A 144,179-nucleotide genomic window follows, 5' to 3' on the forward strand; every position below is an offset into this window, starting at 1 on the left:
AAAATTCCCAGGTTTCAGAAATTTAATTAGTTAAACTAGGCAACTAGAGCCAATTCTTGTATTAGCTGATTTTCCAGGATGCAACAGGCTGGTTGGCCTTTCCTACTGAGCTTCAAATAACACGAAGGATTTTGGCTTCTAATGAAAAGCCATTTGAATTTGCAACCTCTACCATAACAAGAAATGGGAAATGAGGCTCTTGCATGCAAAGACAATTCTTTCAGGTGGGGAACTCTGAAGATGCATTGGAGAGGGGCGCTACTCTGAGCAGCATTGCCAAATGAACTCAGCTGCTTATGGGCCAAGGGGTTGCCAATCCTGCCAACGTTACAGCTCCATCTTTGTCTAAAGTAGTCTTGATTAAAAGATGTGAGATGCTAAGCCTAAGAGATCTTAGGCTTTCTCCTTTTACCATCAGAATGCAGCCTGAAACTTACCAAAGATTTCACTAGGAGACCTAGTTCTGGTCAAACTGCAGGAGAATACGGATTGGACAACGTAGCTGTAGCCTGAGATCCTACACAGCTTATCAGAATGCTCTGTACAAAAGAAAGAGGTGGTATCATCAGCTGTTTCCAAACCTACCTCAATTGCCCTGTGAGCTGGGGAGCCCTGGCACACATTACAGCCTTAAAGAAGCGAGAAAATCTGGAGTGACCATTGGTCCATCTGAAATCACTTTGGGAAGCCCTCTCTCTTCCTGCTCAGCTAGCATCTCACGTTTCTGGGGAGTACGGGCCGCGTGATACTTGTCTCCTGAACCTTTCCCCGCCCATCCCTGTCCTACTGCTGTGACAGCACCATATTTCTAGAGCCCCTACAGGCAAATAGGAGATGCTCGTCATGACAGTAGGATCCTCTGCATAATTCTGAGTACTAATTCTCATCCTCCCTATTCCAACATGAGGCCTGGAAAAAGGATCCCTTCTTATTTATTGCAGATGGGGAGAAATAAAATAGTAATAATTGGATGAAAGTTTGCATTAATGGATGGTGCACTAGCTGCAGCCCAAAGACTCAATTTCCATATGACAACTGAGTGAGCGGTGCAGGAGAAATTCTCTAGCTTTGTTCAATAAATAAAAGGTACCTTCAGGAATAGTTCAGTGCTGGGAATTACAGCAGGGGTTACTGTTTCCTTTTGGCTCTGTGATTCCAAGGTCTGTAAGAAGCAAAAGTAGGAGTCGTTTAGACAACTGGAAGTCCTCATGTTACCCTTCTCCAGCTTGTCCATCTGTGGTCACTTGGTATTTAACTGGGGCTCTCATTGCCAGCCTCTGTTTTAATGCTGGCTACGTTTTGCTGGAATAGTTGGTCTGTTGGCTGGTGGGAGCAGATGGTCTCTTTAAAATAAGACAAATGGCTGCCAAGCTCTACTGTTTTTATCCACCGCTGCGATGTGCACAGGCTGCAAGTGGTGTCAGTCTGAGCACATGACACTCAACCAGCCACCTCTGTCTGTCATGCAGCAGACCATGTGCCTGTACAGGAGAGGAGCTGTGATAGAAGCGCAGTAGGTAGGAAAGAAGGATGGTCTTGTGGTTAAGGAACGAGGCTGAGCTGTAGGAGATCTGGGTTCAGTTTCTGGCTCAGCCACAGACTTCCTGTGTGACTTTGGACAAGTCACTGCACCTTGCTGTGACTTCATTGCCGGCTATAAGGTGAGGATAATGCTCCACTTTCCACCCAAGGGAAGTTGTGGGGTAAGTCCAGTAAAGGTGATGGGAGCCAGTTAATAACCTAGCTAAAAAGCCTAGAGCCTCCACCTATCTAGTTATCATTTCTAGCCCCGTTGTGGGGAAACTACTGCAGGGCTAAATACAGGTATCCACCAACGGGGATTGCTATAGCTACCCATCCCTCTAATCCCTCCAGTGTGCCCCCAGCCTCCACTGATCCCAGCTCTAAATCCATGATCACTAAGTTCTGAGCCAGAGGGGCAAAGTCAGCAGTAAAGCAACACTGTAAGTTGTCTGTTTAGAGTGCATGCTTCTGGGGGCAGGGACTCTCTCACAATGTGGTTATGCAGTGGCTAATAGTTGGACTTGCACCCTTTCAACACAGATGCTCTGTGCATTATGCAAGAATCACTGGGTGGCAGTTCTCTGGCCTGTGTTATACAGGAGGTCAGACTAGATGGTCCCTTCCGGGCTGAGAATCTATGAACCCACGTGGTGTCTTTAAACATTAGAAGGGGGGAAAACACCTACAAGAGCCTTCTCTTCTCTGTTAGATTTCAGAGTAGAAGCCGTGTTAGACTGTATTCGCAAAGAGAAAAGGAGTACTTGTGGCACCTTAGAGACTAACAAATTTATTTGAGCATAAGCTTTCATGAGCTACAGCTCACTTCATCGGATGCATTCAGTGGAAAATACAGTGGGGAGATTTATATACAGAGAACATGAAACAATGGGTGTTACCATACACACTGTAACCAGAGTGATCACTTAAGGTGAGCTATTACCAGCAGGAGAGCGGGGGCGGGGAGGGGAACCTTTAGTAGTGATAATCAAGGTGGGCCATTTCCAGCAGTTGACAAGAACGTCTGAGGAACAGTGGGGGGTGGGGAGGTGGGGGAGATAAACATGGGGAAATAGTTTTACTTTGTGTAATGACCCATCCACTCCCAGTCTCTATTCAAGCCTAAGTTAATTGTATCCAGTTTGCAAATTAATTCCAATTCAGCAGTCTCTCCTTGGAGTCTGTTTTTGAAGTTTTTTTTGTTGAAATATTGCCACTTTTAGGTCTGTAATCGAGTGACCAGAGAGAGTGAAGTGTTCTCCAACTGGTTTTTGAATGTTATAATTCTTGACGTCTGATTTGTGTCCATTTATTCCTTTACGTAGAGACTGTCCAGTTTGACCAATGTACATGGCAGAGGAGCATTGTTGGCACATGATGGCATATATCACATTCGTAGATGTGCAGGTGAACGAGCCTCTGATGGTGTGGCTGATGTGATTAGGCCCTATGATGGTGTCCCCTGAATAGATATGTGGACACAGATGGCAATGGGCTTTGTTGCAAGGATAAGTTCCTGGGTTAGTGGTTCTGTTGTGTGGTGTGTGGTTGCTGGTGAGTATTTGCTTCAGGTTGGGGGGCTGTCTGTAGGCAAGGACTGGCCTGTCTCCCAAGATCTGTGAGAGTGATGGGTCGTCCTTCAGGATAGGTTGTAGATCCTTGACGATGCATTGGAGAGGTTTTAGTTGGGGGCTGAAGGTGATGGCTAATTGCGTTCTGTTATTTTCTTTGTTGGCCCTGTCCTGTAGTAGGTGACTTCTGGGTACTCTTCTGGCTCTGTCAATCTGTTTCTTCACTTCAGCAGGTGGGTATTCTAGTTGTAAGAATGCTTGATAGCAGCATCACTTGCCCCATAACCTCAGCCATGCGGAACACAATGCCATCCACAGCCTCAGAAACAACTCTGACATCATAATCAAAAAGGCTGACAAAGGAGGTGCTGTCGTCGTCATGAATAGGTCGGAATATGAACAAGAGGCTGCTCGGCAGCTCTCCAACACCACTTTCTACAAGCCATTATCCTCTGATCCCACTAAGGGTTACCAAAAACTACAGCATTTGCTCAAGAAACTGTATTTTCCACTGAATGCATCCGATGAAGTGAGCTGTAGCTCACGAAAGCTTATGCTCAAATAAATTTGTTAGTCTAAGGTGCCACAAGTACACCTTTTCTTTGTTAGAGGAGCCCAAGACTTCCATTTCAGGGCTCATTTCTGACTGGGAAATCAGTGACTGAAGAGCAAATTCCCTCCACCTCTTGTGTTGCAGCCCGGAGGCCTCATTCCCAGCCCTCTGCCAGTTCCCATTTCAGCAGGAAGAGGGTAATCTGCTTTCACGGTCCCCCTTCCCCCACACAATCCCCCTGTTTAACGGCAGTCGCAGAGAGACCCTGCCCCTTCGCTGTGGGCAGGAGATCAACTGCCTGCAATCAAGAACTGACCAAGTCTCTCCTGAAAAGGCAACTGGTGAATATTTTGGACAGCCAGCACTAAAAAAAACTTGACCCCATCTCCTTGCGGCTTTCTGGACAGTGGGCCTGACGCTGACCTCCCTAATCCGTCACCCTCCTGTAGGCTCACCCCAGGGGATCAGCTGGGATTTTACAGTGCTCCTTTCCACAATGTTTCTACCACCGAGTGGATAAATAAGGTGAAGAGAATTTCACTCTGATTTTCTGTTACTTATTTTTTTCTTTCCCTCTTTAGCTCTCTCCCTGCTGCAATGACCTCTACGCTCAGAATCATTAATACACTGGGATACTGATGGGATCAGATCTGACAGGAGAAGGCCTGCTATTGATTTTTGCTTCATATTTCAGGGGGAAAAATGTTCTAGTTTCTGTCTTAAATTAGTGTGGTGTGCACTGAGTGGGTGAGATCAGAGACTGCATCAACATCACACCGTGTGGGCCATTTAGCTAATGAGAGCTCATCAAAGGCTTTTAAAAAGCCTCCTGGTTTTGTCGTCGTCCCCCCCCCGCCCCCGCCCCATGCTTTGCTGGGATTGGAAGGGGGCCCTGAGGCTTCTCGTATAAAAAAGAGCCAATGGCAAGGAGCACAGTCTGACACCAGCAGGGCAGCAATGGCAGGAGCTGCTCCTACATTGCCAGGTTGCTAGCAGCATACCTTCCCTGCTCCCCGCGTGGAAGTTCTCTGGGGCAAGGCCTGGCATTTTACCCCGTGTTCATTCCTAGCACAACAGGATCCTGATCCAGGATTATAATACAAATCAATAATAATAAAGGCCGTCCCTGCCCAGCTCCTCAGTCTGGATTTCCCCATACCCCAGGGACTCTTGATTGGGCTCACTCTTTCTCCTGAAGGTCTCTACAATAGCCAGTTTTTTAGGATGGCACCCATGCCATCCCATTGGTCACATGGCAGAGGAAAGGTTATTCAAGCCAAAAAGGGGCATCCCCTGGTTCTCCTTCCTACCTATGCTTATTAACTGCAGAAATTAGAAAAAAAAAAAAAAGACAGCCGGCTGCCTTTCAAAATAAAGCCATAAAGACTCACTTGACTCTTCATCTTCCAGTCTGTCCTTGGTGACAGGCTAGTGGCCAGGTAACCCTTAGACACTGGTAAACAGCAAATTAAAAAACAGGCTCTGCCCACTCTTATCCCTGGGATGGAATTAGATACTGTGGCGAAAGGGCCTTAACATATATGCTGCTGCCAGACTCACAACTGGACCCTGGGCAAAGCAGCGTTACCAATGCTCATGATTTTATCACAAGTCTCTCGCTATTGGGGGTTCATCTTAAAGCCCCAGCAAATGGAATCAAGAGATTGCATGAGAAGCTCAGCTTGTGTTAAAAACAAAACAACACACACACACACAAACCCACTAGGTTTCTATCCCTCTTCATTGTGAAGAAAAGGTTGGAAATGTGATGTGCATCCACCCTAAAAGACTCAGAACCTGGAAGACAAACAAAAAGACCCCACATCTATTATTTTATTGAGATTTAAGCCACTCTCATGATTTTTGGGTGTCTGATTCCTGATTTGTGAGTGCCTGGGGCTGATGATACTGCCTGTATCCTGGTGGTGCCTAAGACAGCCCAGCTTGTGCAAAAAAACAATACTAGGACATAACTCTTCAATTTTCAAAGAAGCACCTTTCTGTTGTCTCTCATGCCGAGCCTTAAGTGTGGGAGGCATTCCCCGTGAACCTCCACAAAACTACTTCATTACCCTCCTTCAAGCTCTCCTTTGCTGTGAGGCCTACGAAAAACCTTGAGAACAGCTACGCTGCTGGTGTGCTGAGACCACAGCCTGTGGTGCTGAACCATGCTGCCTCACTGTTTCCTTACAGTCCTTCCCCTCCCCATGCCTCTCCCACAGCCACACCGGGTGTACCCCACCTCTGTTTGCTGTCTCTTGATTTATGTTTACATTGCAAGCTCCTCGGGGCAGGGACTGGCTTTGTGTTCTGTGTTTGTACAATGCCTAGCACAATGGGCTCTGGGTATGGGATTAGAGCTGCTAGGCACTATGGCAATATAAATAATAAATATTAATTCATTGAGGTCCCCCCATGACTCCAATCTTTTGAATAATGAAACTGCCAAAGCAGTCTCCAGCTCTTGCTACTTAGGTTCTATACTCACCAGTTCCTCCAGCTCTCACATAGAGGGTCTTCACTGGATTGGCATTGCAGCGTCTGCCATGGGTCGTTTACGACAAATATGGAGTCAGCATCATCTCGGCATGACAACTGCATTTAGGATCTGTTTGAGCTATATTCTCTCCATCCTGCTGTACGGTTGTGAAACACGGACACTGTGCCGGACAGGGCAAAGCTGGAGGCTGTCCACACAAAATGCCAATGTCGGAGATTGGGCATAAAGTGGAATGACTTCATTTGTAATGCAGATGTTTATGGTCGCTTCAATCTACAGAGTACTGGGGCCATTGTCTGCAGATTGTGCCTTACGCTTTTCGGACATGTCACCAGAATGCCGCAAGACATCCCGGCAAAAATCAAGTGATTTTTCTACAGCCATGAAGGTTCCTGACCTCCCCAAAAGCCACTACGTCAAAAGTTCCTTGGGGGTCTAAAAAGAAAATTCTACCCCAGGATAATTAGGAATAGTGGGGCAGGGGGCTCTCTGTAATCTGCCATTCATACCTTTAGTGTTCCCTGTGCAGCTGGGGATCAGTGTTATCTCCTAGCTCGTGGCACTATAGGAATGCCCAACAACAATTAGCTCAAACCGCACACTGTGTTGAATGTTATATCTGTGGAAACGCTGATTCTTCTCCCCGTCTCACAGCTTTGCAAAATAACAAATGGGTTTGAGACGTCCAGGTTTGGCTAGGAGTAACCCCCAATGAGAACAAGGCCAAATACCCAGTGGGAGACTAATGACATCACTCCACCCCCTAACAAACACCACAGAACATCTAGAATTAACTCATGGACAACAAGCTTTGTGTGGTCAAATACAGTGGCATCCCTTCCTCTATCTTTGTCTCTTCCCTTGGGGGATGGACTGGGGACAGATACAACTTGGAAAAACCCTGCAAAAGCATGAAGACAATCAGCTCAACCTCCCTTGAAGGTGCTCACAGCACACATATATATGATTATACAGTCATGTTTGACTCAGTTTTTTTTTTCTGAGTTAGTTCTCCTAATCTCATTGGTCACAATTCCAGCCATTAGCCTGGGCAGAAGTCAGTTTAATTCTTCAAAAAGTCTCAGAATGAAATGTGTAGTATTTATTTTTTTCCTATGGAAATTATCATTCTCTATTCTATAAAACTTCCCTATTCCCACAAAATTGTACAAGTGTCTAGTTTATAGATTTGGCATTCTCTGTTTCCCCACTCCTACCAGCAATAAACTGGAGTGAAGGCTTGGCTATATGGCAAGTTACTGCTCAGCAAGTCAGAGTGTGAGCATTCCACACCAGCTTGCCATGCAGCGATGTCCAGGGTGGCCACTACTAGAGAGCATTGAAAGTCCTGGGATCACACTCCTCAACTTTCAGTGTACAGTAGCACAATCCACATGTTATGTTACTGCATGGCCATACAGAGGGACCTAGACAAATTAGAGGATTGGGCCAAAAGAAATCTGATGAGGTTCAACAAGTGCAGAGTCCTGCACTTAGGATGGAAGAATCCAATGCACTGCTACAGACTAGGGACCGAAGGGCTAGGCAGCAGTTCTGCAGAAAAGGACCGAGGGGTTACAGTGGATGAGAAGCTGGATATGAGTCAACAGTGTGCCCTTGTTGCCAAGAAGGCCAATGGCATTTTGGGATATATAAGTAGGGGCATTGCCAGCAGATCGAGGGATGTGATCGTTCCCCTCTATTCGACATTGGTGAAGCCTCATCTGGAGTACTGTGTCCCGTTTTGGGCCCCACACTACAAGAAAGATGTGGAAAAATTGGAAAGCATCCAGCGGAGGGCAATGAAAATGATTAGGAGACTGGAACACATGACTTATGAGGAGAGGCTGAGGGAACTGGGATTGTTTAGTCTGCGGAAGAGAAGAATGAGGGGGGATTTGATAGCTGCTTTCAACTACCTGAAAGGGGGCTCCAAAGAGGATGGATCTAGACTGTTCTCAGTGGTAGCAGATGACAGAATGAGGAGTAATGGTCTCAAGTTGCAGTGGGGGAGGTTTAGGTTGGCTATTAGGAAAAACTTTTTCAGTAGGAGGATGGTGAAACACTGGAATGCATTTCCTAGGGAGGTGGTAGAATCTCTTTCCTTAGATATTTTTAAGATCAGGCTTGACAAAGCCCTGGCTGGGATGATTTAGTTGGGGATTGGTCCTGCTTTGAGCAGGGGGTTGGACTAGATGACCTCCTGAGGTCCCTTACAACCCTGATAGTCTATGATTCTATGGCAAGCTGGTGCAGTCTAAAGTCACACCCTGGCTTGCCCTGTAATAAATTGTTGAAAAGTCCTTCCTCGTTGCAGTTACAGTGTCATCAACGTAATATATATGCTGCATCCATCTCTCATGTGGATATGCTGAAGACTGACTGCAGTTTGTGTTAAACGGAGATTAAGCAGAGTCATTAGCACTGAGTGCCGAGATCCTATTAAAGTGAAGCTCCTAGATATAACAGTAAAACTCACCCTAGGAAAGCTTGTTTGAATCCATGACAGAAGGTCTGAATCAGGGATTAAAGTCTCAAAGTTCTGAGAAGACCAATGCTCCCAGACCTAACTGGCTATGGTTAAACCTACTCCGACATAATCTCTGAATTTGGCCCTGTGAGTTTATGCAAAGGCAGCATTAGACTTCAATATACCTATTTACACCCACTTACTAAGACTTTCCCAAACCAGGCCATAAATAATTTCAGATGTAGCTGTAAATTCATTTTCCATGTCACCCACTGTGGGGCACATATTGGTTATTTAATGGCTCCCCCCTTGTCTTTTACATAAACACTTTCTAAAATGTTATACGTGGGAGGGGTATTGTAGCTCTAGCTCCCTATGCAACATAATATGAAGTAACCACAGAGACACAACAGGGTCCAAATAACCATGTTTACTAATACATACCACATGGAAGGCCAAGCTAACCCTATGCTGGAACACGATGTGCCCCTGGAGGGCTACCAAACTATTTTAAGTAATAATAACCTGTTTCTATAAACTACAGGGTGAGGGGGGAAATTAAAGAGGAACATCAGAGTAGGAAAACAATATCAATAATCTGCTGCCTGATTAAGAGACTTGAACCAGGGTCTCCTATATCTGAGGTCAGTGCCAGGGCTCTTGGCTAGTCTGTGATCAAGAGCTCAAGCTTCCATCCCAGACCCGAGAAACCTTCCTGATGAAAGTTCTGTCAAAAATGATCTTCCATGAACAGTTTCGGTTTGGACAAATTGGCATTTTTCATGGAAAACTTTCTCCAAAAAGATCCTGCCCAATGCTAATTATTATGGATAGATGGTTGGATTTTAGAAGGCCCTGGTATGTAATGAGAGTGGGTTTTTCTCTATTATCAGCATTATCACAATTAACAATAAATTAATAAATACAGGCCCCTTATATAATGCCTTTCATCTTCAAACATTCATGTGCTGTATATAGAACCAAATAAGTGGTAAAGGAAGAGTATTAGAGACAGGCTCCAGCCGGAATGAATCCTCTCGAAAAACAGAAAGACCTTTTTATCACATCTGCATTAAAAACCAACAACAACAGAGGAGAGTCTGCGACATAGCTGCTGGATAGAGGTGCATCTCCTCCCTGCTGCTGGGAAAACAGAACCTTGTTAGCATAACAGGTGCAGATGTGAGTCAGCGCACTTCCTGCTTAACATCACTAAGCACAACCATCAGCTCAGTAATTATCTCTAACGAGATGCCCTCCACTCAATACTCAGCTTGAGGGAAACAGGAGTTGATGGAAGGGTTCCAAAAGCAGCGCTCTTCGCAGGACTCTCTGAATACCATTTTGCCATCTCACCTCTTTTGTTCCCCAAACACTGTATATGAAATCATGAAACCCCTACTGGCTATGGCTCGGAGTACAGGGACAATGGGGAACTCTCCCTGACTCATTGCCCTTGCGGAATGGCTCTGGCCAAACTGAGCAGAGTTCTCCATTCACAGCTTACTCAGTGCAGACACGCTGAGGTGCATGGGGCAGAGGGGTTAATACTCTGATCCGCAGGCTGATAATGTACTAAGTCCCTCCTCTCTATGAATAACTCATTGGCTCCCTCTTGCCCACTGTGCCAAGCCTGTCATCACCTTTAGGACTCTGCACCACCCAGGTCATGGCTGCTGCCATCTCCTCCTTGCCCAACCTGGCTCTGCCATTGAGGCCGACCTTCAATGCCCCCTTCATTTCCTTCTCCTGATGCTTTCTCCCTGCCTTCTCATGCGGCAGCTCCTGTGCACGCAGCAGTCTCTCAGTCTCATTCATCTCCTCAGTTACACCCTGTCTAAAGAACCACTTCTTCCGAGAGGCCCCAAATGAAAAATAAATAAGGCATTAAAAGGAAGGATGTAAAAAGGGGGTATGGGCTCTGGGGTGGGGCCAGGGATGAGGGATTTGGGGTATAGGAGGGGGCTCCAGGCTGGGGCCAAAGGATTCAGAGTGCAGGAGGCAGCTCTGGGCTGGGGAAGGGGGTGAGATGCCGGAGGGGGTTAGGGGTGCAGGCTCTGGGCAGCGCTTACCTCAGGTGGCCCCTGGGAAGCGTCATCACCTGGGATGGCCTGGGAGCTCTGCATGCTGCCCCCGCAACTTCCATTGGCTGCAGTTCCTGGCCAATGGGAGCCGCGGAGCCAGCACTCAGGGAGGGGGCAGCACGCAGAGCCTTTGTGGTCGCCCCCAAGCCGGAGGGACATGTTGGCTGCTTCCCGGGAGCTGCGTGGAGCCAGGCAGGGAGCTTGCCAGCCCAGCTGTGACACCAACCAGACTTTTAATGGCCCAGTCAGCCGTGCTGAACGGAGCTGCCAGGGTTCCTTTTCGACCGGGTGTTCTGGTCAAAAACCGGACACCTGGCAACCCTATGTAGTGCCCCCTCTCCACCTGGTTACCTCCTTTAATGCCAATCCGCTTACAGGTTTTGATGGACAGGTCTGGGTTCTTTTGGATCCCACCACCCACTCAGCAGGTTGTATCTTCTTTCTTTTTTTCCTATGAAATTATTTGGCAGTGCTTGCTTCTTCCTGGCAGGGTCGCCAGGGCAGCTTGGGCGGAAAATTCTAACTACAGAGTAATCCCCACTTACTTGCCAGATAGTTGGAGACTTCCAAGAAATAACACAAACGCAATAATTATATTAAACAGGAGACAAATACAACATAACAAGGTAAAACACTATTTTTAGGGTCACCGGTGCCCACACTGTAAATACTCGTGACTTGATGTAGCAAATGTAAAATTAGCGTCCCGTTGGTATGCGTACTTTGCTGGGGTCCTTGATGACCTATAACCACAAAATTCTTCTCTGCAGTGGTTTAGCAGTGTGGCTGACTGGGTTCAGTATAGCCGAAAGGACTCACAAGTGGAGAAGGTGGTAAATCCTTCCACAGATGTAATATGCAGCAGGTTGTAAAATCCTCAAACCCTTGCTCCCTGGCTTGAGGACACAGTTCAGGGAGTAGGGGGTCCCCAAAACAAATTCCCTGACTAACTAACTCAACGATGGTGCACTCACAAACTCCATGCACGATCCTCCGGTTTGAAGATGTCTCTGGACTCCTCCGTCACTGCAGAGGGGCTGCTCTCTGCTGGCAGGGATCCTCCTCAGGCAGCAATCAGGCTGCGTGGGTCCCAGGAGTTCCCCTCACCACAAAGGGGTGCAGGGCTCAAGGAGTAGGTTATAAAACTACACTAACATCCAAACTGTAGCCTCCTAGCCCAGCCTCCAGTCACACACTCCGCAGGCAGCTTCCCTGGGCTAGCAGACAGAGCAGAGCTGACCATGTGGTGACTGGTCTCACTGAGGGAGCTGGAGGGCGAACTCAGCCTGGCTGGGAAGTTTCCCAGCAAACGCTACAAATTGGGAATCATCAGCGTGGAAGGAAAAACCCAGCGGAGGGATCTGCTGTCAGGTCCCTAGAGGCCAGTTCTCAGGGGGAACCCTGCATGCAGGCCGGGGACTCACCAGCTCCCCACACAGCCAGTCCTGCCCTTTCCCTTGCTGGCTCCAGACTGACTCCACAATGGCTTCTCCCTGGGGGGGCCTCTCCCTCCCTATTGGTTGCTGAGCGGACTCTGAGTCTGCCTTGGCTCCCCCTCCCTACCAGGGACAGTGTGCCTCTCCCTGAGCGGCCAGCTGACAGAGTCCCAGGAATCTAGGTCATCTCCTTGGGGGCTACATCTAAATAGAAACAAATCTAAGGGCATCTTCCGTTCTGTCCTCTTTGTCAGCTGTAGCCGCACCTTCTCCCAGGAACTCCCCTTAATAAGCCATGAGAGAAATTGAGAATGCAAATATCAAGCGATGCTTTCTCTGCATTGTATACTTCCTGTAATTGTTGTTTGCTCCTGTTTGTTTTGTACCCCGACAGAGATCAAACTCGACAGTTTTACAGAGTCGTATCTGAATGTCAGTTTCGGCTTTCCTGTTTAGACAAACCCAAAGCTCAAGATGAAGTTCAGGAAGCTCAAAGCTCCACAGAAAACCCATGCATACAAAAATGTATCAAGATGCATTTGAAGTTAAATGAATGATACTTCCACAGCCCGCTCTGTTGCCAGCTTTGCTCCAGACTCACTGTGGGATCCTCACCAAGACATTTAAATTCTCTGCACCTCAATATCTTGTAATATGGGCAGAACTCGTACCTACTGCAGCTAGTAAACTGTTGTGAAACTTCACTAGTGATGGTGTCACATGCTATGAGATGACGGTATAAACAAGTGCTGTCGGTTCGACTAAAAACTAAAAGTCAAATGCAAATCAGAACAGAAATTCCTTCTCTCCACGCTTGGCTTTTGAGGCTTCTTAGCTCTAAGCCTCTTCTAGAGCAGACTGAGCAGGGAGGGATGAGTCTTGCATGCCAGATTTCCCCCTCAAGCAAATTTTATACTGATTCATGGACATTGTTTAGGCCAGACTGGGAACAATTTGTGCATAACCCTATTGGCAGCTATGTTAATTGTGTGACCTGTCATCTGGGCCCTGAGCAGACATTCTCCCACTCTAAATCTGGCAACCAGGCACTTGGTAATACTAGAGACAGGCAGTCAGGGGTTAATTGTATTTTTAACCACTTTCCCTAAAGACTGGGGAAAAAGGCACCTCTCCCACCTCAGGCCCTCCAAAGGGCTAGCAGAGACTAAGAAGTCCCATGTTGTGCTTCCCAGTGTTTCTGGGGTGCGCTTGCAAACACTGTTGCCCTAGATTGTTTGTTGTCTCCCCCAGGTAGGTGCACCGTGGCATTGTAATCAACCTTCTCAAAGATCATTATACAGTTCCAGTGGTCTAACATTATGCACACACAAATCTATGTTTAAAAAAACAGAGTGCAAAGTCAAGCAGTCAAAAGTTAGGAAATGCCAGAATTACAGTTGCTAGTGCCACCAACATTCAGGCCCCCTGAGCATATGCATTATGATACAGTCTTTAATTACATAATCACGTACTATTTTGCCGCAGGAGTCTTTGCCCAGCTAGCTCCAGTGTCTGACCTTCAGTTTCAAGTCCCAGTTGCAGCCTTTTTGTCCAGCCAGTCCTGCTCTCCACTCCCAGTTCCAGTTTCTCCTCAACAGCCTTTAGGCCCAGTTTCCTCCCCTCCCAGAATCTTTGTCCCTATATTTCCTCACCCACCTTCACCAGCGGTCTGACACTTGTCCTATCTGCATTCGAATCAAGCAGCTTTCCTCACTGCCTCAGCCACAGGAGAGACAGGCTCCCTGCTCTCAGTTCAGGTGCACAAACCCAACACAGCCCAGAGCGGCAGTTGGAGGAAAAGTCCAGCTCAGCCCCAGGCTGAAGCATGCTCAGGGCACATGGAAATGTTGTGGAAGGTAGCTGCTAAAATCAAAGAAGATTCTGCTGAGAATGTAGAAACTTATTTTTCTGAGGCTTATAACTTGGCCAAATTTGGACAGGTTTTACACAGACAGAAGTGGCTGAGCTGTTTTCACTGAAATTAAATATATATATATCTCTGAGACAGATACTCAGCCTGGAAAATTTTAGCCCAAACAATAGAAGTTTGGCTAAGTTATAAACAACTGAAAACAGGGTCTTATAATGGAAAGAGTCAAGCAACCTTAATAATAGGTGGTGCTACCAGCCCCCCCCCATCACTAACTCAATCAGCAATTACATGTTTCTCTGGCTAGTACTGTGGTTCTGTTTAAACGCTGATAGTCAAGTGCTACATAAAATGTTTATTACTCTTTATTTTGACCAGTGTGAAAGCACTTTTTGCATTATTTTTGGTGTTCTCTGCTGAGAATTGTTAATTACTACTGCTGGTATTCATGCATGTCTTTGAAACAGCTTGCTCTTGAGTTAAGGGGAAGAGGATAAATCTTCATAGTGTATGCACAACGTGCCTCAGGTGGCACATAACCAGAATTCATCACTGAATTTGGTCTGCTGGTTGGATCATTAGCTGAAGAGAGCAGAATTCAGACTGCAGATCAGTAGGGCTAAAGGCAGGAAAAAAGCGGTGTTGGATGAATTCCAGCGAGTCTTCTAGTAAAACCTCTTCTTCCAGCTTCCCCCTTTCTGCATGTCCCTCTTTCTTTCTGCTTTGCTGAGGATTAATTATAATCCAGTTAGACCAAACAAGAATCTAACTTGGTATCACTTGAGGTTGTTGTAGGACATGAGTCTTAGAGTGTGAGACAGGTAAAGGATTCTGTTTGTTCCCTGGGAGTAAATCATTACTAAACACCTCCCTGGAGTTACTTCTTGAGTCTAAATAGGGGCTAATGGCTCCCATAGTGACAGATTTTTGAAAAAGCTCAGCATTTAATAACTCCCCCGTAGGAACCTCAGTAAAGTGTCCAGATTTTCCTAAGAACTCAGCTCCCAGCTACTCCCATTGATCTGGCCCTTAGTTCAGTGCCTAACTGAGAGCAGAGCCCTTGAAAAGCTGGTCTGAGCCCACAATCATCTCTCCAGTCAGTGTGGGCCTCCTCACGCTAGCAGTCCTATCAAATCACTGTACAGATATGCGAGATGACCTGTAGCAGCTTGTTACTTGTAACCTGGTAAACTGCCCTTAACCTCATTACACACACCCAAGAGAATGTGGGCAGTATTCCAGCTCCCTGTTCCAACAGCAGCAAACTGTGTATTGCCCCTCTTGGAGAGTGCATGGTCTTCTTGGGAGGCTCCTCTCCAGTGCTCTCATCAAAATTTGTGGAGCCATGGCATGTGTTTTCCTTAATGTAAGAGAGAGAACAATGGCTGAGGCTGCTACCAGGTGGCACCCGAAGAAGCTGCTACTGCTGGGAAGAGATGCCCCAAGTTCCCTAGCAGTTGTGCGGACAAGAAATGATCCAGTGCAGTAGGACAATGTGAGTTGCTGACAGATGGACCCACACAGCTCAAACGTGGTGCTGAAGTAGGAGTCTTTAAGCCAGCGGCAGGTCCCAGAGAAAGCACTTGCAGTTCAGAGACACCATACTAGCTCCCCACTGCTCCCAGGCTGGGGCTCAGAATTCATCCAGGTTCATTGGGTACGTTGTCAGTGCAGCAAAGTTTGCATGAAGTTCCCTGCATTTCTCAACTGTCACCTGATGCAGCCAGCCAAGGCTCTGGCCTCCCATGAATTTCCCGTCACTGGTGGGGCAGCCAAGGGAAAAGCTGTCTCCACACTGCAGGAGTTTGACAGTGAAATAACAGTAACTCTTTCATTGCATCCGATGAAGTGAGCTGTAGCTCACGAAAGCTTATGCTCAAATAAATTTGTTAGCCTCTAAGGTGCCACAAGTACTCCTTTTCTTCTTTCTTATATGGCACTTTTATCGGTAGAACTCAAATCACTTCCCGGTACTCACTGTATTTATCCTCACACCCTCATGAGGCAGGGCTGCTGCACCCCAACTGAGGCAGACAGAGAGACTAGGTGGTTTGCCCAAAGCCACCTCATGAGAAGTCTGTGGCAGAAGAGGAAACTGAAGCCAGGTCTCCCAAGGCCTCAGCTAGTACCTGAACCATTGGACCATTCTAACCTATATCTCCCTTGCTGCAATTTAACCCCATTACTTCTTGTCCTGTCCTCGGTGGTTAAGGAGAACAATTTATCACTCACCTCTTTACAACCATCTTTTATGTACTCGAAGACAAGTATCACGTCCCCTTTCAGTTTTCTCTTCTCCAGACTAAACCCATCCAATTTTTTTCAATCTTCCCTCATAAGCCATGTCCCACATCAGGCACAAGCGCCACCTTCTCACTGCGCTGGTGTAACTGCAGTGGGAATACAGTGCTCAGTTCCAGGCACTGCATCACTAGAAAGTGATTGACAAACTGTAGAGGCTCAGAGAGGAGGAAACACCTGCTGAGGGAAGTGGCTCTGTAGGGAGCATTCTGAGGTGTCAGGCACATTCAGTGGTGGAAGAGTGTGGTTCTGCACCCTGGTGATTCCTGGAGCTGCAAGGTCCACGGGGGCTTCAGGCTACTGGGTACAAAGTGCTCAGTGACTGAACTGGCCTCCAGAAGACCCAGGAACAGTGTGTGATGCCACCTCCCCCTCTACACCAGCCCAGGGATGAGTTTAGCCAATGGAGAAGCTGTTCCTAGAGTTGCAGTGGAAGAGGCCTCACAGCCTGGGTGTGAGGATAAATCTATTAATGCCTGGGAGTGGTTCAGATACTATGGTAAGTACCCTACTTAGAGAAGGAAGGTGGGAGTGATATGGACTCTGTGCGTGCACTAAAAGGCTGTCAGAGGCACCCTAAGTATGCTGATGTGTGTGCAGAGTCAGCTAGTCACCAGCTAACAGCACCACTGATTCCTCTGTAGGGGAAAAGTATTTTATCATTCCCAATTAGCTTCACTGCTGCTTGAGAAACTTCATTGGCTTTGACAGCTTCCATGTTGAAAACTCCAAAGTATCAATATTTGATAGGGTGGATGATGTTCTGCAGCAAAAAGTATGTCATTGATGGCAGTTCATCACACAAATTGATACAAAAGGTTGGGAAAGAGAGGAAAAATGCTGAACACTCAGCGCTGCCCAGGGGGAGGGAAATGGCATGATGCAGGGATTACAATAAACCCATAAATCAATGGCGGAAGGCAGGGAGCCCACACACTGAAAGGGCCAGTGAATACAAAGGGAAATGGATAGATAAGCCGTGACACAAGGTTTTTATAAATACACATGCCTGTTGAAACCCAATTTCTGGATAAATAAGATTCCTAGCAGAGGGCTCTCTGGGGTCGGGCACAAGACAGTGCATGGAATACTTGCTAAAGTCGCATGTTTTGCTTGACACATTAAAGCACAAAAAGGAATTAAAGCTGTACAGCAGAAAACCTAATCATATTTGCCATTCCAAATCAGATCCCTACACCCTTTAGTTGGATATCCTGCATTTAGTAGTGGCTGACATCTGAGGAAGATGGGACACACTATCTAATCCTCATGAAGGACAGGGCACAGGCAGGCGGGGAATGCCTCACCCCACCTCCCAGCTGATGAGCACAGAGTGTGAGCACCGCAGCACTGCACAGTTATTATCTGCTGCCAGACAGCAAGATTTGAACCCAGCCCTTGAGCCCTGCTAAAAGTCACACAGCAGAAGCATGCGGCTTAAGAGATGCCGTGTGCCAGAGAGTTCCAGCTAACTGCTAGAGACACTCTGCATTCAACTGTTCCTGCTGGTGGAGTGATGTTGCCAACAGGGTGGCTGTGGCAACCCTTCCTGTTGTACCATAGAATCATAGACTTTAAGGTCAGAAGGGACCATTATGATTGTCTAGTCTGACCTCCTGCACAACACAGGCCACAGGATCTCACCCACCCACTCCTGTAATAAACCTCTAACCTATGTCTGTGCTATTGAAGTCCTCAAATAGTGGTTTAAAGACTTCAAGGTGCAGAGAATCCTCCAGCAAGTGACCCTTGCCCCATGCTGCAGAGGAAGGTGCAAAACTCCTAGGGCCTCTGCCAATCTGCCCTGGAGGAAAATTCCTTCCCGACCCCAAATATGGCTATCAGCTAAACCCTGAGCATGTGGGCAAGACTCACCAGCCAGACACTCAGGAAAGAATTCTCTGTAGTAACTCAGATCCCACCCCATCTGACATCCCATCACAGGCCATTGGGCATATCTACTGCTAATAGTTGAAGATCAATTAATTGCCAAAATTAGGCGATCCCATCATATCATCTCTTCCATAAACTTATCATCATATCATCTCTTCCATAAACTTAGTCTTGAAGCCAGATATGTCTTTTGCCCCCACTGCTTCCCTTGGAAGGCTGTTCCAGAACTTCACTCCTCTGATGGTTAGAAACCTTTGTCTAATTTCAGGTCTAACGAAAGGATGGCCAGTTTATATCCATTTGTTCTTAAGTCCACATTGGTACTGAACTTAAATAATTCTTCTCCCTCCATGGTATTTATCCCTCTGATATATTTATAGAGAGCAATCATATCTCCCGTCAGCCTTCTTTTGGTTAGGCTAATCAAGCCAAGCTCTTTGAATCTCCTTTCATAAGACAGGTTTTCCATTCCTGGGATCATTCTAATAGCCCTTCTCTGTACCTGTTCCAGTTTGAATTCATCTTTCTTAAACATGGGAGACCAGAACTGTACACAATATTCCAGATGAAGTCTCACCAGTGCCTTGTATAACGATACTAACACTTCCTTATCTCTACTGGAAACACCTCGCCTGATGCATCCCAAGACCGCATTAGCTTTTTTCATGGCCATATCACATTGGCGGCTCATAGTCATCCTGTGATCAATCAATACTCTGAGGCCCTTCTCCTCCTCTGTTACTTCCAAGTGTAGGATGTTTACTTCACAAACCTCCCTGATTCCTTAGGTGAGGCATTAGTCCTGGTTTGGGCGTGACTGCAGCTGGCAGTTGCCACAGTTTCGCAGAGTCACTCGCAGGCTTGGAACCAGGAGCACAGTGCCTCCTGCACCCCTGGACAAGAGTTAGAGCGACAAGCGATGAACATCCCCCACAAGGATTTTCTCAGCGTAAAGTAGGGCAGGGGGTGGCCTTCTGCTCAAAGCCTCTGGTTAAGTGTGGTGAGAGGTGACTAAGAGCATGGTGTGAGGGAGGTGCTCAGTTACAGGTGGAGAGAGAAGTGTAACTTACTAACAGTGGCTGGGACAAGCCCAGCTGAGTGGGAAATGTGCATGGAGGCATGCATGTGCTGCTGCCCTCTAGTGGAAGATTGGCTGCCTGGTTCAGGTATATGTTCATATGACACTAAAGCGGCTGAGCTATAAAGAAGTTCTGGATAAAGCTGCATTACTAAGGCCTTGTGTACACTACGAAATTAGGTTGATTTTATAGAAGTCAATTTTTAGAAACCGATTTTATACAGTCAATTGCGTATGTCCACACTAAGCGCATTAAGTCGGCGGAGGGCGTCGTCACTACCATGGCTAGCATTGACTTACAGAGAGGTGCAGTCTGGGTAGCTATCCCACAGTTCCCGCAGTCTCCACCCTCCCACTACAGTCCATGGAGCCCCCAGACTCTCTACTGCAGTGGTTCTCAACTTATTACACATTGTTGGCTGCAGATGCAGCCCACAATTTGTTACTCAGGCTGCAGGGGCCAGCTGGCTGCCCCGGACCCCTGGTGTGTGGCTGCCCTGGACCCTGGAGCTTGCAGGGCCGGGCAGCTGCCTCAACCCCAACCCAGCTGTGCTGGGCGGTGGGACAGCCCGGCCCACTCTGCACCAGGCAGCCGGGAACCTGGCGGACCCCAGCACGTGGGCCGGCCTTCAGCACACACCTGAGCTGGGCAACAACTTTGAGCTAATTGGGCGGCATGCAGTCCACGGGCAGCGGGTTGAGAACTGCTGCTCTACTGCTACTTTCCCAACAGCTCTGTGCTCTCTCATTGGGAAAGAAGTTAGACCGGGTGGTGATTACCCAGGTTAAGCACCTGATCTAGCTTAGTCCAGGTGTAAGCATTCCCACAATGAAGCCATACTATGCCCTCAGACTTTCTACACTTGCCCGTGCAGATCTGGGGGCATAGCCCAGGGTTCTTTGTGCAGAGAAGCTTTAGGGTTCTTCCCCAGGCCATTGTGGGAGAATCTGTACTTTGCAAAGAACTGTGGGAAGGCACGGGAGAACTATCTACACTTGAATGATCTTGCCTGCATCCTCACAGCAAAATTGGTGGATTCCAGCCAGAGTTAAAGTGGAACCTGGGCTCTAACGCACAGCCCCAGTCAAGTAAATTAGCCTGGGCTTAAAGCACCTCCAAACCTGTTTTTTTTCCTGCGTGGATGGTGGGGTGGAGGATGACTAGTTAAAACCCAGATTCAGCCTGCAGTAAAGAAAGACCCTCTGGGTATGTGTACACTGCAGTTAAACACCCGCGGCTGGCCTGGGTCAGCTGACTCGGGCTTATGGGGCTCAGGCTACAGCGCTGTTTAACTGCACTGTAGATGTTCAGGCTCGGGCTGGAGTCTGGGCTCTGGGACCCTCTCCCTTCGCTTAAACCATGACCGAGGTCTTTGGGCACAACCAGAAATAACCATCCATGAACAGATTTCTATGCCAATCTTTTCTTCTGTAGTAGATTTTTCAAGTGTAGCCCAGAACGCCTCTGTTAAATTCATCTTTAGTGCCGTTCCAATGAAGTCAGTGGAAATTAAGGGTGAATTTGGCTACATATATTTTATTGTGTTCTAAACCAAATAGTTGGAGATATTTCCAGTTTTGCAAGATGATCTTTAGCACCATTGATACCTGTTTTTACTGGGATGTCCATATTTATGGTTAGTACAGTATTTCTTGTTTGAGGAGATCAGTATTGCTGGATGTTTCATAACAGCTTAGTTGCTTCCTATAAAAGAAGATTTATGCACAAGGGTGTGTTCCTAAACAAGATGTTATTGTTCTAAGGTTCCTGAGCATGATCAACATGAGTCATTAGAACAACACAGTGGGTTGTAACTAACTTTCTATTATAAGCCTTATTTTGACACACATCTTTCTTCACAAAATTCCTCCAAACAAATCCATTCAGCATGAAATTTCTCCTCTATGGTTGTGACACTAAGCACCGCTGTATTCACACCCTATACGCTATTGTAATAATCTTTGTACATAATATGCCTTGTGTATTACCATTTTGTATCACGTATGTACATGGTAGGTATTAAGAGATATGGACACATGCAGGAATGATAACTAAAATATTTTTAAGACAGGTATGTAAGGGGAGTTGTTAAATGGATCAATCCTAAGCAAAGGAACATGTGTTCCTCCTCAATTTTACAAAAAAGCAGCAAACAGACATCAAGCTAATGAGGGATGGAAGCAAACCTCACACTAGCAAGTGGGGGAGAAGACAACATGGCATCTACACCCTGTAGGAGAGAAAAGCCTGGTCTCAAAGAAGTCATTTCAAAGGTTTACTGGTCTATAAAGATGGGGGGCTGAACCTCAAGTGGTAAGGAACTAAATTAACTGATTGCATGCAACATTACTGTAGTGTAAGTGTACAGAGTGAGGTCTTCTCTCAAAGCAAATGCCACACTAGTGATTAATATCACTGTGGGTATGTCTACACTACGAAATTAGGTCGATTTTAAAGCAGTCAGTTTTTAGAATTCCATTTTATACAGTCGATCGCATATGTCCACACTAAGCGCATTAAGTCGGCAGAGTGCATCCTCAGTACCGTGGCTAGCATCGACTTACAGAGCGGTTCACTGTGGGTAGCTATCCCACAGTTCCCACAGTCTACGCCACCCATTGGAATTCTGGGTTAAGCTCCCAATACCTGATGGGGCAAAAACATTGTTGCGGGTGGTTTTGGGTACATGTCTTCAGTCGCCCCTCCCTCTGTGAAAGCAACGGCAGACAATCGTTTCATGCCTTTTTTCCTGGTTTACCCATGCAGACGCCATACCACGGCAAGCATGGAGCTCGCTCAGCTCACCATCACCGCTGCTATTGTGGGCAAGTCTACTGTGGGGGCTGCTGTGATCTGAGAAGCCAATGCAATCATCGACGTTCTGTTATCAAGGGTAATGACTCTGGGAAATGTGTGGACCTTTTTAGATTTTAGGTGCATCATATTCCTGTCCTTTGTCACTGGTGAAGATGTCTTGCAGCCATACACTCCAGTCTGGTCGACGCTGTAACACGCCATAGCACTTCTGTGGTTGACACATGTAACAGCTCCAGGGCTCTTGCTCTTTTGCCTTGGCCGAGGTACTTTGCCCTACCAGGACCTCCAAGCATTCGACACAGAAGCACCTGCAGCAGCTGGCATTGCTACACAGCAGCAGCTCCTAGGTGCCTTTGCAGCAGACGGTGCAGTAGGACTGCTAGCCGTCCTCGTCCATGGTGTACAGCTCCACCGCTTCCGTTGCAACTCTGCTCTCCTGCTCCCCAGCGACGAGCTCAGGGGATCTGTTCTGGTCCTCCTTGGTGCCTTCGCAGCAGATGGTGCAGTAGGACTGCTAGCCATTCTCATCCATGGTGTACAGCTCCACAACTTCCACTGCAACTCTGCTCTCCTGTGAGCTGGAGGCTTGCCTCAGGCTGCTCTCCCAGCTGGCAGCACCGCGCAGTCGCACCTACCCCAGCCTACCCCTTGCTCCCATGGCTCATGAAGCCTGGACAGTAGTAAGGAGCAGTTCAACTGTAGGCTGAGCAAGTGCAGAATGGTGGTAGAATGTGCCTTTGGACGTTTAAAAGCTCGCTGGTGCTGTTGGTCAGACCTCAGCGCAACCAACATTCCCATTGTTATTGCTGCTTGCTGTGTGTTCTATAATATCTGTGAGAATAAGGGGGAGATGTTTATGGCGGGGTGGGAGGTTGAGGCAAATCACCTGGTGTCCGATTTTGAGCGACCAGACACCAGGGCGATTAGAAGAGCACAGCAAGGTGCGCTGTACATCAGAGAGGCTTTGAAAACCAGTTTCATGATGGGCCAGGCTTCGGTGTGACAGTTGTGTGTGTTTCTCCTTGATGCAAACCCGCCCCCTTTGTTGATTTTAATTCCCTGTAAGCCAACCACCCTCCCCCCTTCGAAATAAAGTAACTATTGTTTTGAAACCATGCATTCTTTCTTTATTAATTTAAAAAAAAATGAGATAACAGACAAGGTAGCCCGGGTGGGGTTGGGGAGGAGGGAAGGACAAGGCCACATTGCTTCTTGTAGCCACGCTAAAAATCAAACTGTTTGAATGACAGCCTTCTGTTGCTTGGGCCATCCTCTGGAGTGGAGTGGCGTGGCTGGGTGCGCGGAGCCTCCCTCCCCGCCCCCCCCCCCCGCATTCTTGGGCATCTGGGTGAGGAGGCTATGGAACATGGGGAGGAGGGTAGGCGGTTATACAGTGGATGCAGCGGGGATCTGGGCTCTTGTTGGCTTTCCTGCAGCTCCAACAGACACTTCATCATGTCCGTTTGCTCCCCCAACAGACACTTCATCATATCTGTTTTCTCCCCCATTAGCCTCAGCATCGCGTCCTGCCTCTGCTCTTCACGCTCACTTAATTCTTTCCTGGCCTCTGCCACTGAATGCCTCCATGCATTAAGCTGTGCCCTATCAGTGCGGGAGGACTGCATGAGCTCAGAAAACATGTCATCGCGAGTGTGTTTTTTTCGCCTTCTAATCTGTGATAACCTCAGGGATGGAGATGATAGCGGGAGCGTAGAAACATTCTACGCTCTACGATTCTGGGGGCACTGCATGGTCACCTGTGCTGCTGAGTTCGCCACGCTGACCAAACAGGAAATTAAATTCAAAAGTTCCCGGGGCTTTTCCTGTGTACCTGGCTAGTGCATCAGAGTTCAAAGTGCTGTCCAGGGTGGTCACAATAGAGCACTCTGGGATAGCTCCTGGAGGCCAATACCATCGATTTGCATCTGCACTACCCCAAATTTGACCCAGCAAGGTCGATTTTAGCACTACTCCCCTCGTTGGGGAGGAGTACAGAAGTCGATTTTAAGGGCCCTTTAGGTCGACGGAACGGGGTTGGTTGTGTGGACGCAGTCATTTTTAAATCGACCTAAAGTGGCTAAATTCAACCTAACCCCGTAGTGTAGACCAGGCCTAAGAACCAAGAGCTCTGTGTTTTCGGGATCAGAGGAACCCTTCAGTTTACTCCCTAAACTGCACGTGTGAGGTTTTGATGAGAAGCTTGAAATCTCTGACCTTCAATTTGATACAAGCAGTGCTTCCGCCAGGGGGGAGGCCCCGATGTTTTGCCCTTGACTAGCAGAAGACTCCCTTCTGCATGGAGAGATGAGGCCTGCTCTGCAGAAGGGCAAGGAATGATCACGTTGGACAAGAACAGGGAAGGGTTCAACAAGAGATAATGGCTACCTTCAGTGAAGCCAGACGTTTACAGCACCTTCCCTCTCCACTGGTTATGGATCCTTAATGTCCCACTGCACAGTGGGATGGGGAACATCACAAGAGGGCCAGACCCTGAGCTTGAGCAAAGGACTTGTATGGAGCTATGACACTGTACAGCAGCTGTAGACCCAGACCCAGGTGTCCACAGTGTAGGTTAGGGAGGGCTTCACAGTGTAAGAGGGGTAATTTCCTTCCCTGCCAAAAGCATGTAGCATTCAGTGTGAGTATTTAATGTTTGTGCTCTCCAAAGCAATAATGTCCAATGCAATAGATCCCACAGGGAGAGGAAAAGAATCCAGGAGACATTTTCTTCCTGTTAAAGCCTTGGTCACAATGACCTCTATGGATATTTTAAATCATGATGTTTAACTTAAATAAATAAATAAAAAGAGCTGTCAGTGGCTCTCAAAGCCCTGCTCTGGCTCTGGAGGTTGGTCATGTTTCTTTTTCATGTAACTTGGTAAAAGCCAGCTGATTTAAAAAAACCCATCATCTTGCAAATGTTACATTACACTCTGCATTCCAGCTACATCAAGGGTTCTCAAATTTCATTGCACCATGATCCCCTTCTGACAACAAAAATTATTACACAACCCCAGGAATGGGGACCAAAGCTTGAGCCTACCTGAGCCCCACTGCTCCAGATTCGGGGGGTGGGCAAAGCCAAAGCTTAAGGGCTTCAGCCCCAGGCAGGGAACCTGTAACCTGAGCCCTGCTGCCCAGAACTGAAGCCCTCGGGCTTCGGCTTCGACCCCTGGAAGTGGGGCTCAGGCTTCAGCTTCGCGCCCCAGTAAGTCTAAGCAGCCCTGGTGACCCCATTAAAATAGGGTCGCAACCCACTTTGGGGACCCGACCCACAGTTTGAGAACTGCTAAGCTGCATTATTTCCCTCCATAGAGCTGGTGCTTCAGCCATTTGGGTGAAATACAAAAGGACAGCAAGATGAGATGCAAACTCAGAACATGAGGAAGTCAAATAGAGCGTTAAAAACAGAGCATTAGAACTGGTCAAAAGTTGGGATTTCTGTTCCACTGGAAATTCCAACATTTCAAAGTTTCCTTTCATCCTGAATTGGAATGAAAAGCAGAAATTCTGAAATTTCCTGTGAAATGAAAATTCTGAAAAATTTAATTGAGGAAATCCTGAAATTATTTTGTCCAGGCATTTCATTTCATTAAGGCAAAAGTGCTTCATTTTTTCGTTATTGTGTGACTATAGTACATTATATTGTCAGAATGAAGCGCTTGGACCTTAGGGAAATGAAGCACTTTAATAATTTTCCATTAAAAAATGTCAACTACATTGCTGTGTTCCCACAAAGCATTTTGATTGTGTGGAATCAGCAAACCAACCAGCTTTACAGGAGACTCACTAAGGGCCTGATTTTATCACCCTTTGTCACTCTGTTAATATTCCATTCTGCACATACCCCAGGGAACCATGCCCTGGGCTAGGAACCATGTCTCTTCTCACCTATTGAAGTCAATGGGATCACTTGCAGAATACCGGGCTACTTGATGTGATACTAGATGGCAGCATCAGACCCCTAATTCATGAGACTGAGTCACTCCTTCAGACCTGTATTTCTCTTTAAAATTGGTACACCTGATCAACCAACCAACATGTGATCTACTCCAAAGCTGACAGTGGGCATCTCTCTGCACGCAGGGGGTCTGCTGGAGTTTTGCCTTGGCAGTACTGCCAACCCCCAGGGTTCAAAAATCATGAGTCAAGCCCCCCAGATCATGAGATTTTGACAAATACTGAACAGTGGGTTCTTTTTATTCACCATCCAGCTTCAGAGGTAATGTTTCCTCCACACTGTTGAGGACTGGACTCCAGCAGCTTTAAGCAGAACACCTACTATTGCAAGACTTGCAATAAAATCTTCCTAACTGTGCCCCCAACTCCTACTGGCTGCAGTGAGCAGTGAGGTGCAGAAGGCTGTAAGGAACTGATCCTGCACCATTGCATCTGTGGGTATGTCAACACTAGGATACAAGACCCACAGCATGGCCGCAGCTGCCCCAGGTCAGCTGAGTCAGGCTTGCGGGGTTCGGGGCTATAAAACTGCAGTGTAGATGTTCGGGCTCACTCTGAGACTCCCTGGTGGGGGAGGGTCTGAGAGCACAGGCTCCAGCCTGAGCCCAAACGCCTACACTGCAATTTAATAGCCCTGAGTCAGCTGACCTAGGCTCTGAGACTCCGGGCTGCGGATTTTTTATTGCAGCGTAGACCTACCCACTGAGTCTTGCTGTTTACTTAATTGGGTACATGATCAAGCCCATGTATGATCAGACTGAAGGGCTAGTTCCTTGTGATCACCTCTGTTTCTATTGCAGAAGGACTGGTTGTGAAAACAAAACATTCCCATTTTCATCTTGAAACTCCTCTTTCTAACTGACGATTTGACATTTCTGCTGGGCTTACACGTAATTATCCTCTTCCATCTGCATTTAATACCCCATGCTCTGTCTGAGGGCTCCTTGTATCCAGAAGGACAAGAGTGCTCTGAAACAGCTGCTATATTTAACCAAAACGTTGTCATGGCAACCTAGATTCTAAAAATAGACATGCCATCTACAGCACAGTCAATATCACAGGAAGCTGGGAGCTAGGCATCACTACTTTAGACCCTGATCCAATACAGTACTGACAGCCTCCAATTTGCATTGACTCAGCATTCTTCTCTGTGAGATCTAGTGCCTTTGTGTGATGGGCCCTTTCCCATTAATAATGGGTAGCAGAGCACATCAGGCCAGAACAGTGTCAGAGAACATGCAGAGCTAGTCACAGCCAAGGGTCCAGCTGATTGTTCTGCTTGCTGTTACTCTGGCATCCTGACGTCTTCAGCCATGACCCCTGTGGTGCTGCTGAAGTCCCAAGGCTCCGAGTGTCTAAGCAGATATGCCTCCATGCCTTTTCATAGAGGACTGGCTGCGATCGCCGAAGAGGGTGGGGAGCCTGCTGAACTTCTTCAGATTCTCTTCTTCCCAAATCTCCAAATCTGCAGGACCCAAAAGAATGGAATGTAATTTAATCTGAGCGAGAAGCCCTAGTGCCAGTCTCTAGGGCCAGAAGATCTGCAGGCCCTGCCCCATTTCCCTAGCACCACTTGCATAGCTGGTATCTGAATCATGTGCAAGACCTGCATGCTTCCAAAAACCTTGCCTTCCCTTGCACAATGGAAGCCAGGTCTCCTGAGTCCAAATCCGGTGCATTAACCACAATACCATCCTCCCTCTCTGTAATACATATCTTTAGGCACAAGCTTCATTATCAAAATACCCAAAGGCAAGCCAGACGAGCATCTTTTGAAACCTGGTAAGTAAGGCGGTACCATCACAGGCTACCGAAGAGCAATAGTTGTTATTACCATGGTCTCCAAGTCTCCAGCCATGTCATTAATTTTTTTTTGACACTGCGCTGCTAAAAGTGGATTGTGGTGCCCACCGCTTTTTTCCAGCTATTTGTCCACACAGCTGGGAGAATCAGCCTTCTCAGTAGTAACATGCACCTTGTTCTAGCTTTCTCTATTTGCAGCGTTGATTTGTAGGAAGCATCAAGTGCCTTATCAATAAGCACCCAGACAATCAACAAACATGCAGCTCTTCTTGACTTCTGTACCTTTCTTTCAAAGAACATGTTGGTTTATGTGATGGCACCTTTGAAGATGAAAAGATTTTATACTGTTATTGTGTCAGTGTCACACTGAGTGGAGGCGATTGTTCATTTGCTTTTCTTCTAGGAAGTTAGGAGTTCGAGCTGGTTGGAATGTTTTTTTCCCCAATAATCTGAAAATTCTGATTCATTGAAAATAACACTTAGGGGAAATGTGCCACCTTTGATGAAATTTTGTTTCAAAACTAAAGGAAAAAGAGCAATTTGTTTTGGTTTTGGAAAATGAATCTGCGGGTGTATTTATTTATAAGATTAAATGTAATAGGAAAAGAAAAAAGTCAAAATCAGAACAAAACTTTTCAATCGACCTCGTGATAGGGTGAGCCTGCCTGGAGCCTCTCTCGAGCGGACACACACCTGCCACAGTTTCCTGCCTTCCGAGACAGCAGTAACTCCACTTAGGCTCTCTTGTCCAAATAATACCCTTCCTTGGGGCCAGCTTATTAAGAAAACATAGAACTGATATACTGTAACAAGAGTCACAAACATTTATCACTCCAGTGCCAGTAGTCCTTAAGATCCCAAGACATCTCATCTGTTGACAACCTATATCCCATTCTGGTGTCTTCCACCACACATGGGCTCCTCTTCACTCCCCACCTGTTCTTCTGCCAGGTCAGACACCCCAGTCCTTCCAGCTGAAATGCAACCACACTCATTTCAGCAGAAGTCTGTCCCCCGCCCCCTGCCTATCTTTTCCTCAACCCTCTCCAGCCCTAGCTCCAGCTCTCCAGAGCAGAGACATCAGCAACAACAGCATATAAATCTTTTCGTGAATAAGCCTCTCTGCTGCTCTCCTGCCTTCATCCCTCTGGCTCTTTGGCTTGGGAGATCTGGTGCTGTCCTTGCTGTCAGCTTTCCCCCAGGAAACATCTTCTGGCTTGGGCAGCTCTTCTCTCCTACTAGTCTCCTACTCCCATGCAGCTCTCACCTGTCCTTCTCCTGACTGATTCACCAAGTCTCTCTCCCCTCTAGGGCCCAAGTGCCCTCTTTTAAGGCCAACTGGAGTCAGATGACCAGACATAGGTGCACTGGCCTCACCCATTCTTAAAGGACCAGTGTCACCCTGTGATGGATCCAAAACACTTCCCCCCACACACCCCAAGAATTTCAATTTGCAGGAAATTTTGAAATTATGGAGTTTTGCTCTGTTCCAGAATGGAAGGAATTTTGAAATTGCAAAACTCCCTCTGAAACAAAAACTCTGGTTCCAGAACAGCTCTCATAGGAACTGCCAGATTTGATCATCCATGTGTCCAATATCTTGTCTCCCTCAGTGACCAGTACCAGCTGCTTCAGAGAGGTGCACGAATCCTGCAGTAGGCGATTATGGAATAACTGGCAAGAAATCCATTTGGCAAATACAATTTATAACATGGTCAGCACTTTCTGGTCACTTTGTCAGTCTGTTTGAATCCCAGTTTTCCAACTTTCTACTATTCAGCACTTCTCTAGTACCTTTCAAAGCATAAAGGACAACATTTTCAAATTTGTGTGTCTATGGTAACTAGTTTTTAAACCCATATTTAGCTATCTAAATGGAAATGGCACGAGCACTTGGAGGAGCTGGCTCTACTCAGCACCTCTGAAACCTGCTTGTACTTAGAAGCCTACTTTAGGTACCCAGTTGTGAAGTGTTGGTCAAAGACCTGACTCAAACATGAAGTTACACCTGATTAGCGCAAGGCATACATTTTTAATGAGGAGAGAATTAACTGCTGGAACAATTTATCAAGGGTCGTGGTGGATTCTCCATCACAGGCAATTTTAAAATCAAGATTTTTTTTCTTAAAAGATACGCTGTCGTTCAAAGGGAATTATTTTGGGGAAGTGCTCTGGCCTGTGTGATACAGAAGGTCAGATAATGCGATCACTATGGTCCCTGCTGGCCTTGGAATCTATGACTCTGTGTTAGAACAGTAACTCTGTATTCAGACTGCCTTACAGAGTTAAGCAAAAGCAATATGATCCAGGTTTAATCCAGGATTGCCCAAACAAAGGTTTGCATTGGTGTCGCTATACTGGTAATCAGATTTTCATTTGAATGAGTGCAACTTCTGCACTTGGACAAGCCCTAAGTCATGGTTCCTCCCTACAGGTCTGTAAGATAGGGAAGTGTCATTAATTCCATTTTACAGAGGTGGATTCTGTCAACACGAATTTTTCTCAAATTGATTAACTTCTCATCCAGAGTGAGCTGGCTTTTAACAGAGGTCTCTTTAAATAGCAATTGTTAAAGTCCCATTAACTTCTCTACCAGGATTTTTTGTCTGCTCCCCCGTTTAAGGGAGAAACAGACTACCCAGGAGACATAGCGAGTGCCTTTACACAAAGCGCTTTCACATGCACCAAGGAAACCAAATGGTCAGAGATATTTTTCCATTGTTTTTTCAGTTCTAGTCATTGTAGGTGTTCCTTGTATTCCTCATGGCTACAATTTCAGACAAATGTGATTTTTCACATCAATGGGCAAGAGGAGGCCCCCATTAGGTAACTTGACCATAGTCACACAGTCAGTGGCAGAGCCTAAAATGTAATCCCAATGCCCAACACTCCATTCTGTACTCTAATATTAGACAAGTTAGTCTATGTTAGTCTGTATCCACAAAAAGAAAAGGAGTACTTGTGGCACCTTAGAGACTAACAAATTTATTTGAGCATAAGCTTTTGTTAGTCTCTAAGATGCCACAAGTACTCCTTTTCTAATATTAGACTGCACTTCCTCCCGCTAAGTGCTATGCCTGGCTCCATTATCATTTTCACTTCCCTTGTGGTTTACAACAAGATCATGCCCTGTTATGGGTATTTTATTAGAAAGTCCAGAATGATCAGATAACATTGTTAGGGTAACTGGCACTTGACAGGATGCAAATCTTGTACTGAGTCCATTGGCATACTCTGCATGCAAGTGGACTTTAAATCCCAGGCAGCACAAAATTTCCCACTCTCTGATGTTGCTGTAACTCAGCACATGTAGCCAAAACCTTTCATTCTCTGACAGTCAGAAACTCTAGCCTTTGCCGAATACATTTATCTGGTTTGCCTCCTGGGTGCATGCAGAGAGCTGGCAGTAGGAAGTGCTTTGTTACTCCCATTATTCTCTTCTGTCTTCCATGCCATGGTGGGCGTGTTGCGAATTCCTCCACAGCCCACACCCTCTCTTCTGGCACATGCTGATGGAACACGTCTCTCCCATCAACCGGGCCTCTGCCAATGCACCTGCCAAATATGTTGTGGTGCCGGCCCCTTGTGTATCTGGGGAATGCCCCACATTTGTAGGCCTGGGACCTAACCATGGCAAGATCAAACATTTACATTATGAATGAGTTGACATATGTACAGTGTCCCATTGAACTGTGTGTGTAAAGTTACTCAGTTTGCAGGATTGGGACTTGGGTTGCAATTAACTCCTGGAGTTCCCTGGTTCAGCACTGGAAGATGCAAATTTCCCAACATGCCTAAGTCCCATTTGGAAAGTATGTAAAGTGTCGGTCTGGGTCAGTACAGCTCCAATGGTGGAAGCACTAGGCTGTGCAGACTACCGTGCTCAGGAATCAGTCCATCCTGTAGCAGTAAGATCACTAGATTATAACCCCCAAGAATGTTAGCAGCCACCTTTGTGGGAAAACAGCTTGTGCAACACATTTTGCCCTCCTTGTTTTTAAACTCAAAAGGCTGTTTTGGTCCAATCTATATTTAACTCCCTTCCAACCCCCTCCTCACATGTCTCACATTGAGCCTGGAGTTTAGATACATCTTGTTCCCTTAACTAGGAAGCTGAGAGCTATTGGAGGCAGTAAATCATTAACCCTGTCAGGTCATCCAGCATCTTTGGGTGAATGTGGCAGTGCATTGCTCAAATTGACAAGGGCAGGAAACACACCAAGGTGCGTGTATAAATCCAGAGTTATAGCATGCTTAAAAGTAGTTTGTTCTGGTCAAAAATGGGTATCAGGGGAAGGAAATCAGGGGGAGGAGATTTAAAAGGCTACATTTCAAAACAATAAAGGATGTCCTAGTTCCTTAAGCCACGCGTGCCTGTTCAAGAGTGAATCCACGGAGCACGTGAATAAGCTTTAGAATACTTGACTCTGGGGGCTGAGGCTTTCAGTGCAGTGTGGGGAGTTAAGTACACAAACCCGGTTATTGCTAATGGTATTTGTGTTCAGAACTCCCTGGGCATTGCTTTAGAGACGTCCATGCCCAGACAGTTAACCTGTCTCACCTGCTGTTTAGCTTTTGCTACTCAGATGCAAAATTGCCTTGTGTGGAGTTTCATGGGATACATAGGGAAGTGCTGCTCCAGGAGCGACAATCTGCGTGCTGCACTCAGACCTGTCAGCTCTGTGAAAGGAGAACGAGGATGAGCTGCAGTTTCCCAAGGAGGGCAGGTCTAGGTGTGTCGCGGCCCGCCCATCCCCCGTCCCACCCACTGGAGGTGAACGGGGGACACTCCAAATGAAGGTGATAAGTGGGCCAAGATTTTAAGAAGTGGGACAAAGTCAGACCTGACACTTGTGGAAGGGTGGTTGAAGGCAGGTGTATCAGTCTGAAAATGGTTAAAGCCCCCTATGAACAGAGAGAGGTTACTGCAGGTTAATTAGGACACCCAAGTCTAAAGGTCACAAGCTGCCCTTTAAAACACGAAAACAACGAGGAGTCCTTGTGGCACCTTAGAGATTAAAACATTTATTTGGGCATAAGCTTTTGTGGGCTCTAAGGTGCCACAAGGACTTCTCATTGTTTTTGCTGATACAGATTAACACGGCTACCACTCTGAAACCTTTAAAAAACAGTGGCTCTCCACCTTCTCAGATTACTGTTTCCCTTTCAGGAGTCTGATTTGTCTTGCATACCCCCAAGTTTCACCTCACTTTAGTGCTTGCTTACAAAATTAGACATAAAAATACAAAGGTGTCACAGCACACTAGTACTGAGAAATGGCTGACTTTATCCTTTTTACCCTAGAATTATAAAACAAATCAATTGGAATATAAATATTACACTTAGATTTCAGCATATAGTATATAGAGCAGCATAAACAAATCATTGTCTGTATGAAATTTTAGTTTGTACTGACTTTGCTAGTGCTTTTTTTGCTTTTTTCTTTTGTAAAACTAGGCAAATATCTACATGAGTTGACGTATACCCTGGGAGACTTCTGTGTACCCATAGTTGAGAACCACTGCTTTAAAACACCTCTTCCAGTGAGGGGTGGGGGGAAGCAAACTGCAGAGGGATTGTGTGCAGCAAGGGGGAAAAGCTTCTCTTAGGTAAAGACATGTTTTTATGTGGAAGGAAAATGATGTGTTTTGTTCCGCTTGGGGAGAGGGCCTTGGTGCCTAGCTAGCTGGGCCCAGAATAGGTTAGAGAGGGTGGCTGGTGATTAGTAGCCAGCACAAGAAGAGGCAGGATTCCAGTAGGAGTTAAGAAATGTATTTGTTTAAAGAAGCCCAGGTCTAGGGCCTACCCTGTCAATAAATCCATGGGAAGAATTAAACCTCCGGAGTAGGACTGATTTACCCCAGGTCCCTAATGTCAGAAGGAGGAAGGCAGAGCCCAGATGTGACGAACAAGGTGCATTTTCACAGAAGTTACTGGTGATTTGGGGGGGGCCTCAACTAGAGACAGCTGAAAGGAGCCTGACTTGTAGAGAGCGCTGACCCAATGAGTCAGAGAACTTCCTGGGCAGCTCTAGGCAGGGTACCAAGCCATGCAACAGGGTGAATCCCAAGAAGAGCCCTTCACCCCACCTGTCTTGTCTCTGCTGCATAAGGAAAATCTTACAGGGATTTTTGTTTTAACAAGAAACAGCCAAATCACTAAATCATAATGAACCCTTCTGTGGTGTTGTTAATAGAAGTGGCCTTTGCCCCTTTGTTGGTCAGCACAGCATATCCCAGAATAAAAGTGGTCTTCCCCTGAAGAACTGAGCTCTAGAGATTTTTTCCAAAGTGTGTCTTTAATTTCATCTGCCAAGAGGAAACCAACAGTCAGTGCCCATGAAATAATGAGATGAAGAAAATTTGCAGGTTTCTGGTGCACTGTATGTCATAAGTACTGATCCAGTTAAGCTCTGCTGTTTTTTAAAGGAAGCGTGCTTTGGATTTTCAGGGTCCAGCCAGGACTAGAACCACAAGTGATATTGTAAGAGTCTGTTCGCAATGTGTTTCTAGCTCAGATGTGCTCCTCTCTGATTTCAAGGGATAAGAAGAGAGCCTGTAATAATTGCTGGAATTCCAGACCAGAAGTGGCAGGAGGATACATTCAGCTGAGACTTGATGCTGCTTATCCAAGCAAAGCAAAATTGAGCACTGTGCTGTTTACCCATCACCACCTTTTTTGCCCTTCTCCTAGAATATGGGTGAGCAAACTTTTTGGCCTGTGGGCCACATCTGTGTATGGAAATTGTATGGCGGGTCATGAATGCTCACAAAATTGGGGTTGGGGTGTGTGTGGGTGGGGGGTGAGGGCTCTGGCTGGGGGTGCGGGCTCTGGGGTGGGGATGAGGAGTTTGGGGTGAAGGAGGGTGCTCTGGGATGGGACCAAGGGGTTAGGAGGGCAGAAGGGGGATCAGGGCTGGGGCAGGGGGTTAGGGCGTAGGGAGAAGCTCAGGGGTGCAGGCTCCCGGCGGCGCTTACCTCAAGCAGCTTTGCATTGGTTCCCAGCCAATGGGAGTTCCAGGGGCGGTGCTTGGGGTGGGGACAGCATGCAGAGAGGAACCCCCGGAGTCCCTACATGTAGGAGGCGGAGGGAGCCATGCCGCTGCTTCCGGGAGCCGCGTGGAGCGGCCCCTGACCCTGCTCCCCAGTTGCAGCGCCGGAGCTGGGCAAGCCCCAGACCCCGCTCCTCAGTGGGAGCTTGAGGGCCGGAATAAAACAGCTGGCAGGCCGGATTTGGCCTGCTGGCCAGATTCAGCTCATGGGCCATAGTTTGCCCAGGTCTCATATTGTCATCACTCCCATTGAGTAGGGCCACAAGGAATTCTCACTGGGGGCCCATCAAGGCAGATACCTACAACCTCATGAGGCATTTCCCTTCTTCCGCCCCGGTGGAATGCACTGCCTCTGTCCTCAGCATTCCCAGTACCTGTCCACCCAGGGAGTGAGAGACCAGGACAATGAATTAGCCTTAGATTTCCTGCATGAGAATACGCATCACTACCGAGTGCCCAGCCACCACACAGGTTTGTAGACTCCCTGAGGCATGTGTAGGGGAGACTCCTCTTGACTGACAGATTATCCTCAAGTAGCAACAGTGCTTCCTACAGACAGAAGGAAATCTGTTATCCCTAAAGCCTTACTGATATTATATTTCTCTCTCCTCTCCAAATGGTCAGCAGACTTCGTGCTGAGAGTGGGAGCCTACAAGGTGGAAGCAAACAATTTAAAGATTTGACACATCCCAAAATACTAAGTGCTGGACTGGGCATTTAGAAAGTGTTAGCATGTGTCTCTGGAGCTGGACTCAGCTCTGGGCTAGTCCTGGGAATCAGGGACGCTTGACTGCAAGCCCCAGAGTGAGGTAGACAGGCTTGCACATGGTGCAACAGAGCCTGTTAGCAGAGAAGAAAGAAAAAAGTACCTGGGAGGTAAAAAGAGGGGAGAAAACCTCAGAAGCAGTTCAGTGGGGAGGGGAAAAAATGTACAGAAGTAGTGGGGAGTTCTTTAAAAGCTGACTGGGACTTAGGGGAGTTCAGAAATATTATGCTACTGCAAAGCCAAATGGGAAGCCAAGAGAAAAGGGAAAGCAAAGGGGTAGAGTTATGAGGGACCTTAGCAATGCAATAGGAGGTGGGAAGATCGCAGCCAGTCACAAAGCAAATGTCATTCATTCAATTAATTTAACTTTATCTCAGGCTCTCAAGCCCACCTCACACCCTAGGCCCGTGAGCCAAAGCTACAACGTCCACGCTGTTATTTTTTGTGAGCTAGCTCAAGTCTGTCCCCCTGGGCTGGGAGGCTTGCTGCCAGTGGCAGTGTAGGCATGGCCATTAATAGGGCTACGCTCATTCACACTAGTTGACAAAGCAGCCCAGTGTTCAACAATGTGAATTGCTTGAGTGTTTCTTGTCTGCTCGATCGATTGATGTGAGCCATAGCTCATTAAGGAAGGGTTGTGGTCAGTCTCCTTCTGCACTCAGCGTGCCTCCAACATGGGGTATGGAGTCCCACAATGTCCAGCGGCAGTGGAGTAATGAATCACGCTGTCTTGGAACGGTTCGTGTCTGTTCCCCTCCAGAGTAGCAGGCGTTGTCATAGCATCCCTGTATCTTCTCTGTGCTCTGTAGCACCATCTACTGGAGAGACCCTCCAATCAGTTCTCTTCTGTCTAGCCACAATTTGACATGCCCCAGGAGGCATGGGGGCATTGCAAATTGCATGTCCCTGCACCAGCAAGGCTCCTTATATCACAGACTGAGGGCGCTATCCTTCCTCCAGTCTTATGCTGGGAAGGGCAGCGCCAGCTTCCGCTGGGGACTCAATAGCAGCCACAACACCCATTGTTCAGGCCGTAGCAGCTGTCTGCGTCCAAGCAGAGATGGTAGCTGTTTTCTGCCACTGCAGCCTCCCCCTCGCTAATTCTCTGCTACTGTGGCTTGTGCTGGCAGAAGCTGGCATAAACCAGGGGTGAATGTAGCTCACTCTATTAGAGCCCTGACAAGCTGGGCATGTGATGCTCATTACCAGGGCCACACATACGGCAGGGCACTGGAGCGGGAAGTTGCCAATATAGAGAAATGTTATACATTGCCCCTGGCTGCAAATACCTTACAGTCTAATAACCAGTCCTATCAGCCCAACCATGAATCCACTTCGCTGCCATTTCCACATGGCCCCAACCCTCTATTACATGGCCCCAACCCTCTATTACGGTCTACAACTTCTAGCAGCTTGCATTCCCTCTAGGAGATTTACTCGGCTCTAGGCCTTACAGGCTTAGCCATGGACCCCTCAATGTTCCATGCAACCTCCAGAATTGTGGCGCACCCCTCCCTATTCCCGTTCCTGCACTTCTGTTTCCTTTAACCCCATAGGAGCCATCAGGGGGCTCTTCTATCCCACCTAAAGTTAGGTACGTTTTTCAGGATGGGGGCCTACATTAGGACACAAGACACTGGTTCCTTCAGGATCCCAGAAGCATCACAAACCTCACCATTTTTTGTTCCAAACATAGCACAGCATGCAAGCACTCGGGGGGCATACGTGCACATACACGAGTGCCTTCCCCCTTGGCAAGGTGCGAAGGAGTAATCCAGTCACGTTACCTAATGCACTTCTGGAAGGAACCCCAACACCACAGCGCTGTGGTGTTGGGGATCAGACCCAGCAGAGAACCGAATCTGCAAAGGGTGAAGAGAGAGCTCCATATGGAGGTGAACAGGTGTGCAAACACTAAGCCAAAGGCCACTGTGGCACTACCAGAGCTGAGCTGACCACATTTAAAAGAGACAGAGGGGTAGAAATACGGATCCCTTGTGGCACTTTATACAGCTGTGTGTCAAACATACTGTAAAAAGACAGCCCATTTATAGTGAAAGCACTACTTGTCATTAATTCCGCATCCTTCGGGTTTCTGACTTCCATGTGCTGTTGAAAAATATGTTTTTCCATACTGAATCTCTGGAGTTTAGGGATCTTTTAATTAGCAGGCAGGCTCAGTTAATTCATAGTGGACATTTCCCTCTGGTTACCCCTGCACATTTATATTTCTAGTTTGAATCCTAGTCTGAATCCTTTCTGATTGCTTGGGGAAGTGGTTCCCAAACTTGATCTGCCCCTTGTGCAGCGAAAGCCCCTGCCGGGCCGGGCCGGTTTGTTTACCTGCCACGTCCGCAGGTTCAGCCGATCGCGGCTCCCACTGGCCACGGTTCGCTGCTCCAGGCCAATGGGAGCTGCTGGAAGTGGCGTTGGCCGAGGGACGTACTGGCCACCGCTTCCAGCAGCTCCCATTGGCCTGGAGCAGCAAACCGCGGCCACTGGGAGCTGCGATCGGCCGAACCTGCGGACACGTCAGGTAAACAAACCGGCCTGACCTACCAGGAGCTTTCCCTGCACAAGGGACAGAACAAGTTTGGGAACCACTGGCTTAGGGCATGAACCAGGTACTGCCACCCCTGTCTATCCTTAGCCACTCTTGGCTTGTCCTCTATGTCAGTGGGGGCTGCAGGAAGTGTGGCCAGCACATCCCTCGGCCCGCACCACTTCCTGCAGCCCCCATTGGCCTGGAGTGGCAAACCGCAACCAGTGGGAGCCGTGACTGGCCGAACCTGCAGAGACGGCAGGTAAACAAACCAGCCCGGCCCGCCAGGGGCTTTCCCTGAACAAGCGGTGGCCCTAGTTTGAGAACCACTGCTCTATGTTGTTAAGTCCCATATATATATCCCTGGCTGAGTACTGTTTGGGAGAGGCATTCCTTCATTCAGCCCTTTTGTGTGTTCCTCCTGCTGCCCATTGGCACACCTACCACGGCAGGTGCTTTTGCTTCATTCTTAACATATGTCTCCGATATTTCCATTTTCTTTTCTGGATAATTTTGGATTGTTGAATTCTTATCAAGCGCAGGATTTGTTATAATGCATTCCGTCTAATACTGAGAAGTTTTCTAAGGCATTTGCTTTCAAATGAGTGATTTCCAGCTTTCATATCCCTATGTTAAGGTGGAAATAACATGTGAGTCGAAGATTCAGAGTTTAGTGTTTAGGTTGTACATTTTTGATGACCGATTTTTTTCTGGAATAATTATTCCAAAATTTAAGAAATCACTTGTATTCCAGAATAGAGTGTTCCCATGAGGAAGTTATTCTAGAATAGCTAAATTATACTGGAGTAGCTATTCAATATCCCGTATAGACAAAGCTTTAGCATTTGTGACCAGGCCTTAGCAGGTGAAAGACTAGTGAACTAACTCACTGCACTACTCAGTCCCCAATGCAAAACTTCTTAACGAGCCACAAACTCGAGACAGGATATTGGGATTAGGTTTCACTAAAAATACATGTTTGAGTTGGGGGGTGGGGAATGCACTCGCAGAACTTCAACTGAAAGGGCAGAGGAAATGCTGAGCTGCTCCAGCTAGAGAGAAAGGTCTATAATTAATGTAGTAGGAAAATTACACGTTTATCTAGCCCCCAAAACACAATAGCAGACATCCATTTCCTGCAGCGCCGTGGAGGCTTGCCAGCTAGCAAATAAATCACTAAGCCACAAAGCCAACAAGGAGGAAAAGAGAGGGGAATTATCACAGAGGATGCAGCAGCCTTTTGTACAAGGAAAATAATCAGTGTCTCCACCAGACATCTATTGTTTATCAATAAAAATCTCTAGTGCTCCAGCGGCTTGAATAGCAACATGGATTTAGGACTGATTGATGTCAGACTCCTCGGATCATACAAGATCCAAACTCTCAACAAAACAGTTACCCAGTAGCCATGCTGACCTGCCCAAAAGTCATTCAATTGCCTTGGAAAAAACAGAACGAACCTGCTAATAGACAGGGTTTGCCAGTAACTTGGCATATAAAGTACTGTAATAACAATGCGGTTATTTTCTTAGCTCAGGGAGGGGGCTGTTCCAGTATAGTAACAATGGTTTGGCAGGGCCTCTGGCAGGATTGCATCTTAAAGTGAGAGCCTATTTTCATTCATTTATATAAAATATTGAAATTTTAGTAAGGGACTAAGGTTTTTCTTTTCCCCTGCCCTGGCCTCTGATGCCATATTACATTGTGGGGGTTTCATGAGATAAGAGCCTGATCCAAAGTCCACTCAGTTTATTTGAGTCTTTCCCATGGACTTTGAATCAAGCCCTAGGGGCATTACATGGGTTTTATTACTTCCTCTGAAGCATATGGCCTTGGTCTTTATTGGAGATAGGAGGCTGGATTAGAAGGACAATTGGTCTGCTCCACTCCGGCAGTTCCTGTCTTCCTCTCAGCTTAAGGCTGTGGTAAATGAAGTGTAGGAGTGCCCCCTAGTTTCCAGCCTGGCTTTTGTAGTGCCATCACAAGTTTGACATGGTTATCTCTGGGTATCCCACTTCAGGATGATCCCTCTGAAAGGCTCTAGCATTTGTAGTTTCTTCTTGAGATGCTAGATGATGACACATTCTGCTCTTCAGTCACCTGGAGCTTTTACAAAGGGCAATGTTCAGGCCACCAGCTTAAAGTTAACTCTTGAGGAGAAGTGATACAAGCCTCTGATCTTTCAGAGCCTCTTGCCACTTTGGACTCACCACAAACAACTTCACCTGGCTGATCTCCACACTTGCAAAGGGAGTGCATTCGGATACCTGTTTATGTACCTCAGAATGCACTATTTGTGAGGTTCCCATGTTAACGCGTCTCCTTGGTGCTTGGCTGGACAGTCAGATGTGCTTTTATACAGCCCTAGAGAATTCCAGGAGAGAGCAGTGGTGTGGATGCTATTATGAAAGTTTAGGTCAATGACTACTGGGTGAAACACTATCTCCTATCCCACAATTCATTAGGGCAGTTCTCCCATGTTTCACTGCAGCCTACAAGAGGCATAAGCTCCCACATTCCCAGATCAAAGAATCATAGAAACATATAATATCAGGGTTGGAAGGGACCTCAGGAGGTCATCTAGTCGAACCCCCTGCTCAGAGCCCTGTCAGATGTCAGATTCAGACATTGGAGATATTAATGTCTCACAATTTGAAACAGAGTAAGTTACCAGTGTGGCACTTCCCCCCACCCCAGCACCTTTTCCAAGTGATCACCATCAGGACCAACATCTGTAGCACAGGACTGCAGGTGTGAAGTCTCTTCTATAGCCCGGGCTACCAGTACTGCTTACTAAGCTGGAACCCGGAGCCCTCAAACTCACTAGCTTGCTTCTTCCATTCTTTGTGCTCCAAGGAGTGTGCTCAGTTGTACCGATGCACTAGTTAGTATTTAAACATCAGCAGATCAGGAAACATTTCCAAACTCCCACCAAAAGGTACTTAAGCTTTTCCTTCTTCCCTTGGGCTGCTGAAAAAAGGAAGCTTCAGCGGAAAGGATGATTCTCTCTCTGATGATTGGCTGCCATGCACGTCTGTGGCCATCAACAGCTGCCTATTCATCAGTGATCTATAGAGCACAATGCTTTGGTGTTTTGAACAGCATATATCATTTTGACAAAGGTACATTGCTTGGACTGAATAATTAAATGCAAACCCCTCTTTTAATGCAGCATTAAGGCTGAGAATTTAAAAACCTACAGTAAAGACAGACACAAGCTTCAGTTTCCCACAGCAACTTGAGTGCTGTATATTTGTATGACACACGTTGGAGAGACTGTAGTCGCTTAGCTTTTCTGGTGCATTTGTACAGCACCTACCACAAAGGAACCTGGATCCGATTGGGTGCTACTCCAGCATATGCATCATGTCACTTATCATTGCTTTAGAACAAGCTCTGTGTCATGTATTTGCCTTACAAGTTAGCTTGCTGACTCTGGAGCTCAGCAAGACTGGGTCACCTTAAACTGCACACAGGAAGTGACTGCAAGAAATGAGCTCAGAGTAAACACAACTGGGACTGAGGAGCTGGCTGTAACCACCTACATTTCAGAAGTTGCTGCCTAAGTGTGGCTCCTTTTGACACCACACCTTGCCAGAGATCACATAAACTGTCCTGAACTACTGATGAGGTAAGAATTACCAGTAACCCACGTCCACTCAGGTGTAGCCCTCTGTCTGCAGCTACTGGTGGCTGGGATGCATATAGAAATTGGTGAGCCTGCTCAGCCTTGGTTACCAGACGTGGATCTTTTTTCTCAGACAGCAAAGCCCATGCATGGAGCCACAGGTCCAAGGTTCAATTCCCACTGCCAGCAGCCCACCTGGGGCCCTGTGTTATATACACATGTCTCCTATGGGCTCTGAAGCAGGAAAGGTTTTGAAAACTGGGCCAGTGGGAAGGATCTGATGCTACTGGTGTTTCCAGAAGCAGAAGCTGGTTAGCAATTCATACAGCTCCCCACTTCCAAATGAGCATGGGACTGAAGGGAAAAGAGACTATATTCTGCAACGAGGATTGGTTCCAGCAAAGTGGGACAGTGTCAAGGGCTGTGCAAACCAAGCCTGAAAGGAGCCCAGTAGTTCTGTGGCCTTCCTTTGTAGAGCTGGTGCAGCCTGCAAGCAAAGCATGAGAGTGCTGTGGGAAAGCAGGGCTACTGCCGCTTACAGCTTCATGTAAAGAGCTGCATGGAGGGTGCCATTTGCCATGCACAAAACCCAGGGGTGATGCTCCATGGTCTCAAGCACTGCCTACCGGCACTGCATTGATTAACTATTTACAGACAGAGGGTGCATTCCTGTAACTGCAGGCATGGTTTGGCCACAGTACATGACATTCCTCTTGGGAATAGCAGAGGTGGCAGCAGGGGTCCCTTTTCACCCTGAGAGAGGCAGGGGTAGCAGCAGGGCTTATCTCTGACAGTGGGGTGACATCCCATTCAAATGCATGGGTTATTCCATGCCTTTGAGAGCTATCGTTTCAGGCTCTCTGCAGACTCAGGAAGACATCACTGCAAGTTAAGGTTTCAAGCTTTCCTATATAACCAAGAGAGACAGAGGATTTCATTTTTAGTGGAAAGCTTAGATTCTGCTGTCATCAAATGACTCCAGGAGCCTGGGCACCAGGCACAGGCCTAGAGTGTTTATGCCATAGTCTGACTTTCCAGCTACTTTGGGTCTCATTTCTTTGCTTGGTGGAAGGAGCTGGTAAACCAAGTGAAGAAGCACCATCCAGGCTGCAGAAATGCCTAGGGTGGGAGATGGCACTGGTTGGGTTGAAAGACAACTGCATAGCTAATTCCACTGTCCCCGTCCTGTGTCAATATCTGCTGCAATTCTGCTTCTACCCCTTCGACTCCATGGTAACTCTCAGTAAAGGCCACTAAAGAGCTCCTCCCATCCAAGTCCCAGTGCCTCCTCCCACTCATTGGGCTGTCTGCTGCCCTTGGCACAGCTGATCACTTCCTCTTCTTTGGATTTATTCCTTGCCTAGGCTTTCATGGCTCTCTCCTAGTTGTGTCACCATGTGTCTCCTTCACCCTTAGCAGCACCTCATTCTCCCCTTTCCTACTGTCCCTCAAGGCCCTACTTTTGTCCCCCTTTCCCCTCTATCTGCGCCCTAACCTTCATGAGAATACAAGGATCAAATAATCCCAGATGAATTTGAGACGATTGAGCTTATTAGCATCCATGTAAAGCCTTCTCACTTCAAAGGGATTTTTTAAAACAGAGGCACTGTGTCTCACCAGTCAGTAGATACATGGTAAACTCAAGTGAGACTCATTAAGGGGCTGTGCACATTGACACATTAAAGGACAGAATTTTAATGAGATAAAACTCCAGTGAGGCAGAACAAAAATGTTTGCTGAAGATAACTTGATCCTAGACAAGGGAGTAAAAATAGCACAGATGCACGTGGCTTCCAGGGAAGGAGATGAATGAAAATACTACTCAGGAGATGGCTGGATATGGTGGTAGCAAACACATGGTGACCAAAGAGAATGATCAGCATCAAGCCAAATCCCAAAGGTACATTGCCTTTTTGCAGATCAAGTGCCATTGTAATGGTGCTTTCTCGTGGTTTCACTGATCATTTTCGCCTCAATGGCAGCGAGAATGAAATCAGGTTGTTCTAGACAACAGGAGATGGAACTGGGACTTCAGAAAGAGATGACTAAGCAGTAAGTGGGAAAATCTTATAGCAAATCTTGGCAGAAGCCTGTCTCCCCCCCGCAGCCCCCCAAAAAAAACAAACAAAAAAAAGGGATTCCTGGTGCAATACATAGCAGAGACTGCAAACAGCATGCTGAATTGTTCTGGGCATCAGTGTAGACCATAGGAATGAAGACAGATGGAGAAGCACTCACCACAACGTTAATAGAGAAGCAAACATACCCATGAAACTCCAAACCCATACTGGAGTATCGATCAGTTGCATGCTACTTTCAGCATATGGCCACCACTTGACCCAAAGAGCTACCAACATTAAAGCCAAACCATCAGGAAGATGCAGTGACACCGGCACATTGGGAAACCAGCCGAGTTTGATTATTTAATGGTTTCCCTTGTGTGCAGCAGGCATTTCAGCAAAGCTTGTCTCGAGACTGCAAACCTCCAGATGACTCTCAGATGACAGCAGATTTTGACTCCCTCAGGGAACTGATGGGCAGGATTCCCTGGGAGAATAATATGAGGGGGAAAGGAGTCCAGGAGAGCTGGCTGTATTTTAAAGAATCCTTATTGAGTTTACAGGAACAAACCATCCCGATGTGTAGAAAGAATAGTAAATACGGCAGGCAACCAGCTTGGCTTAACAGTGAAATGCTTGCTGATCTTAAACACAAAAAAGAAGCTTACAAGAAGTGGAAGATTGGAAAAATGACCAGGGATGAGTATAAAAATATTGCTCGGGCTTGCAGGAGTGAAATCAGGAAGGCCAAATCACACCTGGAGTTGCAGCTAGCAAGAGATGTTAAGAGTAACAAGAAGGGTTTCTTCAGGTATGTTAGCAACAAGAAGAAAGTCAAGGAAAATTGGGCCCCTTACTGAAGGAGGGAGGCAACCTAGTGACAGAGGATGTGGAAAAAGCTAATGTACTCAATGCTTTTTTTGCCTCTGTCTTCACGAACAAGGTTAGCTCCCAGACTACTGCACTGGGCAGCACAGCATGGGGAGGAGGTGACCAGCCCTCTGCGGAGAAAGAAGTGGTTCGGGACTATTTAGAAAAGCTGGACGAGCACAAGTCCATGGGGCCGGATGCGCTACATCTGAGAGTGCTAAAGGAGTTGGCAGATGTGATTGCAGAGCCATTGGCCATTATCTTTGAAAACTCATGGCGATCGGGGGAAGTCCCGGACGACTGGAAAAAGGCTAATGTAGTGCCCATCTTTAAAAAAGGGAAGAAGGAGGATCCTGGGAACTACAGGCCAGTCAGCCTCACCTCAGTCCCTGGAAAAATCATGGGGCAGGTCCTCAAGGAATCAATTCTGAAGCACTTAGAGGAGAGGAAAGTGATCAGGAACAGTCAGCATGGATTCACCAAGGGCAAGTCATGCCTGACTAATCTAATTGCCTTTTATGATGAGATAACTGGCTCTGTGGATGAGGGGAAAGCAGTGGACGTGTTGTTCCTTGACTATAGCAAAGCTTTTGACACGGTCTCCCACAGTATTCTTGCCAGCAAGTTAAAGAAGTATGGGCTGGATGAATGGACTATAAGGTGGGTAGAAAGTTGGCTAGATTGTCGGGCTCAACTGGTAGTGATCAATGGCTCCATGTCTAATTGGCAGCCGGTATCAAGTGGAGTGCCCCAACGGTCGGTCCTCGGGCCGGTTTTGTTCAGTATCTTCAGAAATGATATGGAGGATGGTGTGGATTGCACCCTCAGCAAGTTTGCAGACGACACTAAACTGGGAGGAGAGGTACATACACTGGAGGGTAGGGATAGGATACAGAGGGCCTTAGACAAATGAGGGGATTGGGCCAAAAGAAATCTGATGAGGTTCAACAAGTGCAGAGTCCTGCACTTAGGATGGAAGAATCCAATACACCGCTACAGACTAGGGACCGAATGGCTAGGCAGCAGTTCTGCAGAAAAGGACCTAGGGGTTACAGTGGACGAGAAGCTGGATATGAGTCAACAGTGTACCCTTGTTGCCAAGAAGGCCAATGGCATTTTGGGATGTATAAGTAGGGGCATTGCCAGCAGATCGAGGGATGTGATCGTTCCCCTCTATTCGACATTGATGAAGCCTCATCTGGAGTACTGTGTCCAGTTTTGGGCCCCACACTACAAGAAGGATGTGGAAAAATTGGAAAGACTACTGCGGAGGGCAACAAAAATGATTAGGGGACTGGAACACATGACTTATGAGGAGAGGCTGAGGGAACTGGGATTGTTTAGTCTGCGGAAGAGAAGAATGAGGGGGGATTTGATAGCTGCTTTCAACTACCTGAGAGGTGGTTCCAGAGAGGATGGATCTAGACTGTTCTCAGTGGTAGCAGATGACAGAAGAAGGAATAATGGTCTCAAGTTGCAGTGGGGGAGATTTAGGTTGGATATTAGGAAAAACTTTTTCACAAGGAGGGTGGTGAAACACTAGAATGCGTTACCTAGGGAGGTGGTGGAATCTCCTTCTTTTGAGGTTTTTAAGATCAGGCTTGACAAAGCCCTGGCTGGGATGATTTAGTTGGGGATTGGTCCTGCTTTGAGCAGGGGGTTGGACTAGATGACCTCCTGAGGTCCCTTCCAACCCTGATATTCTATGATTCTATGATTCCAGCTCGTAAAAGTTATAACATTAGAATCAGCAAATCCAGACATCACAAAAGTGACAATTAAGAGAATCTTCCCGCTCATATTCAGCAGAGTTGGGCACATGCCAAAATATTGTAAAACACAGCTAAGGCTGGAGTGATTAGTGAGCCAGCAACCTAGCAGCTGGAAGGAAACTGAGCACATTGAAACCTATGGAGTCATTGGAAGCAGAGAAGAGATGGGCCAATTCTGTGGGTTCCTCATGCAGTTCTAATTGCTGTGTGTAACGAAAACAATAAAAGCTGGAGAAGCATTTTAAAGACAGTGGCTGCAGACCCGCAGTGTGTCTATTGGCCAAGTCATGTCCAGCTTCTTACCAGCTCTCCTGTGTTTGGGCATGGACTTGAGGAATCATAACAGATCAGGGGAGCATGCTGGGCCCTGCACGGGAGAGCAGAGCAGCCACAGGCAGTGTTTCAGCACACCAGCTGCACAGAGTGGCTACAGGCTAATAAGGCTAGATGGAAACAGGCAGTAAATATACAACATTTGACACTCAGTTCAGCCAGTGTGGGCTGACTCACATGGCCAGTCCTCTAGCACATTGAGGATGCTCACTAGTTTCTGTGTAGAGGGCTCGAGTAGACTGGAAGCCCTCACTGAAGATACCAATGCAAAAGAACAGCATGACAGGAATCTAGTAACAAGCTGCAGAAGTGTTGGCCAAGAAACATAAAGCTTAACTAGAAGACACTGCAAACTGGGATAAAGTGAAGTTGCTGTTTTGAATCTATCCTGCAGGAAGGGTACCTCAAGCCTGATCCAGTAAACACAGAAGCATTAAAAAGATAATGGGCAGCTCTACTGCCAACCTCACGTGGAAGGTTTCTCAGAGTCAGGGTGGAATTTCTGATCAAATTGAGAGAGAGGGGCCTATGCCAGCACATGGGGAAGATGCAGATTAAAGTCCCTGATCTGGAGCAGGCAGGGTTTTCTGGGGTGGGTCTCATGTGTTTGGGGTTTTTTGGGTGCAAAAAAATTCAAAATATTTCTGGGAGCAGCCCAAGCTCTGGAGGTGTATAACTAGCTTAAAGCTTCCCTCTCATGGGCTGTGAAGCATGAGATGTAGTAGATAACTCTAAGTTCAGTACAGTGCTTAGTTGCACTTCTGAACCTTGTGGGGAGTTGGTCTCTTAAGTTCAAATCTCATTGGCTTTTAAAGGTGCACAAATACAAGCTATGAAAGAAGGAAGGGGAAAAGACCCCTTTGTATAAATGTACATTGACATATACAAGCTCAAGTAATTTCACTGTATTACAAACTCTAATTTTAGTTTGCAAATACAGATTTTTCTTCATTTTGATCCAGAATGTCAGAGGTTTGTGTATTCATGAATATTTCTAATCTATATTCCCCTCCTTCCCCCCAGGTACAAGTCCTTTCTATGAGAAGATCACTTGATATGTGTCAAATACTGGGAAGAATCTCTGTAGTGCTGCAGAATTTCTTTAGAGAACTTGTGATTTGAAGTATCTCTACATTTGGGGAGAGGGCAGTTTGTATTTTTTATTTGTTCTGAAATATTAAAGCTAGACTGTATTAATATTGCCTGTAATTTTTTCATATCTACTAGAATTTGTTTCCCTACAATGAATGTGTAAATACCTAAATTCTGCCTAAAACTACTCTGATTTGGCTCAGTATAGCCAAGAGCAGTCAGTTCATATAGTCCCGTGTATTATAACTAATGTACTGTATGCAGCAAAAATCACAGGATCAGACTGAAGATGGGCACAGCAGAGCTTTGGGGTGGGCAGGGAGCTGGCTATCACTGGTTGTCCCAGCTCAAATCACTGCACAGGTTGGAGCAGCCTGAGGATTGCTCTACCTTTAGCCAGGTGGTTATAGTCCCCAAGGGACCATGCAACTCAGCTGGAAATGGCTAGTTGCTCCACCCCTCTTTCTTCCTTTCCACATGCCTCCTGTACCAGGGCTGTGAGGAAGTAGGGGGAATTCACCCTAACCTGGGGAATCTCCAGCAAGGGATGCACCAGTGGTTTCTGCTCCCTTTACGCTACCCAAGCAGCACACAGGGAGTGGAATGGACCAGAGAACCTTGCCCATGGTCTCTTCTCTTAAAGCATCCTAGGAAGGCTTCCTTGGTCTTCATTTGAAACAGCTTGCTGATGGGTCTGCGTAGTGCTGACTGGTCACGTGGTGCTGGATCTCATCCTTGTTTCCAGCAGCTAAATCACATTAGTGGAAGCTCAAATGCATTATACGCTTCCCTAATGCTGTTTTCCATGTTATTGGCTCCCAAAGGGATGTTGTGCAGGTAGTTGTGTAGGGGAGGGGATGGCCTTCCAGTCCCAGTTGTGCAGGCAAGGTATCCATAAGATGTGTCTACTAATGTCTGGGGCCTATTCTATGATAGTGCAAGTTCCTCTGCTCTAGCACATCCTGGGCCCAACTGCAAAGCTAACTAACTGTTACAACGTGAAGTATTTTTTTCCTACTGTAGAGTGTTCAATGGGAAAAGATCTAACTTCCCAATTAAGCCATTTCTTAAGGTCAAATTTCTGTTGAAATTTAATTTCTATCTTGCATAATCCAACAGGTTACTGACCTTTAAGAGCCAGGAGTGGAACAGCCATTTTCCTGCAAACTGATGTGCCCTTGAGTTTAAAAAGAACAGTTGTTAAACCTCCCTTATTAAGGATAATAGTCACCTAGCGCTGTTTTCTTTTGCTTGCCTGGTTTATCCACTCGGGAATCAGATTACTGCCTGAAAGAGTGCAAGGCTACTATTAGCCTTTAATTGATACATTAAAAAAATAGTTATGGAGAGTAACTATCCTGCATGGGTAGGAGGGACTTTATCAACTTAAATAACTCTCTGGTACCTTGTAAATTTTTTTAGAAATATGCAAAAGGCAAGGTCAGTCAACTGAAAAGAGTACATGTCAGCCAAAACCTCAGGTTTGGAACATTAAAAATGCTTTCACTAAAGCCCTGTGGGGAGGAAATCAAATCAAACTGGTTTTCTTTTTGTTCAGCTATGTAACATCCCCTTTGATTTAAGGAGTTTTGTCTTTTTTTTTAAACTGGAGCACAGCCGGATGCCATTGAAAATAGCAGCATTAAATACTTAAAGGTAGGGTTTGGAATTGAAACATCAACAGACCACAAAATGAAGCAGAAAGCACTGGCTGCTGCTCCGATGCCAGTCAAAGTGATGGGTGCGTTGTTTTCGAGGCTGCTGGATGTGGGGTGGATATTCTGAAAGGCATCGGTGTTGTGGTTCACTGAGGACAGGGTATTGGTTCTGTGTAGACATGGCTCCTTCGTACTCAATCAGCTCCCTTTGCCTAGGAAGAGTCAGATGTGCTTTCCCTCCCCCAGACACCATTCTTGCCACCAGTGGTGAGCTGGAGCCTGTTTGCACCAGTTCACGCAAACCGGTTGTTAAATTTTGAACCAGTTTTAGAACCGGTTGTTAAAAATTGTTATGGCTCCCTGAGCTCCGGGCCGGGGAGGCTCCCCCAGCCCCTCCCCCCTCTTGCAGAGCCTATTTTGTCTCTCCTTCCATTTAAACTGAATTAGCTCATGATCACTTGAACCAAGGTTGACCTCTGCACTAAATTCTTCTGTGAGGTCCTTGCTACTTACCAATACTAAAGCTAAAATGGCATCACCTTGTGTTGGTTCAGTGACTATTTGGTGAAAAAATTATCAGCTATCACATCCAGGAATATCTGGGCCCTACGACTATTAGTAGCACTTGTCCCCCATATATGAGAAATTAAAGTCTCCCAGAATTACACAGTTCCCAGTAATATTTATTTAATTAAAAAGGTCTCCATCCATATCCAAACTGGATCCTGGGTGTCTGTAGCATACCAAGGACTATCCCAATGGAGGGTCTGATAGCTTTCTTCTCCAAAGAGATATTGACCCAAACAGATTCTGTTTTATCCATTCCATCACTTCTAATTTCTTGATAGTCCACCTCATCATTAATATACAATCCTATTCCACCACCTTTACCTTCATTTCTGTCTTTCATGACCAGCACATACCCTTCAGTATTTGTACGCCAGTCACAACTACTATTCCACCATGGTTCTGTTATCCCTATAATAGAGGTTTTCATTTCCTGCACAGTATTTCTAGTTCCTTCATTGTGGTATGAAGGCTCCTTATGTTGGTGCACAGATATCTAAGTTATTTCTGCTTCGCTTCACCGAGATTCCTCACCCAATTAAGTACAGTCATTTTACTGCCAGTATCACCTCCTGGACTGTTGCTGTCACTGGCACTATTCTCCTACCTTCTGTTGTTCCTTTTTCTGTTGTTGTATCCTCTCACTCTATTTTTCTTCTAATCAATATTAGAATCAGGTATAGAGATTACATGAGCATCTCCCAACCATCTCCCCTGAGTTCCTAGTTTAAAGGTCTTTTAATCAATTGTGCCCACCTCCATCCCAGAAGTCTATTTCTCTCCCTACTGAGATGGAGTCCATCCCATGAGTAGTCATCTGTCCATGAATGCCTCCCAGTGGCTGAACATTGCAAAGCCCTCTTTAGACCACCATTGTCTGAGCCATCTGTTGAGCATCATAATCTTGTCTTGTCTTTGCTTTCCTTCTGTAGGGATAGGTAGCATCCCACCAAAGATTACCTGAGTCTCCATTTCTTTAGCTGTCTTCCGCAGCCCGGCATAGTCTCCCTTTATGTCTTCCAGAAAGAATCTAGGAGTATCATTAGATATACATCTACACACATTAAAAACCACCCTCACCAAGCAAGGACACTCCGGAGAAATAGAACATATCATAGAATGGGCCACCCAAATACCCCAGGAGAACCTGCTTCAATACGTATAAAACCTTGCTGACTGCACGCCCTTATTTGTCAACTACCACCTCACGCTAGAATGAATATGGGGTATCAGACAATTGCAACCCATACCTGATAGGGACCACAGCATGAAAAATCTTTCCTATCCCCTTCTCTTTCTGGCTTTCAAACACCCCTCCAGCTTTGCTAAGCTCATCATCAGAAGCAAGCTCCCCACAGGCCAGGACGCACCAACTCAAAGCAGCACCAGACACAAAACCTGCTGACAGATCTTCACCGCTACAATGATCAATACCCACCTCCCAAACACACCTTTCAAGATCCATGTATGCAATACATGCCTAACACAATATGTGGTGTACCTCCTCCAGTGCATCAAATGCCCCAACAGCTAAGTGGGTGAGACCAGACACGCACACAGGAAAAAAAAACATGAGACAAAAACCACTATCACTTGTGGGTGAACACTTTTCACAAAGCGATCACTGCACATCTGACCTTTCAGTCCTCGTCCTCAAAGGAAACCCGTACAGCACCACCAAAAAGATGAGCCTGGGAGCTTAGATTCATAACTCTGCCAGACCCTAAAAACCATGCACTCAACACAGACACTGTTTCCCATAGAATCATAGACTATCAGGGATGGAAGGGACCTCAGGAGGTCATCTAGTCCAACTCCCTGCTCAAAGCAGGACCAATCCCCAACTAAATCATCCCAGCCAAGGCTTTGTCAAGCTGGGCCTTAAAAACTTCTAAGGAAGGCGATTCCACCACCTCCCTAGGTAACGCATTCCAGTGCTTCACCACCCTCCTAGTGAAAAAGTTTTTCCTAATATCCAACCTAAACCTCCCCCACTGCAACTTGAGACCATTACTCCTCCTTCTGTCCTCTGCTACCACTGAGAACAGTCTAGATCCATCCTCTTTGGAACCCCCTTTCAGGTAGTTAAAAGCAGCTATCAAATCCTGCCTCATTCTTCTCTTCTGCAGACTAAATAATCCCAGTTCCCTCAGCCTCTCCTCATAAGTCATGTGTTCCAGACCCCTAATCATTTTTGTTGCCCTCCGCTGGACGTTTTCCAATTTTTCCACATCCTTCTTGTAGTGTGGGGCCCAAAACTGGATACAGTACTCCAGATGAGGCCTCACCAATGTCGAATAGAGGGGAGCGTTCACGTCCCTCGATCTGCTGGCAATGCCCCTACTTATACATCCCAAAATGCCATTGGCCTTCTTGGCAACAAGGGCACACTGTTGACTCATACCCAGCTTCTCGTCCACTGTAACCCCTAGGTCCTTTTCTGCAGAACTGCTGCCGAGCCATTCGGTCCCTAGTCTGTAGCGGTGCATAGGATTCTTCCGTCCTAAGTGCAGGACTCTGCACTTGTCCTTGTTGAACCTCATCAGATTTCTTTTGGCCCAATCCTCTCATTTGTCTAGGGCCCTCTGTATCCTATCCCTACCCTCCAGTGTATCTACCTCTCCTCCCAGTTTAGTGTCATCTGCAAACTTGCTGAGGGTGCAATCCATACCATCCTCCAGATCATTAATGAAGATACTGAACAAAACCGGCCCGAGGACCGACCGTTGGGGCACTCCACTTGATACCGGCTGCCAACTAGACATGGAGCCATTGATCACTGCCCGTTGAGCCCGACAATCTAGCCAGCTTTCTATCCACCTTATAGTCCATTCATCCAGCCCATACTTCTTTAATTTACTGTCAAGAATACTGTGGGAGACCGTGTCAAAAGCTTTGCTAAAGTCAAGGAACAATACGTCCACTGCTTTCCCCTCATCCACAGAGCCAGTTAACTCGTCATAGAAGGCAATTAGATTAGTCAGGCATGACTTGCCCTTGGTGAATCCATGCTGACTGTTCCTGATCACTTTCCTCTCCTCTAAGTGCTTCAGCATGGATTCCTTGAGGACCTGCTCCATGATTTTTCCAGGGACTGAGATGAGGCTGACTGGCCTGTAGTTCCCAGGATCCTCCTTCTTCCCTTTTTTAAAGATGGACACTACATTAGCCTTTTTCCAGTCATCTGGGACTCTTCCCTGATCATTTGCCCAATCCTCCACTTCTTGTAAGCTTCTTTTTTGTGTTTAAGATCAGCAAGGATTTCACTGTTAAGCCAAGCTGGTCGCCTGCCATATTTATTATTCTTTCTACACATCGGGATGGTTTGTCCCTGTAACCTCAATAACGATTCTTTAAAATACAGCCAGCTCTCCTGGACTCCTTTCCCCCTCATGTTATTCTCCCAGGGGATCCTGCCCATCAGTTCCCTGAGGTTGTCAAAATCTGCTTTTCTGAAGTCCAGGGTCCGTATTCTGCTGCTCTCCTTTGTTCCCTGTGTCAGGATCCTGAACTCGACCATCTCATAGTAACTGCCTCCCAGGTTCCCATCCACTTTTGCTTCCCCTACTAATTCTTCCCGGTTTGTGAGCAGCAGGTCAAGAAGAGCTCTGCCCCTAGTTGGTTCCTCCAGCACTTGCACCAGGAAATAGTCCCCTACCCTTTCCAAAAACTTCCTGGATTGTCTGTGCATCGCTGTATTGCTCTCCCAGCAGATATCAGGGTGATTGAAGTCTCCCTGATATGTCTTATTACAATTTGTAACACACTCTACACTGCCCCTGCTAACCTTTAATTGCACATTTCATTTTAAGTGATCTCCTACAGCATGTGAGAACCTTCATGTTTAATATTCTGTCCCACCTTGTATTTAGCTTGGGCATTCTGGTTACCTTCCCCAGATCTGAGGAAGAGTTCTGAGTAGCTCAAAGGCTTGTTCCTTCCACCAAGAGAAGTTGGTCCAATAAGAAATATTGCCTCACTACCCCATCTCTCACATCCTGACAGGAAACAGTTTACTGCTTTTTATGTGTTAGAAGGATCAGCATAGCCCAGAGAATGAGCAGGATAAAGATTCCTCTTCTGTATTATCACAGCTTTCTACTAAATCCCCATGTAGTCCCCATGTCTGTCAATGGAACTGAAACTACTCAAGGGATGATACATAATTTTCAATCACTTCTATGGCCAGGGCCGTCCCTAGTGGGGTGTGGGGCCTGGGACAATTCAGCCCCTGCCAGTTTGGGGGCCCTGCTCTGAAAGCCAACCCCTTATGCCTGTCTCCCCTCCCCGCGCAGAGCAAAGCTCCAGGCATGGGGTGGCAGCAGATCCCTGGGCATGCAGGGTGGCAGCCAGGACCCTGGGGCCAATAGCCGGGACCCCAGGGGTGCTGCAGCACCTCCGCACCCCTAGTTCCCGCACCTATGTCTTCCAGGACAGACCGCGCCAGCCAATTGCACCGGCCCTCAAGGCCCCACAAAGCATGGGACCCAGAGTGGTTGCCCTGATTTGCCCTACCCAAGGGACGGCTCTGTCTAGGCCTTCAGTGCGTTTGGACCAGTGTGAGTGCATAGGCATTACGAAAGCTAATTTAGCCTGTATAACCTTTATTGCAGGTGATGGTATGCGAGATGGAAAGAACCCATCTTATCTCTCTGATCCCAGGTTGAATTTGCAGGGCTGGAAGCTAGAAACCAAAATATTTTGACTTGTCAACTCAGCTCATTAGATATGAAATCATTTAGAGACAATAGCTGTGGAACCCTACCATAGCATTATCAGAGCCAATTTTCAGTATAGAACTGTGCTAAATTATAAATCAACTTGGCAGAATTCAATCTTTTGTAATAATTTTGATGGATTGACATTAAGCATTTTTTTATATTTTTATTGATTTAAATGTTCACAGTTGTGCAAAATTATGGGGCGGGGGATCAGACAGTGGAAGCGGTCAGACAATAGTCAGAAATAAAAAGTTAAAATTTTATAACTTAAAAACACAAATTGTCAACACCACACGTCAAAATATATAAAGTGAATATCCTTAAATTAAATATAATAAGTTCTCAAGCAGCGTTTGTCTTACTTTATCTGTCAGTTTTGATCATTATCCATGGAAATATTTTTTCATCAGATTGTGTGTTTGGTAAAATTGATGTTTACCCATATTTACCAATAAGTCTCATCCTGCCAAGCCTAGTTATAAAACAACATTTGGTGGGGGTGGGAGGCTGCAGAAGTGATTACTTACGCTGCAGCAAAACTAGATGATCGTGCAGTTCATTTCTTGAAGCGCTTACATGTCCCATTTGAAGGCCCAACTGTAGTAAATATTGAGGAAAACAATGTAAATCCGTGCTTAGAGCAAGTTTCTGATCTTGGATGCGGGTCAGATATTTTGCCAAAAGGGACACAGTAGTGCACCTTTAATCAGTGATGAGCTGCCAGAAGCTGAAGAACCGGTTCCTTCAGTCACTCCAGGTCTTCAGCAGCACTTCGGTGGCATGTCCTTCAGTCGCTCCGGGTCTTCAGCGGCACTGAAGGATCTGCTGTCGAAGTGCTGCCGAAGGCCCGGAGCGAGTGAAGGATGTGCTGCTGAAGTGCCACCAAAGGCCAGGAGTGCCGCTGGGTGAGTAAAAATTCTCAGGGGAGCTTCCCCAGCCAAGAGCTCAGGCAGGATGGAAAGGACGGCCCTGCGGGCCTTTGCCCACCCCTTTAAAAACCAGTTCTAAACCGGCTTCAAAATTTAACAACCGGTTCGCACAAACTGGTGTGAACTGGCTCCAGCTCACCATTGCCTTTAATGAGAATGACCCAAGAATGTACAGTCATTTTGTGTGGAGGTTGATATTGGGATAAACCTAATTTTTACAGAGTGATTTTGAGGCAAATCAATCAATCATTCTTGTTGACACGTAAAGCCAGAGATTTAAAGGTATAATCCTTAGTCCTTCCAGGAGTGCAGGGGACTGGATTAGATGACCTCCCGGGGACCCTTCCAGTCCTACGATTCAGGCATCTACAATGCAGAAAGGTGCCCGGTGGGATTCTCAAAAGCACCTAGACACCTAATGTCTAGGCAATCTGTAGCAGTCTAGGCGATTCTGAAAATCCCACTAGGTGCCTATCTGCACCTGAGGTGCCTAAATACCTTTAAAAGTCTGGCCCTTAGTTACTAGTGGATCTGAATTCCCAGAAAGAAGAATCAGCACACAGGGCTACTCTTGCTGCTAAATCACCACACGGGAAGAAGTGCAGAACCGTGCAGAATGGTGACAGAGTGGAGCAACATCCCTTTAGATGAAGGGATGCACAAGAGTCTTATTCAAGTGAACAAGTTACATTTATATGAGCTGATTTAGCAGCTGTGTGGATTGGACGAGGTATCCGATTACCATGTGTACTACAGTAGCCCCCCCACCTCACCCCCAGAGCAGCGTCAGCAGCCCTCCCCCTTTTGCGGCCCCCCCCACTGGAGCAGCTAAGATTTAGTCAGGGGTATTTATAGTACAAGCCATGGACAGGTCACAGGCTGTGAATTGTTGTTTATTGCCCTTGACCTGTCCATGACTTTTACTAAAAATACCTGTGACTAAATCTTAGTCTTAGTTATGGTTACACCCCTGATGCCTCCAGTGAGAGGGAGTCTTGCTTGTGGTAGCTAGATGTCAGCTCTTTAGCACCACCAGCCTTTCAAGGACTCTCCTCTGGGCTATGCCAGCCCTGACTTTGCCTTGCAAGTTAATAGGTGCATCCCAATTCCTGAGTCCCTTTGATTCACTCCCCTCTTATATGCAGTCTCTGACACTCACAGAAATTCCAGATCCTTTGCCCCCAAAGGAGCAGTGTGCCAGTTTTGCCTTAAACCCGCCACCCCTGTGTACCACATAGCACTTGTGAGCCCCCATAACAAACTAAAAGTAGGTTCGTTTAAGAAAGAATAGAGATTCAACTAGAAGTGAAAGTGATGGAAACAAAAGTCATAAAACAGGATCTGGATCTACACATATCAGTAGTTACCTTTCCTGACTAACAAAGTAGGCTTCACTCCCAAAGATCGGTCACTTGCAGAGCTGGCTAATTTCACAAGAACCAGGATCCAAATGTTCATGGAAGCCCCTCACTCCTTAAAGTAAATGATTCCGGGGTGCCTTTCCCTACACCGAAGCAGTCTTTTGTCTTTAATTCATAGCCAGGAAGGTCTCCTGCCTGCTGTAATGTTCCTTTTCACTGCCACATGGTTTCAATTGTTTGCAGTTGTCCTTTATGCTTTTCCATTGACTGTTGTTCAATGTGGCAAGGGTAGAAGACAGAACCTTGAATTACCTTGCCGGCTGACTAGGAAGAGGTGACAACTTTCTCTTGCTTGAAAGGTTCTCCACTGAGACACTCTACCCTAGTGACCAATTTTTACTCCAAGTCCAAAAGGCATACTTTTAATATTAGTCCTTAAATATTACCCCTTCATACATCTCACAATCATTATGAGTCTTGACAAGCTCTGTGCAGATACCTGACATGCTACTCTTCATGGATAAATATCCTGTAAAACATGTGTTTGGTTTACTGAATTTGTCAGGTCTGTGATGAGAGTTATTTACAAAGAACCGGGGACCCTTTGCCAAGGAGCCTGATGGGTACTGCAGAAGGCCCCAGAACAGATAGATAGCAAAGTCTATTATAGAATTTTTGTTCCAAGTCACAAGGCCAAAATCTGCTCCATTAGCAGCATAAATCTGGAATAATTTCAATGAGCAACTCCATGGAGCCGCTCTGGATTTACACGAGTGGAACTGAGCTCAGAACCTAGCCCAGTACCAATATGGCTAAATCTCTGTATTATTTCCTTTAGAAAATCTTTACTTTGCTCTGTACAAGAAAGGTAATACTCCATCACTGTACTCCAGGAGAACTGTGCTAGACAAGTAACTTTCCTGATCTGTAAGAGTTAGAACTCCACCCTGCCAGCCCGACCTCAGAAAATAGGACCTTACTCACACTTACCCAGAACAAGGGACTACTCAAAGTGAGTAAGAGAGGCAGAATTGGGCCCTGTAACTCTAAGTATTGCAGCCAAGGCAGGAGAAACTGAGCTGGACACGGATTCCAAAAGTAAAGCAGTGCGTGTGTGCGGGGGGTGTCTCTACACTTGGAGCACACCACGGAGCCAGTACGGATTAAGATATTTCTTGAAGGAGGAGCCCGATGGAGCTTGTTATTTGGACAGTTATTCTAGACACGTGGGGAAGGAGGGAAGTGTCAGGAGGACATAAAGGCCGGATTCAGATCTCATTACTCTGGCATCCATCAGGAGTAACACCACTGAAGTGAATGGGTCAGAGTTTGGTCTCTGATGCAGTGGTGTAAGCCTGGAGTAACTCCAGTCAGAGCTCCAATTTGCCCCACCCCCATTGCCACACTCACTAGCAAAGGTTCCAGGTTCTATCAGTTGTCCTACTGGCTGAGGAAAGCTGAATGGATCTTCCTCTCCGAAGCTCATTGGCACCAGTGCTGGGCAGGTCTCCAAGGAGTCACATAACTGTGCAGCATTCTCCCAGGGACTGAGTGCACTGACTCTCATTCAGTTCTCATTTCCATGGGGGTGACTACTGGGCCAAATTCCACCCTCAGCTCTATTGGCAACAGTGGATCTATTGCACATATTCAGGGGAGTAGCAAACACTAGTGACACTGGCAAAATTTGGCCAAAGGACTTCAGTGGAGTTACTCCTGATTTACACCACTGTGGGAAATAGAATCAGAAGGTCAAATTCTCTTCAGCTCCACACCAGCCTAAATTGGGAGACCCTCCATTGACATTCAATGCCCCGTGTCCTGACACCAGCCCTTTCCAGTCTAGCAAGCGACTTCTCAGGCTTTGTTCCCCCAGTAAATAGCACTGGAATAATCAGTAATCCATTCTTATGGCTGCCTAATTAGACCAGATTTAGGTTATTTCACATGACAGTATAGAATACCTTGTGTTGGAACCAATGTGAACCAAAGTGTCATCCTCTTTTATCTCCTATCCTGCATTTCTTTCAGCCACTTCTAACACACCACAGGCACCCTTTGGGGATTGGTCCTGCTTTGAGCAGAGGGTTGGACTAGATGACCTCCTGAGGTCCCTTCCAACTCTGATATTCTATGATTCTTTGATTCTACCCTGTCAGCCCAGCCCCTAGTTATCTTATTAATTACTTATATGATGGTAGCCCCTAAAGACCCAGCTGGGATTCATGCTTGGTGCTGTACAAACATAGAAAAGTGTCCTGAAGGGCTGACGTGCTGAAGATCTCTTTCCTTTCAATGCATTTGAAAAAGTCTACGACTGGGGCTCCTAGTGCTATGATAATACAAATCAATAGCTACAAATTGAAGTTTCCTTAATTCAGTGGAGGTTTTTGATGATATATTTGCTTCAGTCTCTTTTAAAAACTCCCATGATCTTACCCATTTACCAGCTCATCCATATATTTTGAAAGTCTCCTGATTGTTGCCTATGGTTAATTCATAAGACAACAGAGCACACTTTTTGAATATTACATGGCATGCCTTGGATGGTGTATTTTAAGCATGCAGTTGGATGCACAGTTAATGGGGGGAAGAATTTCATTCAGGGTGTCTTTGACCATTGTCCTAAATGCTTCCTATTTTCCTCAATAGATTTCCCAGACATTATACAATCCCTGAGGGCATTCTACATTTCCTCAAAGTCAACTTCAGTAGAGTCCAGAACGTGTGTTGCTTCTTCCAATACTTAATAAAGCCTCATGAGAATGTCAAATTTATTGTTATTTCTTACTAGATCCCAGAGGACACTCATGAACTTTGGCTTGATTTAACATATTTGGCTCCTCTACGAAGAGTCAGAGTCCAGGAAATCTTCTAATCATGTTCTACCCATCCCTTTTGAGATTTTTGTATCCTGGTATGTTGCTTTTCTAGTTATTTTTAGGAATGAGCAAACAGATTCAGATAATATAAGAAATGAGTTCTATCTGGTCAAAAGTTTCCTCAAGTCAGAGAGCCTTATCCAGTAACATGCTGGTGAGGACACTCACCTGGACTGTCAGAGACACAGGTTCATCTCCCACCCCTCAATCAGGCAAAGAGAGGAACTGGAGCTGGGTAAAAACATGTTTTTACAGTTCAGTATCCCTGTATTTGGTGATAACATACATCAGGGACACTCCAAATGGAGTCAGCCTATACTTCAGCCAAGCAGAAGGAAAGTAGTTGCTACTATGGAAATCTGCCTAACCAATTTTGTCGTAATAGATGAAACATTCAGTGAGACTTGCTCAAGTAAAACACTCATTGGTTTGTATTGAAGAAGCATTCTCTGATTCAGAGCAGGGACTTGAACCTGAGCCTGCCACATCCCAGGTGACTAAAGATATATCTGAACTGCAAGCACACACACACACCTTGCAGCAACATGTCTCAAGACCAGGTCTACAGATTCAGGCTCGTGGAAATCATGCTACAAGCCTAGACATAGCAGTATAGATATTCCCACTCAGACTGGAGCTTGGGTTCTGAACCCTGACCAGAGGGATGAGTCTCAGAATCCCAGTTCCAGCCTGAGCAAGAATATCTATATGGCTACTTTTAGCCCTTTAGAGTGAACCCTGCAAGCCTGAGTCTGTAGACCTGGGGTTGAGACTCATTGCCACAGGGTTCCCTCCCCTCCCCTCCCCGGCCCCACTCACAGCATGGGCATATCTTGAACTCCAAACCACCAAACTATTGCATCTTCTGGGGTAGTTCATTCTCTCTCTCATGCACACTTCCAGAAATTCCATCCTAGAGCTCAGAAACCTTCCCATTGAAAGTTTTGGTTTCAACAATTTGGTTGTAACAAATGGGCATTTTCTGACAAAAAAAAAGTTTAGCCAAAAAACTGACCATCTCCATTTACTAGACAGACAAAGAGGGGAAAGAGGCACCAAAATGGTAAGTAACTTGCTCAAGATCAGCAGGTCAGTGGCACAGCCAAATTAGAATTTACGTGTCCTGACGTCTTTCCACTGGACCACGCTGCCTTTCATCTTTTCTATTAAGGATGAGATTTACCCATGTGCAGAGAATCCACAAGAGTCCTAAGACCCATTTAAATTCCCTCTTAACTGCTTAAAATAGAATACCTTGAGAGCTCAATTTTATAGCCCTTCCACAGGCACATTTCACTGGGAGTTGTCCTTGTGCTAAAGTGGCAGGCTTGGCCCCTTCCATCTCTATCCCTGTGAATCTTCAATGCTGAGACACCAAGACTAAAAATGAGGTCATCAGGCTCTGAGTTTATTTTATTAATAGTCACTTCCTCACCTGCTCTTTGGCCTTTTAATACCTCACCTCCTTCATAGAATCATAGAACCATAGAATATTAGGGTTGGAAGAGACCTCAGGAGGTCATCTAGTCCAACCCCCTGCTCAGAGCAGGACCAACATCAACTAAATCATCCCAGTCTAGGCTTTGTCAAGCCAGGTCTTAAAAACCTCTAAGGATGGAGATTCCACCACCTGCCTAGGTAACCCATTCCAGTGCTTCTTCACACTCCTAGTGAAATACCTCCCCCACTGCAACTTGAGACCATTACTTCTTGTTCTGTCATCTGCCACCACTGAGAAGAGCTGAGCTCCATCCTCTTTGGAACCCCACTTCAGGTAGTTGAAAGCAGCTATCAAATCACCCCTCACTCTTCTCTTCTGCAGACTAAATAACCCAGTTCTTTCAGCCTCTCCTCATAAGTCATGTGCCCCAGCCCCCTAATCATTTTCGTTGCCTTCTGCTGAACTCTCTCCAATTTGTCCACATCCCTTCTGTAGTGGGGGGACCAAAACTGGACGCAATACTCCAGATGTAGCCTCATCAGTGCCGAATAGAGGGGAATAATCACTTCCCTCAATCTGCTGGCAATGCTCCTACTAATACAGCCCAATATGCTGTTGGCCTTCCTGGCAGCGAGGGCACACTGCTGACTCATATCCAGCTTCTCGTCCACTGTAATCCCCAGGTCCTTTTCTGCAGAACTGCTGCTCAGCCAGTCTGTCCCCAGCCTGTAGTGGTGCATGGGGTTCTTCCTTCCTAAGTGCAGGACTCTGCACTTGTCCTTGCTGAACCTCATCAGCCTTTTTTTGGCCCAATCCTCCAATCTGTCTAGGTCACTCTGGACCCTATCCCTACCCTCCAGCGTATCTACCTCTCCCCCCATCTTAGTGTCATCTGCGAACTTGCTGAGGGTGCAATCCATCCCATCATCCATATCATTGATAAAGATGTTGAACAAAACCGGCCCCAGGACTGACCCCTGAGGCACTCCACTTGATACCGGCTGCCAACTAAACATCAAGCCAGTGGTGAGCTGGTATCGGTTCACAAGAACCGGTTGTTAAATTTAGAAGCCCTTTTAGACGGGACAACCGGTTCTAAAAGGGCTTCTAAATTTAACAACTGGCCAAAAGTGGCGCCTTAGGCGCCAACTCCATGGGTGCTCCGGGGCTGGAGCACCCACGGGGAAAATTTGGTGGGTGCAGAGCACCCACCGGCAGCTCCCCGCCCTGCGCCCGGCCCCAGCTCACTTCACCTCCACTCTGCCTCCGCCTCCTCCCCTGAACGCGCCACCCTGCTCTGCTTCTCTGCCCCCCCTTCCCCAGCTTCCCGCGAATCAGCTGTTCACGTGGGAAGCCTGGGAGGGCTGAGAAGCAGGCAGCGGCTTCACGCTCAGGCCCAGGGAGGTGGAGCGGAGGTGAACTGGGACGGACGGGGGGGAGGGGGGGCGAGGAGGTCCGCCTGCACCACAGCAGGTAACCCTGGGGGCACAGGGGAACCGCTCCCCGCCCCAGCTCGCCTCCGCCTCTGCCTCCCTGGGCCTGAGGGTGAAGCCGCCACTTGCTTTTCAACACTCTCCACCTTGCCCCCTGGCAGGTCCCTCTGGCTCTTAGGGGCAGGGTGGGCACCCACTACGGTGGCCCACGAGACCCTCCTGCCCAGTTCTGGGGGGCACTCAAGGGACAGGGGAGGGGGATGGATGGGGCAGGGGTCCCAGAGCAGGGTGGGCATCAAGGAACGTGGGGGGGTTGGATGGGGCAGGAGTCCCGGGGGCCGGGGGTGGGCCACGACCCCCTCATGGGGTGAGGAGGGAACTGGTTGTTAAGATTTTGGCAGCTCATCACTGCATTGAGCCATTGATCACTACCCGTTGAGCCCGACAATCTAGCCAGCTTCTATCCACCTTATAGTCCATTCATCCAATCCATACTTCTTTAACTTGCTGGCAAGAATACTGTGGGAGACTATATCAAAAGCTTTGCTAAAGTCAAGATATATCACATCCACTGCTTTCCCCACGTCCACAGAGACAGTTATCTCATCATAGAAGGCAATTGGGTTGGTCAGGCATGACTTGCCCTTGGTGAATCCATGTTGACTGTTTCTGATCACCTTCCTCCCCTCCAAGTGCTCCAAAATGGATTCCTTGAGGACCTGCTCCATGATTTTGCTGGGTACTGAAGTGAGGCTGTAGTTCCCCGGGTTCTCTTTCTTCCGTTTTTTAAGTATGGGCACTATATTTGCTTCCTGGTTGTCTGTGTTTATTGTTAAAGGCTAAACTGATTAATCAAGCAATCTCCTAGTCTAGGCACTTCCCTCTCTGGTACTTTGTTACATGGAGATATTTGTATTATGGTAGTAGCACCTATGGGCCCCAGTCATGGACCACCATCTCCATTATGCTAGGTGCTGTACAAACACAGAACAGAAAGACAGTCTTGCTTTTGTAATCCATAGGAGACCAAATGAATGATCTCAGGCATATTAATAGTTTGTACTTCTACAGTGCCTTCTGCCCTGTGACAGTGGTAGAGGATCACAGGAAGCATCAATTTCTTCTAACACTGAACAAGAAACCTCATTAAGGTAAGTGTAATCCTTCTGCCAGGTGTTGTCAGCAGCAAAAAAGGGGCTGAGTTCAGTTTTCTAGGGGTTGCTTCTAAAGACTTAAACATTGGCTCAACCGCCCCGCCCCCCTAGAAACCTGGGAAGCTATACTATATAGAGCTGGGCACCTCTGATAGGCAATACTCCCCCACTGGCAAGTACTTACTTCAGGGAGTTAAAACAAAGAGAACTTTTTTGGAGGGAGGAGGGGGAAACACCAGAACAAACTTGGGAAAACCAGCAAACACAAGCTAGCTACGACTCCCAACATGCTCAGGGTGTCTAACAATAGTCCCAATCTCACTCCTCCTCTAGCAGTTGTGAGTGCGTCCTAGCCACTTTCCTCTTCCCCACTCAGTTTGTTGCCCTGCTGCTGTTTCCCTGGGCTCCTTCCTACCCCACCTCTCTATCTCCTTGCCTATCTCTGCGTTTACCCCAACTGCTTCCTCTGCTCTCCATGGCTACTTCACCCCCTAGGCCTCTTGCAAGACTCTCTAGTCCAGGACAGGACCCCAGGGTTTGCGCTCCCCCCAGGATCTCCTCATTGTCTCTCTAGGGAATAACTGCGGAACTCAGCCCCACAGCCCTTCCTGCTCTCACTTCCTGGCTTTGTACTCCTATCCCTCTCCTCCCCCGGCTGGGCTTCCTCTGCCATTAGGCTCTGTCAATCCCTGTTCCCCTCCAGGTGCAGCATCTGAGGTTAGCTGGCGCCTCCTGGCCCACAGTAACCCAACTCCAGGCTTGTGTGGGGTGGACACCCCATCATGGGACTCCTTATTGTAGGAAAGGCTGCTGGGGTGGTGTACCTAAGAGGAAAGAATCTCACTTTGCACCTATTTCACATATATTCCTTCATCCCAGCAGATCAAAACTGTGGCAGTAGTCTCCAATGAAGCTGTTCACCAGCTCATTTCTACTCCTGTAGTGGAAGAAACCACATTAAGCTCTCTTGCTTTCACCCTCCAGCCTGGTTCCAAAAATGCTTTGGGGGCTGCTGTACTGGCTTAAAGAGGAGTAGCAGTGGTGCACATGCCTCTGTGGCTGCCCAGCCAGCTCTTGGGGAGGGAAGGTACAGCAAGGTATACCCTGCGTTGCATACGAGAAACTGAGGATTTTCTGGACAAAACACAGGATAGGCTTCTAGGGGCACAAAGCTCTAAAGATATAGAGCAGGTTGCACAGAGGAGCCAAGAGGCCAGTGAAGAAGCTTGGCAACATGTGACCTCCAGAAGAGGTAAGCGGAATGTCCGGGTTCCAGTAACACAGACACAGGTAACCAACCGCTTTCATGTTCTCTCCACAGGTACCATTGCGGAGAGTGGACCAGATGATACATCTGGGGGGAGAAAGCAGAAGGAGACTCCGCTGGTTGGAAGGCATGAGATGCGATGTCCTGAGGTTGGGGGTTCCACGACCACCACTCCCAAGAGGAGAAGGCGGGTGGTGGTGGTCGGGGACTCTCTCCTCCGGGGGACTGAGTCATCTATCTGCCGCCCTGACCGGGAAAAACGAGAAGTCTGCTGCTTGCCAGGGGCTAAGATTCGCGATGTGACGGAGAGACTGCCGAGACTCATCAAGCCCTCGGATCGCTACCCCTTCCTGCTTCTCCACGTGGGCACCAATGATACTGCCAAGAATGACCTTGAGCGGATCACTGCGGACTACGTGGCTCTGGGAAGAAGGATAAAGGAGTTGGAGGCGCAAGTGGTGTTCTCGTCCATCCTCCCCGTGGAAGGAAAAGGCCTGGGTAGGGACCGTCAAATCGTGGAAGTCAACGAATGGCTACGCAGGTGGTGTCGGAGAGAAGGCTTTGGATTCTTTGACCATGGGATGGTGTTCCATGAAGGAGGAGTGCTGGGCAGAGACGGGCTCCATCTTACGAAGAGAGGGAAGAGCATCTTTGCCAGCAGGCTGGCTAACCTAGTGAGGAGGGCTTTAAACTAGGTTCACCGGGGGAAGGAGACCAAAGCCCTGAGGTAAGTGGGAAAGCGGGATACCGGGAGGAAGCACAGGCAGGAATGTCTGCGAGGGGAGGGCTCCTGCCTCATACTGGGAATGAGGGGCGATCAACAGGTTATCTCAAGTGCTTATATACAAATGCACAAAGCCTTGGAAACAAGCAGGGAGAACTGGAGGTCCTGGTGATGTCAAGGAACTATGACGTGATTGGAATAACAGAGACTTGGTGGGATAACTCACATGACTGGAGTACAGTCATGGATGGTTATAAACTGTTCAGGAAGGACAGGCAGGGCAGAAAAGGTGGGGGAGTAGCACTGTATGTAAGGGAGCAGTATGACTGCTCAGAGCTCCGGTACGAAACTGTGGTAAAACCTGAGTGTCTCTGGATTAAGTTTAGAAGTGTGTGCAACAAGAGTGATGTAGTGGTGGGAGTCTGCTATAGACCACCGGACCAGGGGGATGAGGTGGATGAGGCTTTCTTCCGGCAACTCACGGAAGCTACTAGATCGCATGCCCTGATTCTCATGGGTGACTTTAATTTTCCTGATATCTGCTGGGAGAGCAATACAGCGGTGCATAGACAATCCAGGAAGTTTTTGGAAAGCGTAGGGGACAATTTCCTGGCGCAAGTGCTAGGGGAGCCAACTGGGGGGGGGGGGGCGCTTTTCTTGACCTGCTGCTCACAAACCGGGTAGAATTAGTGGGGGAAGCAAAAGTGGATGGGAATCTGGGAGGCAGTGACCATGAGTTGGTTGAGTTCAGGATCCTGACGCAGGGAAGAAAGGTAAGCAGCAGGATACGGACCCTGGACTTCAGGAAAGCAGACTTCGACTCCCTCAGGGAACAGATGGCCAGGATCCCCTGGGGGACTAACATGAAGGGGAAGGGAGTCCAGGAGAGCTGGCTGTATTTCAAGGAATCCCTGTTGAGGTTACAGGGACAAACCATCCCGATGAGTCGAAAGAATAGTAAACATGGCAAGCGACCAGCTTGGCTTAATGGTGAAATCCTAGCGGATCTTAAACATAAAAAAGAAGCTTACAAGAAGTGGAAGTTTGGACATATGACCAGGGAAGAGTATAAAAATATTGCTCGGGCATGTAGGAAAGATATAAGGAGGGCCAAATCGCACCTGGAGCTGCAGCTAGCAAGAGATGTCAAGAGTAACAAGAAGGGTTTCTTCAGGTATGTTGGCAACAAGAAGAAAGCCAAGGAAAGTGTGGGCCCCTTACTGAATGAGGGAGGCTGGGCATCACAGAATGGGGAAGAGATGGCCAGCCCTCTGTGGAGATAGAGGTGGTTAGGGACTATTTAGAAAAGCTGGACGTGCACAAGTCCATGGGGCCGGACGAGTTACATCCGAGAGTGCTGAAGGAATTGGCGGCTGTGATTGCAGAGCCCTTGGCCATTATCTTTGAAAACTCGTGGCGAACGGGGGAAGTCCCGGATGACTGGAAAAAGGCTAATGTAGTGCCAATCTTTAAAAAAGGGAAGAAGGAGGATCCTGGGAACTACAGGCCAGTCAGCCTCACCTCAGTCCCTGGAAAAATCATGGAGCAGGTCCTCAAAGAATCAATCCTGAAGCACTTACATGAGAGGAAAGTGATCAGGAACAGTCAGCATGGATTCACCAAGGGAAGGTCATGCCTGACTAATCTAATCGCCTTTTATGATGAGATTACTGGTTCTGTGGATGAAGGGAAAGCAGTGGATGTATTGTTTCTTGACTTTAGCAAAGCTTTTGACACGGTCTCCCACTATAAGGTGGGTAGAAAGCTGGCTAGATTGTCGGGCTCAACGGGTAGTGATCAATGGCTCCATGTCTAGTTGGCAGCCGGTGTCAAGTGGAGTGCCCCAGGGGTCGGTCCTGGGGCCGGTTTTGTTCAATATCTTCATAAATGATCTGGAGGATGGTGTGGATTGCACTCTCAGCAAATTTGCAGATGATACTAAACTGGGAGGAGTGGTAGATACACTGGAGGGTAGGGATAGGATACAAAGGGACCTAGACAAATTGGAGGATTGGGCCAAAAGAAATCTGATGAGGTTCAATAAGGATAAGTGCAGGGTCCTGCACTTAGGATGGAAGAATCCAATGCACCGCTACAGACTAGGGACCGAATGGCTAGACAGCAGTTCTGCGGAAAAGGACCTAGGGGTGACAGTGGACGAGAAGCTGGATATGAGTCAACAGTGTGCCCTTGTTGCCAAGAAGGCCAATGGCATTTTGGGATGTATAAGGAGGGGCATAGCGAGCAGATCGAGGGATGTGATCGTTCCCCTCTATTCGACACTGGTGAGGCCTCATCTGGAGTACTGTGTCCAGTTTTGGGCCCCACACTACAAGAAGGATGTGGATAAATTGGAGAGAGTCCAGCGAAGGGCAACAAAAATGATTAGGGGTCTAGAGCACATGACTTATGAAGAGAGGCTGAGGGAGCTGGGATTGTTTAGTCTGCAGAAGAGAAGAATGAGGGGGGATTTGATAGCTGCTTTCAACTACCTGAAAGGGGGTTCCAAAGAGGATGGCTCTAGACTGTTCTCAATGGTAGCAGATGACAGAACGAGGAGTAATGGTCTCAAGTTGCAATGGGGGAGGTTTAGATTGGATATTAGGAAAAACTTTTTCACTAAGAGGGTGGTGAAACACTGGAATGCGTTACCTAGGGAGGTGGTAGAATCTCCTTCCTTAGAGGTTTTTAAGGTCAGGCTTGACAAAGCCCTGGCTGGGATGATTTAACTGGGAATTGGTCCTGCTTCGAGCAGGGGGTTGGACTAGATGACCTTCTGGGGTCCCTTCCAACCCTGATATTCTATGATTCTATGATTCTAAGGTAATGAGCCTCCACTGTACTTGTCCCAGAGCTAGCCTTCCTCCAGGGCAGTCTCTAGGTGATGGGCAAGGCATCCTGTCTCTTAACCTGGATAAAACTTATAGATGTGGTGTTGGCTGGCTGCCCCTGAGTGCTGTACACCAATGAGTCAATTCCTTCTGCATGGCACTCCAGCATTGGGTCATGATCACCTCTGATAAGGCCAATACACCAATGTTACCCTGTTATCTGAAGTGACAGCAATAAGGTTGCATGATTGGCTTACTAATTCCTCAATATTATAGTAACAGGGATAATTGAGTGCCTTGCCTAAGCCAGAGTCCAGCCTCTGGGAATGAGGCACCTGCATTACCAGCACAGCATCTTGAGCTGAGGGTACATGGCTAACTACAGTGTGGGGATTTAGCATTCAAGGTTAATTCACTTTCGCCAATATGCAGACCCATACCTAGGTCTTCCCAACAGCAACATCCATCCAAAGGCCACCAGGCTGCAGCGCCATGCAGTGCCCATCCAAAGGCCACCAGGCTGCATCAGGTGCTTTCCCCTTCTCCCGCCCATTCCCTACTCCTGGCTTTTAGTCCTACTGTGTTTGCCTCAAAATATTCTGCAGCTCCCTGGAACACTGCTTCAGTCTGTCTGAGACGAGAGGCGTCAGGGTCCTTTTTGGGTGCTGACAATGGAGTGATTGGACAGGGCTAGGCCAAACACTTCCGTTTGTAAACAGAGCAGGACTAGATTTATTTCTCAGCTCATGTTTGGTTAGAATTGTTCCAAATAATAAGCTAGTCCCTGATGTATTTCGTTTGCCAGTTTAGAAGTGTTCTCATCCCCACTGTTCTGTGCATTAGCAGCACAATTTCTGAACAGCAAGACATTTTATACAGCGGTTAAACCAATGGCAAGCCTCTGCCAAGGAATCAAACACACAGAGTGCCCTATCTCATGTAGGGGAGGGCTTGCGAGACAAGTGCCCTCTGCACCATGGGCTCAATACAGGCTGAACGTCTTTAACCAGTGACATACAGGAGGTCAGGCTAGATGATCTAGTGGTCCCTCCAATTCTCAGACTCCTGCTTTGTCAGACTACAGGGGTGAGCGAGTTCCTGAGCTAGGAGAACCCCCACTAACAATGCCTTGTGGTTAGACTCAAACAGCCGCACCTGGCACTGCTAGCTCAAATGCATCCGCTGATCTCAGGTGTCCCAGTAAGGTGTGGGCTACCTGCCTCCTCACAAGCTACACAGGCCTTTCCAGATCAACATCAGCACCAGAAGTGCACAGGAAATCAATGCAGGCAGTAGTGTGATGGGCTCTGTCAGCAACCTGCAGTTCTTCAGGTGTAGCTTCCTGATGGATTTCAGTGTAGAGCCCACTGCACTCTGGTGGTGACAGAGGCAAGGTTGGCTGGATGGCTGTGGCAAGGTTCATAGTTGAGGGGACCCAAGCATGGATCATAGAATCATAGACCCATAGGGTTAGAAGGGTCTGCAAGGGGCATCTAGTCTAACCCCCTGCCAAGACTCAGGATTTGCTATGTCTAAACCATCCAAAACAGATTGCTATCCAGCCTCCCTTTGAAAACCTCCAGGGAAAAAGCTTCCACAACCTCTGGTACTTTGTAATTGTCCCTAGTTCAACTCTAGCCAAGAGCTTGCACAGGAGAGGGACACATTGCAAGCAAGCTATTCTCTGAAGTTCAGATCAGAAACCTTGACACAGAACCACCAGATACATATTTAATCCTGTTACGCCTTTGGCGATGAGCAATTAGCAAAATTCAAGGTCTAGTGGGGTCTTTCTATCAGGAGGAGAAATTGTTGATGGGAGTCTGGTACATGTGTTTGATGCAATCCTGTTTATATTTACAAAGAACGTACATTAATTCCTGTTTCCCTGAGCACAGGAAGAATCGTACAACAGGAGATAGAGGCTTGGAATGGTGAGCACAGAAACTATCAGCCAGGACTTTATGCAAAAAGCCCTTTCTCACTAGCCTTTTCTCCTCAGGGCTACAAGCTCAGGGCGTGTTCTACTGCCTCCTTAGCTTTCTGCTGCTTCTGTGTCTCTCACTGACACAAAATCAAAGCCACCCCCCGCCCCTTGGCTCAATATCAGATCACAATAGAACCCTTAGGCTGCATGGCTCATGCCCTATCCCATTCTTGCATGTGTCTGTGTTTTGGGTGGTAGCTCCTATTGTTCCAGCTAACCAGCTGAGCTCCTTTAGGGAATTGCTTTTTCCATTGAATGAGAGGCCGTTGTTACACCCACCAACCCCTGGAATAACAATTGTAAACAAAAGATTGAAATTCTATTCTCTCACATCACACACCTTCCACCAGCAGCCCTACGCCTCACCATACACAGGACTACCTGCCCTTCCTTATTGCTTGCCCACACTACTTTCCTTTGCAGGCGCTGGGTACCCGCCTCTCTTTTTGTTATACCTGTATCTGGTTTCAGATACGCTGGTTGACATCTCCCAGCCCCACCATCCTGCACAGAGAATTTCTTGTTCTGATAATACGGAGATGCAAGCTGGACATTTCATGGCACATAAGCTACAAATCCATAAACCAGCCTTCAAAATAACCTCATGTGATTCCACTGCTCTCCTCACTGATGGTTCTTGCATCTATTTTAGTAGTTCTGTGTGGCCATTTTCTTAAATTCTTTCCCCCAGTCGCTTCTTGCTGTCCGTGTACTGAAACTGCCAAGGCTGTTGTTCTAAACTAATTCCAACTGCTGGGCATGGAAAAAAGCAGAAGGGGTAGCTACAGAAACAGAACACTTAAACAAACCCATTAGTTCATGTAGCTCATCTCTATGGCAACCAAACAGCACAAAAACAAGCCATTAACACCTACATTTATTAGCGGGTAAGGGCTTAGCTAAAATCATTCCAGAGGTATATCCCTCCTTCCTCCACACCTTCACTTGAGTTCACGAACAATAAGACCAGGTTCAAAAGCCAACACAAACACACGCTATTCATGCACAAACATACACAATTTACAGACAGTAGATCCAGCTGGGTGCTTTCAATGCCTTTATTTTTTTTTAAAGTCACAATAAAGAAAGGAAAATAGCATCCCTTTTCATTTTCTATTGCCCGATTGTTAACATTTCCAAGCCATGGGGACTAGACTGGGCCTGAGAAGCCTCCATTCCACCTAAGAAAAGGGCCACAGAGGTCTATCCGAAACTGAGTCTCTTGCTGTTCCTAATCTCTGCCATTCTTGAGACAGTTTAGCAGCTTACATTAAATGCTGCATTCGTCTAAAAAGAATTAAGCAATAGCAAAACTTCATATCCTAATAGTATATTTACCACACATTCGCAGACTTAAGGAAGAGCTCTGTGTAGCTTTAAAGCTTGACCTTTCCACCAGCCAAAGCTGGTCCAATAAAAGATATGCCCTCACCTAGCTTGTCTCTTAGTACATTCTGTATCATTGATGGGGTTTATGCGCACAGGAGAAAAGGAAGAGGTTAATTCAGATGCTGGGAAGCAGGAAGTGAAAGCTACAGAGCAGCAGTGCCAACATCAGTCACTGCTAGCCCAGCTGACAAACCCAGACATTTTACAAGACCCAGTTACAGTTGTGGACCTCCTATAGACTATGTATTTCAATGGTGTCAGGCCTCATTAGTGAAAATGAAACCTGCATGTGACCTGAAAGGGCAGCCATTGGCATTAGCTGGGCCATCTGCCATGGGTGAAGCTTAAGCAGTAAGAATACTTGAGAAGGCCATGAGATTTATAATACCTCATTGAGTTTAAGGCCCAAAGAAAACATGACATCATCCAGTCTGATTTCCTGTATAGCACAGGCCATCAACTCCTCCCAGAACCCGCACACTAAACCCACAACAGAAATTAACCCAAGGTACTACAGCCCACAGGAGACTAGACTCTGATGTGTCACAGGCAGAGAACCGGAGGGACCGAGGAGCACCAGTGCCCGAGGGCCTTGCAATAGCAGGGAAATGATTAAGTGAGATATCTCCAGATAATTCTGGCAAGTGACCTGCACTCCACATTGCAGAAGAAGGCGAACCCCTCCCCACTCCCCACACACAAGGTCCGTGCCAATCAGACCCAAGGAAAAATTCCTTCCCGATCCCCACAGTTGGACCCTGAGCATGTGAGCAAGAACCAGCCAGCTATGCACCTAAAAGAAAGAATGCTCAGTGCCACCTTAGAGCACTGGTCCATCCTGTCTAATACCTCATCTCTCTGTCCTCCCTGCTCCTTCCGTGGGCTGCTTCCTACCACGCTGGTTCCCCTTCTCATTCTGGGTGTACCAGCTCCAAGACCCTCCTCCCTCTTCCCTGGGAGTGACTGCTGTCTGCCTTCCTGCAGCCTTTCCCAGCAGCCCCCCAACGCTCCTCCTTCGTCCCAGGGAGTGACTGCCCTTTCTCAGCAGCCACCCAGTCTGTGGGACTCTACCTGACTTTACAGGCCCTGCCAGTTCCTGCACAGGGGAGCTTCTCTCCAACTAGCTCCCTCTGGCCTAAAGCTCCCCTGTTTGCAGCCTAATTAACTGGTTGGGCCCACCTGGCCCAACTCCACTCTTGCAGGGCTCGTATGGGGATCTCACCCCATCACACCCAGAGTCAGCTAGACATTGTGAAGGCGGCACACAGTCAGGCTGAACTAGGTAACCCAGGTGCCGCGCCTTTTTTCTAGCCTGGCTGGCTCCTGCATGGTTACTAAACATTGCAGCACAAGTAGCAGTAAGGATAGGTGAAAGCCAAAATGTTCAGGACTGTGGCAGACAAGCACCCCACATTTTCAAAGCTCCCATGCTGTTCAGACCCTTGGAGGCTGCAAAACCGGGCGAGAACTCTCATGAGATCAGACAGCATGGGCCTGATCCTCTATTATCCTGCATCTTGTGCAGTCAGCCAACCCTGTTCCAAGTGGATGTAAAATGCTACATTAAAAAAAAAAAAAATAGAATCTGGCCCTAGATTTCCAGTACTTCCTGCTACCAATCAGGCAGAAAATAGCATGAGAACAGCCTCCAATAACTTTATGCTCGGAGTGCTATCTCTGTAATATATGACACAATCAGTCTTCAGGAATGAATGACCATAATATAAGAACCAACCTAACCTTCTGTCCAAATGTCAGTCACCTGAAGTCAATAGAGTTATTCTGAACATACATCAGTAAAAACAAGGGGCATTCTTTGAGCCTACTGACAGGCCTCATTGAACCTATTCACATAATTGTACAAAAGGTCTCTAAGGGTAAGTTGCATGTCATTCTGTTGTAGACATGTGAGCAGAAAATATTAAACATAAGGCTTGTAGTATACTAACCCCATTCCCATTAGCAGTAGAACAATTACTATCCTCCCATCCTTATCAGGCCACACTTCCTTTTGAAAGGATGCTCTCAAGAATTAAACTAAAAAAAGAAAATGAGGACTTGTGGCACCTTAGAGACTAACAAATGTATTTGAGCATAAGCTTTTGTGAGCTACAGCTCACTTCATCACCACTGGTTTCTAGGCACTACAGAGAAGCTACATGAAAACAAGTTAGCAGGTTGATACCCTGACACCTCTCTTTTAGATGGAGGTTACAGGGCTCCCACATGCCCCTAACAGCTGGCTTAGTGGCAGCAAAAATAGAAATATCAAGACTGTTAATGTCACCTCCCCCCAAAATCTGGGTTTGTCATTATGATAAAACAACAGGAGGAAAAGGGGACGAGTTTCAGTTACTAAGCACAGAGAATGGCCTGAGTGGCTGGAATTTCACTTACAGAAATGTATCAAGGGAAATTGCTCCTCCAAATCTCCTGGAGAAGAGACTCCACATATGACAAAGCGGAACAAGAGTCAGTGTAGACAGCTTCCAAGGGTCACAGATCTAGCTTTTAGAGAGCTCTGAGGTGGATCTCGCGAAGGTGAGGGGTTAGTAGAATAGCCAAGTCAAGTTCCACGCCCAGCTGGCAAAAGGAGCAGAGAGCCAACCATCCATTCTGCAAGGTATTTTCCAGCAGGTTTCCTGCTCTTCTTGCGGAGAGCCAATGCAATGAGAATAAGAGTAGTTGTGTATTTCAGGTCTGAAATAAATAGGTTTATTTTTATTTCTCTTCTGATGTTGTAACTGCTTTTTTGTCACTTGGGGCACCCCAACATACAATGCAGATCTATTCTTACCTCGCCTCTGTGCAGGTACACAACCTGAGAGCAGGTCAGAAAAACTTGGATGGAACCATTTTTCTGTTGGAAAACACAATTCAGCCAGAGTAAAAATGCTCCATGAAATCATGTCAATTTCACCAAAATTTCATTTTAGGGAAAAAGTTCTAACAGTGTTGAAACATCCCCTTTTGACATTTTCAGAACACAATGTTCTAATTTTTTTCTTTTGAAATGTTTTGATTTTGTATTATTATATAAAAAGTCAAAATGAAAATGAACTGTGTTGATGGACCCAAAACGATTTTTTTGTCAGGAGGGAGGGGTGTGATGTTCTTTCACAGAAACTTTCTAAATTTTCAGATTTCATTCCTAGTCAGAACCAAACCAAGGTCTGAGGTCTTCAGATCCTCCACAAAACAGAATTTCCCTTCTCCACATCGCTCTATGCAGCAATCCATGGTGGCAGACTCAAACCTCCCATCCTGAATACGTGCTTCGTTACTGCTGCCTACAATTGCAAAGCAGCTCCCTGCCTGCGTCCTCAAAGGAAACACCATTATACATCCATTTAAACTAGATTTCTGGGCCTTAAAATTCTGTTACAAATGAAATTCCATTGTTAGGTAATTAAAGGCCCATCATTCCTCTAAGGCCATTTTAAGCCCCAAAAGAGAATCATATCACTTGAAACTCTGTATTAATGAAAAAACAACCCTACAGTTATTAGCAAATATCTTCCCATTTTAAATGTGACAAACCCCTCCCCATTGTCCCCCGCAAACACACTCATAAATTCTGTCATGGCTCTGAAAGCCATTTGGTCCCTCTGGAGCTTGTGCCATCTTGGATCTATTAAAATGTGTGATGAACAAATGACTGAGCAAAAGCCAGTTTTTCCTTCTCCATTTTATGCTGAGAAGGCAGAGGAAAGAGAGGTTTGGGAATGGTGGGGGAGGGGAGGACGGAGTGAAGCTCCGTGAATGACTTGCGATTCCCATTCAGGGGTGATAGGCGAGCATCCCCTCACCCCTGGAGATCTTGGCGAGTTGTACCCACACAGAAGTCCACATTGGAATCCTGATGCTCTTCTTTCCAATGTGTGTTAAATTAATCCCTTGTTGTATGTGTGTGTGTGTGCGTTCCCAGAAGGAGGAGATGGGAATAGGACAAATTCTTCCCATCCCCACCTCAGTCCCAGGGGCTGTGCCAAAGTTGCTTAGCTCACACTAATGCAAGGTCACAATTCTTGGCAGTGCCCTGTGTGCTCTTTTCTACCCGCCCCCTCCCCAAAGCTCTCGTTTAAATATGAAAACAACAGCCTGACACCTGCTATGTGCAAGCTCCTTTTCCTCCCAGAGCCTGCCAAAAATTAACAACAGCCCCCAAATATAATTGGAAACAGCTTCACTGCTCTGCAGGGGGCATAGCTGTTGCACTGTAGATGCTTGAAAAAGCCAATTTAATTTCTAGATTGCCTGGACAGCATGTAGATTCTGATTATTTTGAAAATCCATCTTGTGGGAATCAGTGAATTGTCATGAATAGTTTCAGGGCATCATTTTCTAGGAACTAAAATGTGTGGGAGGACAAGACTCACTGGCCAAGATTCTCAAATTTAGGAGCCTAAAGGCTAGGCTTCTAAGTCCATATTTAGCCACCTAAATAAATGGCCTGATTTTCAAAAGTGCTGAGCAGATGCAGTGCAATTTTTGCCCTGAATCAATTACTGACAGATACGCCATGCACAAATTTTCGTAGGCCCATGCAACCTTGTGGCAGAGTCAACGCACCACTGACATGCCCCCTTGTGGCTGGGTGTGGCATAACAGCTTTTTCCTCTCTAGCACCCCCTCCTGACAGTTGCTTCGGTGCCATGGTGGCCTGTCTCTTCTTGTGACGTGGACCTCGGGCCAGGTTATGCTTTAGCTCCCCCTCTTTCAGGATAACAAAGTCCAATAAAACAAGAGTCCTGTGTTGTTACATCAGGTCTTCTACACTGGGTTCCAGTCCACAGACCCTGTAATGAGCAGCTATGGTCTGCACCAACACAATCCCTGCTGCTGCCTCCCTGGACTTCTTCTTGCCAACAGCAACTTTCACCTCAGGGCTCCAGTGAGCGAATCCCCTGAAGTGTCCCGCTCCCCAGGCTTCTGCCTGTGCGTCCTGCCCCTACTCGGCAGCTCCAGGAGTTTCCCTTGCTCTTGGGCTCGGCCTCTTCCTGCTTCTTATAGATCAGTGGTCCCCAAACTGTGGTGTGCGCCCCCCCAGTAGGGTTGCCAACTTTCTAATTGCAGAAAACTGAACATCCTTGCCCTGCCCCTCCCCGTGGCCCCGCCCTGCCCCTTCTCTGAGGCCCCACCCTCATTCACCTCATCCCACCCCTCCATTGCTTGCTCTCTCCCACCCTCATTCACTTTCACTGGGCTGGGATGAGGGTTGGGGTGTGGGAGGGGGTGAGGGCTCCCGCTGGAGGTGCGGGCTCTGGGATGGGGTCAGGGATGAGGGATTTGGGGTACAGGAGGGGGCTCTGGGCTGTGCCTAAGGGGTTCAGAGTGTGGGAAGGGGCTACAGGCTGGGATAGGGGGTTGGGGTGCGGGAGGGGGTGTGGGCTCCGGGAGGGAGTTTGGGTGCAGGAGGGGGTTTTGAGCTGGGACGGGGGGGGGAGCCCAGGAGGGGGTTTGGGCTCCAGGTGGCGCTGACCTCAGGTGGCCCCGGCATTTCCCAGGAATGGAGGTGCAGAGCCAGCGCTTGGGGCAGCGCCTGTGGGTGGGGACAGTTTGCAGAGCCCCCCCGGCTGCCCCTCCACCTAGAAGCTGGAGGGACATGCCGGCCGCTTCCCAGGACCCACACAGAGCCAGGCATGCAGTCTGTCATAGCCCCGCTGCAGCCAACTGGATTTTTAGTGGCCCGGTCAGCTGTGCTGACTGGAGCCGCCAGGATCCCTTTTTGACTGGGTGTTCTAGTTGAAAACTGGACACCTGGCAACCTTATCCCCTAGAGGGTGCAGATAAACATTTGGGCGTGGCCCCAGTCCCACCCCCAACCTCAGTCCCCGGCTGTGGCTCCGCTCCCAGCCCCAGCCCCGCCCCCAGCTTCAGCCCCAGCCTCGGCCCCCCTTACCCCTGTTCCTCCCCCCACCATCACAGCCATGGCCCCACTCCCAGCCCTGGCTCCCAGGGGAGGGGGCACAGAGGGGTAAGGGGAAGCAACATGAAAAGTTTAGGGACCACTGTTATAGACCCTACTCAGGCCGACCCTGCTCTCTGCAGCCTCTGCCACAGCTTCCCCACAAATGTCAGTCCAAACAGCCCTTAGGCCCTGTCATAAATAGAAAGGGAAGGGTAAACCCCTTTAAAATCCCTCCTGGCCAGAGGAAATCTCCTCTCACCTGTAAAGGGTTAAGAAGCTAAAGGTAACCTCGCTGGCACCTGACCAAAATGACCAATGAGGAGACAAGATACTTTCAAAAGCTGGTAGGAGGGAAAGAAACAAAGGGTTTGTGTGTCTGTCTACATTTTGTCTTTGCCGGGGATAGACCAGGAATGAAGCCTTAGAACTTTTAGTAAGTAATCTAGCTAGGTATGTGTTAGATTATGATTTCTTTAAATGGCTGAGAAAAGAATTGTGCTGAATAGAATAACTATTTCTGTCTGTGTATCTTTTTTGTAACTTAAGGTTTTTGCCTAGAGGGGTTCTCTATGTTTTGAATCTAATTACCCTGTAAGGTATTTACCATCCTGATTTTACAGGGGGGATTTCTTATTTCTAATTCTATTTTTATTAAAAGTCTTCTTGTAAGAAAACTGAATGCTTTTTCATTGTTCTCAGATCCAGGGGTTTGGGTCTGTGGTCACCTATGCAAATTGGTGAGGCTTTTTACCAAACCTTGTCCAGGAAGTAGGGTGCAAGGTTTTTGGGAAGTATTTTGGGGGGAAAGACGTGTCCAAACAGCTCTTCCCCAGTAACCAGTATTTGTTTGGTGGTGGTAGCGGCCAATCCAAGGACAAAAGGGTGGAATATTTTGTACCTTGGGGAAGTTTTGACCTAAGCTGGTAAAGATAAGCTTAGGAGGTTTTTCATGCAGGTCCCCACATCTGTACCCTAGAGTTCAGAGTGGGGGAGGAACCTTGACATGGTGGCAGAGTGGTGGGATTAACCTGAAATCATTTTGAGATCCAGTTGAGAATTTTTTGAACTAGAAATACAGATTTTAAAAAAGGAGATTTTTTTCTCTTTCCTTTGTAAAGGAAGTCCAGAAGCAGCTGAAACTGAAAGCAGCTTGTTTTTTTCTCTGCTTTGTGGCCAAGCAGAGACAAAAGGGGATTATCTTTGTGAATTGCAGGTTTTCTTTGCCTGGAGGCAGGGTACTTAACTCCTGCAGGGAAATTCACAGTCTTCCAACCCAGAGTTTTTTTTTCCCTAAAAGTAAATAGAAGGGGGGGTGTTCTACCCATTTGCCTGGAGACAAAAGTGGCAGGGTTTTTTTTTTTTGGATTTTGAGTTTTTACAAGGAGCACAAGTTTAAAAAGGAAACTTGTTTTTTCTTTGGGCTGGGTAAACAGGTTTCCAAGTAGTTGGAAGTTTTTTGCTTTGATTTGGGCCCAGAGCAGAGACAAGGGAATTGTCTTTTTCTGTAGGCTGACAATCACTATCAGAGAATAGGTATTCTATTCCAGCACAGCAAAATTTTACAGCCAAGTTTTGTTTGTTTATTTCTAAACTTTGGGTGTAAAGTTAGTTAAAAACAGAGAGGTTAGAATGACCAAATCCGCGGCTCGACTACAGCTGGAATTAGCCAGATTTCAGGCTGAGGAAAGACAAAGGGAACATGAAAGACAGATAGAACTCATGCGGCTGAAGAAGGAGGAGAAGGAACAAGAAAGGGAGGCAGCGAAAGAGGCAGCAAAAGAGGCAGAACAACACCAAGCGGCTGCTCACAGGAGAGCTATGGAAGCAAGGGACAAAGAACTGGAGGAGAAGGAAAAAGAGAGGAAGTATGTGGAGGAGATAGGGAAGATAAAGGCTCAGCAGAATATCCCAACAAACCCTAGCAATCCTTCTCCAAGTACCACTTCCCATCCCAGAAAGTTCCCCACCTACAAGGCAGGCGATGATACTGAGGCCTTCCTAGAAAACTTCGAAAGGGCCTGCCTTGGGTACAACATCTCTACTGACCAATACATGGTAGAGCTGAGGCCACAGCTCAGTGGACCCTTAGCTGAGGTAGCAGCTGAAATGCCTAAAGAACACATGAACAAGTATGAACTGTTTAAATCCAAGGCAAGAGTCAGAATGGGGATAACACCCGAGCAGTCTCGTCGGAGGTTCAGAGCCCTAAGGTGGAAACCAGACGTGTCATTTACCCGACATGCCTACCACATTGTGAAACATTGGGATGCCTGGATATCAGGAGCAAGTGGTGAGTCTCCAGTAAATTTGCCCTTCCTAATGCAAATGGAACAATTCTTAGAGGGTGTTCCTGAAGAAATAGAAAGGTACATTCTAGATGGGAAGCCCAAAACTGTAATCGAGGCAGGAGAGATTGGAGCCAGATGGGTGGAGGTGGCAGAGAAGAAAAAAACTGGTCGCAGTTGGAGCGGAGACCAGAAGGGACAACCCCAGGCCACACCCTATTACCGGGGGCCGCCCAAAGCCCCACCTACCTCCCAAAGAACCCTCCAGACCCCTTATCGTCCCACCACCCCGTTCTCCAGCAACCCTCCTCGCCCCAGTGACCCGTCAGCTGGACGATGTTTTAAATGTAACGAGCTGGGACATGTAAAGGCCAACTGCCCCAAGAACCCCAACAGATTACAGTTCATTGCACCGGAATCACACCAGAGGTCCACAGGCCCAGATACCTCCCAGATACCCTTGGAGCGGAGGGAAACTGTGAGTGTGGGCGGGAAGAAGGTCACCGCGTGGAGGGACACCGGAGCACAAGTGTCAGCTATCTATGCTTCCTTAGTGGACCCCAAGTTAATCAACCCAGAGATCCAAGTGACAATTCAACCCTTCAAGTCCAACTCTTTCGATTTGCCTACAGCCAAGTTGCCTGTCCAGTACAAGGGCTGGTCAGGAACGTGGACTTTTGCAGTCTATGATGATTATCCCATCCCCATGCTGTTGGGGGAAGACTTGGCCAATCATGTGAAGCAGGCCAAGAGGGTGGGAACGGTCACCCGCAGCCAGGCTAAACAAGCCGTGAGGCCTAGCTCTGTTCCGGAAACTTCTATCAGGACCCGGTCAGAGGTGATGGACCCGGACCCCAGACCAATGTCTGCAACAGCAGTAGTGGATCCAGTCCCAGAGACCCAGACGGAACCAGTCCCAGAACCGGAACCAGCCGAACAACCAACACCAGACCCATTGCCAGCACTGAATCCAGTACTTGCAACCTCAACACCAGAGGGCCCCACCGACCCTGAACTGGTAGCAGCCGATAACCCTACACAAGAGGCTCAGCTGGAGCCTGAATCCCAACATAGTGCACCAGCGGAGAGCGGTTCACAGTCAACAGAAACAGCTCCATCCCCTATATCACTTCCAGAGGGACCAAGCCTAGGTCCACAATCCAATGAGGAACTGATGTCTCCAGCATCAAGGGAACAGTTCCAGACCGAACAGGAAGCAGATGAAAGCCTCCAGAGAGCTTGGACGGCGGCACGGAGCAACCCACCGCCTCTCAGCTCTTCTAATCGATCCAGGTTTGTTGTAGAAAGAGGACTTTTATACAAGGAAACTCTTTCTGGTGGACACCAGGAAGACTGGCATCCTCAGAGACAGTTGGTAGTTCCAACTAAATACCGGGCCAAGCTCTTGAGCTTAGCCCATGATCACCCTAGTGGCCATGCTGGGGTGAACAGGACCAAAGACTGTTTGGGGGGGGTCATTCCACTGGGAGGGAATGGGCAAGGATGTTTCTACCTATGTCCAGTCTTGTGAGGTGTGCCAAAGAGTGGGAAAGCCCCAAGACCAGGTCAAAGCCCCTCTCCAGCCACTCCCCATCATTGAAGTTCCATTTCAGCGAGTAGCTGTGGATATTCTGGGTCCTTTTCCGAAAAAGACACCCAGAGGAAAGCAGTACATACTGACTTTCATGGATTTTGCCACCCGATGGCCGGAAGCAGTAGCTCTAAGCAACACCAGGGCTAACAGTGTGTGCCAGGCACTAGCAGACATTTTTGCCAGGGTAGGTTGGCCCTCCGACAACCTCACAGATGCAGGGACTAATTTCCTGGCAGGAACTATGAAAAACCTTTGGGAAGCTCATGGGGTAAATCACTTGGTTGCCACTCCTTACCACCATCAAACAAATGGCATGGTGGAGAAGTTTAATGGAACTTTGGGGGCCATGATACGTAAATTCGTAAATGAGCACTCCAATGATTGGGACCTAGTGTTGCAGCAGTTGCTCTTTGCCTACAGAGCTGTACCACACCCCAGTTTAGGGTTTTCCCCATTTGAACTTGTATATGGCTGTGAGGTTAAGGGGCCATTGCAGTTGGTGAAGCAGCAATGGGAGGGATTTACACCTTCTCCAGGAACTAACATTCTGGACTTTGTAACCAACCTACAAAACACCCTCCGAACCTCTTTAGCCCTTGCTAAAGAAAACTTACAGGATGCTCAAAAAGAGCAAAAAGCCTGGTATGATAAACATGCCAGAGAGCGTTCCTTCAAAGTAGGGGACCAGGTCATGGTCTTAAAGGCGCTCCAGGCCCATACAATGGAAGCATCGTGGGAAGGGCCATTCACGGTCCAGGAGCGCCTGGGAGCTGTTAATTATCTCATAGCATTCCCCACCTCCAACCGAAAGCCTAAGGTGTACCATATTAATTCTCTAAAGCCCTTTTATTCCAGAGAATTAAAGGTTTGTCAGTTTACAGCCCAGGGAGGAGACGACGCTGAGTGGCCTGAAGGTGTCTACTACGAAGGGAAATGTGCTGGTGGTGTGGAAGAGGTGAACCTCTCCATGACCCTTGGGCGTATGCAGCGACAGCAGATCCAGGAGCTGTGCACTAGCTACGCGCCAACGTTCTCAGCCACCCCAGGACTGACTGAACGGGCATATCACTCCATTGACACAGGTAATGCTCGCCCAATTAGAGTCCAACCTTACAGAGTGTCTCCTCAAGCTAAAACTGCTATAGAACGGGAGATCCGGGATATGTTACAGATGGGTGTAATCCGCCCCTCTGAAAGTGCATGGGCATCTCCAGTGGTTCTAGTTCCCAAACCAGATGGGGAAATACGTTTTTGCGTGGACTACCGTAAGCTAAATGCTGTAACTCGCCCAGACAACTATCCAATGCCACGCACAGATGAACTATTAGAGAAACTGGGACGGGCCCAGTTCATCTCTACCTTGGACTTAACCAAGGGGTACTGGCAGGTACCGCTAGATGAATCTGCCAAGGAAAGGTCAGCCTTCACCACACATCTCGGGCTGTATGAATTTAATGTACTCCCTTTCGGGCTGCGAAATGCACCCGCCACCTTCCAAAGACTTGTAGATGGTCTCCTAGCGGGATTAGGAGAATATGCAGTCGCCTACCTTGACGATGTGGCCATATTTTCGGATTCCTGGGCAGACCACCTGGAACATCTACAAAAAGTCCTTGAGCGCATAAGGGAGGCAGGAATAACTGTTAAGGCTAAGAAGTGTCAAATAGGCCTAAACAGAGTGACTTACCTTGGACACCAGGTGGGTCAAGGAACTATCAGCCCCCTACAGGCCAAAGTGGATGCTATCCAAAAGTGGCCTGTCCCAAAGTCAAAGAAACAGGTTCAATCCTTCTTAGGCTTGGCCGGTTATTACAGACGATTTGTACCGCACTACAGCCAAATCGCCGCCCCACTGACAGACCTAACCAAAAAGAAACAGCCAAATGCTGTTCAGTGGACCGAAAAGTGTCAGAAGGCCTTTAACAAGCTAAAAGCGACCCTCATGTCTGACCCTGTACTAAGGGCCCCAGACTTTGACAAACCGTTCCTAGTAACCACAGATGCGTCCGAGCGTGGTGTGGGAGCAGTTTTAATGCAGAAAGGACCTGATCAAGAATTCCACCCTGTAGTGTTCCTCAGCAAAAAACTGTCTGAGAGGGAAAGCAACTGGTCAATCACTGAAAAAGAATGTTACGCCATTGTCTACGCTCTGGAAAAGCTACGCCCATATGTTTGGGGACGGCGTTTCCACCTGCAAACCGACCATGCTGCACTGAAGTGGCTTCACACCGTCAAAGAAAATAACAAAAAACTTCTTCGGTGGAGTTTAGCTCTCCAAGATTTTGATTTCGACATCCAACACATCTCAGGAGCTTCTAACAAAGTGGCTGATGCACTCTCACGTGAAAGTTTCCCAGACTCAACTGGTTAAAATCGTCCTTGAGATGTGGAAAATATTGTTAGTCTTTATGTACTTGGTAGCATATTTAGAGATGCATGTGTCTTATTAACTCTGTTTTCCTAGAGCTCCAGGAAGAAATCCCAGCCAGTGTTTCACCCTAGCTGAGATTTGGGGGGCGTGTCATAAATAGAAAGGGAAGGGTAAACCCCTTTAAAATCCCTCCTGGCCAGAGGAAATCTCCTCTCACCTGTAAAGGGTTAAGAAGCTAAAGGTAACCTCGCTGGCACCTGACCAAAATGACCAATGAGGAGACAAGATACTTTCAAAAGCTGGTAGGAGGGAAAGAAACAAAGGGTTTGTGTGTCTGTCTACATTTTGTCTTTGCCGGGGATAGACCAGGAATGAAGCCTTAGAACTTTTAGTAAGTAATCTAGCTAGGTATGTGTTAGATTATGATTTCTTTAAATGGCTGAGAAAAGAATTGTGCTGAATAGAATAACTATTTCTGTCTGTGTATCTTTTTTGTAACTTAAGGTTTTTGCCTAGAGGGGTTCTCTATGTTTTGAATCTAATTACCCTGTAAGGTATTTACCATCCTGATTTTACAGGGGGGATTTCTTATTTCTAATTCTATTTTTATTAAAAGTCTTCTTGTAAGAAAACTGAATGCTTTTTCATTGTTCTCAGATCCAGGGGTTTGGGTCTGTGGTCACCTATGCAAATTGGTGAGGCTTTTTACCAAACCTTGTCCAGGAAGTAGGGTGCAAGGTTTTTGGGAAGTATTTTGGGGGGAAAGACGTGTCCAAACAGCTCTTCCCCAGTAACCAGTATTTGTTTGGTGGTGGTAGCGGCCAATCCAAGGACAAAAGGGTGGAATATTTTGTACCTTGGGGAAGTTTTGACCTAAGCTGGTAAAGATAAGCTTAGGAGGTTTTTCATGCAGGTCCCCACATCTGTACCCTAGAGTTCAGAGTGGGGGAGGAACCTTGACAGGCCCATGGGTCTCTCTCTGCCTTTAGCCCAAAAGAGAAAACTCCCAGCCACCTCCCACCTGGGTCTCCTCACTGGCTTCTCTTCCCGCTGCCCTGTGTTCTTTCCTTTATAGAGACCCAGCTCCTCCCCAGCTTTGCTTTAAGCATCATTTATCACTACCACCCCTCCAGGTGCCACACAGCAGCCTAACTGGGCTCAGATTCCGATCAGTCCATGGTTAACCAGTATGGGTTATATACACCCCATCACAGACTTACAAATGTAAACACACCACCAAGCAACCTTCAGCCAAGCAGCAAATTAACAGATGATTGAGCTGAATTACAGACAGTTAAAAACAAAGCATTAGTGCTTTCCAGCAGTAATAGCTGTCCCCTGTCAATGCCCCCCATCTCCCACACGAAAAAACCTTCATTGTCTAGTCTAAATTCAAGCAAGTACTTGGTTGAAATTTTGAGTCATGTCCCAAGGGCCAACAAAACTGGGCACTTTTGAACCACAGAAAGTAAGTTCCGCAGCCTCCCGTTCAAGAGCTGAAATGTAGGGCTAGGTCAACACACTGGGCATGGAGTGAGGCTGTCCCATTTGCCAGCCAGCTCCCAGACCATACAGGGATTTACTGATTAAATGTCCACACCTTGATTTACACCTAGAAGCAGAGTGGAAGTCAATGCAGTGCAGTGCATGGAACGCAGGAGTAAAATAATGTATAATTTCTTAGAAGACTAAAAACTTGCCCACACAATAAGAAAAGAGCTTGTAAGACAACTTGTGACAGTGCCTGACTGCTGCCATAAAGAGCGCAACATAAATCTTAAAGCCCCTTTCATTTTCTTCTTTGAAAACAAAGAGCTCTATGGAGTAGCCAAACTACTTCCCCCACCACTGGGTATTACAGAAGTACTTCAGGAAACACTGATCCATTTCTCATGGAGTTATCCATTGAATAGACATGATTTATATTCAGCCTATGCATAGTTGAGTTTAAAAAAAAGAAAAAACTCAAGGAACTGCTGAGTGGAAATAAACTGACTCCCTTGTATTTCTTAGTATAACAAATATGTTTTTTTTAAAAAAAACACCTCAAATTACAGCAAGATGCTTTAAAGGTTCAGCAAAATATAATATGGGTATTCACAGCTCTTGTGAATTTGCAATATGGGTTTAAAAACAAAATAAACTGGCACATTTGCGTGGAGAAATATGCATTCATCTCTTTAATCCTCCATCCCTGAAAGCTTAAACTAAGAGAGAAGGGGGAGGCCTTGAAGTAATGAACATATGAAAAAGCCCTGAGAACAATAGCTAGTCTACAGTTGACTCCAAAGCTGTTATTGAACTAGAGGTTCCATTACTTGAAGAGCACAGTGTGAACAGCGGGTACATTTTTTGACAACAACAACACATTCCAATAATGCAAGAGAGTCAGGCTGCCACCTACAAATCTCTGCAAGTTCATAGTTTAAGGATTATTGCTTCAGTATCACAGTATCATAGGGCACAGCTGGATAATGTTAAAGATGGCACCTCACTGGGATAAAATATTGGTGAGTTCAGAATGGGCAGATGCTTGTAGCATCACTTCAGTGTTTCCCTTTTTATCTTCAGTTCTTCCTGCCTGATCTCTTCCTCCCATTGAAGCTACAGAAACAATCCCCATGGGATAGCAACATCAGGCCAATAATCAGCAGATACTTTAATACCTACAAAAGACTACATTTAAAGAATGTTAAGGTTGCAAAGTCAAGCATTCACATGTTAGGAAATGCCAAAATGAAGGGTGTCAGAGCAACCTTAACTCGGCCCTCTTGCGCATATGTCTTATGATGCAACCTGTAATTAGATGATCACCTTTTTTTTTTTATAGGGTTCCTGCCACATTTAGTGCCCAGGATGGACCTACTCTGGGGATGAAGCACGGTTGTGTTGAACTATGTGTGCTTAACTTTAGACATGGAAGTAGTCCCACTGATGACAAAGTACAACTAGAAGATGAAATAAGGGGACTACTCCCATGCTTAAAGTTAAGCATGTGCTTAAATGCTTTGTTGGACCAGGGCCATATCCTGTTGCTAATGAGAGAAGAATTTGTTCCACCCTATGGAGGATTACTTGCTGAATGTGTGGTCTAAGGCCATGTCTACACTACCAGTTATGTTGGCAAAACTTATGTTGCTCAGCGATGTGAAAAAAACACCCCCCTGAGCAGCATAAGTTTCATCGGCATAAGCACTTGTGCGTACAACGCTATGTCGGTGGCAGAGCTTCTCCCACCGACATACCTACTGCCACTCATTTAGGTAGTTGTGTTATGTCGATGGGAGAGGTCTCTCCCATCGGCACAGAGTGGCTACGCAAGCAATCTTACAGCAGCACAGCTGCATCGATACAGCTGTACCACTGTAAGTTCGCTAGTGTAGACATGGCCTAAGGCTGTTTCAATGAACATTCTATCAGGCAGCAGGAGAAAACGTGTTCTGTGCAGGTTAGAAAAGGGAAATGAAAAGTGTTGTGGGTAGATCTCTGCAAATAATAGATTTTTTAATTCGCTGGTTGTACCCCTAGCACTCCTCCCTGGAAAAAAAAAAACAGGGAAAAAATTGTTTTGGGTTCACAGAAAACAAATTTTTCACGAAAATTTTCAATAAACATAAAAGTCATAAAAAAATTCATTTCAGGTAAAATATGCTTCATTTTGTTTCTGAGTTTTTAAACATTTTAAATGTTTAAAAAATAAAATATAAGGAAATTTCAAAACAAAAAGTTGTTTTGAGTTGAAAAATGGGAATGTTTCATTTAAAAAAATGTCAGAGTGAAACATTTCCATTTTGTGGCCGGATTTTTTTATATATATATATTTGAACCAAAACAATTTGGCAAATTCATCACAAACTCATGAAATGTTCAGTCAACCTGAATTTGCAATTTATTTGGCAAAAAGACATTTCAGTCAAAAAAAATTCACACAACTCTGGTTGTGGGTACATTATGGGAGGTCAGAGACCCTTTAGAGGGGCCAAAGAAAGAAAAGGACATGGCTGGGGATACTGACAAATGCAGGTTATGGAATATACAATGGTGCAGAATGGATTATTAAAACAATTAACAGTCATGCAGGATGATTTGTTTGCAGGTGCTACAGTATCTTGGGAAGATGAAATAAGTGTCTATGAAGCCATGCTGGCTAAAAGAAACAAAACCTCCTAACAAGCAATCACTTGTCACTATAAATACAGCTGTATATTGCATGTCATTTATTTCAAATAAACCAAACCACATACTACTTTAGGCAGGGCTGTCCGGCCCATTCATTATTCAAGAAGTTTCTTTAACTCGTTTGAAGTGAAACAAACATGTGTCTCTGAATCACTGTCCCCAGAATTGAATCTGAGTGGCACTGGAGGTATAGGAGGGAGTGTGGTTTCTGTCTCTCTTTATTTTGCACGGCTGGCACAAAACTTGCCAGCTTCTCCTCTCCAGAGAGGTGTTTCCATTCTAGTCAGAGACTAATCAACAGAATTTTCCCTTAGGACAATATATGTGCTTGATAGGTACTAAGAACCTAATGCACCAGGGTTGCATTAGGGCTCAAATCAGAGCCAGTGGATTATGACTAGGCCAGGAGCTGCCACGGGAGCCCCATCTTCAGTAAGACTCATGCTTTACTTTTTAAAAATCCCCCCGATTTCTGACTTGTTTGCCTGGGAAGGATTAGAATTGGGGGAATAAACAAATGGGTGGATCTGATAGTAAGCAATTGAACAAACTTCATTGAGGGCTGCAGAATTGGGTTGCACGAGAGGCAAACAGAGAAGGAGCAAATGCTATGGAGACACGTTGGACCATCCTCGTAAAGTTGCAGCGAGCTCTTTCATTTTGGATTTTATTTTGAAATTAACCTGAGTGAGCCGAAATGGGAGTAATAAGGTGAGATTTAATGCAGCTGTTTCAATGCTTAAGGGCTGTTGTGATGACACCCAACATGCTGCTCTGGCTATTTACACTAACATGGACAAATAAAAACCACGTTCAGCACAAAATGACTCTGGTGCCTTCTTCTTACCTGTTTCTTTAGGCAGCTTTGGAGACAGAAGAAAGCTGTGCTGCCTATAACTGATGGCACTTGCATGAATCATCAGGGGAATCAGGTGACCCAGCAAGAGACAAGGCAGCAGAGCAGAAAGCTGCAGTGTCAGTGTTGGAAGAGTCCCTCCAAAGCCTCCCTTCTCCGGTTGCTATTATTCTATAATATGCTAAATCCCATCTTCTAAGACAAATCTGTATTAAAAATTCTTCCTGCCTTTGCTCTCAGCATCAAATGGTTCATAACACATTCAACACTTAATTATTTTTGCCGTCCAAAAATACAAGGCTAAAAAACCCCACTGTCGACAAGAAAAATAAAGAGAAATGGCCGGATCCTCAGCTGGTATGAATTGTTGCTGAAATCAATGGAATTATACTGATTTATGCCAGCTGATTATGTGGTCCAAGAAGTGTGGCCGAGGCATCTATGGGAATATTTGGATAACTGTGCATTTGTACAAACTGGGCACAAGCCTGTATTCAGTGGGGAATTTGGAACTGTAAGTTCAGGCCCATCAGCTGGTCTGTGTAATATGCATTTTAGGATATTTCGGAGACAGTATGCCTAGGGTGAAGGCCAGAGTCAGGAGACCCCAGCTCTAGTCCTGGCTCCACTACTGAACTACTGTGTGACCTTGGGCAAGTTACTTCCTGCCTTTCTCACTTTTTGTCTGTCTTGTCTACTTAGGCTGTGAGGACCTTTGGAGCTGGAACTATGCCTTGCTATGTGGTGTATAGCGCCCAGCACAATGGGGTTTTGAGCTCAGTTGAAACCTCCCAGTACTGGCGGGGTACAAATAACGAATAAGAAGAATAAACCCAGTGAGGGTATGTCTACACAGCAATGTAACCCCAGGCTTGAGTCCGAGCTCAGACCTAACCCTCCTTGCAGCCACACACCAACTGTGTTAACTGAGGGCTCAAACCTAGGGTCCCAGGACTCTGGGGGGCCCGAGCCCATGTTAAGCTGGGACTTAGGGTCTGAGCACTGTTGCTTTCCTGTGTGCATGTAGCCCCAGCTTGCCTCGGATCCCAGAAGTCCTCTGGATGTATCCCAGAGTTCCTTGGGGCAACTACCTTAGCCCTCTCTATGCCAACAGTCTGTGGTGTAGTCTATTGCTAATGGAAGCCACGCCTCCCCTTGCAAATAGCAGCAGCTCAGATTGTCTGCTGAACACCACTCTGCAAGCACACTACCAGACAGCCTGCAGGGTTTGTAATGGAGACCAATCAGAAGCATAGGTGACGAGTTATATGGACCCGTGGTGACCATGCTTCACCAATATTTAGGAACGTGGGCCCGGCTCCACCAATGTTTGGGCTTGCCGTGCTTTGGGGGGCCCTGCACTTCAGGGGGATGCCAGGTCCAGGGCGGCCTGGCGCTGGCAGCAGTGAGCAACCCGGCCCCAGCCCGCTCTTCTCCACCCTGCCCTGCCGGCTCCCAGTGTCACTCGGGGGAGGGGGTGGAAGCCAAAAAGAGGTGGGGCAGGGGCTTGGGTGAAGGGGTGGAATGGAGGCGAGGAGGGGGCAGAGCAGGGCTGGCTGGGGCCAGGTCGCTCGCTGCTGCTGGCGCCAGACCCCCCACTATCCCCCGAGGCCACCCTGGACCCCGCATCCACCTAAAGTGCAGGGACCCCCAAAGCGTGGGGTCCAGGGCGGTTGCCCCAGTATGTCCTATGGACAGGATGGCTCTGAATCCAGGGCGGCCTGGAGGGTTAGAGGGGGGCCTGGTGCCCGCAGCAGCGAGAAACCCAGCCCCAGCCTGCCCCTGCTTAACCCCCTCCACACCCCCGTTCCATCCCTTTCCCCAAGTCCCCACCCCATTCTTTCTGGCTTCTGCCCCCTCCCCTGAGCAACACCAGGAGCTGGCGGGTTGGGGTTGGGCAGAGAGGAGTGGAGCAGGGTGGGATGGGCTGCTCCAGACCTGCACAGAGCTCACCCCAGACCTGTGGCACAAGGACACCAGAATGAGAGCTGCCCTCTCGGTAGAGAAGCATGTGGCAATTGCTGTGTGGAAGCTGGCAAATCCAGATTACTACCGGCCGGTCATGAAACAATTTGGGGTGGGGAAGTCAACCACTGGTGCTGTGTTAGTGCAAGTGGAACTACAGGCCAGTCAGCCTCACCTTAGTGCCTGGAAAAATCATGGAGCAGGTCCTCGAGGAAACCATTTTGAAGCACTCGGAGGAGAGGAAGGTGATCAGAAACAGTCAACATGAATTCACCAAGGGCAAGCCATGCCTGACCAATCTGATAACCTTCTATGATGAGATAACTGGCTCTGTGAATACGGGGAAAGCAGTAGACGTGATATATCTTGACTTTAGCAAAGCTTTTGATACGGTCTCCCACAGCATTCTTGCCAGCAAGTTAAAAAAGCATGGATTGGATGAATGGACTATATGATGGATAGAAAGCTGACTAGATTGTCGGGCTCAACAGGTAGTGATCAGCAGCTCGATGTCTAGTTGGCAGCCTGTATTAAGTGGAATACCCCAGGGGTCGGTTTTGTTCAACATCTTTATTAATGATCTGGATGATGGGATGGATTACACCCGCAGCAAGTTGGCAGATGACACTAAACTGGGGGGAGAGGTAGATAAGCTGGAGGGTAGGGACAGGGTCCAGAGTGACCTAGACAAATTGGAGGATTGGGCCAAAAGAAGTCTGATGAGGTTCAACAAGAACAAGTGCAGAGTCCTGCACTTAGGAAGGAAGAATCCCATGCACTGCTACAGGCTGGGGATTGACTGGCTAAGCAGCTGTTCTGCAGAAAAGGACCTGGGGATTACAGTGGATGAGAAGCTGGATATGAGTCAGCAGTGTGCCTTTGTTGCCAGGAAGGCTAATGGCATATTGGGCTGCATTAGTAGGAGCATTGCCAGCAGATTGAGGGAAGTGATTATTCCCCTCTATTCGGCACTGGTGAGGCCACATCTGGAGTATTGCGTCCAGTTTTGGTCCCCCCACTACAGAAGGGATGTGGACAAATTGGAGAGAGTTCAGCAGAAGGCAACGAAAATGATCAGGGGGCTGGGGCACATGACTTACGAGGAGAGGCTGAGGGAACTGGATTTGTTTAGTCTGCAGAAGAGAAGAGTGAGGGGGGATTTGATAGCAGCCTTCAACTACCTGAAAGGGGGTTCCAAAGAGGATGGAGCTCAGCTCTTCTCAGTAGTGGCAGATGACAGAACAAGGAGCAATGATCTCAAGTTGCAGTGGGGGAGGTCTAGGTTGGATATTAGGAAACACTATTTCACTAGGAGGGTGGTGAAGCACTGGAATGGGTTACCTTGGGAGGCGGTGGAATCTCCATCCATAGAGGTTTTTAAGGCCTGGCTTGACTAAGCCCTGGCTGGGATGATTTAGTTGGTGTTGGGCCTGCTTTGAGCAGGGGTTTGGACTAGATGACCTCCTGAGGTCTCTTCCAACCCTAATCTTCTATAATTCTATAATTCTAAGTATGCAGGGCACAAAATCACATCCTGCTACAAAAGACTATGGCTCTGGGAAATGTGCATGAAATAGTCCAGAAATTGGTTTCCCTAACAGTGGAGGGGTGATAGATGGCACGAATATTCCAGTTTTGGCACCAGACCACCTTGCAACAGAGTACATCAATAGGAAGGGGTACTACTCCATGGTGTTGCAGGCGCTCGTGGATCACCATGGGTGTTTCACTGACATCAATGTGGGACGGTCTGGGAAGGTGCATGTCACACACATCTTCAGGAACACCAGCCTGTACAGAAAGCTACAAGTGGGGACTTTCTTTCCTAAACAGAAGATTACAGTGGGGGGGTGTTGAAATGCCCATGGTGATCCTCGGGCACTCTGCGTACCTCTTACAACCATGGCTCACGAAACCTTACACAGGACACCTGGACAGTAGTAAGGAGCAGTTCAACAACAGACTCAGTAGGTGCCGGATGATAGTGGATTGTGCCTTTGGCAGATTAAAGGCGTGCTGGCGATGCCTTTATGGCAGGTTGGACCTCACTGAGGATAATATTCCTATGGTCATAGCTGCATGCTGTACATTGCATAATCTCTGTGAAGCTAAGGATGAAAGGTTTGCTCAGGGGTGGAGTGCTGAGGCAGACCGCTTGGCTCCTGATTTTGAGCAGCCAGATACTAGGGCTGTCAGAGGAGCCCAGAGGAGCTATTTGAATCAGGGAGGCTTTGAGGCAGCACTTTGACAATGGCCACCAGTAACATATATCTCTGTCTGAGTTGCTTCAATGTTACATTAAATGTAGTTTTCCTAGGGGGCCGTGGTGACATTTGGGGCCTTATATTCCTGCAATAAAGTGATTAAAATGCCTGTGCATGTATTGGCAGTGCCTACAATCTCACCTTGTAGAAATAAAAATAAAGATGATTTACCATTATAAAGGTTTGCTTTTATTGCATAAGAAACAGCACACACAAACACACAGACGCTTGGCAGGAAAGGAGGAACCAGGGAAGGGCAGACTTTCACAGCTGTGTGTAGGTCCAGCTATCATTGATAAAGTTGTCGAAGGTGGTGGAGTGAAGGGGAAACCGAGAAGTCCTGGAAAGTGGAAAGGAATGTGTGGGTGGAGTTTTTGGCGGGGGCATGGAAAAGAGTTCTGAATGTGCTGCAGTGGAGGTTGAGCACTGGTCTGCTCAGTCTGCAGTATTATTAAGGACTTCAGCATCTGCATTTGCCCCTCCATTACTTTAATCATCCACTCAGTAATGTCCTTAGCAAATGCGTGATTCTTTTTTCTGTCCTGCCATTTGGCTTCCCAGCACTCCCTTCGCTCCCTTTTTTCTGCATAGGAGCACTGCAGGACCTCCCGGAACATGTCTTCTTTGCTGCATCTTGGGCGCTCTCTTATGTGGCAGAGACGCTTGGTCGGGGTTCCTCAAAGCTACATCTGGTGAAGCACAGGGGACAATGAACAGAAGCAGGATTGTTAAATTCACGCACAGCATTGAAACATGTCTGTTAAATACACTTTTTGCAACATAGCCATCACTTTCTCACTGACCCTAGCCAGGCAAACATCTCTGCAAACACTCAAAGCATGGTGAGTGTTTGGGGGGGGGGCGGGGAGGAGCACACACTTTTTGCGAGGGTTGTGGTGCAGCATTCTAGGGAACAAATTCTAAAATTCTCCTCACTTTTCCACAGGCAGGGGTAATTCTAGCAGACATCTCACTGCTAAGGGTAAGCAGGGAAATGAGGGTACATCTACTCCATGCTTGTGGCTTCTGCCCTGCTCCCTATGCTGCTCACCTGTGTGCCACTTTGGTCCCTGCACAAGTGATTGCCAAATGGTGTGGGAAAGTTTCCTACAATGGGGGAAGGAACAAAGCTGCTCTGCCAAGGAACCTGCGGCAGAGCATTGTCGAGTACATCAACACCCCGTTCCACTGTACTGATTAGCTACACAGGGAAATGTCCAGCTCACAGAAACACAGCCAGCCTCCCACATTTCTAAACCCTAAACCCTCCTCCACACTACACAAGCCACAGCCACTTATCAGGAGTCTCATCTCCTGCTTCTTATTTGCTGGAGAGCAACTGCTGAGACTGGCTAGACCAGTGGCTCTCAAACTTTTTTACTGGTGACCCCTTTCACACAGCAAGCCTTTGATTGTGACCCCCCTTATAAATTAAAAACACTTTAAAATATATTTAACACCATTATAAATGCTGGAGGCAAAGCGGGGTTTGGGGTGGAGGTTGACAGCTCGTGCCCCCCATGTAATAACCTCATGATCCCCTGAGGCGTACTGACTCCCAGTTTGAGAACCCCTGGGCTAGACACCTCTGGAGTGGAGAACAGTTCCTGGCTGCCTGCCCCTCCGGGCAACCCCGCCGGGAGCTCCACATTGTCATCTAACTCCACCTCTTCATCAATAACTTCGTCCTCTGGTTTAGGTCCTCTTTCCACTGCCTCCGTGCCCTCTAAAGTATCCACATGGCTCTTGGTGATGGAGGTGGGGTCACCACCAAGAATAGCGTCCAGCTCCTTATAGAACCAGCAGGTCTTAGGTGAAGCACCTGAGCAACAGTCCGCCTCCCTCGTCTTATGGTTCACCTGCCTCAGCTCCTTTATCTTCGCTCTGCACTGCAGCATGGCCCGATCATAGCCCTTTTGCACAAGCCTTGAGAAATCTGCCCATAGGTATCCCAATTCCTACGGCTCAAGCGCAGCTGGGACTGCACAGCCTCCTCTCCCCATATACTGAGCAGATCCAACAGCTCTGCAGTGGTCTAACCAGGACAGCATTTGCTGTGATAATCCACCACGGTCACCTGGGAAGATGCAATGAGACCTCTCCATGCCAAGAAACAGGAAATGGAATTTCAGAAGTTCCCGGGGCTTCTAAGGGGGAGGGGCAGATGGTTGTTTACCTGGCTGCAGGACAGTGGAGTTCAAACTGCTGATCAGAGCGGTCAGGATGAGCATTGTGGGACACCTCCTGGAGGCCAACTAAAGCAATGAAATGAAGCATGGTGTCTACACTTCATAGAATATCATAGAATCATAGAATATCAGGGTTGGAAGGGACCCCAGAAGGTCATCTAGTCCAACCCCCTGCTTGAAGCAGGACCAATTCCCAGTTAAATCATCCCAGCCAGGGCTTTGTCAAGCCTGACCTTAAAAACCTCTAAGGAAGGAGATTCTACCACCTCCCTAGGTAACGCATTCCAGTGTTTCACCACCCTCTTAGTGAAAAAGTTTTTCCTAATATCCAATCTAAACCTCCCCCATTGCAACTTGAGACCATTACTCCTCGTTCTGTCATCTGCTACCATTGAGAACAGTCTAGAGCCATCCTCTTTGGAACCCCCTTTCAGGTAGTTGAAAGCAGCTATCAAATCCCCCCTCATTCTTCTCTTCTGCAGACTAAACAATCCCAGCTCCCTCAGCCTCTCTTCATAAGTCATGTGCTCTAGACCCCTAATCATTTTTGTTGCCCTTCGCTGGACTCTCTCCAATTTATCCACATCCTTCTTGTAGTGTGGGGCCCAAAACTGGACACAGTACTCCAGATGAGGCCTCACCAGTGTCGAATAGAGGGGAACGATTACGTCCCTCGATCTGCTCGCTATGCCCCTACTTATACATCCCAAAATGCCATTGGCCTTCTTGGCAACAAGGGCACACTGTTGACTCATATCCAGCTTCTCGTCCACTGTCACCCCTAGGTCCTTTTCCGCAGAACTGCTGCCTAGCCATTCGGTCCCTAGTCTGTAGCGGTGCATTGGATTCTTCCATCCTAAGTGCAGGACCCTGCACTTATCCTTATTGAACCTCATCAGATTTCTTTTGGCCCAATCCTCCAATTTGTCTAGGTCCTTCTGTATCCTATCCCTCCCCTCCAGCGTATCTACCACTCCTCCCAGTTTAGTATCATCTGCAAATTTGCTGAGAGTGCAATCCACACCATCCTCCAGATCATTTATGAAGATATTGAACAAAACCGGCCCCAGGACCGACCCCTGGGGCACTCCACTTGACACCGGCTGCCAACTAGACATGGAGCCATTGATCACTACCCGTTGAGCCCGACAATCTAGCCAGCTTTCTACCCACCTTATAGTGCATTCATCCAGCCCATACTTCCTTAACTTGCTGACAAGAATACTGTGGGAGACCGTGTCAAAAGCTTTTCTAAAGTCAAGAAACAATACATCCACTGCTTTCCCTTCATCCACAGAACCAGTAATCTCATCATAAAAGGCGATTAGATTAGTCAGGCATGACCTTCCCTTGGTGAATCCATGCTGACTGTTCCTGATCACTTTCCTCTCATGTAAGTGCTTCAGGATTGATTCTTTGAGGACCTGCTCCATGATTTTTCCAGGGACTGAGGTGAGGCTGACTGGCCTGTAGTTCCCAGGATCCTCCTTCTTCCCTTTTTTAAAGATTGGCACTACATTAGCCTTTTTCCAGTCATCCGGGACTTCCCCCGTTCGCCACGAGTTTTCAAAGATAATGGCCAAGGGCTCTGCAATCACAGCCGCCAATTCCTTCAGCACTCTCGGATGTAACTCGTCTGGCCCCATGGACTTGTGCACGTCCAGCTTTTCTAAATAGTCCCTAACCACCTCTATCTCCACAGAGGGCTGGCCATCTCTTCTCCATTCTGTGATGCCCAGCGCAGCAGTCTGGGAGCTGACCTTGTTAGTGAAAACAGAGGCAAAAAAAGCATTGAGTACATTAGCTTTTTCCACATCCTCTGTCACTAGGTTGCCTCCCTCATTCAGTAAGGGGCCCACACTTTCCTTGGCTTTCTTCTTGTTGCCAACATACCTGAAGAAACCCTTCTTGTTACTCTTGACATCTCTTGCTAGCTGCAGCTCCAGGTGCGATTTGGCCCTCCTGATATCTTTCCTACATGCCCGAGCAATATTTTTATACTCTTCCCTGGTCATTTGTCCAACCTTCCACTTCTCGTAAGCTTCTTTTTTATGTTTAAGATCCGCTAGGATTTCACCATTAAGCCAAGCTGGTCGCCTGCCATATTTACTATTCTTTCGACTCATCGGGATGGTTTGTCCCTGTAACCTCAACAGGGATTCCTTGAAATACAGCCAGCTCTCCTGGACTCCCTTCCCCTTCTTGCACTGTGTCGACAAAAATGTAAAGGAAAAATTCTTAAATCTCTTGTGAGAGTGGATGTATTTTGTTGCCAAAACCAGGCATTTTCCTGGACAAAAGTCGCCTCACTGTGCGTACGCACTCACTGTTTGGGTCTACAAATGGCAGTTTTGGCGACAAAACTTGGTAGTGTAGACAAGGCCTAGGAACTTACATGGGAATACACTGAAAAATCCACATTCCTGAGAGACATAACTATACCAACCTAACCCCCAGTGTAGGCAGCGCTAAGTCAACAGAAGAATTCTTCTGTCAACCAACTACCATGTCTCTGGGAGATGGATTACCTACACCATTGGGAGAACCCCTCCTGTTTGTGTAGGTACTGTCTACATTGAAGCACTACAGTGGTGCAAGCATCGCTGTAGCATTTTAAGTATAGAAGTACCCTCTGAGTACCTTTCCCAGATCTGATGAAGAGCTCTGTGTAGCTTGAAACCTGGTCTCTCTCACCTACAGAAGTTGGTCCAATAAAAGATATTACCTCACCCACCTTATCGCGACATCTCCAGCATCAGTGGGAAAAAAACATTTACCTTCCGGAGTGTTCTTCCAGAGCGGTTCCAAGCTGTTTGGGAACAGTCTGTTGAAAATATCACAGCAAAAGACACAGGGTATTATGAGTCCATTAAAATTTTATATAGAGAAATGCTTCCTTTCTTGATCCAGCTGTTATCATTCCTCTTGTTTGGAAAAGTAAACTGAAAGAGTCAGAGCCTCAGCGGGGGGAACAGGAACAAACAAATGAAATGTGGGGACCCACTGGTTTAGGAAAATGGGCTTGTTCTAAACACACTGTAGCATTCTGCTTAGGCCATGACTTCAGTATTCTCAGCCTGATCACATTTTACATTAAAGGTATTGGTAGTTTATAAAGGGTTAATAAATCATTAATAGATGTTTTAAGCATGTTGCACACATCATAGTACTATGTGTTATGGATGATTATAAGCAAATTAGTAGAAGGTGCTATATAAATAAGTAGAGCTGGAAGAATTTTGGGGGGGAAATAGTAAATTCACTGAAAAAAATGTATTTTTCAGGGCACAAAGACTATTCATACATTTGGGTTGAATTTGGCAAATAGTTTCATCTGAAAAAAATGGGAACTTTAAAAAAAAATCAAAACAGTCAATTTGAGCCACTTCAAAATGAAACACCAAGGGTTTATCTTCACGTATAGTGCTGAAGCATCACCTTTGTAGCACTTGAGTGAAGATGCTACCACACTGATGGAAGAGCTTCCTGTCAAGATAGCGCTGTCTACATGGGGGGCTAGGTCGGTAAAACGACATCGCTCAGGGTGTGGATTCGTCACATCCTGAGTGATGTTGTTACACTGATATAGGTCTGTAGTGTAGACCTGGCCTTAGTCTTTTCATTTTGAAACATTTCATTTCACCCATTGCTTAACAATAGGTTTCGTTTTGACAATTTTGAAATATTTTATTTTGACTTGATTTGTTTTGAAATGTAGCTAAATGGGAAAAAAGAGAGAGTGAAAAACACCTGAAAATGACCTGAAACTAACTAAAAACTGAAAAACTCTGTCACAAGCCACTAAACAGCAATTAATCATTTGTTTACCCTTTCTAAACTGTTGATAAAAGGTACCCTTCATATACAGTGGAGCCATAAGGGGTTCTCTGTTTTTCTCAATAAGAAAAGATAACAAAGAGAGACCCGCTTTATAGGACAGGTACATTTATAAACAGTTTAAAGTGGTAACCATGCCCCAAGGTGAGTTGTCAGCAATGGGGATCAAACTGTGGGTCTCTGGCTCTCAAAAGAGACCATAAGCTTCTAACGTTAGGGCTCAGGGAACCACTTTTGCTAGCACAGGTTATAGTAGACTCATGAACCTCTAGATGTGATCCAGCCACCAGTAGAAGGGGCCAAAATGCCACACAGAGTGGGTCTGGGCTACAGAACCAGCTGGAGGAGAGCTGATACTATCTGTTTTTAATTGTCAAATGATTCACAACTCAGCTGTGCGCCTCACAACCCTATGTGATCATGTGATTATTGTCTTCTCTCACCTCTCCCATCTTTTGTTACACTTGTTTCTTTCTTCTTGTTTCTACGTAGGCTGTAAGGTCCTCAGGCCAGGGATCACTTTTCCCTGTGTGTCGTACAGTATCTAGCGCAGAGGGGCCCTGATGCTGATTGGGGTTTTCAAATGATACTGTAAGGCAAAGAATAATTAATAATAGTAATTAAAAGAATCATCTGGAAAATGCTGTTAACTCTGACAAAATTTCAAATTTAAAAAGGGGGAGAGTTTGGGGAATTTCAATGAATTTTGGGAGGAGACTCCCCCCTCATTTTGCATCAAGCATAAAGCGGGCCAACATTTTTCAAAATTTCAAATTAAAAACAAATTAAGGGAAAAATGTCAAAAGTATTTCTTGAAATGTTCCCTCCTCCCCCTGGCAACTCTACTGGAGGAGGACAATGAAAGACGCTGCTATTTTCAGGCCACTGTCAGAGGCCAGACCAGCAGCAGGCCAGCTCCCTGACTGGCTTTGCTGCTAGGCAATCAATGAGTCCAGCTGCACTGCCTTGGAACTGACTGAGTGGCCACAGCCCCGGCTGGCTGCTGGTTTAGCAGCCCTGTTTAGAACCCAGCCTCCCACAGCAGATCAGCAGCTACCCAATATGTACCATGCCTGCAGCTGTGTTTGCCTTTGTTCTAGCCCTGCTCTTTTCCAGACCGTTCTGGCTTTGATCCCTGGCTTCACCTCTGGTTGACCCTCTGACATTTTGCTACTGATCCTCCACTTGTTTCTTGGACTCTGCCCATCCTGGATCTAGCTTTAACTGGGAGGCTGAACTCTTGTTTCAAACACTAATCTGATCATCCATGGCCCAGTTGGCTACAGTCACTCCTAGAAGCTCTAGCAAGATCTTCCTCCAAGCAATAACATTACAGCAGAAGCCAGCATAAATGCTAGATAGGATGGTCCTTTTAAAAATAAATACAGGAATTTGGTGATTGTTGTAAGCATTCTTGTTATCTTAGGGGTGCTCTGTGTTCATCCCCCTTATACAAACAGCACTGGCCCAGCAATTGCCTAGATTGAATCCCTTGTCTTGCTTGTTAGGGAACCTGGAATAGAATCCCAGTTCTAGTCTCTTTCTTTCCTGGTCCAAAAGTCCAGGAGTCCTGGAGCAAGGGCATGCTCAATGCCTGTGAGAGGAAGTTGTGCCTTACATTGCTCAATAGGGACCCCTCTGGCTGAATGAGGTGGCAAGCTCCAAAGGTGTTTGTTTGGCTGTGGAATGGATGGTGGATGCAACATGGGACTTCAAGGTGTGGTGTGATAATGCAGGGGGAGCATTAGGAAGCTACCATGGAAGGGTGTGATGGGCCAGGCTCAGAATAATGCAACTCATTCCCCCCCCTCCTCGTGTTGGAGTTGAGTTCAGGATCAGGGCATGTATGGCTGAAGTTTCCCTTCCTCCAGCTGATCAGGTGAGAATGCCAGTTACACCGCCTGCCAGCCCCCTTGACAGCACATAGAATCAGCCAAACTCTGAGCATCAGTCCATGTGGCCGTGAAGGGAAGAAGGGAGCTCCCTCAAACCGAGGCGAAGAGCAGTCCAGGCCCTCCTTGGTTCCCAGGAAACCCCAGCCAGGCTTTCTGTAACATTCCTGCAGCCAGTTTTTTTCCAACCAAAGAACATTTTGTCCAAATGAGCCATTTACATTTTGCCTACAAAAGGACCTGGGGCTATTTCCCCTCCCCTGCTTGGCTGCCTTTGGTTTGCAAAGCTTGTCAGGGCTAATTGCATTAGCTTTTTCACAGTGGGAGCTTTCCTCGGCATGTGTTTTCCATTCAGACCCCTGTGCAATTTCAGCAGGATTATTTCAGTGTGATTGTTCTTCTTTCCAAGACCCGTTGTTATGAAATGCATCCTTGCAGCTCTGCCAAAGCCCCGTCCAACTGGGAACCTGCTCCACTGGACATCAAACAATTTGGGCCCATTTGGTATTTGGGGCAGTTGACATCATCGTATTGAATCTGCAAAGGAGCTGGGAAAGAGCTTTTTCTTCTCTTCCCTCATCCGTGGCTTCAGCAATACCTCATTTCTTTCACAGTCCTCAACTGCCCCTCACACAGCCAAGATGGACAGGGAAGGACCTGCCTGTCATGTCAAGGAGCCGCCTGCTATCTATCAAGTCAAATGGGCCGTAGAAGACTGCTGCTGCTCCTGCCCCCTTCCACCGGCAAGAGGGGCTCAAGTAGCAGTGAAACCAGGGGAGTTCCCCATTAAGGGGGGGAGCAGGATTCTGTTGAAACCAGGGGAGTTCCCCATTAAGGGGGGGACCAGGATTCTGGGATCCCATGCAGAAGGTGTGGATCTTTTGCATTTCCTGGAGCAGAGCTCTGCTGGTGGCTCCCTGTCCACATCAGGGACGCTGGGGGTGGATTTGGTGGATCCCCCAGTAGGCAGGTCATTATCTCCTGCAGAGGGCAGGTGCTACCACTTGCAATTGTGGTATGCGGCCTGGGAGAATAATGTTGTGTTCCCCAGTTACTGGCAGCATGCACCAGGGAAGAGCTTTTTGTCCTCTGAGAAGAGGAAGCTGATAGGATGATGAAGGTTCCAAGTCCTGGCTGGGCTGGTGTAGCACATTTGCCAATGTTTACATAAAGCTATAGGCTGGTGGTGGGTAGGGATTGGGTAGCGTCCCTTTAAAGAGTTTGGGAGCCTTCTTGTGAATCTTCCTGTCTCCTGCCCAGGCAGCAGTAGCTAGGCCTTGTAACTATATGCAAACATACTAAACATGGTTATTTGGAACCCAGCAGTGTCTGGGGGGGTTCTTCATGTCCTTACTGTTGTGCAAAGAATACAGCTGGACAGGAAACGATTTTCCTGTCCCAGGAAAAATGTTGAGAGTTTTGGAACATCTTCCTGTTTTGGAACACCAGAGACCGCTAGAAGATTTTCACATAAACCCAAAGTGAGACAGAGAGCCCTGACACCCCAGAAATGGCCAATAGCCTGCTGGTTAGGGTATATGCCGGGAGTGTGGGGGCTGGGGTTTTGCCTGATTTGGACACAATATCCCTGAGTGAGTTCTCAGCAGCAGAGATGGAACCCTGGGACCTCTGGATCCCAAACCATGAACTGCCATTAGCCAGGCCTGTGAGCTCAAAGACAGCATAGACTCATAAATCTCTCTGTCCTAGCCATTAGTGGGACCATGTAAAGGTGGGTTGACTGCATCACAGGTTAAGCACCATATTGCCATGGGCTCTTAAGGTAGTATACATGGAATCCCACTCCTCCCAAATTCTCCAGGTTTTATAAAATGGCTACACAGTCATGATGAATGTTAACAACATTATTACTGGTGGCTAAGGTGGGGCTGCTAGGATCACCACAGCTAAACACAATTGCATGCTGCTGTTTGCTGTGGAATGACCCTTGGCAATGAGAAGGAGCCGGAGGTGATAGTATCTCTAGATACAGCATTGGTGAGACGATGCCTGGTGTACCAGGAAAGCAACAAGGTGTCCACCGGCCTCCTCGTTCTTTTTGTGGATACAGACTAAGACCGCTACCCCTCTGATACAGTGTACCAGGAGAGTACTGGTGTCCATACCTTAAAATGATGTTGCAAAGGGTTCAAGATGCGTGAAGCTTCAGAGAAAAGCCAAAAGAATTATTCAAAATATCTCTTATCGTGAGAGAGTCCATCTACTTACAGAGCTCAATCTATTTTGCTTGTTGAAGAGAGGGTTAAAAGATGACTTGATCGCCGTCAACAAGTCCCTACACTGGGAGAACATACCTGACACTAGAGAGCTCGGTGATCTAGCAAGGCAATGGCATTGTATGTAGAGCTGGGCAGAAAATGTTTTCATCCATCACACCAATGTTGCTGAGTGTTCAAAATAGTTTCCCATCTCAAACTGGGGTGTGTTACAGGGAGTGGTCCGCTCCTGTCTTCTCGCAACCAAACTATGTGAAGGCCTTCTTCAGGTCAAAAACCAGTGGCTTATTTACAAAGTTTGTTCTCATTGCCTTTACAGATTGTGCAGCAACTTTAACAGTATCCTGAGGCTCTACGGTACCTAAGCCCAGCCGGAGAGAGACCTCTCAGTGGCCTTGAAGCTAACAGCCGACAGCTCTTTCAAAATCTCTCTTCCCCATTTGCCCTTCCTTCCTGAGCCTTTGTACCTTCTGAGCTAGTGAGGTAATTATTTTTTAACTCTCTCCAGCCTATCCTCGATCAATCAGTTTGGCACAGTTTCCATATTCAAATGTGCAGAAGGAGGGGGAAAAAGCTAAGTGATGTTGCAGTGATCAGAGTGCTGGATCAGCTGCTGTTGCCCAGTACTCTGCCTCAGGATGAAAAGTCAAAAATATTCATGAGCTGAAAACTCCATTTTGAGGAGGGGAGAGTTTGTTTCCCATCAGTCAAAATATTATGTTTCAGTCATTTCAAAATATTTAATTTTGATTTTGATTCTTTTCACCCTCACCCCCAAGTCTAATTAGCTTAACATTCTAAATAAAAAGTTGTTTTCAACCAGAAAACCATTTTTTCTCATTTAAAATAAAAAATTCTCAACGTCGTTTCTCCTTGGGAAGTTTGTCATACCCACCTATTTCATAAACAATTTGGGTTTGGATGAATCAGCATTTTTGATGAAAAACAATTAATTGAAAAATTCCTGACCAGCTTTAGTTTCAAGTTGTGGTGGCTGGAATTTGAAAGTAGACAAGTTCAACTGGAAATAAGCTTCAAAGGTTTACTAATGAGGTGCTAACAAACTTTAATTCATAAATAATACATAAAAATTAATCATTGGAACAACTTCCAAGGGACATGGTGGATTCTCCATCACTTGAAGTCTTAAAATAGATTGGATGTCTTTCTAAATGATATGCTCTAGTCCAACCACAAGTTGTTGGGTAAGATGCAGGAATCACTGGGTGAAGTCCTCTGGCTTGTGTTACAAAGGAGGTCAGGTTAGATGATCATGATGGTCCCTTCTGTCCTTAATGTCTATGAAGGTGACAACAGTGAAGTTAACCTGATTCACTGATGGACCATGTACTTCCTGAACAATGGAGCAGAACAGGCAACAGACTCCTAAGCCTGAACTGCCCAACAGCACCCAGAAGTTACCCACAACCCTGGCTCAGTCTCCATCTCTGATCTGACACCAAACAGTCCCAAAGCTGTAGACGCTGCTGGGCTATTTCCAAAATTTTGCTTGGCATTGAGACCACAGTAGAACAATATTTGGGCTGTATTTTAGTGGTTCTGTCTCTGACACTGAGGGAGTTTGTTAGATGACCCCTCTTCTCTCTTCTTGGGAAGCCAAAACAAATAAAGGGGCTTCCTTGAGTGTCTGTCCTCCTCTTCCCCTTCGATAAAGCATTGGAGCTCTGTGTCTCAGCATGCGAGAGCAACAGCAAGACCTTTAGACTAGTATTGATTTTCCCCTGAAACTCGGCTCAGATGGTTTTCACTTTGCCATCCCCAGGAGAGATTGAGTGGGGCTGAGATTACATTACATAATTGTGTGTGAGTAAGGCAATCTCTTAGGAAGCACTCTACGAGCTGCATGCCGACTCTGACAAATCGACTCACTGCTCCCACAATAGAAGCTGGGGTCATGACCTCGGCAGCAGACCCCAGAGATCCTTTTCCCTGTCTCTTTGCTAAAGACTTTTACTGCTGCTCTAAAATTTCACTACATGTTTTTCCCCCTGCAGTGAATCTACAACAGCTCCCACTAGTGAGAATGACTTTACAGGGTGTTGAGGCCTGATTCTTATTCACTCAAGGGCCTTGTCTGTGGGTGTGCCTGCCCCATAGCACCCCCTGCTGGCCAAACTTGACAGTGCAGACAATCCCTGCCTCAATTTTCCCTCACCAGGGTTTTTGTCTCTCCTGGGGTTCACGTGGCTCAGTCCTCTGGCTATGTCACCCTCAGAGTTCAGTGCCTTTCTGAGGTAACAAAAGTCCAGACAAGAGTTCTTTCGCCCACTTGGGCCCTCTTCAGCCTGCCCTTTGGGCTCTCTTTCAGGCTCTCTGGCTCCAAAGTAGAGCTCTGACTCCCAGGCTCTTTCCCTGGAGTCCCCTCAGTCTCAAACTGGTTGTGGTTTTTTTGGCCCTTTTATGAAGCCCAGGTGATTATCAGGCTGTCACAAAACCCTCATTAGTGTGCCCCCCCCCTTAGGCTGGGAAGCAGCTCATCCTGGCATCAGCGGGAGATGATTGACTAGGGCTAGCTAGCCCCAGGCCTCCTGTCCCTTAAAGTGGCAGGCCATCGTGCCAGGCCCCATTATACTGCTCTGCAAACATAAAGGGTCATAAAGAGAGAGTGTAAAGGCCAGAGGCCCAGATCCTCAAATCAATGGAAATTAGGCACCTAAATACCTCTGAAGGTTTGGCCCTTAGTGTAAATGGGAATCAGGCCCCAAAATATTTTATAGTCATTTTAACCCACTGGAAGGCATAGAATCATAGAATCATAGAATATCAGGGTTGGAAGGGACCCCAGAAGGTCATCTAGTCCAACCCCCTGCTCGAAGCAGGACCAATTCCCAGTTAAATCATCCCAGCCAGGGCTTTGTCAAGCCTGACCTTAAAAACCTCTAAGGAAGGAGATTCTACCACCTCCCTAGGTAACGCATTCCAGTGTTTCACCACCCTCTTAGTGAAAAAGTTTTTCCTAATATCCAATCTAAACCTCCCCCATTGCAACTTGAGACCATTACTCCTCGTTCTGTCATCTGCTACCATTGAGAACAGTCTAGAGCCATCCTCTTTGGAACCCCCTTTCAGGTAGTTGAAAGCAGCTATCAAATCCCCCCTCATTCTTCTCTTCTGCAGACTAAACAATCCCAGCTCCCTCAGCCTCTCTTCATAAGTCATGTGCCAGCTTTCTACCCACCTTATAGTGCATTCATCCAGCCCATACTTCCTTAACTTGCTGACAAGAATACTGTGGGAGACCGTGTCAAAAGCTTTGCTAAAGTCAAGAAACAATACATCCACTGCTTTCCCTTCATCCACAGAACCAGTAATCTCATCATAAAAGGCGATTAGATTAGTCAGGCATGACCTTCCCTTGGTGAACCCATGCTGACTGTTCCTGATCACTTTCCTCTCATGTAAGTGCTTCAGGATTGATTCTTTGAGGACCTGCTCCATGATTTTTCCAGGGACTGAGGTGAGGCTGACTGGCCTGTAGTTCCCAGGATCCTCCTTCTTCCCTTTTTTAAAGATTGGCACTACATTAGCCTTTTTCCAGCCATCCGGGACTTCCCCCGTTCGCCACGAGTTTTCAAAGATAATGGCCAAGGGCTCTGCAATCACAGCCGCCAATTCCTTCAGCACTCTCGGATGCAACTCGTCCGGCCCCATGGACTTGTGCACGTCCAGCTTTTCTAAATAGTCCCTAACCACCTCTATCTCCACAGAGGGCTGACCATCTCTTCCCCATTCTGTGATGCCCAGCGCAGCAGTCTGGGAGCTGACCTTGTTAGTGAAAACAGAGGCAAAAAAAGCATTGAGTACATTAGCTTTTTCCACATCCTCTGTCACTAGGTTGCCTCCCTCATTCAGTAAGGGGCCCACACTTTCCTTGGCTTTCTTCTTGTTGCCAACATACCTGAAGAAACCCTTCTTGTTACTCTTGACATCTCTTGCTAGCTGCAGCTCCAGGTGCGATTTGGCCCTCCTGATATCTTTCCTACATGCCCGAGCAATATTTTTATACTCTTCCCTGGTCATATGTCCAACCTTCCACTTCTCGTAAGCTTCTTTTTTATGTTTAAGATCCGCTAGGATTTCACCATTAAGCCAAGCTGGTCGCCTGCCATATTTACTATTCTTTCGACTCATCGGGATGGTTTGTCCCTGTAACCTCAACAGGGATTCCTTGAAATACAGCCAGCTCTCCTGGACTCCCTTCCCCTTCATGTTAGTCCCCCAGGGGATCCTGGCCATCTGTTCCCTGAGGGAGTCGAATCTTTACACTGACTGGGAAGGTGGGGACATAGATTAGTGTATTTAATGTGTTTTTTTCCCTTCAACTCCCCACTGCCCCAAGGGCTCATAAAGCAATGCCCAAAATATTTGAAGCAGCTGAATCCAAGCCCATTCACCTATATCTGTTGTCAGCCCTTGGCATGGTGTTTTCACCACCCTTTGCTGCCCTACTGCTGAAGTGTGTGACCTGCAGATCAGTGATTCCTGGCCAATGAGGGTGTTTAGAGGGCATGACACCTCTACTGCAGGTCTGTCTCTACAGCAAGATCCCTAATAAGTTTTGGTACTGGCTGCAGAACTTTCTCATTGTCAGATTCAGCGAGTGCACCCCTATTCAGCACAGCGCTTAAAATGGGCTTAAGCATCGTGCTGAACTCAGCCCTACATTCTGAAATGGATGCACCCTATACAAATATATGTATTGTTTAGGGAAACTCTCCCTAGCTACTTTTTAAGGAGACCTGCCTTCAGAAATGGTGGTTAAATGACTTAAAACTCCATGGGTGAAGTGTGACCTTACTGTTGGCACACATGACGTGTTTCCAATTTACCTCAAAGAGGAACAGCAGATCTTGGGGCTCCTTGTTTCTTCTAGTTCTAGTACAGAACTGCAGAAAAGATACTTGTGAGTCTTTGCCTCCTCTCCCCATCCCAAGTCTAAAACTTTGCTAGTGCCAGCATACACTGTGATGCCAAAGAGAAAATAAACACCAGATTGATCCAAAATGGTGGGTAGAATGTCCCTAGTGGGTTGTCTCTTATCAGCACCCAGAAAAAGAGCTAACATTGCATCAGTATCGTTTTCAGGAGGAGCAACTGAATCTATCTGACCCTGACCTTGGGGGAATAGTAGGCATCCTTCAGTCTTGAGAGACCATGGGTATGTGCCTCTGAATGGTAAAGAATTTACACAGTTGGTTTTATGGCAGCTGTGGCTATGGCTGAAGAGACTCACTTCAGAGAGATAGTCTCTGCTGCATCTGTCACATTTAAAAGTGGTGTTTCAACCCTTTGGACTCTGCCTTCTGCAAGCTCTTTTCTCTTCTGCTAAGCTAGACTGCTCCCTCTGGTAACTCTGGAGACCTTTGTTAAGCTCTTGTTTCCAAAGTCTGCGGTCCTGAGTGTGATCATCCCAGTTATCCACATCCACATCCATTTCTTGGAGTTCTCGCTTGCACACATCCTTGAAACACAATTCTGGGCATCCTTTGTGTCTTTTTCCAGATGCAAATTCATCATAGAGGATGTCCTTTGGGATGTGCCCATCATTCATTCGGCACACGTGCTTTGGGTGAGTAGGGGTAAGCCAACAGTAGCAAAATAGGAATGCAACTTTGGAGCAACCCTAAAGAGAACACTATTACAGATCAGGATTTCAGGTATGGGAAATGTTATGATCACAGCATACACACAGAGACATTCAATAAAAACATAAATACTCTTGCTGGAAGGTTGCAATGTAACACAACTTTATTTCTTAGACTCCAGAACAATAATACACAAGAATCCAAATGCAGAGAGAGACAAAGCAGGCTGCTCCCTAAGGCACTGATGCGCAATTCACCCCCATTTACTCAGGCTGGCTGGCTGCAGACTGCTAGCTGCTCCCAGATGTTTCCCTACAGAGCCCCCTAGTCTGCAAGCAGGACAAGGAAAACCCCCTACTCTTAAAGTGATAGCTTGCAGATCCAACACAGTCCTCAGCACACCACAGAAAAAAATAATATCAGAGTTAATTAATTTGAAGACTCACAGGGTTTATAGGCTTAGGAGACTTGACAGAAGTAAAGAAAGGAAGAAGTGAAGCTGTGCAAGAGGAAAATTTGAAGATACGACTCTGAAAAACAGTGAGACGTATCCTGGCTGATGTTGCAAACAGCGGCTTTGAAAAAAGGATGCGTCTCAGAAACTTGCCTTTGCTGCACTAGGGCTGAGTGAATGAGACAAGTGGAATTCAAGCTGCAGCCAAGTCAGCAGTGCTCATATCTAGTGACCTGAAGAGCAGCATCAGGAGGGTTCTGCTGTCCTTTTGGACAAATGCAGCATCCCTGTGCTGTGACGTTGCATTAGAAGGTCACTACAAACTTTATCACCTGGGTTGCTGGCCAAGAGGAATTCTGCTTTCTCAGAGTCTCCCTCGGGCATGTGGAGAGCTGGAAAGGGATAGCTACATGGTGAAGCCACTAACTTGGGAGTCAGCTATGCTATGGCAAGAGCTGATCCTTGGAGCACAGGGAGCAGAATAAGAGGTTTGGTTTTGGCAGAATGAACCTGCATTTGTAGGTTTCCCCCACCAACACTTCTTGCTGCTCCAGAAGGGGGTGGACTTAAATAAGGCTAGAGAACATCACCTGGTGTAATTTGACATCATGCCATTGACTTCCATGGATCTGTGCTGATTTAGGACAGCTGAACCATATGTTTTTAGGGGAAAGCTCGCTAAGGTAGCCCTAGAGTTAAGCCCCAAAGAAAGAAAGGGGTTGCGACAGAAAGTCCTGCTAGGGATAGTCAGAGGAAATGCAGCTGCCAAAGCATATGCCAATATTGTTAATGCCTTTTTTGTCTGTATCTCAAGGAGAGTTTATTTTGGCAGCAGCAAAGTATATCTAAAAAGCATATCTCTGTTGTATAGATGGCATATTTCACTGGTGCTGGCCACAGCTTCTAGGATAAGAAGGTGTAGATTTTTTCTGAGGACTGACAACAGGGCCAGATCCTCAGCTGGTGCAAATCAACATAGCTCTATGGATTTCAATGGCACTTTGCCAGTTTACCCTAGCTGAGGATCTGGCCCTGGCCTGTTGTTTGTTTGTTTTTTAACATCTTTTTCAGGCCTCTCGTTTTTAATCAGGAAAATGGTGCGTTATTGGAAGCAAGAAGAATGTGCAGTGTTCTCTGATTGCGATTTGGCTCAAGAGCCAATCAGCAAATATGTAGACTCTTTGCGCTAAGCCTGCCCCTCTACAGCAAAATCCTGTGTTGTCTAGAGAATGAGATAGGAGATGCCAGACAAAAATATCTGCATGGTTTGAATGTCAACCAGGTCAAGCTGGGAAGCAGGAGATCTTTATTTCCGAATGATCTTTATGAACAGCCATTGTGCATATGTCTGCGCACGCACATCTGTCTGTATTCTTTTATCATTAAAAGGCTCTGCCAAGGATGGCTGATCTGAAAATCCTTACCAAGCAAGTTGGTCTAATGTTTGGAGTCCACACCATGCTGACCCTCTATTCAGCCTATCTGAAGCATTCTGGTATGTCAAGAGCTCGATTGCTGTGTGCGTCTTCATGCCAAGAATAGAGCAGCCGGGCTGAATGAAGGTTTTGTACTCAGCATGTGCACTTGAGCCAGATCCCCAGGTCTGACTGAGCTGGGCTAGGCCCAGCCATCAGAATGAGTCCCCAAGCCAGCCCCCAGTGTTAGTCGGGGCTGCTCTAAATTAAGAAGGGTAAGCCAGTTCTCTAGGAACTGTGCTGCCAGTGAGGTTCAGCAGAGGGCATGGCCTTATGTATCTAGATACTGAGGTTCTCTGGATGTCAACGACCTGCTGCTTCTTAGTGTATGAGCAATGAGCTTCATGTGGCATGTGACCAGAATTTGGTCTGCTGGTTGGATCATTAGCTTCCCCGGGCCGGGGACTGATGCGGAGCACAATGTGAATGCTGATCCATGCCCCCCGCCAACCTACTGATTGATCCAATATAGAATTTATATTCTAAGACTTAACAAACATATACCATACGTCACTCTGCTGTATCACTCTTATGCTAGCATAATTCACTTGTTGTGTTGTGTGGGTTGTGTCTCCCTTTGTGCCTGATCTGAAAAGGCTATGGGCCTGCTCCAGCCCTGACGGGAGCTCTAGCAATTCATGTTTTTATCTCTGGAGGTCACTGGTTCAGTACCTGGTGTGTTGGGCCAAGGTGACGGTTGTCACGTAAGTGGGCGCTCATCTGGGATTTGAACTGCTGTAGGCCTCAGATACACGGAATGAGCTTCCTCTGTCCAGAGGAAGTATGTAACCTACTGGTGAGTCTGTGGCACAGGCCCCCCTCTGTGCCTGATCCACAGAGGATATAGAAGTCTACTACAATCCAATCAACAGAGCCTGGCTCTTTAGCTCAATCTGTAGCGCCTCACGTTTTTAGCTCTGGAAGTCTCCAGTGTATCTCCTAGTGTGCTGGCCAAGATGGCAGCCAGCACTTTACCGATGGTATAATGTCAGGTTAGGACTAGATAGTCCTGAACTGTAAGTGCAACAGGCCATACGGGAGCCTTCCACACACTGTGGTCCCAGCACATGAGCCGGACTCAGCCACAGTACACAAGGCCCCGGGGGATTCCAATGCGGAGAGGTGTGCTAAAGGGGGGAGGGCACCTGCAGCACAGAGGGCAGGATCTGCACTCACTGGGGGCAGTACAGAGCCAAACCACCTCTCTCTGTGGTGACTAATTAACTGGTCCCCAAGTAAAATGCTTGCGATCTCTGCTAGCTAGCGTCTGCAGCGGTGGGCCTCATGCTCCCCACCTGCCATTTCTAGAACTGAAAAGTTGCCCAGGTAGCTCACTGCCTGACAGTGAATCCCAACCGATCACACAGAGCCAAACTTCCAATCCGAGGTGTTATTTGAACCAGCAGCTTCTTCTGGGGCCCAACTAAGCAAACACTAAAGATAACTGGAGAGAAAAAAACCAAACCAAACCAAACCTACAACTGAATCACCAGTAAATCAGCAGTATTCTGTTCGTGGTGCCTGATCAGTGCTGTGCACACGAAACGAGTCTTAAAGGGACAGGCCAGTCTCTGGCTAGGAAGAAATGTTTCAGATAGCATCGCAGACCATTTCTGCAGGGCTCCAGGTGCAGGGAACACAGAGCTACAACTCTGTGAGGTAGAGGGCAGCCTATATGCATCGGAAAGTGGACTTACTCTGGCTGTTCATGGTGTGTAACGTCTTGCTGCCCAATTCCCCGACCAGCTGCCACCTCCTTGCTGTTCCCACTCCAAGCTGAAACCCCAACCCAGCACAACTCCCAGATACCTAAAACCCTCCCACGAAGTTCAGACAAAGTGAAAGCTTCCAGAAGCCCTGCTCAGGACTCAAAATGGACCAGGCCTGCCTTGAGCTCTGAAGAAGTCTGGTTATTTTTTCTATGTGCTTCAGCATATTCACACTGGAAGGCCACTCTCCTCTAGATTTTTGGCCAGGAGCAGGAACAGACCATGAGAAATGCTGTTACTCTCAGTACAACTGGGAGCAATACCAGAAGGCAGAGGGTCAGGAGCCCAACTCCAGTGGAAAGTGCATGGCATCTGGGTGGTGAACTTTCTTGAGCTCCTTTGGAAATTCCAGCCCAAACCTTTTGATCTGACCTCACCCTAATGTAGCGAAGTCAGGAATCCAGTAAATCAACTGAAGGAAGAGCAGTCCCTCCAGGTTTATACTGCTGTAACTTAGAGACCATATTCACTCTAAAGTCCTAGGCTGACCCAAACCATGACGGGATGGATGGCTGCCTGCATTGCACAAGCCACAACTCAGCTACGCAGATCCTGGTGGAAGGAAAAAAATAATTCACAGGAGAGATCAATTCAGTGAGATTTACAAACTGATTTGGCAGACTCAAGAGGTGTGGCTACTCCAGAGAAGCATGCAAACATAAAGGTTTTGAGGTTTGCCTCTCCCTTGTTCTCATGTGGGCACACAGGGCGTGTGTTTATTTTGCTGGGTTTACTAATGAACGTTTCTGCTCTGAGCTTTCAGCTTAAACCACTTTGCCATTTGCATCCCCACCTTGAAAGCAGCAAAGAGGCTGAAATTATATCCATCACTGTTGCTGTTGGTTGACTGAGCTCCCCTGCCTTCCCCCAGCCTGTTCCACATTTTTCAAATTTCTGGAGATTGTTTTTCACCTCCTGATGTTCTCTGGAGCTTACCCAAGAGAAGCAAACACAGCCTTCCCCTGGCTGGTGGAGCAAGGGGCAGGAGGTTATGCTCTGAGTAAATTTAGTCTCTCACTGGCAGATTTATCTCCCTTAATCAGAATTGTGTGGGGATTGTTTTTGTAGACTTAACTTCTCCAAATGCAGCCCCAGATCACATAAATGCTTTTAGTTAAGAGCTAATTTCCTGGAGCGTGTGCCAGCGCTCTCTCTATGCAAACAAAACAAAGAGGGTGAATACAAAATGTTTCACAACTACAAGGAAGTTTGAGCCAATAAATGTCCAGGAATGAGAAGGTATCTGCACCCTTTCTCCACTTTCCCAACACCATCGGCATGTGTTATAGTGCTGCTTCCAACTGGCACTGTCCCCTGACACCTGGCCCTTCCGTGGGGACAGGGAGACCCTGACACACATCTATGGAGGGTGTGTCAGGTTGCAGCCCCTGGTCCGGCTCCTCCAGAACCTCTTAGAATCATAGGACTGGAAGGGACCTCGAGAGGTCATCTAGTCCAGTGCCCGGCACTCATGGCAGGACTAAGTATTATCTAGACCATCCCTGACAGGTGTTTGTCTAACCTGCTCTTAAAAATCTGCAGTGATGGAGATTCCACAACTTGTGTTTTCTCAAATGACATCTTACACAGTTAAGTCTGGCACTATTCTTTGTCATTAACTAAAATGTCCATCTTTAAACTTTCATGATCTATTCCCAAATTTAAAAATTATCCTGGCCAAAAAAGCCATGGCAGCGAATGTGCCTCATAACTATCCCACAGGTGAGAGAAGTGGAGATGCTAAAAATTGGAGGCTATTGGAATCAATTATATGGGTATGCTGGCTGGATGTTCTGTGTGAGAAACCCATGGCCTTGGAATTCACATGCCCCCCACTTGGTCCGACAGCCTGAAACTGAGGACCTTCAATATATGTTGTAAAACTCATCTTTTTCCCCACGTATTTGAAACTGCAGGGGTAGACATGGAGGGGTTGGAATGGTTAGAGGAAGAGGATCATTTGGGATGGGTTATTTTAAATTATATTCCTTCATTTAAAAGCACGTCCTAAAATTGTGTCAAGGAGACTTAAAGTCTGTGGATAGGCACCTTTTATCATTTCTAGCAATCTAAATAAATAGTGTACACATTCTATGGAAGATTATCCACTTGACTAGATTAAAAAAACAAAGACGTTAACCATCCAATGATCTTCAATATGAAACTCATCCATACTTTTCTAGGGCACTTATCTTCATTGGCACAATCTTTACGCAGCAGTGGGGCATAGATCAGCATTTGTGCTCCCTATCAGTACCAAGGTCAGGCCAGGGAAGATAATGATCCAACCAGCAGACCAAATTAGGTTATGAATCCTGGTCATGAGCCACCACAGGCATGTGGCGCATACACTAAGAAGAAGTTGGGCAACTGAGACGCTCATACTAGAGTCATCAGAGAGCACATGTTTGGCTCTGTCATTATGAACACTCATACGGAGTTTCGTAGAAGTGCATGGCAATACGCAAAGAACTAGCACAGATAATGCCCTTCTCCTACGCAGCTTATAAGCTAAAATACGATTTTTCAAGAGCTCTCAGCTCTGCTTTTAGGCACCAGGATAAGTGGGTGTATTTTTCAAAGGAGGTCAGTGTTTGGGGAGCTGAGCACTATAGAAATCTGGCTCCCATTGTGAGTGCTGTGGACTTGGACAACCAATCTAGCACTTCTTTGAAATTCTGACACTAATAAAGGCAACATGATGAGTAAGGATGCCATCAACGCACTGTGGGTGGGGAAGGGGGTGACACAGCAAAGTGAGGAGGCCACTCAGGGGAAAGTTTTATTTTTTATATTAATATTTAGTATTGTTTAATCATCTTCCCTTGGTGGGACATGGGAGTGGCAACAGGCAGTGATGAAAAGCTAGGAGATGGACTACACTAAAGCCTGTTGGCATAACTTCTGTTGCTTAGGGGTGTGAACACCCCCCCCTCCCCACAGCAACATAAGTGACACTGACATAAGCACTCGTGTGCACGACTTCTCCCACCAACGTTGGTTCTGCCTCACATGGAGATGGTTTTATGATGCTGACGGGAGAGAGCTCTCTCCCATTGGCCTAGAGAGTCTTCACCAGATGCGCGGCAGCAGCGCACCACTGTACGTATAGACATGGCCTAGGAGACAGCAAGTGAGGTTACAAAGAGAGCTGGGTGATATTTTTCAGACAACATTTTTTTTTGCCAAAAAATGCAGGTCAGTCAGAATATTTTGTGAATTCATGTTGAATTCACCAAATTGCTTTGGTAAAAAAGAAAAAAACAAAGCAAAAAATTTCAAAAAAATCTGTCTTTCATTTTGGCATTTCCGAAACAAAAACATTTTGATTTTTCAATTCAAAGCAACTTCTTGTTTTGAAATTTGTTTTCAATTTTATATTTTAAAAAAGTTATAAAAACCTCCCACAAAAACAGAAAGTTTTGTTTTTTGGTCAAACAAAATGTTTCGTTTTTTACTTTTTGGTTTGCCAAAAAATTGATTTTAAAAAAATGTTTTGGATTGCCCAGCAACCCGAAAAATCCATTATTTGCACAGCTGTAACTTCAAGACACATTGGAGGAGGGTTCTGACGGAGGGGTAGTGTGAGCAGAGGTGAGTGGTAGAAAGAGAGAAGAGGCAAGTGAAATAGTGAAGAACACACTCCTGTGGACCAGTAGCGGATCCCATCTGACTCTCCTTTAACTTTCTTCCTGTGTTGTCAGTTACACCTCTGCTATGTGGATGTGCCACCTTTCTGATTCAAGGCAGTGCTTTCAAGGGAATGATTTGGAGGAAATTCAGCAAGGAGAACTTTGCAGACATTTCTTCCCTCCAGGAGCTGTCCTGCTCAGGGCAGGGGGACCAAGCCAGGCCTGTGTCTTAAGAAACATTTTATAATGCTTCCCCTTTGTTTCTGTTCCCAACATGGTATTAATTAAAAACACTTCTAACAGCTGCCAGCCTAGAACAGAATATTTTACAATGTTAACGTGATCAGCTTTCTTCTGTTTTAATTTAAAAGGCTTCTTATTGGGCTCATAAAACCCAACCAACCACATAAAAATGGATTTGGGAAGAAAAGCTCAAATTTAAACTTCAATGAGGGTCAATAAAATGTAATTAGTTTTCAGACAGGTTGAATATGTGAAGACATACCTAGACTTCAGACCCAATTCACTGCACCTTCAGTCTATTCCTCCAGTGCAAGGTGAGTGTGAAACACGGCCACTGTGATCTGGTAGCATTTCATATCTTCATTGCACAGACAACTGTAGCTGGGAGAAATACAGCTTGATAGACTGTGACCTAAGAAAATTTACATATGGAAATAGGGAGAATATCTACTATTTCTACAATTTAGTTCAAAGTATTTGGTGTTTCGGAAAGTGACATGAAACGGAAGGATGGGTTTGGGGTTAAAGCATTTGACTCAGAATTTAAATTCAAAGTTCTCCCATAGACACCCTAGGTGACCTTGTCCAAGTCACTTAATCTGTCAGGTCTTACTTCACTGTCTGTAAAATGGAGTTAGTAAGGGCTTGTCTATACAGGAAAGTTAATCTGCAATAAGGAAGGTTAAGAATTTAAAGCAGGTTAACTATTCCTAACTGACTCCATGTCTGGTTTTTTATTCAAGAATAAGAGAGTCATTCCAAATTAACTTCCAAAATGCATTATGCTAATTCAGAATAAGGTATGCTTATTCTGGAATAAGAGCCTCTCCCGCATAGAGTCAATCAGGAATAGTTAATCACCAATAGCTACAACTCCTTGGGTAGACAAGCCCTAATACTGACTTTGCCCACTGACGTCTATTTACAATGCAACCTCTTTAGCACATGGACTTTCTCAGTAGGGGGCTGTACAGTGCCTAGCACTGTGGCCAGAGGTAGAACAGTAATGTTAGTGGGGACTATAAAGCCTGTGGAAGTAACCAGAAGGGACTTCCTTGTTAGTGCTAACACTGTATAGTTTAATGCATCACTTTATTTCTGCTGGTTATGTGTTCTTTTCACTATTTACACAGGAACTCAAGTGAATGTTAGATCTATGAAGATAAGATAACGAGTGTAATAAATAGAATTCTTTAAAATCTACCCTTATCTTGTTTTTCTTTCAGTACAAGTGGGGTTCTGGAAAAGCATCAGCTGCTTAGTTAAAGGAACAGGTCTGGATTGTAGAATTCAGCTTCTGATGCCAGCTGGGATTGCCCCATGCCAGTAAATCCACAGTTTTTTATGATCAATGGGGATAGATGTTGCATAAGTCCTCACTAGAAGTGCACAAGGAGCTGAGAGGCAGCTAATTGGTTCATGAGAGACTGGCCCAGTTGGACCCAATCAGATGCCTCCATTCCGAAACTGCATTTTAGAAGAATTGTTCTGGAGCAAAATTTAATGTGACCAATCACAATGGTAGGATTTAAGGCACATCTTCTCGCTGTCCCTATGGCAATGGGACAAAACAAAAATGCTGTTTGATACCTGTCATGCGTGGGGATTGTACGTATTTCAGCCACAGTACAAACTGTTCAGAGATCCATGTGCTCTGAAGAGCACTTCTGGGAAACTGAACATTCCGGAGAGTTGCATGGCAATAAAATCTGCACAGAAAACTACTAGAGGAGCAAAGTTCAGATGGGATGAAGAGCCTCAAGGCTATTCCTGGGTTCTAGCTCCCGTGCCTGCCAGGAAATCCCTACCCAGCTTCCTCTTCAACCTTCCCCAGTGCCCCATACCAACCACCGCCCCCCGTACACCGCCCCCACTCAATGTGGCATTCTCTTCCCTGCTACGTGTGGCTGGGCCATATGTAGTGCACATAGGAATTAATCTTTTCACTCAGGCAGTAGAGGTTCATGGCTTTAGAACGCAAGGTGTCTAGTTCAATCCCCGCGGCTGACAATTCACCTAGGGAAACAGTGAAATTCAACAGAATTATCACAATTGTATACAAATGATCCTACTTGGAATTAAAGGGAACAATTTGTTCCCTTTAATTCCCCACAGTTGTATACAAATGATGAATATGGGAGTCACAGGGCACTCCCTGGAGGTATAGAGTGTCACAGAGCCTAATGGCTCAGTCATCAACTGCTTTATGCACCCACTCAGGGAAATCAGCATGTTTAAGGAGTTCTCTTGCTTGTGTGACACACCCACATCACTGGTCTGGGCATGGCAGTAAGGAGGCAGGTGGGTGGGGAGTGGACAGGCCAAGGCAAGGAGCAAGCAGAGCCTTGGGTCCACCCCCCAGGGCGGCCAGTGTAGCTGAGCTGGTGTGGAGCCAGGTATAGGGGTGGTGCAGACTACTTCCCCTCTTCCCAGCTGACTACAGGGGCAATGGGACTGCATTGTGGCTTTCTGAGACACACTTTGATCTTGTCTTGGGGAGCCCAGTAATGGCCTGTCCTTGGCTCAGGGCACATGGAGATTCCATGAGGAAGCACTGGGTAAGGTTGTCCAGCTGTGGTATGCAGGTTGGAGTAGAAGGTCATTGTGACCCCTTCTGGCTTTAAAGACCATGATTGTCTCCTGGTGGGCCTCCATCCATCGTGAAGGCAAGTCTACTTACTGGACTTTCAACGATTCTCCGGGCTGAAATCCATTCAAGCTAGACAGCAGCTCAGACACAACCCAACCCCAGCCAGAAGGGATTGCTCTTGCGCCACCCTGGGATCCTTCTCTGCCATCTTGGTGCCTGTGGTCCTGCCTTTTACATCGGAGATGGTTTCTCTCTACTGCGTAGGCTGGGGGGTGGGAGCCCTCTGTCTCCTTCTTCCAGTATTTTGTGTCCATCCTTTCCCCATTTTTCCCCCATCTGATACACTCCAGCTGTGGGGATCCCTGCTGATTCTGGGGCTCTCCTCCTCCTGCCCAAGCAAGCTTGACAAGGCAGTAGGGTCCCACTTACAGGACGATGTTTAGCTGCTTGGCTTTATAAGTTAAAAAACGCTACAGCCAGCCAGGGAGTGAGGGCAGCAGCTCGCCCTACACAAATTCCCTGCTACAACTAGGAGTCCAAGTCTTACAAAAGGCACCAGGCTACGGTCTAAAATTCTCCCAATGCTTGTATCCTTTAATTGATTATACGTAAGGCTACATTTTAGTCACAGGTATTTTTAGTAAAAGTCATGGACAGGTCACGGGCAGTAAACAAAAATTCATGGCCTGTGACCTGTCCATGACTGTTACTATATACACCTGACTACAACTTGGGGGGAGCGGCTTGGGAAGGGGTCCCTGGGGGCACCACGGTTGCTAGGGGGGATGGCCCAGGGTGGGTGCCATGTGTGCTGGAGAGGGGGCACAGCCCAGGGAGGTTCCGCAGGTACTGGGGAGGGAGATGTGGCCTGGGTACTTGGGGGGGCACCACAGGTGCTCGGGGGGTACAGCCCAGGGGGTGTGCCGTGGGTGCTCGGGGGGAGCATGACCTGGAGAGGGGTTGGGGGGGCACAGTCAGGGGGGTCACCACAGGTGCTCGGGGGGGTGTGGGTGCTCAGGGGTGGGTGCGGCCAGGAGGAGCACCGCAGGTGCTCGTGGTGGGGGTGTTGGTGGGGCTGGGGCAGGGTCCATACCTAGCTCCTGGGAAGTGGAAACCCCAGCTCCTAGTTCCACCTGCTGCCTCTGCTCCATCCAAAGTCCCGGTTCTGCAGCTCCCATTCGCTGGGAGCCGTAGCCAATGGGAGCTGGGGGGCGGTGCCTGCAGGCAGAGGAGCTAGTAGCTGAGGGAAGGGAGTTGCTGTTGCCCTGCTGGGGAGCCTCCCACCACCACCCAGGCAAGCACTTCCCCCAGCCTTGAGCCCCCCGCAATGCCTGCTGGGGGGTGGGGGCTGAGACTGCCCCAGCAGCAGCCAGTGTGACTGGCCCAGGGGCTGCCTGAGCTGCTCAAGCAGCCCCCCAGCCAGGTGCACCGGCTGCTGCAGAAGTCAGGGAGGTCACGGAAAGTCACGGAATCAGCGACTTCCGTGACCTCCATGACAAACATGGAGCCTTAATTATAGGGTCATTGTGATCATCTGCTCTGACCTCCTGCATAACAAAGGGCTTCACTGCAGTAATTCCTTCAATGTCTGGCAGCACAAACTCCCTTCCATGGTACAGGCAGCCCATCCTGCAGCCCATCCCAACAAGAGACAGGCCCTGTCTTTCATGACACAAGCTGGAGCCACCTTAAGGATAAATTTCATTCTAATGTCTTTTTTAAAAAATAAAACCTCCCTGTAGTTCACATGTAAGGTGGGCATGTGTGGGATCCTTTCAAATTCAGTTTATTTTTACATAGCATCTTTCAGACATTGCATCTCATGTGGCTTTAAAGTGAGAGAGAAAATAAGGAGCAAAACACAAAAGATGGTTGGGGGGACAGGGCTGGAGAGACAGGACTCCCCCAGCAAACAGCTGTGGTTTCACTTCATGAGTCTTGAGGCAACTTAGAGGACAGAGAGGTGGTGAAGAGAATGCATTTCCAGTAATTAAGGCACAGGATTTTCAAACAAAGGATAGTCTGTAGGAAGATCCACTACAAAACTCAGAAGATGTGAGCCCTATTTATACTGGTCTAACTTCAACAGAATTACTCCCAGATGACACTGGTGTGTGTTAAATTAGAATCAGGGTCAACATACACATGGGCTTTAGAAGATGTTTTTACATGGGCCATTCCCCTTCCTGTTGTTCTGCCGCTGGGGGCTAAGGAGGGGGGAGTCAAGCAGGAGTCACTTAGAGGTCTGAAACTGCCTCTTTTCTGCCTTTCTTTACTGTAAACAGCTGTGAGAAAGACCAAAGGTGATGAAGACACTGGTAGATGTCCCTGTGCCAGAAACCTGGATCTGAACTCCAGATCTGGCGTCAAACATTGCATCTCTATGGCAGGCAGAACAAAACCCACAGCTCTGAACAATCCTAATGGAGGTGCTTGGAATTAGGATCAGTCACTAATTTGGGCCTTGGGGTTCGATTCAACTTACAGAGACGTGGACGAGCTGTGAACTTGGATCAGAACCCAGCAGCGGGGTTTGCATTCAGGAGGTCAGCCCACCTCTAGAATGTGTCATAATCCGGAAACAGTGTGGTACTGTAGAAGAAGAAAGATGGAATGGATTAAATATAATAATCTCCTATAATACTTATGTAAGCAGAGTCAGGATGAGCTCCACCCCAACATCTGGTGGTGAGGGGTGGCAAGTTGGTGTGGAAAAGAACTTCAGGGGCCGATCTCATTTGCATAGGCACACCCACCCCGCCTAGAATGAGGCCATAGCTGCCCAAATGGTCACTTTGGCTGCTGTGGGATCCCCAGTGTCTCTATTATTGGGGCAGGGGCAGGAAGAATAAATTGTTATTATCCTGATTATGGGAATCAAGGACAGTGGAACTGTACTTGGCCTTTTGTTATGATGGAGGGACTCGCCATCAACTAAGTAGCACTCGCTAGGCAAGGGACATGGGTTCCAAAACTCTGTGACTAGAGAGAGGCTGGGGACAGGTATTAATACTTGGTGGCATGGGCCCCTGGTGAGGGCCTTACATGCTAATTGCATTTCCTCCTCTCTCCACTGTGGAATATCAGAGCTAATTTTGATTCTATTAGGAGTGTAGTTACAGGCTGCTGAGCTGAATTCACTTTGGGCTAATGGTGCACCAGCAGCGAGGCTCCCCTACTAAGAGCTGAAATCATGAGTGTTGTGTTAAGTAGTGGGGGAGCCTGAAGATATATGGCGGAGCAGTTTGCGGGACAGCGAGCAGAGTGGCTGGTGGAGCAGAGCAGTTTGTCAGATGCCTAGAGCAGCTCATGGGGCGGCTGGCAGAGCGGAGCCCCATGGAGAGGTGGGGCCATCCACTTTGGACCACGTAAAGTACCCCTTAACCCTCAATCTCCACCCAGGTTGGGAGGTAAAACTCTGCAGATAAACTTTTGAACTCTGGGGCTGCCCTGACCAGGGACAGAGACTTTTGGGTTGTTGGACTTTTGGGACTTTGGGTGATTTTGGGTTGCTGGACTCAAGAACCAAAGGGAAAGGGCACGCCCCGATTTGCTTGGAATGGGTTTTTGCTCATGGGTTGTGTTATGAATCCTGGTGGTGGTGTTTCCCCAACATAATGCCACATTGTTTCTCTCTGTTATTAAAATTGTTATTATTATTTGCTACACTCAGACTATGTGCTTGCGAGAGGGGAAGTATTGCCTCTTGGAGGCGCCCAGTGGGGGTGGCATATATTTGTCCCAGGTCACTGGGTGGGGGCTCGAGCCAGTTTTGCATTGTGTTATTGGAATGGAACCCCTAGATACTGAACCCGGCCCTTTTTGCTGCCAACTCTGACGGGCAGAAGGGTTACACTTACAATACAACCAGCTATCGCAATGTCAGTGGCTTCCAACATGTCTCCATGAGTTATTATTTGGGCTTGCCTTTATTTCCTAAGCAAAACAATAGCATCCGGGTCATTGCAGAAGCTGGGGAACCTACATATTACAAGCCATGCTATTTGCAATGACAGCCAGCAGCATGTTCTCCAGTTACCATGGCAATGCTGCCAAGGTTCAGATAGTTTTCTTCCACCCGGATTTCTGCTGTTTTCATTTGTTGCTCCATTGGCCATGCCAGCACACGCCATGCCTCAATCCTTGCCCATGAGTAGGCTGCAAAAGGGTTAAGATGTCTTGATGGCAAAGGGTTCCTTACACTGCCATGAGGCTCACGGTCACATTGCATAAAGTCCTTGCTTAGGAATAACAGCATTAGATCTTCTGTCACAACAGAGGTAAAACTGAAATCAGCCAGCAGATACTAATAGATCCTCAGTGTCTCTTCTCATTAGTCTTAATCACAGGGAAAAACCCAAAAGGCCTAAACCATTTTTGTTGAGCGAGAGGGAGGGAAAAAAATGAGTGTGTGCAGACAGCAATGTGGAAGGCTCCTCGTTAGCACCGTTATTCCTGCTACAGGCTCTCTAGGTTGGGAAGTCATATTTTATGTCTTCATCCTCAATCCTCTCTTATAGTATTTTATACTGATCCATAAACTGCCATGCCTCAGCTACCCTGAGATGGATCCTCCAGCTCAGAGGTCAGAAACGTTAGCAGACCACTGTGCAGAGATTTTTTTTTATTTATTTTTTCCAGACACATCCACCAATCACAGGACAGTCCCTGGTCTGTTGTTGTTTCTATTAGAAAGCCAGGACATTCAGATGCAATAAAGTTTGGGCGTAACTGGTCATATTCACGTCTGCATCTGTATAAATACACCCATGCTATCTTTGTGCTCCCCATGTACCACCTAGGTCACTGGAAGGGCCAGACTGTGTTACTCTTACTCACATTGAGTGCTGCAGTGGTCAAGGAGTAGTCCCAGTGGGAAGATTTGTGGAGGAAGGTGTGAGTCAATGTTAGAGTAAAGCAGTAAAGAAATGTTCAAGAGGGCCTTTTTCAAAGGGGTTTGGAAGTATGGTTGCCACTTAAAGTGCTCCATCTTCAGAGGAACTTTGCACCGACAGCTCCCTTGGATGTCAGAGGGAGCTGCAGACGTTCTGATCTCTCTGGGCCAATCAGAAACTATGAGCTCCAGCTTCCAAGTAATCAGTGAAGAGAGAATGTAAACAATCTCAAAAAGGCCAAAGGAATTAGTTTTCAACCAAGATCTTCTCCATACAAACATTCATGATCATTAATTGAGGCGACAGTGGTATCCTAACCAGAAGTATCAGTGGCTTTAAAAAGAGAGGACCATGTCAATGGTAGACATGACCACCCTGTAGAAACTGATGGACTGGGGTTTTGGCACTGTATGGTGGGGAGTAGTGGTTTCTTGATTCTCTAGCACTTTCTGGCCTCTGGAAGCTGACTTTGGAGCAGCATTAATCTTAGCCCATCCAGAATGCCACTTAGGCCAGGTCTATACTACAGAGTTAGGTCAATATAATGCAGTTTACATTGACCTATCTGTATAAGAGTCTACATTAAAATGAAGCTCCCTCAGATGTAACTCGCCCCCTACACTGACTTAATAACTCCACCTCCGTGAGAGGCGTAGCACTTAGGTCGATATAGTTAGGTCAATGCACTGTCAGTGTAGTGGCTTACATTGCCGTTTGCTCTCTTTCAGACGCTGTCCCACACTGGCAGTTAAATTGGTGCAAGTGCTCCTGGTGAGGACGCGCACTGCCGACAGAAGGAGGACATGCAAAAGCAACGTAATTACTGAGGTGGCTGTACATTGCTGTAACTGAGGTTGATTTAATTTTGTGGGGTAGACTTGCCCTGACTCTCCTCATCAGAAGTATCAGTGGCTTTGCTGAGAAGAGTGTGCAGATATTGATGCTGACCAACTGGTTCCATCTTGGTAATAGCTCATCTTAAGTGATCACTCTCCTTACAGTGTGTATGATAACACCCATTGTTTCATGTTCTGTATGTATATAAATCTCCTCACTGTATTTTCCACTGAATGCATCCGATGCAGTGAGCTGTAGCTCATGAAAGCTTATGCTCAAATAAATTGGTTAATCTCTAAGGTGCCACAAGTACTCCTTTTCTTTTTGCAAATACAGACTGACACGGCTGCTACTCTGAAACCTATCTTGGGGAGAGCTGTTCTTCAGGGCAGAGCATTGTAGCAGGAAACCCAGATGTCCTAATGATTTTAGTGGCCAGGTTGTTTAAAGAATTACTGAGACCACAGGGGCCAGCTTCCAACCCCCCATGCTCTGCCCCAGGCCCCGCCCCCACCCAACCACTTCCCCCAAGCTCCCGCTCCCACCCCCACCCTGCCTCTTCCCGGCCCTGCTCCTCCCAGGTCCCGCCCCCACCTCACCCCTTCTCCGAACCCCGCATCCCTGCTCCACCTCTTCCCACCCCCGCCCCACCGGAGCCCCAGGCCCTTTAAATCACCACTGGAGCACCGGACGGCGCAGGCCAGGTGGAGTGGAAGGGCTGGCTGGGGGACGCTTACCTCCAGCCATGCCCCTTCCACCTGAGGCCCCGCCCCTTCCGGGGGCCGGAGCTAGCCCCCATACTGGCAAGTCTGTGGAGTTACTTTCACCCCTGCCTGGGCCCAGCCATCATAACGACTGCCCATGCCTGAGACTGACACGCTGCCTGCCAAGAGCAACTTGCCCAAAGTGTGGGGTGGGGAGGGAGGGTTATGTCGCAGATGGAGAGTAGGCAGGGTCACAGCCTGTTTCCCCTCCCTCTATGTGCATGGCTACTGGGGGAAATATGCAGCACTTATTAAAGGGCTGAAGCAAATTACTCCTTGACTGAAGGGCTGTGGGAGGCATGGGGTCTTAGTGAGGCAGAACACCTTCGGATGCCCCCAGTGCAGCAGGGTAGCCTGACGTGTCCTCACAGGGCTCTGACTGAATAGCACCCAATAGCCTTAGCAGAGCTTGATTAGTCTCACCTTGGGCCTTCAGAGTCAATCATCGAAACTCACAGGCTACCAAAGCACCCACAGAATTAGGAGTCTTCAGGACAGAGCATGCTCAAGATGGATCAGAACTGGAGCCCTTCTCATGCAATCCCTGAGGCCCAGCCATTGCTGGTTTGGATGAAATGGAACCTGGGTCTGAACCACTCTCACTCTGCTTTGGCAAAACTGAGGCCTGATTTACAGAACCCAAATGAGACCTCCTTGTGCCCAGTGGTGAAAAAAAAAAGGAGTAAACTAAACTCCATGTCCCCAGATGGGAAGTGGATCAACTCCATTTACCCACGTTTATCCTTGACGACACTACCGCTTGTTCCTTCTCTACAGCAGAAGACCTAGAACACCTACCCACCGTCCAACCTGGTCACTATATTGCCCTGCACAAAGGTATTGATCAGATTAATTCTGAGCAACAAGAGCTTCAAAACCTCCCCTTGAAAGATATCCCATAGATGTACTGTTTTCACTATTAGGATATTTTTTCCTAAGGTTTAACCCAAACTTCCCTTTTCATAATTTCTTCTTATTCCTGCTAGTAATTTCTCCTTTAAGAATCCTACACACTTGTTCCTCTGCTGCTAGAGTAGACAGTTATATCTCCTCTTAGTCATCTCTTTGCCAAGCAATTGTTAAGCTGTAATAGCTTTGTATGTTGTAAAAAAGGATTAGACAGTGGTGGGTGGGTAGAACTCTAACTGAAGTATGTGGCTCTGACATACAGGATCTGATTTTTTTAAGAGCTTCTTGCCCTGACAACCATGTGGGCACAATGATGTCTCATGTATCTACCGGCCTGATAGTGACAAGTCAGGCAGGTCAGTGTGTAAGAGCGAGTGCAAGTGACAGCATTTATCTGTGCTTGCAAAAACACACTGGCAAAACGGGAGACTGTTTCTGAAAGTTAGCCGCAGCGGATCGCTGAGAGCTCTGAATTTGCATGTGCGCCTGTTTGCACACTCAGTTACTGGAGCTGCGCACAGACAATTCAGGCAACAACCCAATCTACACATGCACATAAGGGGGTTTATACAGATGACTGACATTTTGCATTTATGTAAACAGGACACCCTTAAAAACATGACCAATGGCTTTAATTGCTATTGAAGTACCCCAGTTTGTCTGTATGCATGTTTGCCCTACTTAGTTTGCAGCCAAGTTGAACTATAAACCAATGTTTACTCGCCTTAGTTAAGACAAAACTGGACAGTCACTCAAAGGCATCAGAAAGAAATAGGGTTGCCAGTTTTGATTGGATGTATTCTTGGAAGTTTCATCTCGGAACATAATCTTTAATGAAAGATGAATTGTTAATTCCTGGAGATTCCAGGATAATCCTGGAGGGTTGGCAACCCTAATCTGCCAGTACAGAGGGTTACCACACAGTTGTATGGACTGCATGGTGAGGCAGTGGCTTACACCAGGAGAGAAAGAAACCTGACTAAGAGGAGGAAGGCCTTCCGATTTCTATCCTCTCCTGAGGGTCTCTGCAATAAAGCCAAGACAGGTCTAACCTTTCACCAGGAAAAAGGGTTAACTATTTCCCTGGTGGAATCTGCACAACCTGTCAGGGAAGCATGAGGATTTATAGGCATTGCAAGAAAATATTGGAAGCCAAAAAAAAAGTAAAGCAACTAATTAGGAGTCAGTTGTTGGTCTCACATTGTATCACAAGCTGTTAGCAACTGACAAGCTGCTAAATTCTTTTTTTCTCACTGTTAAATGAGATTAACCTCTGGTTACTTATGGATAGGAACCAATTTTGCTAGCGCACCCACAGAAAAAAATTAATGGGTGCTTAGCACCTACCAGCAGCCAAGTACCCCCCTATCCCCACCCCCCCAGCGCCTCTTGCTCACCGGCGACCCTACTGATCAACTCCTCCCCCTCACTCCCAGCTCCTCCTGCCCGCCGCGATCAGCTGTTCCGCTCCATGCCGGAGGCGCTGGGAGGGACAGGGAGGAGCAGGGATGAGGCGCATTCAGGGGGGAGGGGGTGGGGAAGAGGTGGGGTGGGGATGGAGCGGGGCAGGGAAGAGGTGGGGGTGGGGCCTTGGGGAAGGGGCAGAGTGGGGGCAGGGGCGGAGCAGGGGCAGGAAGAGGAAGGGTGGGGGTGGAGGTTTGGGGGAAGGGGTGGATTGGGGGTGGGGCCTGAGGGGGAATCGAGCACCCCCCAGGTAGAGAGGAAGTCGGTGCCTGTGCTCTCCAGGACACCCAGTGGAGAGCCAATACAAGAAATACACCCCAAAGGAGTTGCTGAAACACTAGGAAAAGTCAAAGGTCTAGGCTGGGGCACTCCCTGTGCTCTGCTAGATTTACTGGTGCTGGAATTACGTTGCCTTAGCTTTTCCACCAATTGTCCTCAATGCCTACAAAGGGCCACAACCCAGCAATGCGGAGACAAACAGCGCTCTGACGCGAGGTTGATTCAGTGCAGTATATGGGCAGGGCCTCCTGGGGGGAGGCAAAAGGGGCAGCTTGAGAGGGTCCCCAAATTGAGTGGCATTGTGACCTGGCACATGGGGTCCCAAGTCCACTCAGGCTTGGCCTGGATGCCATGACAGAGGGGAGGCCAGTCCAAGCTTTAGTGGTGCTATGAGGCCGGGAGCTGGGTCTAGCCCCACAGGATGGGAGCTGTCCCTGAGGGGTGAGTGTGGGGCAAGCCTGCTCTACAGCTCACTTCCCACCACCTCCATTTCCCCTAATTTTTTGGGAAGGGTAAGGGGAGCTCTGAACATCTGTGTGGCCCTGGATCCAGGATAGATCCAGAGACACTCTTGGGATCGGATGTGAATGGCAGCAAAGCTTTCTGCTCGCGCAGGTGTTTGTAATCTCATTGCAGTGGAAACAAGTTGGAATTCAGGACTAGTTTTCAAATGTGTCTGATCAAGGGGCAACTGCCCTTTAGGATCTGTCTGCACCACAATCGGGAGGTGTGACTGCAGCACAGGTACACATACCTAAACTAGCCTTGATCTAGCCAGCCTGCTAAAACTAGTTGCAAACCCACAGCAGCTTGAGCATGTGTTCAGGAGGTTAACAGGGACATGCACAAGGGGGAACAGGAGCATGGGTCCCCCCAGTCAGAACTCCTCTGGGGCCGGGGTGGAGAGAGCAAGCTTCACCAGCCCCAGGGCGGTGGGGAGAACCAGCTCCTCCAGCTGCAGGGCATGTGGGGGAGGAGATCCTGCTCCTCTGGCCATGGAGGAAGAGGGGAGGAGAGCCAGCTCCTCTGGCAATGGGGAGGGGGAAGGGAGGACAGCCAGCTCCTCAGGGTGGGGAGAAGAGCCAGCTCCTCCAGCCACAGGGGGCACAGAAAGTGCCCCTCCAAAAGTGGCCAAATTTTTATGCCTGCACATGCCCCTGGTGGTTAGCCCATGCAGTTGTGGCCACACTGCTATTTTTAGCAAGTTAAATCGATCCAAGCCGGCTCAGGTTTGCCTACACGTGCTGCAATCACACCTCCCGATTGCTCTGCAGGCATACCTCAGTCTGCCGGCATGATCTGTGTTTCCTCTCCCCAGAGGTGGGTTGCATATGCCCAGATGCCCTGCTAGTGATTTGCACTCTGAAACTTTCTGGGCTGGAAGGGTCAGGACACAGTGCTTGCATGGAATGTCCTGCAGAAAAATTCCTGGTGTGCAGTTCTCCAGGCACTAGCCACTGCAGTGGAGTGGGTATGAAGCCCTCAAGAACTTTGCAAAGTTAACCACCCAACTCTAAGGTGTCCCTTGGGGAGGGTACCCCTAGATTCCTGGGAGGCTAGGGCTCATCTCGCATGGCTGCTACACCTGTACTTGGTTCTGCTGGCCCCATCTCCCACAGTGGCTATTTATTCTTTGTCTTACCATAGCACCTAGAAGCTGTAGACCAGAGCCCTATTTGGCTAGGTGCTGTGCAGACACAGAACAAAAAACTGGCCCTGCCCCAAAGAGCTGACCATTGATGTATGAGGAAAAGACAACAGGTGGAGACAGACAAACAGACAGACGTGGGAGGACAAGGAAATGATGAGACAATCCTGGTCAGCATGATGGGTGGTGGTGTCAGTACTGGCCTCTCTCTCAGAAGGTGGAGGCTGCCTGGGAGTAGGCTGCAGCCTCTCCTGAGGCTGATGGGTGGATACATTAACGATAAAGACAGAGGTACTCCTACGCCAGGTGGCGGTTGCTCGCTCCACTGCTCAGGCACATAGCTAAGCACATCCCCTCTGACATATGAATGGGCTACCCACATCCAGTGAGCAAAGCCGTCAAAGCCACATCTAGCACACAGCAGTGGGCTGCTTGCCATTGCACCAGTAGGCTAGCTACCAGAGCTCTTCCTTGCCAGCCATTTACCGCTCCACTGAGTCCAAGTGCATTCAGGGGAAATAGAGGTCTGTGCTGAAGACCTATCAACTAGCACAAGAACACTTGTTTAAATTATCTTCCCCCCATGCATATTCCATAGGAGGTTTAATGCCCAATTTAGCTCGCTATAGACGAAAAGGGACAGTGTTACGGGCCCTGACATGAAGGCAGAGAAGAAAATGGAAGCACAATTTTTTTTTTCTGAAGACAAATTAACATGATGTAACCTTCCGTTGAGGCACATGTACAACCCCCGTTAACATTCACAGGAGTGAGGCACATGCATCCTGGGTAAAGCAGCTCTCTATGACGAGACCTCACGCCGAGACGAAGGGTTATGATGAGATGATTCTCAGCAATCATTGAAGCCCTCCGGGCAGGCTAGGTAAGAATTATAGGTCGGTCTTTTCCATAGCTCCATTAAAACAACTGTCGGTGTCACCTACTGAATACTTCCAGGGCTGCAGTAAATCTCCACACGGAGTATTCAGTTTAAAAAACTGTACTGGTATCATTAATTAGTTAATGTTTGTAAAAAACAGAGGCTGGAGAAGCACTATGAGGTGAGAATTACGGCAAGTAAAGGAGTTTGGCACCCAGCTCTCACTGAAATTCATTAGAGAAGTCCAAGGCTACAAAAATAAGCGCTACCTAGGGAGACTACAGTCGCAATGATCAGAGGGCTGTTGGCAGGGGCAGAGATGATCTTGAAGAGAGGGTGCAGCAGTACTGCCAACCCAAAGCCGCCAAAAATCAGGAGGCGGGCCCACCAAAATCATGACACTTTACAGAAATACATTTGGGGTTCTTGTTATTGACCTCCGGGGTTTGAACCTTTAGGGGCACACTCAGGTGATGTTCACAAGCGTTTCTCACAACCATGAGAGCTAGAAACGTCTTTTTTTTTTAAATGAAAGGGGAGATTCTCCTGTGATCACATGACTGCGGATGCTGGGGCTTTACCAAATATAGCAAATGTCGCAAGACTTGGGATCAGATCAAATCAAAGATAGTGCTAGCAATAACCAGAGCTTAAAACTAACCTCAAACAAGAGCAGAACACAGCAGGAGTTTGCCTGGGAGTTCGCCTGGGGTGAGCCCAGTGAGGCTTACATCTTGCCAGCTTCTCTGAGGAAGCTCATAGTAGGAAGGTGATATGGAGGGGGGGTGTTCAGCTATTGTGACCTGCACTGGATGTGCCATGTTTCTTCCACAGGACAGAAGCGACTTTGTCTGTACAAAGTGCAAGCTAGTATCCATATTGGAAGAGAAGATTGAAGGTCTGGAGCACAGATATCGACCCTGCGTTGCATACGAGAATCTGAGGATTTCCTGGCCAAAAGTCAGGATATGCTTCTACGGGCACAAAGCTCTAAAGATTTAAATCAGGTTGCACAGCGGAGCCAAGAGGCCAGTGAAGAAGCTTGGCAACATGTGACCTCCAGAAGAAGAAGGGGGAATGTCCGGGTACCAGCAACGCAGACACAGGTAAGTAACTGTTTTGATGTTCTCTCCACAGGTACCATTGCGGAGAGTGGACCAGATGATACATCTGGGGGGAGAAAGCAGGAGACTCCGCTGGTTGGAAGGCATGAGATGCGATGTCCTGAGGTTGGGGGTTCCACGACTACCACTCCCAAGAGAAGGAGGCGGGTGGTGATGGTCGGGGACTCTCTCCTCAGGGGGACTGAGTCATCTATCTGCTGCCCTGACCGGCAAAACAGAGAAGTCTGCTGCTTGCCAGGGGCTAAGATTCGCAATGTGACGGAGAGACTGCCGAGACTCATCAAGCCCTCGGATCGCTACCCCTTCCTGCTTCTCCACGTGGGCACCAATGATACTGCCAAGAATGACCTTGAGCGGATCACTGCGGACTACGTGGCTCTGGGAAGAAGGATAAAGGAGTTTGAGTCGCAAGTGGTGTTCTCGTCCATCCTCCCCGTGGAAGGAAAAGGCCAGGGTAGGGACCGTCGAATCGTGGAAGTCAACGAATGGCTACGCAGGTGGTGTCGGAGAGAAGGCTTTGGATTCTTTGACCATGGGATGGTGTTCCATGAAGGAGGAGTGCTGGGCAGAGACGGGCTCCACCTAATGAAGAGAGGGAAGAGCATCTTTGCGAGCAGGCTGGCTAACCTAGTGAGGATGGCTTTAAACTAGGTTCACTGGGGGAAGGAGACCAAAGCCCTGAGGTAAGTGGGCAAGCAGGATACCGGGAGGAAGCACAGGCAGGAACGTCTGTGAGGGGAGGGCTCCTACCTCATACTGAGAATGAGGGGCGATCAGCAGGTTATCTCAAGTGCCTATATACAAATGCACAAAGCCTTGGAAACAAGCAGGGAGAACTGGAGGTCCTGGTGAAGGCAAGGAATTATGACATGATTGGAATAACAGAGACTTGGTGGGATAACTCACATGACTGGAGTACTGTCATGGATGGTTATAAACTGTTCAGGAAGGACAGGCAGGGCAGAAAAGGTGGGGGAGTAGCACTGTATGTAAGGGAGCAGTATGACTGCTCAGAGCTCCGGTATCAAACTGCAGAAAAACCTGAGTGTCTCTGGATTAAGTTTAGAAGTGTGAGCAACAAGAGTGATGTAGTGGTGGGAGTCTGCTATAGACCATCGGACGAGGGGGATGAGGTGGATGAGGCTTTCTTCCGGCAAGTCGCATAAGCTACTAGATCACACGCCCTGGTTCTCATGGGCGACTTTAATCATCCTGATATCTGCTGGGAGAGCACTACAGCGGTGCACAGACAATCCAGGAAGTTTTTGGAAAATGTAGGGGACAATTTCCTGGTGCAAGTGCTGGAGGAGCCAACTAGGGGGAGAGCTTTTCTTGACCTGCTGCTCACAAACCGGGAAGAATTAGTAGGGGGAAGCTAAAGTGGATGGGAATCTGGGAGGCAGTGACCATGAGTTGGTCGAGTTCAGGATCCTGACACAGGGAAGAAAGGTAAGCAGCAGAATACGGACCCTGGACTTCAGAAAAGCAGACTTCGACTCCCTCAGGGAACTGATGGGTAGGATCCCCTGGGGGAATAACGTGAGGGGGAAAGGAGTCCAGCAGAGCTGGCTGTGTTTCAAAGAATCCCTATTTAGGTTACAGGGACAAACCATCCCGATGTGTCGAAAGAATTGTAAATATGGCAGACGACCAGCTTTGCTTAACCGTGAAATCCTTGCGGATCTTAAACATTAAAAAGAAGCTTACAAGAAGTGGAAGATTGGACAAATGACCAGGGAAGAGTATAAAAATGTTGCACGGGCATGTAGGAATGAAATCAGGAGGGCCAAATCGCACCTGGAGCTGCAGCTAGCAAGAGATGTTAAGAGGAACAAGAAGGGTTTCTTCAGGTATGTTGGCAACAAGAAGAAAGTCAAGGAAAGTGTGGGCCCCTTACTGAATGAGGGAGGCAACCTAGTGACAGAGGATGTGGAAAAAGCTAATGTACTCAATGCTTTTTTTGCCTCTGTCTTCACGAACAAGGTCAGCTCCCAGACTGCTGCGCTGGGCAACACAGCATGGGGAGTAGGTGGCCAGCCCTCTGTAGAGAAAGAAGTGGTTAGGGACTATTTAGAAAAGCTGGACGTGCACAAGTCCATGGGGCCGGATGCGTTGCATCCGAGAGTGCTAAAGGAGTTGGCGGCTGTGATTGCAGAGCCATTGGCCATTATCTTTGAAAACTCATGGCGATCGGGGGAAGTCCCGGACGACTGGAAAAAGGCTAATGTAGTGCCCATCTTTAAAAAAGGGAAGAAGGAGGATCCTGGGAACTATAGGCCAGTCAGCCTCACCTCAGTCCCCGGAAAAATCATGGAGCAGGTCCTCAAGGAATCCATGCTGAAGCACTTAGAGGAGAGGAAAGTGATCAGAAACAGTCAGCATGGATTCACCAAGGGAAGGTCATGCCTGACTAATCTAATCGCCTTCTATGATGAGATTACTGGTTCTGTGGATGAAGGGAAAGCAGTGGATGTATTGTTTCTTGACTTTAGCAAAGCTTTTGACACGGTCTCCCACAGTATTCTTGTCAGCAAGTTAAAGACGTATGGGCTGGATGAATGCACTATAAGGTGGGTAGAGAGTTGGCTAGATTGTCGGGCTCAACGGGTAGTGATCAATGGCTCCATGTCTAGATGGCAGCCAGTATCAAGTGGAGTGCCCCAAGGGTCGGTCCTGGGGCCGGTTTTGTTCAGTATCTTCATAAATGATCTGGAGGATGGTGTGGATTGCACTCTCAGCAAATTTGCGGATGATACTAAACTAGGAGGAGTGGTAGATACGGTGGCAGGTAGGGATAGGATACAGAGGGACCTAGACAAATTGGAGGATTGGGCCAAAAGAAATCTGATGAGGTTCAACAAGGATAAGTGCAGGGTCCTGCACTTAGGACGGAAGAATCCAATGCACCGCTACAGACTAGGGACCGAAAGACTAGGCAGCAGTTCTGCGGAAAAGGACTAGGGGTGACAGTGGACGAGAAGCTGGATATGAGTCAACAGTGTGCCCTTGTTGCCAAGAAGACCAATGGCATTTTGGGATGTATAAGTAGGGCCATTGCCAGCAGATCGAGGGACGTGATCGTTCCCCTCTATTCGACATTGGTGAGGCCTCATCTGGAGTACTGTATCCAGTTTTGGGCCCCACACTACAAGAAGGATGTGGAAAAATTGGAAAGAGTCCAGCGAAGGGCAACAAAAATGATTAGGGGTCTGGAACACATGACTTATGAGGAGAGGCTGAGGGAACTAGGATTGTTTAGTCTTCAGAAGAGAAGAATGAGGGGGGATTTGATAGCTGCTTTCAACTACCTGAGAGGTGGTTCCAAAGAGGATGGTTCTAGACTATTCTCAGGGATAAAAGATGACAGAACAAGGAGTAATGGTCTCAAGTTGCAGTGGGGGAGATTTAGGTTGGATATTAGGAAAAACTTTTTCACTAGGAGGGTGGTGAAACACTGGAATGCGTTACCTAGGGAGGTGGTAGAATCTCTTTCCTTAGAAGTTTTTAAGGTCAGGCTTGACAAAGCCCTGGCTGGGATGATTTAATTGGGGATCGGTCCTGCTTTGAGCAGGGGGTTGGACTAGATGACCTTCTGAGGTCCCTTCCAACCCTGGTATTCTATGATTCTATGATCACTAAGGCTACATTTTAGTCACAGGTATTTTTAATAAAAGTCATGGACAGGTCATGGGCAGTAAACAAAAATTTACAGCCCATGACCTGTCCATGACTTCTACTATATACCCCTGACTAAATCTTGGGGCAGGAGGGCAATTAACTAATTGTTGGGGAGTTGGGGCAATTAATTGTTGGGGCAATTAATTAATTGGTGCTGGGGGAGGCAACCCAAAGGGTGCCGTGGGTGCTGGAGGTGGGACGGCCCAGGACCCCTGCGGGTGCTCGGGGGGCAGGGGGGAAGTTGGCGAGGCTGGCAGGTTCCCTACCTGGCTCCCACACTTCCCAGGAAGTGGTGACATCCCCCTCACTCAGTTCCCAGGTGGAGGTGTGGCCAGACAGCTCTGCGTGCTGCCTCCACCCCACACGCCGGCTCCGCAGCTCCCACTGGTCATGGTGACTACAGGTGAAGGCAGTGCGCAGAGCTCCCTGGCCATGCCTCCCCTTAGGAGCTGAGCAAGGGGGATATCACCACTTCTGGGGAGCCCCCCGAGGTAAGTGCTGCCCGGAACCTGCCTCACCCCGTGCCCCAACACCCTGCCCCCTCCCACACCCAAACTCCTGCTGCTGCTGGGGAGGGCAGGGGGCGCAGTGGCCCAAGACTGCCCCAGCAATGGCCAGTGCCACTGGCCCAGGGGCTGCCTGAGCTGCTCAGGTGGTCCCCAGGCCAGGTGCACCAACCTCTTCAGAAGTCATGGAGGTCACAGAAAGTCACGGAGTCTGTGACTTCCATAACCTCCATGACAAACTCGCAGCCTTAGTTATCATCAGCAGAGGTGAAAAACAGGTTTTTGGCCAGACAAGAGATGTTCATTCACCTGTCTCTGTCGGGTAGGTTCATTCACTTAACTCTCTGCTGAGATGTAAATTAAGCATTGTAAGCTTACACAATGGATACCCATTTCCATATGAAATCCATGAAAAGATATGAAGTCAACAGGAACATAACACATAGGAAAAAACAAGCCACAGGTGGTTGCCCTGGCTGTTTGCGAAGACAATGATCTTTAGGGGGTCTATCTAGGAAGCAAAGGAAACACCCCACCATCCTGCACCTAGGAAGTAAACAGTGTGTTAACATTCATGAAAACAGAATCTCAGCCAACCTGGGCTGAAAATGCAGCAGAGGGCTTTGGGTGACATGAACTTCTTGGTTCACCTGTTAGTTAAGATTAGTCTTTAAAAAAGGACTAGATGATTTTGTCATCTGTAACCCTTTGTTTCCAGTATCCTTACTCACTATCTTGAATCTTTGATAATAAACCTATTCTTGTTTTCACTATAAATACATTTAAGTGCTGATACATTAAGCAAAGTGCTGATCCTGAGTTGAATCACAAAAGCTGGTATATATGCAGTTCCTTTGGGAACAGCAGACACGGCAATTCTGTGAGTAGCCAGTGTCAGGGGCTGGATATCCCAGGGGAATGCTTCAAAGGGGCTCAGGGACTGGGTTACACTTATTATTAACTTGCAAGTTGTTTACAGGGCTGGCATAGCCCAGGGAAGAGTGCTTGAGTGGCTAACAGGCTGGTGGTGTTAGCAAGCTAACACCGAGCCAGGCTCAAGCAAGACTCCCTTATGCTGGAGGCAGGGGGTAACAAGCCGACTCACATTCCTGGGTACCCTGAGAACCATCATAGATACATGAGCAAGGGCCCACTAGCTGATTTGCCTGTGACAGGGCCCGTCTCCAGATCTGCATCCCTGGAGTATAGGCTGGTGGAGGTGTCAGGGTTTGGGTTCCAGTTAGCCAGACATTGTGGTCCAAACCAGAACATCAGTCCGAAACCAAACTTATCCTAATTAAGTCACACCCATATGCATCATTAATTTAGGTACTGATCACTCATAAGATGAGTAGTACTTCACTCTTCAAGCAATCTTGGCCTGCATGTGGAGAACTGTATTATTAGGGCAGAAGCCACCAGATGACACTGTTACACACAGTCTTACAAGTTCTTTTCCTTCATATGAGAACAGTGGGCACTCTTGGAAGAAATGCTATATTGTTGTTAGTTTTGTGATGTAGATTCTTTGGGGAAAGTGGTTGCAAACAGCAAGAATTTCTGCCTTAATCTCACTAACTAGAGTTGATTCTTAGCACAGAGATGCTCTCTGGGGATGGGACTCTGGTGTTTGACTGAGATTCCTGAATGAGGAGTTTCCCTGCATGCCGTTGGTGACCAGCTCTGTTCCAGGACTGGTGTACATACTACAAATAAACTAGAGATACTAAGGATATAACCTAAGTTATCTTAGGTGCCTGTACACGAATGCAAGAAGCCTGGGAAACAAGCAGGAAGAATTGGAAGTCCTGACACAGTCAAGGAACTATGATGTAATTAGAAGAACAGAGACTTGATGGTGTAACTCACATGACTGGACCACTGGATGGGTATAAACTGTTCAAGAAGGAGAGGCAGGGGAGAAAAGCTGGAGGAGTTGCACTGTATGTAAGGGAGCAGTATGATTGCTCAGAGCTCCAGTATGAAACTGGAGAAAAGCCTGTTGAGAGTCTTTGGGTTAAGTTTAGCAGCGAGAGCAACAAGGCTGGTGTTGTGGTGGGTGTCTCCTATCGATCACCGGACCAGGAGGATGAGGTAGACGATGTTTTCTTCGGACAACTAACAAATTTCCAGATCACAGACTCTGGTTCGGATGATGGACTTCAATCACCCTGACATACGCTGGGAGAGCAATACAACAGTGCACAGATAAACAAGGAAGTTTTTGGAGAGTGGTGGGGACAACTTCCTGGTGCAAGTACTGGAGAACCAACTAGGGGCAGAGCTCCTCTTGACCTGCTGCTCACAAACAGGGAAGAATTGGTAGGGGAAGTAGAAGTGGGTGGCAACCTGGGCAGCAGTGACCATGAGATGTCAGGATCCTGACAAAAGGAAGAAAGGAGAGGAGCAGAATATGGACCCTGGACTTCAGAAAAGCAGACTTTGATTTCCTCAGGGAACTGACGGGCAGGATCCCCTGGGAAGCTAATATGAGGGGGAAAGGAGTCCAGGAGAGCTGGCTGTATTTTAAAGAAGCACAGGAACAAACCATCCCGAGATGCAGAAAGAATAGCAAATATGGCAGGCAACCAGATTGGCTTAACAGTGAAATCTTCAGTGAGCTTAAACAGAAAAAGGATGCTTACAAGAAGTGGAAACTTGGACAGATGACTAGGGAGGAGTATAAAAATATTGCTCAAGCATGCAGGGATGTAATCAAACCAAAGCACAATTGGAGTTGCAGTTAGCAAGGGATGTGAAAGGTAACGAGAAGGGTTTCTACAGGTATGTTAGCAACAAGAAGAAGGTCAGGGAAAGTGTGGGACCCTTACTGAATGGGGGAGGCAATCTAGTGACAGATGATGTGGAAAAAGCTGAAATACTCAATGTTTTTTTTGCCTTGGTCTTCACAGACAAGGGCAACTCCCAGACTGCTGCACTGGGCAGCACAGTATGGGGAGGAGATGAGCAGCCCTCAGTGGTGAAAGAACAGGTTAAGGACTATTTAGAAAAGCTGGACATGCACAAGTCCATGGGGCTGGATGCAATGCATCCAAGGGTGCTGAGGGAATTGGCTGTTGTGACTGCAGAGCCATTATCTTTGAAAACTCGTGGTGATCGGGGGAGGTCCTGGATGATTGGAAAAAGGTAAATATAGTGCTCATCTCTAAAAAAGGGAAGAAGGAGAATCCGGGGAACTACAGACCAGTCAACCTCACCTCTGCCCCCTGAAAAATCATGGAGCAGGTCCTCAAGAAATCCATTTTGAAGAACTTGGAGGAGAGGAAGGTAATCAGGAAAAGTCAACATGGATTCACCAAGGGCAAGTCATGCCTGATCAATCTGATTGCCTTCTATGATGAAATAACTGGCTCTGTGGATATGGGGAAAGCGATGGACGTGATACACCTTGACTTTAGCAAAGATTTTCATACAGTGTCCCACAGTATTCTTGCCAGCAAGTTCATAGAATCACAGAATCATAGAATATTACGGTTGGAAGGGACCTCAGGAGGTCATCTAGTCCAACCCCCTGCTCAAAGCAGGACCGATCCCCAATTAAATCATCCCAGCCAGGGCTTTGTCAAGCCTGACCTTAAAAACTTCTAAGGAAAGAGATTCCACCACCTCCCTAGGTAACGCATTCCAGTGTTTCACCACCCTCCTAGTGAAAGCGTTTTTCCTAATATCCAACCTAAATCTCCCCCACTGCAACTTGAGACCATTACTCCTCGTTCTGTCATCCGCTACCACTGAGAATAGTCTAGATCCATCCTCTTTGGAACCACCTCTCAGGTAGTTGAAAGCAGCTATCAAATCCCCCCTCATTCTTCTCTTCTGTAGACTAAACAATCCCAGTTCCCTCAGCCTCTCCTCATAAGTCATGTGTTCCAGTCCCCTAATCATTTTTGTTGCGCTCCGCTGGACTCTTTCCAATTTTTCCACATCCTTCTTGTAGTGTGGGGCGCAAAACTGGACACAGTACTCCAGATGAGGCCTCACCAATGTCGAATAGAGGGGAACGATCACGTCCCTCGATCTGCTGGCAATGGCCTACTTATACATCCCAAAATGCCATTGGCCTTCTTGGCAACAAGGGCACGCTGTTGACTCATATCCAACTTCTCGTCCACTGTAACCCCTCGGTCCTTTTCTGCAGAACTGCTGCCTAGTCATTCGGTCCCTAGTCTGTAGCGGTGCATTGGATTCCTCCATCCTAAGTGCAGGACTCTGCACTTGTCCTTGTTGAACCTCATCAGATTTCTTTTGGCCCAATCCTCCAATTTGTCTAGGTCCCTCTATTAAAGTTAAAGAAGTATGGATTGGAAGAATGGACTATAAGGTGAATAGAAAGCTGGCTAGATTGTCAGACTCAATGGGTAGTGATCAACGGCTCGATATCTAGTTGGCAGCTGGTATCAAGCAGAGTGCCCCAGGGGTTGGTCCTGGGGCCGGTTTTGTTCAATATCTTCATTAATGATCTGCAGAAAAGGACCTGGGAATTACTGTGGACGAGAAGCTGGATATAAGTCAGCAGTGTGCCCTTGTTGCAAAGAAGGGTAATGGCATATTGGGCTACGTTAGTAGGAGCATTGCCAGCAGATTGAGGGAAGTGATTATTCCCCTCTATTCAGCATTGGTGAGGCCATATCTGGAGTATTGCATCCAGTTTTGGGATCCCCACTACAGAAAGGCTGTGGACGAATTGGAGAGAGTCCAGGGGAGGGCAATGAAAATGGTTAGGGGGCTAGGGCACATGACTTATGAGGAGAGGCTGAGGGAACTGGGCTTATTTAGTCTGCAGAAGAGAAGAGTGAGGAGGGATTTCATAGCAGCCTTCAACTACCTGAAGGGGGTTTCCAAAGAGGCTGGAGCTAGACTGTTCTCAGTGGTGGCAGATGACAGAACAAGGAGCAGTGGTCTCAAGTTGCAGTGGTGGGGGTCTAGGTTGGATATTAGGAAACACTGTTTCACTAGGAGGGTGGTGAAGCAGGGAGGTGGTGGAATCTCCATCCTTAGCGGTTTTTAAGACCCAGCTTGTCAAAGCCCTGGCTGGGATGATTTAGTTGGGGTTTGGTCCTGCTTTGAGCAGGGAGTTGGACTAGGTGACCTCCTGAGGCCTCTTCCAACCCTAATTTTCTATGATTCTTTGATATACCCATATTTCTCCTCCAGTGGGAACCTGACCTGCAAGTTCCCAACATCTGCTCCTGCTTGGCAAAGAGATGACAGTACTACTCAGCATCAGTACAGGTAATAGAATCTAGCCCTTGGTAATTTGGGACAGTCTGGTACTATTTGAAATTACTAGTTAGTTAACTATAGCTGGCATAGCAATGACCTCAGGAAGAAGCCAGACAGCTGGGATGATCCAAGATAGCAGGGAGTTGGATATCTAGATTTTGGTACCCAGTCTGAAGCTGGCAGGCCCTACACGTTGTTGTTTGCTCTTTCTGATTTCAAGAGTGGTACTTTGGCAATTATGCTGAAGAATTGGAAGACAATGGGACATTGTTCCAGGAAGCACAATCCATTTATCAAAGTGCTTGCAGCTCCTGGTTCATGGCAGGTGAAGTAATAAATATTGAGAGCAAAGAAAGTGAACCTTAATCCAGAGAAGTTTAATAAATAAAAGGCTTTTAAAAAATTAGTGCAGATCTTTGGCTTGTGCCAGCTCATACTTCTTCAGAAACAGCTTTAGGTGCTGGTAGTGAGCATTCAGATCTCCCCAGAAAACCCTGAACAGCTCAGATTACCAGATGGAACCTTTGTTATTTACATGGCAAAATTGAAACCTTGCAAATTTCAAACTGTGATCCAATTTCAGAATATTTTTTCTAGGCAATATTTCTCCTGATGTCACAAATTCTCCAGAACATTTGCGCTTCTCACAGTTGTTTTGTTCAAGTTTTAAAATTTCATCTGTGATAAACACTTATGACTTTGCCCTCCAAAATGTCATTTCAGAGCTGCCTGTATTTCTACTTGCGTATATGTTCCTATCAGAATATACCTATCAGAGATTTTGTTCCCCAGTCTGCGCATAGAGCTTAATGCTAACGTGGAGCAAAAACACAGAGATGGAAAAGCTCCCTGGTGCCATTCCTTGTAACACCCTCTGGCATTCCATGCCCTACCTGCAGATATTCTTCGTCTCAAACTAATTTTTACTTAAAAAAATATAAAGCAAAAACCAAACAAAAAATCTTGCATGCACATTTGTATTTGCTGTTTTGATGGCAGTACTGACAGCTCTGACAATAGACATTTTCTTTCTACCCAGAGAATACGCATAGCAAAGGAAACAGCAGCATAAACATCTCCAACCAGATCTTGGAGGGATAAAGTATAGGAGTGAGCAGTTTGACAGTTTATAGTTCAGGTCCCATGCCCATTCGTCACAATAGGCCTGAAGGAGTTAAGGAGAGCCTGTGGCTGCAATCAGCCCTGCTCTGCTACACCTCAATCAGTGTCCCGGTTGGGGCTGACTAGAAAGGACAGCAGATGGCTGGCTGTCATGCAGCCGGAGAGGGCTGGCCTGCCTGCTGAATCCTCGGAACCTTGTGACGAATTGGGGAGAAGGGGCCAGCTGAAGGAGAAGCTGGCTATTCCCTACAACTGGCCTATGCTACACATCCAGCTCCAAGGAGGAGAGCTGGGTGACTCCTGTTGTGAGAAGGAAGCCAGAAGGACTGTTTGGAATACAGCCCTGCTGCCACTACTGGGAGCAACTCAGAGGGAGCGCTTCAGTCACTAGCTAGGAAGAAGCCCCAAGGAGCCACCAATCCACAGTGGCATTCACTGGTCTGTGGGAGGCGCTGACAAGCAGGAAAAGGTAGGAGCAGCCCAGGGAAGTGCTGGGGGAGTGAAGGAAGAGTCTACAGCCATCTAACCAGGGTCCCTGGACTGGACACAGAGGAGAGCGTGGGCCTGGGTTCAATTATCTCCTTCAGTCCCAGAGGGGAAGTACAGGCTTCAAGACTGAAAGAGGCCAAGAACAGTGGGTCCCAGATGGGGGCTGAGCGACTGGCATAGAGTCCATGAAACTCTGAGTTTGCCTGTTTTGTTGGACTATGGGAAGGGGTGGGACTGTAGGGGACTGAGTGCTGAGTTGCTGAGTTGCAAGAAGCAGACCACTGCAGGGGGCACTAAAGGAGGAGAGCCTGTTGCACCTTGCCTGGCCACCAGGGGATGCTCTGGCCAGGAGTCACATGCTTACATGGACATTGGTTAAAAGTTCCATGCAATTTTCATGTTTGTGCAGCATAAATATAGTCCTGTTGCAAAATTAGTGCTGACACAAAGAACCCACCTGGTTGCCTATTGAAATGCGCTGGAAGATAATTGCATCTCAGCCTTTTGGTTCTCCAGGGTTTGTGCTGGGACGCAGAAATTCAACTTCAAAAGATGGAAAATAAAAAGGGAGCGGGACACTAAAAACATCTTTGAAGATCAGGCAACAGATGACACACTCAACTATAGCTCTCAATGCCCACAAAAACATCCATAGAAAGGCCAATATCCCCTACA

At 47.2% G+C, this 144,179-nt stretch overlaps 1 protein-coding gene across 1 annotated transcript; it reads left to right on the forward strand.

Moving 5' to 3' along the window:
* Positions 1 to 79,523: 79,523 nt before the first annotated feature.
* On the forward strand, positions 79,524 to 82,043 carry LOC141996312 (uncharacterized). The gene is made up of 2 exons (XM_074968292.1): positions 79,524 to 80,517; positions 81,145 to 82,043. The coding sequence occupies exons 1-2, from the start codon at positions 79,857 to 79,859 to the stop codon at positions 82,041 to 82,043; spliced, it is 1,560 nt and encodes a 519-aa protein (XP_074824393.1). The 5' UTR covers positions 79,524 to 79,856.
* Positions 82,044 to 144,179: the final 62,136 nt, after the last annotated feature.

Source organism: Natator depressus, chromosome 11 (genome assembly GCF_965152275.1).
Source record: "Natator depressus isolate rNatDep1 chromosome 11, rNatDep2.hap1, whole genome shotgun sequence".
Classification (NCBI taxonomy): domain Eukaryota; kingdom Metazoa; phylum Chordata; order Testudines; family Cheloniidae; genus Natator; species Natator depressus.

Bases quoted from the DNA above. Each gene is read 5' to 3' on its own strand.
- LOC141996312 (XM_074968292.1), top strand. From the start codon at position 79,857: ATGACCAAATCCGCGGCTCGACTACAGCTGGAATTAGCCAGATTTCAG. The intron at 80,518-81,144 runs GTGAGTCTCCAG...ATTTGCCTACAG, and splicing joins CTGGATATCAGGAGCAAGTG to CCAAGTTGCCTGTCCAGTAC.